Below are 144,179 nucleotides of genomic sequence, written 5' to 3'. Positions count from 1 at the left end.
TGCCATGGAGAACAGTGTAGCTATGGGTCTGGAATGGATAGTACATAAAAATTTAAGGAGTAACTTGAAAACACGAACATTGTTTTTCTCCTGCTTAATCTCAGGGAAAATGTATGCAGCAGTTTTGTAATTTCTGTGTCTACATGTGAGCATGTGTTTATAAGTTCGATGCATGTAACAGCTTTTATCTTTCCAAAGCACCAAATGCCTTCCTACACTGTTTCTTTTAGTAACAGTGACACTGCAGATCATTATTTTACTTTTAATTCTTCTGAAATCATACTGAGTTTCTGAAGGATATTTTAATTCACAATGTGGATGTAAGAGGATATGCAGCATTTGTGCATTTGTGTATTACTAATTTTTACACGTATAAACTTTTGCAATTGGGAGGCTTCATATATTCTGGCTACTGCATCGCATTTTGTGTAATAGGGTCCATAAAAGGTTCTTGATATGACTTCTTTTTTGGAGTTTTAGGTGTGCATGCCTTTCAGTTTTCAAATATATGTGAGGCACTCTCATTACCTCTCCACAGACTTCTATAGTAAAAAGGAATAGAATTTACTGATTCATGGAAGAAGAGTGATTTGAAATAATTTTTTTGCATAGCTCCTTTCTATATCACCTGCAGAATATGGGGAGATGGGATAGAATCCTGAGAAATGTTCTGCTGCCCAGGCTGGATTTTTGTTTGTGCTTTGGGTGAAGGTTGATTTGGGCTGCTTATTTTATAGCTAAGAGTTATCTTTAGTGAGGGAGGGAACAAAAAGGACTCTAAGCCACTTTGAATACTCAGGCTTTCCTGAATTCTGCTGTGAATGAGTCTCCTAACAGCACTGATGTAATTGTGATTGCAGTGATAGGGGAAAATGAGATTTTCAGTGTTGCTTTAACTCAGCTCCTCCACAGCCAGCCACCTGGTTCTTTATAGACATAGTATGATGCCTCTGAGAAACACTGGATTTGCAAATTTTCCTTCTGAATTTATCTCTGCAATTAAATTGAGCCTTTCACTTTCATCATAACAAAGATATTTGTTATACCTTAATCCAAAATCCATACTCTAAAGACTCAGTAAACTACCTTTTTTTCCCAGGATTTTCAGAAGGATTTTATATCTTTGTGTGAATAATACCTTGCTGCAAAGTGGCTGATAGTTTCATCTGCTTTTATATTAGTAGTAATAATAGTATTGCAAAAGAAACTGGTTTCTGCAGTACTGTAGAGTGGTTTACAGTTTTAAGATCCCAGTTTAACATCATATTAGCACACACAGCGAATAATCTGAGGAAGCTACACTGGGGCAAAGTATCAGTGGTCCTTTTAAACTGTCTTAAATATCCCTTTGGAGAACTTCCACTATTTTAAGTAATTTAGATACTAATTACATGGAATAATGACGTACAAAACTCTTTTGTTTAGGCTTAGCTCCAAGCTCGTAGCTTGACCAACACATGGGTAAGCAGATATGGCTAAAAACCCATTATGCTACACCGCTTCTTTGCAGGTTATTTTCAAAGACAGATTTGGTAGCCAAACACTGTATCTCAAACAAACATAGTACCAAAGAATCATTTGAACTGTGAAGTCTTCCAAAATCTCAGTTCCTTTGTCTACTGACTTCATTGTTTCTTCTCTCACAGTGCTTTTCTGCCACAGCTCTCCATTTTGCCCTTGTTGCAAAGCTCATGTGTATCAGAGGCTACCTTTGCTACAGGATTCAATGAATTAGAGACCACACAAATAACCTGATCTTTCTGATAATACACTGAACATTAAAGTGAAGTACTATGTATCTGTCAAGGCAGACAGATCTGGTAAGAAACTGAGTCTGTGTACATGCTTGAATATACGTAGAAAATCATAAAGTAGCTAAAGATTGAAGAGCCCAGAGAGTGAAGAATAAGTGGAAAGTGATTAAATGGTAAGTGATATCTTAAAAGCATATGAGAGATTTTAAAAGGATCCATGCAGAAAACAAAGAGCTATTAGTTAAAAAAGGTAAATTACAGATAGCACTATTCTAATATCAGTCCCACAATAGCCATCAGAGATGAACCAGTAATGTAATTTCTTTTAAATGGATGCTATTCTAGTCACACTTATCATCTGCAGAAAAATATTTCTAATATCTATACCAGATGATAAAATATCTATAAAACTATTTTCATTTATATATTTTCCCAAGGTTTTTAATGCATTTCACTTCCTTCTCCTTGTCATTTTTTTCTTCTATTACAAACACTGATCTTAAAATGTTGCCTTGTTTCAATCTCTTTTTATGTAAGAATCAAGTGATAGTAGAAATTTAAGAAATATGAAGTACTGACTTGCTTAAAAATTAGATAATTCTTTCTGAATTTATGCTTACTTGTAAATAGATATAAATAATCTATATGTGTTGTATATTTATAACATATATTTCATATATATCTAGAGTAAATATTTTTAGTTATTCCAGTGATTGTTGATAGTCTTTTATGCATAACTTTCTAAAAGAAGAAACTAAGGTTTATTTAGTTATAATTGAAAAATAAAACCTAAATGCTTTTCAGGAATGGATTTCTAATGAGTGATGAATCATAGTGAAATAATGCAATAAGAACATACCATGGCCTTTGGGAATAAAGCAGATATTTGTTCCATTTTGAACATTACACCCTCTTTGTAGATCAGACAATCTCTGTTCATGGTGTTTTTCAATCCCACTGTAATATTAATTTGCTTCTGATACAAATATACTGAATTTTAATAGCATTGGTGAAGACATAAATAAAACCCAATATTAATAATAAAGTTTATGAAAAGTTTTCTATGCTGCCATTTGAGAGGAGTAATTTCTGTTTTCCCATCTGCAATAGGGGAACAAGATACACTATGTTTCAAGCTCATTTTATAATGGAACTAAGTACCTAAAATTGTTTATTTTATCTGGGAGAAACTAGACACAATGGGACTGTGATCTATGAATACCTGTGTAAGGAAGATATTTTAGTTATAAAAGGCTCTGTAATCCTGTAGAATAAAGTGTAATGAGATTCTGTTTTTGAAAACTCAAAGCCATATGCATTCATACTAATATTACAAGAGAAAAGTCAATTTACATTGGAATAACTAAACTAGAGATCTCTTGGATTCTTTATCACTATGTAGGATACATGCTTTGCACTGAAAGAAAATGATAACAGGCCTTACTTCCTGAGGGGTTTATTTTATGGTCTTGTGCCTATCTTCACGAAACAAGCCTTACCCTTCTTGCAGTTAAGCATTTGAACTCACTGAGGCAGAAGGAAAAAACAGTCGACCATAGTTTTCACCTAAGAGATTTGGTATTTATATATTTATATAAAAGATGAATACAGGCAAGATATTATTTTTCCTTAACTAAGTCTTTCCTGTTATTCACTGTATGACTGCAAGTACAAGATACTCAACTAAAAAATTCTTTGGTACACTGACATTTCTGTGTTGATAACTGTAATATTTGAAGTTTTTAATTTGCTAGCACTGCTCTAATTTATATCAGCTATAAGCTTTTGTATTTGTGATTTTTTTCTGTTAGACTTACAAAGACATTTCAACCTGTGACTCTGGGTATTTTTGAGAAAAAGAATCACAAAAGAAATTCCTCATTTTATGAATGAATACAATTCTGCTGTTTCTAATACATACATATATTTTAAAAAAGGATAAATAAAATGAATTTGTCATGAAAATCTATATGTGTCATTTCCATAAATCAATTCTAACTTTTTTGTTATGTCTATGTTTTAATGAGTTTTTTCTCAAAAGGTATGTGCAAAGCATTTTATATCAACTTAAATATAAACCAAAAGCAAATCAAACAGAATAACTGAAAGTACAATAAAATTGATCTGTAATGCAGAATGGAGTACTTTCTTAATCATACATCGGTAAAATAGGACTTTTTAGTATACAAACATATTTTAAGGTCATTTAAAGGAATCAAGATAGGATGCTTTACTCTGTAAACTCAATATGAGAACATTTACCTGAAGCATATGAATTCATTCTACAAGAAGCCATCAGACATTTGTTTTCATATTTATTTTATTTGTTTTTTCTCCTAGATTGGACTTCTGTGAAGCTATTTGATATAATTATGAAATAATTAGTTTTATACTGTTTAAATATACAAAACAGCAGTTTCTCAGAGTTAATAATGCATGTGAAAATGTAGAAGTCTGTGTGCTAGAAGACCTTTAATATAAAAAAAGATAAAATAAAAGAGTTGTTTCTGAAACACCTCCACCAGTGTAGGCTGCAGAGAACTCAGAATCATGAATGACATAGAGGGATTGTAATGGTAGAAAGCAGAACTTTGTTGGTAGGATCTCAGGAGAAAGGCTGGAGGTGCTGGCTGAAAGAGACTGAGAAAAGAGGGACAGAGGATGCTCACATCCAGCTGGATTACGTACAGACTATACAGCTTTAGAACATTTTAGGAAAATAACTAAATCTATTAGGATTTTGGCAGATTGAGTAGGTAATTTATTGGATACAGGAAGCATACGTATGTGGTGGTATAAGATACATGCCTCAATAGTTTTTACATACATATGTACATGCAGACACATGCATAAACATATTTTGTAGCCTGCCACTGAATCCATATCAAGCAGCTGAGCCATCCCTTTCATCTGTGTATTTAAGTCAATGCTACAGAGTCACTCTGGCTTTTTAGTCACTTTTAAGCCAGTATTGTAGCATTATATTAAAATAATGTAGGTTAAGCACCTTGCTGAAAGCCATGTAAACAGCATATTTATCTGAATACTGAATAACTGTTGACATTTTTTGTGGAAACTAAAAAAATGCTTGCTACAGTGAAGTGACATTTTTCCAGCTGAGTAATTCCTTTCTGCTTACTCTATTTAATATCATTCTTAATGGTATTTTTGGTGTATGTATTTTAAAATCTTTACTCCACTCTTGTAACTATTTCAATGGCACGATGAAGAAAGTTAATCTTTACTTGTCTGCATCAACAACAAAAAATAAATAAATAAAATACAGCCCAAATCCTGTGTAATGTTTTACGTTTTTCTTGAAGAATTTTATGTAAGCAATGGACCTTTCTCTTTGTTCATTTATTTGCTTTTCTGAACACTGATCACCCAATGCTGCTGTAAAATAATTAATAAAAATAAATAATGTCAATAATGTGTTCCCAATATTTCCTTTTGGTAGTAACATTTTATTTAATGTGTGTGTCAGACATTGTTACAACCTAAAGAAACGCTGAAATAGAGATACTGAAAAATGTACCAGTTGGCCTGAAAGTTATTTGTTTTGAGCAGTTGCACATATTAATTTAGCTGCAGAAACTGAACTAAGAGGAAGAGAAAGTGCCTTTCTATTTGCTTGATGTTGCTGTCACCCAAGATAATAGCATTGCTGCATCACTGATGTGGCAAAAAGACTTTAAATGTGACTCAAAGCAAGTTCAGATGGAAAGTATGAAGAACTCCAATGGACTGAAGTACTCCAATTCTGAAAAGAAAAAAGAATGTTCCAGCATGAATTCCAGCATGATCTGAGCTTTTCAGAATCAACAGTTGAAGTCCTCTTACTCTGTGGTGATAGGACTTGCAGCACAGGCAATCATTTGACTGCAGAAAATACCTATGAATCTTGGACCTATGACAGATCCATTTCTGCCAGAAAGACAGTCTCTTGCAACACAGCCTTAATTTTGGGCTGCATGTCTGACAGGAGACATGGCATGTTTATTCCACCAGTAAAGGTCTACCAGAATGAGAATTTTTCCCACTTGCACTGTTTATGTAGTATAACATGTAGCAACTGGAGCAGTGGTCATGAGGTCTGCACTCACTGTTCTCTCCCTTGCATTTTACAGTGTACAGAAAAATAAATAAATATTTCCTTTATTTTTGACACTGTAGGTACATTTATATGGCACGCAGAACTGCTTGGCTATTATCAGGAAACATTCCGGTTTCTTCTTATTAAACTGTACTGCAAACCTCTGAAATACTTCAGCTTGCAAGACCTTTGTAATTTGTATGTCTTGGAAATTGCTGAGGGCCGAAGCAAGTTTTAGTTAATGCCTACCCATGAAATGGTTACTGAAGCTTTCAATTTTCTCTTCCTCTGATTTTATTACACTTACCATATTTTCACCTGTTACCAAAGAATGAGATTCATGTACCCCTTCTTTTTTTCTCCTCCAATTAGGAAGCCTAAGATGTGCCTTAATGAGCAACAGCTGTTCACTGGAGGTGGTCTGTGCCATTGTACGGCTGTCGAGTTGTCTCAGAGAGTATTCTTCACACTGTGTGTTATTGTCCATACTTGTCTCCAGCCACAGAACCAGTTATCACATTGGCCCCATCTGTGAGGAGGTGAATTCTTAGCATTTTAGTATCATATGTATTACCCTGCAATAAAAAGAGTAATTTACCTATTCAGTTAACATGAACCATGGTTGTAAGGTTGATTTTCTAAACTGCATGAGCATTCATAATCAACTTGTAAAAACTGGGCCATGTTGCATTAGGAGCTATTAAGCCATCGTTTACAAACACTTTGAAATACCGATGAGTTCCTTTATGCTTAAAAGAAGAAATAACTGATGTATTTCAGTTTGGAAACATTTGATAAATTCATGCAAGAAAAGCCTAAAAGCACTGTTAATTAATCAAAATCAAACTAATGGAGCAACTGCATTTGTGAATCTAGGGGGAGGGGAGATTTTTAATGGAACTCAGGAGACTTGGAGTCCCAACTTCTGCTGAATTTAAATGGGAATTTGCTGCCTAGATGCCTTGGGTGTTTCTGGAATCCCCAGCCTGAATCACCATGTAGTCCTTTCTCATCTTCATCTACAAGACACGGTTGATGAGCAGCTATTATTTAATGGCACAAACTGAGTACGTACATTTAGCATGTACATACATTTTAATGTGTGTCACATTAAAAACAAGTTCTACTTCTCACTAGAGCTCCTTCAAAATGACTAGATTTTAAGATACTCCCTAGTTTTTCATATGTACCTTTCTAAATGAAGCTTACAAGAAAAAACAAAGGTGAATTGAGTGAAGTTGTGGATAACAGTATGGGAACAACAAAGAATTCATCATTTTCAATGGGACCTTAAAGACTACCGCAAATGATATGTTCCAAATATGGATTAATTTAAATTTAAACTGGCCGTTACATTAAAGCTTACAATTGGCACAATTATTGAAAAAATGCAACACATTCTGAACTAAAAATGACTGAATATATAACTTTATTCTGAAAATCCTTCAGAAATTTAAAACTGTTAGAGTTTGTATATAAATATTTAAGCCCATTCACAGTGACATTAGTAATTTTTATGAAGAAATATTTTTTTATATGAAGAAGTTTTTAAAGCAGAACAATGTCTACTATGAATTCTGTGCTAATGTATAAGAAAGGATTTGTTTTCCAGCTCAAAGAACAACAACAGTATTTATCGCAGAACTGAAAAGTTCATGGCTGACAATCAAAAAATTAAAGATTTTTGGTAGAAAACAAAACTGTTTTATATATTTTTTTAAACATGTATTTTATGTAAATGCCATTGTGGCTCTTGGCAAGGGGTATAAGAGAATTGCCAAAGCTGTAGAGCACTCTCATTGTTCAAGCTACAAGTGACTGAATCTACTGCAAATGGTCTTATGCTCATTCAGTAACCCTACCACATTTTGAAAAAGGTGAACAGCATTTGTGAAATGGTAATACTTGGAGGTACAGTAATAGTTCTAAATCATCATCATCATCAACAACAACAACAAACCCTGGATCTTGCATCTTTGAAACTGTGAACTTCTAAATTTCTCATTTTTCTCAAAATGACTGGTGAAAAAGCATGGAGATGGCATATTTCTTTTTCTATTAAAAGTGATGGAAGTACTGCATCCAGTACTGCTCAATCTGTGGAAAACTTCTGTTTTGTACTGTGCCTGCTACATGAAGCTCCTTTGCCTTGATTTCTAATGAATTTCACTTTACCACAGCTGAGCTTTTTGTTATAGAATGGACTTCAGAAATATGACGAACTAATTTTTTAAAGGAATGATTAGTGGTTATATTTGTAGACAATATTTGTATAACAATTAAATACAAATGATGAAACATACTGGGCAAAAAATGAGCTGAGCCATATGTTTTCAGTATAAAATATGTCCTATTTGTAGGTATTTGAAATTACTCTAATGAGTAGATTTTGGAATTCAGTTGTTGCTAGCTATGTGTCTGTGCTAAATATCTTCTGTGATTGAAGTTCCTACAAAAGGCATGTAGGTTGCTCATTTGAGTTAAATGTTGTAGTAAGTACTTAAGGACATACTTGAAACTCATCTTTCAAAGCTTTTTACAGAGGTCAAGTCTAGCCAATATGCGAATAAATAAAGCCAGTTTGGTTATTTAGGGACATACCATGGACATACTCATTGACCATGTGACAGACACCAGAACAGTGGTGCTCATTTATGGAAAAATTGTCTTTAAATGTGTTCCATGTTGAAATCATGTTAATTTATTGTAGTCAGTATCTTCAATTGAAACCTTTACTAACGCTTTTCTCAGCTGTTATACATGTGAATTTAAAATATGCTAATATGATATTGTTTGTTTGTGAGGACATGGAATATGACAAACACTCCTCTTAGATTTTTAGATTTCACAAACACCCACTACCATCTAAAACCTAAAGGTTAACTGAAAGAACTTGCCAGAACTTCATGATTTAAATTGTACACAGAAGTTGGAAGGTCACTTGTTTTGGATGAAAGGTACCAAACTAACAGCTTTATAAGACTTTTGAAACTTGTTTGAGAACTGTAGGTGGTGTGCTCTTGGATAACAGAGAACAAACAAGAAGTATGCTGAATCACATACATATGTCCCAAAGTTGCATATGTACTATATTCTTATGCCTGCTGCTATGAAAATTTGCCTTTGAATCTCTGAACAGTTGTACTTGAGAATCCAAATACTGCTAAATAAATTATAATTCATGTAAACGATTAGAGCAGCAATTACCATTTCTCAGGCGGACTGTGAATAATTGTCAGTCAACTGGACCAAGGCTTAAGTAAATGATTTGCCCATATCAGCAGTACTTGTTAAGGATTTAAGCAAGGGAATTTGGTGATAATTGTTTATGAAGCAGGCATTGTTTATATTTTTTCTTTCTGCAAGACAAATACAAAGTAATCATATTTGGTTAACTCTCATTGGCTAATTTTGTTCTGTGGGGACAGGCCTCAGTAAAATTGAATGTTGAGTATCTGAATAGGAAAGACAAAAGCAAACAGATAAACTGGGGATTTACACCAATACTTTATACCAAGTAATTTAAGATATATAATGTAGTGCTGCATTTTTACTCCAATTTACCATGGATAAGAATCGTCCATGTAGAATATAGGGACAGTGAGACATGAAAAAAAATGATAGTTTTACAAGTTGTTCTCTCAGCCTTCTCACTTCTCCTCAATGTCAGGAGAAACTCAGCTGAAATGTAAAAGCTTTTGACGTTTGAACAACAGCAGAGAGAAAAGACTTGGGGGGTGGGGGTGGGATTGAGACTGAATACTGCAGTATTACTCTGCTAGTTAATGTTCAATAAAATTTTCACAAACCACCACAAATCACTCTACACATTTCATCATTTGAAGCCTTTTTATTTCATGTTTTCTGAGCCCCAGAAGAGTCATTTTAATTCCTTTCTTGTGACATTTTCCTTTGAGACATAGAAGTAGGAGAGTAAACTTGAAACCCTATAACAAAAAACCATGTTTGTATCCTTTGATTTTTGGAGGAAAGTGGATAAAAAGAATATATATATATATGAACTCAGTATTCTATTTGTAACAGCTTTAAGTCCAGAAAATACCTGCCTTACTTGAGTTACTTCCCCCCCTCCTTTATTTCATTGTGAGAATGACTTTGCAGACTTAAAGAGCACTACATGTGAAAGTCCAGTAGCTGAATTTTGGAGGGATTAAGGTACAGTTTTTCTGTGATGTGTTGATGGATGAACACTCCTAGACAGTATGTTTTTCTAACATCACTTTCTTCCCTCCCTTTCCAATCTTCTCCATTTGATAATGGAAAAATGAAATTTGACAAGTATACAGCATTTGCCTACCTCTGAAATACAGATGACTGAGCTTATGCTATTGTTATTTTTCTTATTTTCCACAGAATTGAAATTTCTACAAAACTGCATTTTTATTTGCTTCTGTGGAACACTTTTCTGACTGAATTTTTGAGTTGAAAAATCAAAGCATCTCATTTTAAGTCAAAAGTCTGAATGCTTTGGAAAGGACCCTAAAATGTGCATTTCTAACCTATTCAACAGTGCTCAGTTTGTGTGTTTTCACAGTGCAAGTACTGCCACAATGGGGTCTGGCATCTGTAGTTCAGACCGCTGCTACAGTGATGGGTGATGATCTCCAACTGATTACATTGGTCATAGAAAAATATATATATTTTAGAGCTAAGCAAATTTAGGGGAACAAGGTATGGAAGCAATGTGGAGTCCAGAAACTAAGCAGAAAAAAATCAGACTCAGCGGTAATCATAAGATATAGGTAACTGAGATCAAAAACCAAAATGTATTCAACTGCATGTTCCCTTGAGGTAAAGTCTTTCAGACTGGTTAAATACAACCAAATGAAATATTCTGAAGTAGTAATCTGTTGATCCAAAAAAGATACACATTTGATTTTGACATTTTAGTCAAAATATTGGAATTTCAAAATCTCAGTTTGAAATCAGATCTCCAGAAATTCTGAAGTTCCCTGCAGGACAAAAGATGCTGTATTTCAGTCACCATAAGTATATCACCCTAAATGTTTTCATTTTCATACAATTTTTAATTATACACTAGTGGTTTTGTTGTTTTTGCATAAATACTTATTCTTTGCTATAAACTCTACAAACATATAAAAGGAGCTGTAAAGGCAAATCTTACAATACCTCATTAAGTTAATAAATATATCCTTTTCTTTGATTTGGAAATGTGAATTTGTGTCAAGATTCATCATTGCAGCTAGAAAAGGAATACCATGTGTCATTTGAACATTCTCAAGCTCTGCAGAGATATAGTTCATGCTGATTTGTAGATCAGTTATGTCTTCCATATACAAAGGATCATTGTCTTTATATTAAGTGTTATATCTTATCAGGCATTCATGCTATGTATGTAAAAAACTCAGTAAGAAACTGCATGTGGTGTAGAATTTGGCCCTAAATAGTGATTTTTGTGACTATTAACTGAGGTCAAAGTAGTGGTTGCCTGTATTCCTCATATAACTAAAAAATCATCATAATAACAATAATTCTGGAAGACATAGATTCAGAAAAATAACATTTCCAACAGTTGGAAGACTTGTTCCTGAAAATGGGAAAGACTTGTTAAACCACTTTTCTGACCAGAGTTATTAAAACTTTCTCAGAACAAGTCCCTGTTAGGAGAGTGCTCAAACTATCAGATTTGGGTATCATACCCTCTACCACCTCTACAGATACTGGACTGCTAGGCAGCTCTGAATGTAGGGAGTAAAGAGGAAGACAAGAAGTTGGGCTGTGAGGAATATAGCCTGCGAGAGAAAGCTATATTTTAGATTCTTCATTTTACTTTTAAAAAGTAGAAAGATGAAACTAATAAAGAAGCTTCCAAGCAGAAACTGAAATCTTTTTTTAGATTAATTTTCCTGCATATTCTTACTTGCTTTTGCCCTAGCGATCCTGTCTAACCTGCAAGTTGACAGTGGGGACACACTTTTAAATGTATGGTCTAATTGCAAGTTTATCACCAGCTGTTCTAAAAGACAAAATTAACACTTTAGCCCTTCCAGAGGGGAGAACTTATACATTTAGCTCAATGAGAAGTTACCATCTAGTCTTGCAAAATGAGAGGAGCCACATCTTAGAGAAAGCTCCATTCCCCAGCTGTTTGCAATAGGTATGCTTACAGTTAAAACATTTTGCTGTGAGTCTCATGTGATTAAAATATCTGACCTGAATTACCCTGAGGAACACCAGAGTAACATCCTTGAGATATGTAATACATTAGTAAAGATAAAGTCCACTTTATGGACCTACTCCTGATGGGGCTAGAGAAATAAATATGCTGTAAGAAAGTCCTTAAATTTGAAATAAAATGCACAAAAAAGTTACTGAATCTGCATCTCCAAGTGCTAAAGAAAGTCCAATATCTTTTCAGGATAATTTAGGTGCAAATTATTGTGTCAGAGGGATTATCTGATCTTTAGAGCTGTCTCTGAATCTTTTTTTTCCCTGTGTTTCTTTAGGATTCTATGCTGGGCTTGTGAATTCCATATAATTTCTACCTCTTGTCAACATGAGTTCAGAACATTTCTTTGCAACACAGTGTGGGGTATTTCAGTACAGATAATTTTCCCAGACAAACTACCATACTAATTTGCCTATACAGCTTCCACAACTGTTGGTATGCTGCTTCTGGGATTCTTGGATACTACCCACATTCCCTTATACTACACATTTTCTTGCTATTTAAACCTGTGCACAGTTGCCAGCAGGTAATTAATGTTTCTCTGCCCTTCCAAATTCCCTTCTATGCATTACCTTTAATTTTTTTTTCATGGATTCTAAAGTGTTATTAATAATTATATGTCATATTTTGAGGATTTAGAAAAATGTGGAAAAGCTGAGCAATTATTAAAAACATTAGCTAGGTTAAATATTTTTAACACCCTCTTTTAACTCATTGATGCATATTTTAGGGATTAAAGTTCCCTAAAATCCCACAAAAAGATCCCACATATATTTCAGGAATTAAAGAAGATAGTTAAAAAGCAGAATATATTAAAAAATCTAAACTAGCTGCTTCCTCTTAATTTGGCCCTTCCTTAAAAATGAGGAAAGAAAGAAGGGAAAAGAAAAGCCCACAGCACTGCTTATTTTTGTGAACAATGTTTTGTGCTTTTTATTATTCTGGCTAGAGAGAAGTCAATTTACATAAGTTGATGGCACATGACTGTGTATATACACTTCATATAGGTATTTGCAGGCAAGCAGTTACATTTATCCTCTTATTGTGAAATGACAGAGGTTACATGCAGTGTGCAAGTCTAAAATTACTGTATGAAAAAGCAGCTAGAGGCATGTTCTTATTCAATAAACATTCTACTCTTCTGCATGGATATTTCTGTGGGTTTTGAGCTTCTTGGATAAGTGTCACTGTTATAATCTTTTAATTAATATTGTGCTGTAGAGTGAAGGCATGAATGGATGCTACTGGCTGTTATTGCCATAGTGCCCAGAAGGATGCTACTGTTTTGCCAAAAATGTTCTGTCACTAATGTGAGGCCTGTTGACAGACTGTTGTTTATATGTGTCAACATGATGCCAAGTCGATTGTTTCACTACAGGAATCCTGGCTTGGCCCCAGTGGCTGTCTGAATCTTTGAAGACAAAAAGATACTTTCATAGTGGTAAATGAAAGGGAACAGCTTTTTGGACTTTTATCTTGATCATGCAGCAGCTATTTTACCATATAGATACTAGGACAATGAATCAGGAAATCATGCAAGCAATTTGGTACATCTTCATGTATTCTGGACAGATGAAGGACTCTGAATTTTAGTGGGGCTGTTAAATGAGTCTAGTCTAATTATTGCACTAGATGTTTAATCGTATTAGTCAGAACTGAGCATAAGATGTTGCAACATGTTTCCAAGTGCATTTTTGTGCAAAAAACTATCTTTTCATAATTGCTTTCTAATTATTCAGTATAAATAAGTAGATTCAGCTAGGTGAGGAACTACACTGCAGATTTCTTAACATGTACATCTTCTCTCAGAGCAGCTGGATTCCATGCCCAGACTCCATTCTATTCTATTCTATTCTATTCTATTCTATTCTATTCTATTCTATTCTATTCTATTCTATTCTATTCTATTCTATTCTGTTCTAACAGTATGTGGAAAGAAGGAGGTTGTGGTATTGCAGAAGGATAAAGGTGATTCTTCCTATCTTTCTAAAACCTGTTGATATATTGTTAATAGGCTCTTTTGTTTGCTTTAAAGGAAGCTAACTGATTTTTGCTGAGTATGAAAGCTTGATATTCACATAAATACATTAACTGAATGTGAGAAATTAGTTACAAGAGTCATATTAAGAACAGTCTTTATTATTTCTATTTTGATTCTGTGTCATTGAATTCTTTCGGTTTCTCACAATCTAGCACCACTACTGGAAAAGTATATTCAATTTCTTGCCCAAACCAGCGGAATGTTTGTTAGCAGTAGATTGCCAACTGTCACTTTCGGGTAGAATCCTTAACTATGTGGTCTTGTTGTCTAGTCAGAAAAATGTCTACAAATCTCACATGAAAATGCCAGAAAAAATCCATCACAAGGATATAGAAACTGTGTGAAAAATACCTCCAGCTTTTGATCATTCTGCCCAAGGCTTACCACATGGTATCCCAAATATTCATTGGAGATGCAAATTCTCTATGGCTGGTGCTTCCAAATAAGTCAGTGATAATAATGAGGGCTCTGTGACTCAGAGATATGATCAATCATATTTACACATATCCCAGTGTGAACTACACTGCTGAAGAGTAGAATTACGGTGTCAAGGAATGCTAAGTCTTTCAAGGTGGGATTCAAAATTCCATCTGATAACGATATGAGGAGTGTTACTACTAATAATAATTTGCCATTGTCAGGCCTGTATTTCTCCTCAAGAAGGTTAGACTTTCAAATATATTCTTCTGACAAAATATACTTTCTCTGTAACCTACGCACATGATTCAACTGCTTTGGTCCTTTGCCCCCAGTCTTCAGGGAGCAAAACCTTTTCTCCTTTAAATGCAATAGGCTTGGCATGTAACAATCTTTTCTAGTATGTTCAGGAAAGACTTATTAGACCCTTCTGCTCTGTAGGTAAGTGAAAAACCTGGTAGCTGATTTGGTACCCAGTAGACCATCTCCCACATTCTCTGAACCCCACCTACAATGTGACTCAGTATCATAGAATCATAGTATTATAAATTTGTTTGACTTGAAAGGGACCTTTAAAGGTCATGGAATCCAACTCCTCTGCAATGAACAGGGACACTCCCATCATGCTGCTCAGAGCCTGGTCCAGACTGACCTTGGATGTCTCTGAGGACAGGGCATACTCTCTAAGTAACCTGTACCAGCACCTCACTACCCTTATTTTAAAAAAATCTTTTACCCAATCTAGAGTCCATTTTTTAAGTTTGAAACCACTTCTTTTTGTCTTGTCATAGCAGACCCCACAAAAAGTCTGTCCCCTTCCTTGTTCTGGGCCTACTTTAGATACTGAAATGCTACTACCAGGACTCCCTAGAGCCTTTTCTTCTCCAGGCTCAGCAGTCCTATCTCATCCTGTCCTCATAGCAGAGGTGTTCCATCCCTGGAATCATCTTTGTGGTCATTCTCTGAATGTGCTCCAACAGGTTCACATCTCTCCTGTCATGAGAACTCCCCCTTCAGGATGCAGAGACCTCCAAGTGAGGTCTCACCAGTACAGAGCAGACAGATGGGATCACCTCCTTCAACCTGCTGACCACACTTTTTTTGATCCAGCCCAGGATATGGTTGGCTTTCTGTGCTGAGGGGGCATGCTGCTGGCTCATGTCCAGTTTGCAATCCACATGTACTCCCATGTCCTTTTCAGCTTCCATCCTCCAGCTTTTATTGATAATGAGTTTTGCCAGATCCAAGTTAACGACCTTGCACTTGGATTTGTTGTCTACTGCTTGAGCCTCTCTAGGTCTCTCTGGATGGCATCCCCTCCCTCAATTGCATGTCAACTCCACCACACAGCTCGTTGTCACCCTCAAACATGCTGAGGGTGCACTTGATCCCACTCTCAATGCCACTGATGAAGATATTAAAGGAAACTAGTCCCAGTACTGATTTGCACTCAGTGACTGAGCCACTGACCACCATTCTCTGGGTACAATCTCACAACTGGCTCCTCATCAATCAAACAGTCCACTCATCAAATCCATATATTTCCAATTTAGAAAGAAGGATGTTATGGGGACTGTGTCAAAGGCCTTTCTGAAGTCCAGATAGATGACATCAGTGGATTTTCCTTTGTCCACTGATGCAGTTATGCCATCATAGAAGGCCATTAGGTTGGTCATTAAACACCTGACCTTGGTGAAGCCCAGAGAACAGCGGTGAATAGAGTTAAATCTAGCTATTGACTGATCACGAGTGATGTTTCCTGGAAATTTGTATGGAGGCATGTTGTGTTTAATATCTTTACTGAGGATCTGGATGAGGGAATTGAGTCCATCCTTGGTTGGTTTGCAGATTATGTCCACTTGGCTGGATGTGCCAAGTGTCAATTTTTCCTAGGGTAAGAAGGCCCTTCAGAGGGATATGGACAAGCTTAATTGCTGGGCTGAAGCTAATGAAGTTCAGCTAGACCAAGTGTCAGATACTGCACTTTGGCCACAACAACCCCAAGCAATGCTACAAGCTTGGAGAGTGGCTGGAAGACTGCAGAGGAAAAGGACCTGGCGGTGCTGGTCAGTGCTTAGCTAAATGGGAATCAGTAGTATGCCCAGGTGGCCAAGAAGGCCAATTGCATCCTGGCTTGTATCAGAAATAGTGTTGCCAGCAGGAGCAGGAAATTGATAGTCCCCCTGTACTCAGCTCTGATAAGTCTGCAACTTGTGTACCATGTTCATTTTTGGACGCCTTACTACAAGAAAGACATCAAGGCCCTGGAGCATGTCAAGAAGAGCAACAAAACTGTTGAGGGGTCTGAAGCACAAGTCATATAAGGAGTAGCTTAGGGAACTGGGATTGTTTACTTTGAAGAAGAGGGGATCAAGGGGAGACCTTATAGTTCTCTACAACTGCCTGAAGGGAGGCTATGGTGAGATGTGTGTTGGCCTCTTCTTCTACATAACTAGCAATAGGACTAGAGAGACTGGCCTCAGGTTGAGCCAGAGGAGGTTCAGGTTGGATATTAGGAAAAAATTATTCTTTGAAATAGAAGTCAAACACTTGAACAGGCTGCCCAGGAGGTTGCTTTAGTCCCTGGATGTGTTAAGAAATACTTAAATGTGCTAAGGGATGTGGTGAGGAAATACTGGTGATAGGTGACTGCTGGACTGGATGATCTTGGAGGTTTTTTCCAACCTTGGTGATTCTATGATTCTACGACATTGAGCCCACAGTCCTCACCTTCCAACCCATCTCTCTGAGGAATAAGTGAATAGTAGTTGCCAGTTAAGACAGGCAAAAATGTTGTTGAGTACCTCAGCCTTCTCTTAATCCATTGCTACTAGCTTGCCTGCTTAATTCACTTGGAGGACTGCACTTTCTTGGATTTTCCTTTTCTGACTGATGTACCTATTGAAACATTTCTTGTTCTTATTTTCACACTTTGCCAAGCACAGCTCCAGTTGGGCCTTGATCTTCCTGACTCTACCCCTACAAAGCCTTGCAGCACCCCTATATTTCTGCCATTCTACTTGTCCCTGCTTCCAGTGCCCATACATTTTCTTCTTCCTCGCCAGTTTGTCCAGCAGTTTGTTCAGCATGGCTGAACCATCCCTAAAAATGTGCCAGCTCTGCACTGCTCCCTTGTTGACTGGTTTAGTTGACTAACTCCCTGAAGAGCTGGAAGTTGGCTTTCCTAAAATTTAGCATCCTGATTTACTCTTTGTCATATTTCCTTCAAGAGTGTGAACTCTGTTATTGCATGGTCACTACAGCCTCCATTCCTGATGTCACCAATCAGTTCACTTGCATTGGTGAGCAACACATCCAGTATTGCATCCCCCCTGGTAGGATCAGCGGATTCCTGTTGATCAAGCAGCCTGTAGTAGACACCAACAAGAAGTTACCCCAAATGCCTAACTCTCACTCATAGGCTTTCAACTCATTCATGGCTATCCTCCAGGGACAGCTCTTCACATTCCATCCCTTTCTTGAGGTAGAGGACAGTGCCTCCTTCCCTTGTACTTCACCTGTCCCTTCTAAATTGCTTGTAGCCACCAATAGCCAAATTCCAGTCATAGGAATCATCCCACCACATTCTGGTGATAGCAACTGCATTGTGGTTTTCTAGTAGTACAGTGTCTTCCGACTCCTCCTGTTTGTTTCCTAAAATGCATGCAAGGATGAGGAGTTCATCTAAAACACCTAGTTCCAGCTATCTTCATCCTAATAATGATAGGAGCATATTCCTGTTTTTAACCAAGTCATATTTGAGGATAGAAAAATGACTACAGTAAAGGATAGTCATTGTGAACTTTTTTGTCTTTAGTATAAGTTTCAAGCAAAAATAGTGCCCAGTTATCAATTTATACACAATAAATGCAGAATGGTAGTATTTTCCTTCAATCTTCCCAAAACTTTAGTTGCTGATATTTTAGTCGCACCTACTTAAAGTGACATTTTTGTTTAAAAGGGGGAGGAAATGTGTTTAGCTTTGTATAGTTTGATCTATACAATTCTTTTTCTGTACAGCTTTTTCTATCTTCTTCATATAGATTTAAACAAAGAAAATAGCTTTGTTTTAAGGTTCTAGGAAAATGAATCTTTTTTATTTTATTTTATTTTTTTAAATTTAAATTATGGTTGCAGAATTCTAAGTTTTGTGTGTGGTAGAGAGTATGTAGTGAGAAAAGAGCAAATGCCAAATGAAGCCAATGACGGTTTTAAAATTCATGAAAAATCCAAGCTAAAATGAGAAGTATGAACACTATAAATCATTACTTCCTTGCCTCACAGTCAGCTTATCCAAGAATCTGCATCAGTTATATATTGCCTGTTTGTAACTTAACATAGTCCTTGAGGTTTTGGGAATCCAATTAGCTGATCAGGAGTTCAACCCCATGTACAGCAGAGGTACACAGAGCACTATTACAAGAGGTAAGGTACAGAAAGATATTTTACTTTATGCCACTCCTGAGTCACCATGGGATAGTGTGCTTGCTGTATGCACATGCTAAAACTGGTCAGACTTCCCCCTTGGCTTCCTAGATGAGAAGCGAATGTGGTCCCACAGGAACTGCCATTTCCAGATGCTTAGAGAGTAGATCAGATGGATTTTCTAGCCACTTTAGGGGATGAAAATATATGGATATCGCATATCACCAGGTTTCTGTTCTCACCGTGACAATGTGACTTTTGCAGATAGCCTGCTGTTCCTAACACATCTCAAAGAGGAGGTGTTTTAGTCTTCAGAGTGAGAAAGAGTTGCCTTTGACTCATCACTGGCTTTTGACAGCTTTGCTGAACTAGGGCCAAGAGTTCCTTATTTTCTACTTGCTTAAAATCACAACATATCAAGTTGCATTTGTAGGAATAACATACTTTGGAACGCTTATTAGGTACAACTGAAATTTATCAAATGATTAAAATTATTTCTTAGTCAAATAATTTTTTCTCTTAACAAACAACAAGGAATACTGCTTTGTAAGATAATTTTAGATTATTTATAGTTACAATTGTTTATGTTACTTTCTTGCTAGACATCACATAGATCTACATAGGAACATATCATCTAGGCAGTCAGTCTTGCAAAGGCTTTTGTATAGTCAGATTCCTTAATCCACGTGCAGATGTTTAGCACTTAAGAAATACCTTTTCCACATATTTGGCTTGCTATTTTGAAATACATTTCACATTGACAATGCAATCTTAATCTTGAATAAACAGAGATCTAATTAAAAATATATAATTTCCAGACCGTCTGGTTTTACTGATTTCTGAAAGTCAACAGCTTTTTAGTTTCATACATCTTAATAGAGGTCTAAAATCACTCTTGATTCAAGTAGCTTCTGCCAATATTAATAGGAATTGCTTATATTTAGAAATTAATTAATATCTCTTCAATGATAACAGAATTCAGCCAAAATGAAACACTTTAAATTAGCAAAATGTTGCAACTCTTTCATCTTTTCCAATTTGATGTAGGTTTTCCACTCCAGTTTTTATTAAGGAAAAGGAAAAGGAAAAGGAAAAGGAAAAGGAAAAGGAAAAGGAAAAGGAAAAGGAAAAGGAAAAGGAAAAGGAAAAGGAAAAGGAAAAGGAAAGAAGGAAAAGAGAAAGAGAAAGAGAAAGAGAAAGAGAAAGAGAAAGAGAAAGAGAAAGAGAAAGAGAAAGAGAAAGAGAAAGAGAAAGAGAAAGAGAAAGAGAAAGAGAAAGAGAAAGAGAAAGAGAAAGAGAAAGAGAAAGAGAAAGAGAAAGAGAAAGAGAAAGAGAAAGGGAAAGAGAAAGAGAAAGGGAAAGAGAAAGGGAAAGAGAAGGAGAAGGAGAAAGAGAAAGAGAAAGAGAAAGAGAAAGAGAAAGAGAAAGAGAAAGAGAAAGAGAAAGAGAAAGAGAAAGAGAAAGAGAAAGAGAAAGAGAAAGAGAAAGAGAAAAAGGAAAAGAAAAAGGAAAAAGAAAAAGGAAAAGAAACAAAAAAGACTACTTGTCTACAGAATGATCTGATAGCCAGATTCAGATGACGTCAGTGAAACACTAGTCCCATGACAAAGTTTGCCTAGCAAGTTGATTTACTGAGTACAGAGGTGGAGGCTACTAAACTTGCTAGCCTCAAGCTTCGTTGTAGTTGTTTACTATATTTCTCTCAGGTAACAATTTGACTATTCTAAATGCACTGATATTAATTTAAGAGAAAATAAGAACTAATTAAATATATGGCTGCTCTGAGGTTCTCAAGAAATACTTGTTCTCAGGCAGCTTCAACATACAGTATGTTTAAATATAATTTTTAAATTACTTTAAACATTGGTGACAAGGCATAGATGTTCAATACTGCAAGCAATGATGGCTTTTATAAGTAATGTGGTCATTGATGTAAAATTAAATATTAACAGCTATATTTTTGTTATCTTTTTCTTTCTTTTTTTCATTTGACTTCTCACTGCAGATAGATCTTAGTCAATATAAAATACAAACAGAACAGTTCCTCTATTCCTTTCTGTAGCTTGCTGAAGTGCAACTAACATGGAGCTCTGAAATCCAGGTTGTTTGTTCCTAATTTTATACATTATTGTTTCAACAATGACATTGTTGGTGTTAGAGCTTAGCTTGCAAATGGTACAGAAAATAGAATGGGAAACAGGAATACGTAAGGATTCTTTCAGGGCTTTAAAAATATTTTACTCAAATTTCTCAGGCACTTCTGGGACTGCTTTTAAGTTTTCTCTCCTTTAGAGTTTCCTTTCAATTGCTATTACAGTCATGGTTAAGTGGATTCCAGGGTTCTTTGGGAGGGCCAACTGCTGCTCTTTCCTACAGCATTCATTGTTCACTTTAAAAACCTCCCACAAAATGTATTTGTTTGTCTCTTGCAAATTACTTGTTTCAAAAATCTACCATTTGTTTCTTCAGGAGCATAAACCTCTAGAATCTAATATAAACACTCAGTTGTGTTTGCCAGATTTTCTTCTTCCCTGACAGAAATGATTTGCACTGTGGTTCCACATGACTTTTTCTCATTTATTCTAAATTGAGAATGTATTTTATTCATTTTGCCTATAGGTAAGGGCACAATTACATTTTATTTAATAAATATTATCAGTATCCAACATTTAGAAGTTTGGTAGTAGTTAAATGCCATATTATAGTAAACTGCTAAACAGGGGGAAGTAAAAAGAATGTATTCAATAGAATTCATTACCCATTTTATGCAGAATCCAAACAGAAATTTGAGAACACAGAATTAACACAGGGAGTACTCTGAGTCCTCTTCCAGCAGAAAAAAAAAAATGATTGGGTGTTTTAAAGCAAAATTTATTTCAGGAATAAACAGGTAAATAGGAGAAATCCTGAAGACTGATATTCTGAAAATGGCTTAAACTATCATTGTTCATTCAGAAGCTGCAAATTCACCACAGTACTTGTGTGAAAGTTGCAGAGACCTATCAGAGCAGTGAAATGAAGCTTCAGAGGTGCACCTTACAAAGGATAAGCATGAATCCAAGGTAAGTACAGAAAAGGAGACAGATATCATTATTTATTGTTTCTAATAGTGGTCTTAAAAATATTAACTCAGTAATTAAGTATCACATCCAAATGCAAATCCAAATCTGCTTCTTTCTGCTCTGAGAAGACACTTCATGGTATGTAAAATGTACAGAATAAATTGGTGAGGTCCTAAAGGATAAATTCCTGAAATACTTCCTAGAGATCTTCTTCAGTGCAGTCAGAACAAGGTGGTTCGTTCTGGTAATTTCTCATCTTTTTGCTTTAGTTTTTTCCCATTTAAGCGTACTGCTCTTATTGTTATATGCAATGTTTTCAATTACACTGGAACAGTAAAATCAGGAGAATAAGCCTATCATATGTCCATTCCAGTACTGCTGGAACTTAACTACCAAACTGAGTTCACTCATCATTCCCTGAGGGAAAATGAATAAGCATTTTGAGTTGGATGTTTGTATCTGTGTTTGTTTTCAATTTGCATATTCCTATATGTGTTAAGAAAGCAAGGTCAGAGGAGTTAACCCTGCATTGAGTATAGAAAGATGCAGGCAGTAGCAATTTAGGAGGCCATCTTGCTTCTCTATCCAGATGTAGATTTGGGAATATTACTTTTGGAAATCTCTTACTTATCATTTAAAGCAGGGACTGGGTGTACTGAGAGCTAGGCTAATATAGGCAGAGTTTCAACAATGTTTTTGGTACAGTTCAATAATTGATAACAAAAAGCACAGTAGGTATGGACTCATTCTCTCTTCTCTCTCTCTTTGCTGACAACTGTAAATGTAAGTGATGGAATTTTACATTCACAAAGATCAACAGAGAGGAAGGGACAAGTAGGGAGAGAAATGCGAGTAATATCTGAAATGGACTAGAAATAAAAACAAGAGGGTAGGAATGGGAGAAAGCACAAATGCTAAAACTGGAGGGGGGGGGGTGGAAACAAAGTCTACAAATAAGATGAAACAGTGCATGAATCCTAACTTCTTTGTGGCACCTTTTGTCCTGCATAAACAACATTTAATGAAAATTAATACTGAAATCAATAGGGATTACTTGCAGAGTCAGGTACTACTTGGTGTGACTAACGATGGCAGAATCAGGCCTTGCTTTCTAAAACAGAAAGCAAGATGAATGTTAAAGATGAACATATATCAAATGAGCTGTGCAGCCAGGGAGACTTAGATGTCCCTGTAGGCTGTACAACTCTGTTGATTATCATATTCCACATTAACTGCCAGCTTGTCTTATATTCTGTTCCCAATAATTATTATTTTTGTATGTTTCGAAATCTCTGAACATGTGTTTAGTTTTTCTCATAACATATGACATATGCAGGATGTCCTAAAATATCTAAGAAAGTTGGTGAAATTTACCTTCACAAGACACTTTTGAATCACTACTTTAATATCACGCAGTAATATTTTTTCCCAGCTGTATTTTGTTGTTGTTGTTGTTGTTTTGTTAGAATAGTACTGAAAGAGCCGATGTTCTGTAAAATTAGTTCATTGTTTAGGACTTGCTATTTAGGACTCACTCCTTCTTTGTTTTACAGATAAGGATTTCCATCTTTAATCATATTTCCGTCATTAATCATATTTTCATTTTTAACCTTATTTCTCTGAACCTTGTTTCTGTATTTATGTGCTATTTATTCAGTTATAATGGAAAATGTTAGTTGCATTTGAAGATTCATCTCTTACTTTATCTTTTTAATGTTTCTAGTATCTTATATTCTGCTTTGAGCTTCTCAGATTTCTCACAGAAATACTTCCTTCCAGTAAAGTTATAATTGTATATTGTTTATATAGCACACAGAGGAAACCGGTAGGTCTGCATTAGCTTATCAGTTTGTGTGTGGTGTCAGCTTTTGTAGTGAAACATCCCCACACGCTGTAATCTAAAATAAAATTAAAGAAGAAGATGCTCTGCAGGAGCACACCTAGTCCACTGCAGTGGATCAATTGAACTGAATTAAAACTAGCCCATTTTAACTATTGCCCAGAAGTGGGTCCAATATGAATGATGGATGCTCAGCCACAGTTGTCTGGCTGTACAGATACACTCCCAGTGTGTACCTTTACTTGCTAACGCAGAAGATATAGACCCTGTGTAAGAGAAGAAAGAAAAAGAAGTAAAAGAACTAATAAATAAATAAATAAATAAATAAATAAATAAATAAATGCTGTTTCCAGGACCAAGATCGGGATAAAAATCAGTTTAATTTCATAGAATAATTCCAACAACTCTTCATGGAAGATTTCTCTAGAATGTAGGAGAATATTATCGTTATCCAATAGAATTTAAGAAAGTATGCTATCTTTGCTGTGGAGTCCCTTAGGATGGTTCAAAAAGCCTGTAGGAAGTATATCATTTTCTCATATTATGTAAATTATTTCATAGTAATTTCTATAGAAATAATTGGTGGTATCCTTATTAAATCCTTCAGGACTTTTCCATAGGGGAGGTATTTCTGTACTTTGGAGATGAAGCTATAGCATTTTATTAACTCTGCTGAGGTTATGCTCCTAATACTTAAGCAGATTAATAGTGTGTTTGGCAGAGATCTTGGGGCAACTTCACAGGGACAGTAAGAATAATTAGCTGGTAATACAGCCATGGCACTGAGCCTTTAATTACAAATCATTTATTAAGGTAACAGGTATAAAAAAGAAGTACTCATAATGACAGTAGTTCTTATCCACACTGGTGTTTTCATTTTTGTTTTTGTCCCATGTTTGGGTTTCAGAACAACAACAACTAAAACACAGCAGGAAAACATTGTAAACTGTCCATTTCAGAGTTCAAATCTTCAGGTGCTTACTTTTTAGTCCTCGAACTAGTGTAAGAACTTTTAAGAGAATTAAGAATTCAAATTGTCTACCCACATCTATATCAGAGCAATATTTTTCAGTGAGATGCTTCTTTTTGCAGTATTTGTAGGCTTCAAAAATGAGCCTTAAGAAAATGTTGCTTTCCTGCAACCTGTTACTTGGGCTACCTAATGTCTAGTCACTTTGGGTCATCTCCTCACAAACTCCTTTTGTCAACATCTGCACACAAACTGAAGTGTGCATGGGGGTTTAGATATTCAAATGGCTTTTTCATTTAGGTAACGCACCCAAAAGCAGCATGAAATGTTGAGCAAGCATTGGATACTTTATACATTTGACTGAATGAACTGTTTCTTTATTAGTTTGCAATGCCTATATAAGATGTTTTCATGGTTTTAAAAAGTGCCCTGCATCCTACTTCATATGAAGGGGATCTCATTTAGATTAACCCATGACTTCAGCAGCAGGTGACAGAAAGAACCAACTGCTTCGATTACTGCTTTTGCGCATGTCTTTCATGTGTTGCTAAGATTATCAGGGGAACCTGATTGCATCCCCTTAGACACTATTGTTGGCACAATGATTAAGCTGTTATTTTTTTTTTCTTTTTTTTTCCCTCTTTTAAACTGGAAACCTAAAGAGCTTTTTGGAATGAAGCAAAAGCACTGTGTATAGAGATCAGTAAGATAGTGAGTATCATTGCCCTGTAGCTTATCTCCACATATACAGCTCCCTGGTGGATCCCTATGATAAACATTACTGGAACAATTAGCTGCTGCTGACATAGAATCCAGACACAATGGCCATGGCCAGCAGCACTGAGCCAAATATTATGGAGCCAAATACCATAAAAAAGCAACACTGAGCTACTCTCCCCATTCAACTGCTGTCATAAAACCCTCCCAGTGCTATGTTTGCATAGCTGGCTTCGCCGATATGGCACCAAAACACAAAAGGAGAAGCTGCAGCACTTGTCTTTGTTTAGCTGAAATTACAAGTCATTGAATTAGTATGTCATCTTTATTGCACTGTCATGCAGCGGAGGTGAGGAAGGCTCTCCATAATGGGTGGAAGAGTTTGATGGCCTAAAAGACAGGCTCACAGATGGTTGTCAATATAAAAGAGTTTGCCCTTTTTCAAAAAAGGAGAAGGGGGAAAAAAAAAAACCAAAACTGAATTGAATAGGCCTCTGCTGCTCTGTGTATCTGTAACTAAAAATATTTATGTAAAGCTGATCTAGGAGGAGCCCAGGGCTAGAAGGTAAACCAAGAGTTTGTCTAAAGATTAGGACTCAGAAATGCATACTAAGCCATTTTAAAAATAAATAAATAAATATCAGTGAGGCTGCATGACACAAAAGGTGAAGTGGGAAAGGTCTTGCTTGTACAGAGCTGTTGCCATTGCTGTTGTGTGGGGGAAGGTTCTGCAGCTGTAGCAGAATTCTCATCAGCAGAATCAATGGAGATGCAAAGCACACTCAGGAGGAGAAATCATTTGTACATTCTAAGGAGCCCCCTGATATTCTGATATTCTCTTTTTTACATTAAACTGAAATGAGGAAAAGATATTGCTGATCAAAGGATCCAAGATAAGTACATAAATGTCCTTTTAACTATATACAAGACAATCACTTATCCAGCTTTCCCAAGCTGGTGTTACATTTGTACCTAAAAAAGTGTTTTGGGATTAAACATGACCCAAGTTACTGAAGAACCTTTCCCTTTTAACATATCTTTGGCAGTCTGGTTTTGTACAAACACACCATTCATTTCAGCTAGGCCAGTCTTTTCAAGAAGTGTGAAGGAAAGGTTATTCAAGCCCTTGCTGAAGTTGTTCAGCATCTCCATTATGAGGATGCCAGTACTTTGAACTGAAGCCTTAACTGCTTTCTCCACCCCACACATAGAGAGAGTGGTTATTTTCCTACTTCCAGAAGCGTCAACAAGGCAGTTAATCACCATATCAATGGTGATAGCATAACTTTGTTGGTAAGGATAGCATTTCTAGAGATTTCTGAAAATCGGTCATAATTTCCAAGTGCTGTGTTTCATTTCACTGTTCCTCACCCTGATACATCCAGGGTTTTGTTTCCAGGGTGGGCTGGAATGCTTTAAAACAAGCACTCGTCTGTACTATTATTCCTTCCTTCCTCTTTGGAGCTGTGAAAGGTCAGCAGGGCCTGTCTCCAGGACTCTCCCTGTAAAGGTAAGGAGTTACAAGAGCTGTGCAGGAAGTAGCACGTAAGACAGGACGAGCACTTTGGAGGCATTTGAGATAAAGAATCATAACACGACAGGAAAATTTATTTTGATAATAGCTGCTTCAAGTGGAATCCAACACTGCTCAGGAGAAAATGTTCTCAGTTTCACAGTCTCTCTGAAATAAATCTTTATCTTTGGGAAGGAAAAATGAGTAAGTTGGAAGATATCTCAATAATTTGCGAAGTTTGTGAGTACTGTTTTATACTAAAGTGCAACAAGCTAAATGTCACTATAGAAAATGAAAATTACTGCCTGAATTAAGTCTTATAAATGGCATTTTAACTGCAAAAAGTTTTAATCATTTCGTTTGACTTGTTTTACCTAAAGGTTTTTTGTTTGTTTGTTTTCAACTGTAGATTGTGTATAGCACATTGAGATTTTAAGATATCAGCATGTGTATTATTGAAATGGGATCAGAGATCACATAAAATAAAAAATAGATTTTTTATTTTCAACTCTCTGAGTGAATAAAATCTAAAATTAGAGATGAAGCAACTAAAAAGGGAAACTCTCATGTTTAATTCTCTGTGTTTTTTCCCATATTATACTGTTTAATGTACTTCTCAAAAGTACTCTGCATTATGCAATCCAGAATTAAGACATATGAATGTCATCTATAATAATTCCTCTGAGATGTAGTCTTCTGTTCCAATTGAGAAATCCATCCAATATCAGTGATCATTCTTTTTAGGGAATACTTAATGTGGTTAACTGGATACTATGTACTTTGAGAATGATTTTTATTGCATACATTTGAATTAAAGAACACACCTAGTAGAAAGAAACTGATAAAATAGCATTCCATTGAGGGTTAAAGATGAACAATGGCCTTAAAAAAAATTATTTTGCTTAAACACAAAGAGGCACTGTCATATTCAACCATGCAGTATTATTAAGGCATAAGAAATGAGAAATGAATTCACTCTCTCTTAAATCAATGGAAATTTCACCTGCTACTACTGCAGCCAAATTTGAATCATTATGGTTAAGTGGCTCTTTTTTAATCACAAAGTGAATTGTGTCATAACAATATGTTTTAATCCTTTCCATTAATTCTTAGAGATTTATATGCCAGGCTACTCTTGATAGCTCAGCTCTTCTGGAAAACAAAGAAAAGCTGAGTATATTTTGAAAGCATATTTTAAAAATACTTGAGTCTTATATTTCTTTTATTTAGTATTATGAGCAGTGAACAAAGATATTCTAACAATATCAAGGAAGTTTCAGAACATACTGAATTTCCTTCTTCTTGGTTCTGTTTGCCACTGTTTTTATTTGTTCACAGCTTTATAGGAATAACAGAATTATAATGTACAGGAAAATACTTTTTCTGAATTTCTGCCTTGTCATCATACAAAATATCAGGTAATGTGATCTCCTTTAGTAACTAGTCATACCAATAAGCCAAAATATCTGAAGTTGCAAATGGGACAAGTCTGTTTGCATATCAGTAACTGGCTTATTGAATTAACATTTTTGTATGAGTTCTTGCCTCTTCCTACTGTCATATTCCCTTTGTAATTCTTTCCTTTCACGTTGCTTTACTGCTTTCACAAATGTTACCTTTGACTTTGCTCCTCCCTGTTAGGACAGACAGTGATGTACATAAAGTTCTACATTATACCTCTAAAGACAGGCCCCAAATACATGGTTTAACACACAGCTTTGAAAATCTGAAAAGTACTGACTCCAAAAGTAATTTGCTGTTAGCGATGTTGCCTGCAACCAAGCATTGTGAGAAAATGTTTGCTGCAGGAATCATACTGGCATTGTACTGCCACCAGAATTAAGCTAATCTTTGGGCACACTTTGCTCAGTAAAACCTGTTACATTTTGAGCCTTATTGTTTAAGCTATTATGTGGACGTAAGATGTTATGGAATAGACTGAACAAAGACCTTTCTCTTTATTGTGATGTTTGGTGATTTTTCTAGTAACTCACTAAAATGTTAAAAAAATGTCACAGTATCTAAACTTATCTGTTTGTTTACCACAAGGTAAAAGAGAATCTGACATTTTTGGAACTTAGTTTATTCATCTAACTGCTAGGAGATACCTACTAGGACTTTAGGTTGTGAGATAAGCCACATTACAGGATTAGCCAGTTGCTTTCAGCATCTCGTGCTTCTTTATGCTATCTGTTGCTGGATTTTATTCTTAGTGCTGGAACTATTCCTAAGCAAACTTCCAAAATTATTTGCCTATTGGAATTCAGTGTGAAATTTTCTGTTGTTTCTATTCAAAATCAGCTGAAAACCAGTTTTTGCAGGTTAGAAGAATTTACTTGACTAGCTGACTTTGAATTTTATATAAAGGATTTCATTTTGATTCAAGAATTTCTTACATTATGTATGTTTTAGTGGCATTTAATGCTTAAGTTTTACTGCTGCTTCCCACCCATCATGTGTCTGGAATATTTCCAAGACTTGCAATGAAAAGCACTGTTCAATCCCGTCTGGCTGCTTCCACCTGAAGGTGGTCGTGCACAGGGGACTGATTCTGGGAGCAAAGGCACTTCTGTACTGTTTTTGAACAGGAGCCAGATATTTTACAGTTAAATTCTGAACTTGAATTTGACACTTCTGAGATAGAAGATTTTTATAGTTGTGATTTCATCCAACAAATTAACTATGTCAGATATATACTAGACTTAAAATATTTAGGTTTATTTCAGTATGCTTGGATTTCAGACTGAATTATCCACCTAGTTCCAGAGCTGGTATTTGCCCTCAAGATTTATCACCCATTAAAGATATTAAGCTTCCATTATTACGTACATCTGAAAAAACACTCCGATTTTTGGTCAACTCAAAATACTTTCTGACTGTATAATAAATCTGAAAGAACACATGATTTATTTACCTTTCCCTGCTTCTTTAAGAAAAAGCTAGCAGAGGAAAATATATACTAAATCAGTCTATATCTTGCAGTACGTGAGCAGATGACATAGATGTCCAAGGATGTGATAGGGATCAGCTCACACACTTTTCAGCTGAGCATATGTGTAAAAACAAAAACAAACCTTACTTTTTTTTTCTTAGAAAGCACCACGTATTTCAGGCAGTTAGGCAGTAACAGATGTTGGAGACTCAGTAGGAAGCTAGATGTATGCTGGGATGTCACTCAACTCCCCTTAACAAGCTGCTGTGTTGGAGAACCAGTCTCCATATAGGCTCTGCTTAGTGTCTCAGAAATAAGATGACACTAAAATAACCAGCTTCCCATGAATACCAAGCCTCTCTTTTGAAGAATATACTACTCAGGGCTGTGAGGGGAGGAGGGGTGTGTGTATATTTAACTTTGTCTGCAAAGGTATTGCATGGGAGAAGGACTGTCTTTGTTGTAATTTAAGTAACTTTAATTTGGAATTGTGGCAGCACTACATTAGTTGTAGAAGAATTTCACTGAGAACCATTATGAAATGTGATCGCCCCACAGTTCTGATTGACACAGCTTCAAGTAACACGCTGTGCCATGTCAATAAAAATCTACCTAGCATTAAATAAGTGCATTTGAAGATAGATATTCTCCTCATTGGAGAAGCTGGTACAAGCATATTAATTCATTCTAAAGAAAGGGAAAGCTATATTTCTTAGATCTGATGCAGGAGTAGAGCAGCAATTACAACAAAGTACTGTACCAATTACAGAAACTGCAAATACATTATTAAACTAATCTGGATGACATGGTATATGCCATGCCAAAGAAAGGCTGCATGTGGCAGGAACAAATCTTATTGTCAGTACAAAAGATGCTTTCATGCCTATTATGGAAATGAGTAAGGTCATACCTGGCCACATCAAAGTAGCCTGAAGAGTATAATTGACAGATATCTACCCCGCTTCTAGAGACTGAGCTCAGTGATACAGGAGAACTCAGAGGCATCCAAGTGCTGAGGGTCATACAAGGACTTTGAGAATCTGAGGAAAATGCTGGACTCTGGAAATCCGAGCATTCTATTTTCCAATTTTCTTTCAGTGGTTTCAATTGTGGGGACCAGTTTTTGCCACTGGGAAATCTGGGATGTTTTTGAACAGCTTAGCTTTGATTCTACTGTGGTATTCTCCTGTTTTTCAAATAAACATCCATTTATAGAAAGCACATTTGTAAGTTAAGGCTGTTTTGGGGAATGTTTACCACAATCTGGTCCCTGGGACAAGGGAAACAAACTTCTAACCTTAGGCAAAAGGCAGAAAAGAGGACCAATGACAGCTAACCTGGGGCATTTTGTCACAGAGGTACTGAACTTGTTGCCAGAAGGCTGACTGAAGGCAGCAACGTGCAAGAAGGCCAGTGAATCATAAGGAAGGACAACTCCTTGTGATTATCAGACAGAAAAACCTCTTCCCTCAGTAATCACTAAGGTATCAGGACTCCTGGTATAGGATGATGGAGGAAGCCATGAAGAATTCATCGGGATGAGAGAATGTAACTTGCAAAGCTGAAATATCTGTGTCTTATTTTTTCTTTACCCCCACAGCTGCCAATATTTTAAAGAACATTTCCAAAAGCAACAGGGAGTGGGTGTCAGAGAGTTCTATTTGCTTTATAGTCAGGCTTACATGTAACAAATGAGCATTCCATTTCTCATGGGAAATAAGTAAATTGTATTGAAATTGAAACAGTGGCAGGAAAGGAGTAAGTGGTTTGACTTGAACCACAGAGGAGATTACAAGAGAACAAAGATTAAAATGCAGAAACCCTTACATCATGCCAGAGCTTTGTGTGCTGCACCTCCTTGTCTGCATGCATGGAATTACTTCTGCATTCTTCTGGAGCAAACCAAGCTGCTGCTGGAAAAATGGAACCAATGAGTAAATCACAAAACAGCACGGTACCATATTTATGACCCAGGTGATATATTTTGTGCATGCAGTTTGTTTTGCTTTAGTTCATTTATATTTATCTCTAAATTTTTCTTCATACAAATAGAGTCTTTTCTTAGAACCATACTTGAGACTTTGCATTTCAACACTCCGTTCATATTTTTCCACTCGTCATATGAAAAGGGAGGCCCTTCAGAGGGATCTAGATAAGCTGGATTGCTGGTCTGAGGTGAATGGGGTGAGGTTCAACAAGGCCAAGTGTCAGTTCCTGCACTTTGGCCACAATAACCCCTTGCAGACCTATAGGCCTGGGGATGAGTGGCTGGATGAATGTGAAGAGGAAAGGGATCTGAGGTGTTGGTTGATGCTCGGTTGAACATGAGCCAACAGTGCGCCCAGATGGCCAAGAAGGCCAATGGTGCATTAGAAACAGTGTGGCCAGCAGAAGAATGGTGAGGTCACATCTCAAGTATTGTGTTCAGTTTGGGGGCCTCACTACAAGAAAGACATTGAGACTCTGGAACGTGTCCAGAGAAGGGCAACGAAACTGGTGAGGGGTCTGGAGCACAAGTCTTATGGGGAATGGCTCAGGGAGCTGGGATTGTTCAGTCTGGAGAAAAGGAGGCTCAGGGGAGACCTCATTTCACTCTACAACTTCCCGAAGGGAGGTTGTGATGAGGAGGAGCTTGGCCTCTTCTGCCAGGCAACAAACAGGACCCAAGGAAATGGCCACAAGTTGTAACAGAGGAGGTTTAGATTATACATAAGGAAAAGCTTTTTCTCTCAGAGAGTGGTCAGGCACTGGAATGGCCTGCACAGGGAGGTGGTGGAGTCACCATCCCTGGCAGTGTTCAAGAGGTGTCTGGATGAGGAGCTACAAGATATAGTTTAGTGGTTTGTGGTAGCAGTGGTTATGGAGGTTGGTTGGACTTGATGATCTTGTAGGTCCTTTTCAACCTTGTGATTCTATGATTCCATTAAAAAGAAGGCAACCAAAATCCCTACCCTTTCCCATTATTATCTCCTGATTAATTGTAGGTGATGCAGTGTTACCTATTGTTAACCTAATGTTACCTATTACTACAATGATGCAGTTAGCACTGATATGGAATGGTCATGCAATTATTGTGCACTTATTTAGAAAATATTTCTTGTAATTTATTACTGTTTGATATCCACTGAATTCTTTTTCATTTGCAAACACTTTACTGTGCTTTATCAAGCTGTAGCATGTTCCATACAATCATATCGACTAAAGAATGAGAAGGATGCCAGAAGATTCTTGAACAAAACTTTTCCTGTAGATTTGACTAAGATGCAATAACTGAATTCTAGATAGCAGTTTTTATGCCTTCTAGAAGATAACTTCACATTTACTAAATGCTTATATTAGTGAAAACTCTAATGAAACTCTTCATGTTTTACAGGTTGCTTTCTTTATGCAGACAAAAGCCACGGGGAAATTATAGATAAATGTAAGGAGTTTCAGTATTTTTGTTAGTATTTTGTATTTAGTGTTGCAATAAAAAATAGTGAACAAAAGAATTAATTTTATTAAATTATCATTTTTTAGCTGACTTATTTTTTTAGGTTTATTTGTCAAATTTACTGAGTAATTTAGTGCCTGAGGAACTCAGACTTTTAAAATGTAGTATTTTAAAATAAACATTTTCACAAATTATTACTAAAACCTTCTATGTTAATGCATAACCAGTGAGAGCAGATTTGTAGAATTTGTAGACCATGATTAGCCTCTGCATTGTCATTATTGCAGACGTAAGTGTTCAACTTTATTCTGAAAACTAAAGTAGTTTAATGTGTGACATTATGTGATAATGCCATATTGGTCTAGGTTGTGGTATTCCAAAAAATATATGTTTTTACAAAGCCATGCTAATTTTTTCTTTTCAGAGCCATTGAATTTCCCATTCATTCTTTTATTCTGAAGGGTAAATAAAGTACTTTATTTACCTTCTCTCTAACATTCAGAATTTTCTGCGAGTTTAATCTGTTCCCATCCACTGAGAGTCAGTTTCTGGCATTTTTTTTCACACAGTCTTTGAATCCCTTTTCATTGTAAAGCCTTGAATTTATCCTCCCATGCCCCGGATTCCTTTCCTCTGATGCACTTTGCCTAACAATAGTTGAGTCTAAGAACAATTCTTCCCTTGAGGATGTAAATTGATTTATGAAATGGGATACAAATGAAAACTAACAGCAAGGTGATATAAAACACATCATCATTATTATTGTTGTTACTATTATTTTACCATCTTCTCTGTTATTTTCCTTCTTTACACTTATGCATACATTTCCAGTCAGCATTTTAAATAAGGCTTCTTCAAGAATTATTTTAAGTGCTTACAGCTTATCTAGAGTGTAGGAAAGTATATACTGTCATCCATGATCTTGGAGATCTTCAGAAAATATCCCATATCATTTAAGTAAGACATAACAGGAGCAAACAGTTAACTCCATAATCCCTCATAAACTAATGTTTCTGGTCTATTAAATGGTTGATGTTTACTGTCTTCAGCTTATTCCTTAGTGGATCAACTGGCATTTGTTGAATGTAAAGCATATTCAACATGGTTTGTGAAAGCTCCTTGAGAGTTGAGACAGAGCTGGCTAATGATGGACCTTGATAGCCATCCCAGGAGGCTAGTCTCTCCTGTGTGGAGTTGGACACAACAATCCTTGTAGGTCCTTTCCTACTCAGCATATTCTGGGATTCTATGATTCTTTGATTCTATGATTCACATCAGAGAGCATTAGCACCTCCTGCCATTGGTATATAAATGCTACCTAGCCAGTGCAATAATTGCATCCAGCAACAATTAATCTAATTGCCAAAGGCTCATCGGCCTTTTTAATATACTATTTAACCACAGTTATTCAAAGAAAGCCAAGTGAAAGTTCCACAGACGTGCTCGTTCTTCATTTCTTTAACAAAAAAAAATGGAAATTATTAAGTAGGAATCATCTAATCCGGAAGGACTGAATTAAAATTGGAGTAACACTTGAAGCAGTTTAACACCTCTCCAAAACAGTTTTGCAAGGGTGTTTCTTTGTTGTTGTTGTTGTTGTTTGGTTGGTTTGGTTTGGTTTTTGGTTTTTTTTTTGTGGTTTGTTTTTTGTGGTTTGGTTTGGTTTTTTTGTTTGTTTGTTTGTGGGTTTTTTTTTTGTTGTTTTTTTGGAAAAAAAAATGATAGGTTTCATAAAGCCCCACACTTAAGAAATATATGGAAATTTTCATACTTTGCAGGGAGAAATGAGAATCCTGTTGGTGTCTAAGATGAAGGTGAGCTTCTCTCCTATTCACTAAATGATAGCTCTGTGCATGTTACTTGCGATGGACAAAGGTAAGAATAGCTGTACAGTCACCTCTGGTTTTATTTTGAGTCTTAACATTAAAGACACAACTGGTTTATTCTGTAGAAATACGAGGGAATGTTAGAAATGGCTAAATATCATCATAAACCAAAACATTATGATACCAGAAGCCCTTAGGAGCAGCACTAATGCTTTTAAATGAAGGTTTTATTTGTCTCTGAGCAGCAAAAGGAAGTCACTAATGAGATGTCATTTACATTCTAACACCTGTTAAATGGCACTTTTCTCTTTCCCCAAAGAGAGAGATGTTTATGAATATTTGCAGTTTTCTGAGTGTATCTACAAGAATTATATTTTCATAAACAGTGCTGTATATTTTTCCTGTGTGTACTTGACTTACATCAGAAAAATATAAGATAATATCAGCAGGTTTTTGTTGTTGCTGTTTATTAGATTTGTCACTGTTATACAAATCTAAGATGGATTTTCTAACTTACAAAGAAACATCATTAATCAGGATGTAACACAATTGCATACTTAAGATGTGATTTGCAACAGTCACAGTGCAAGAATGGTATGTAATTATACCTCAGTTTAAGTGAAAACTAAAAGCTTATGTTGTAGGAGAGTACACGTGTTGAATATATTGCTTTACAGTGTAAGTCCTCCAATGGATATCACCTGAAAAGCAAGCTTCATTTGGTTGCTGGAGAACTGATGCATGCTATGACTTTTAAGGTTCAAGTTACATTGTGACTGACCAGAGAGAAACATGAGAAATTATGGGAAAGTAAATGATCCATAACAATACAAGTTGATACACTTCTGTTAGATAAATATAATGCAAGTCTCTTTCAATAATTTCTGAAGTAGTTATATGAATTAACCCATTCTGTAAATATAAAAAGGCAGAATCCACAGAGACCTGTGCTGGAAGTAGTTTCTGCAGAGGAAGTTGAAGCAGGAATTAAATTAGCATTAAAATTAGAAGTAGAACAAGAATAAAATATGTGAATATTAAGGAGACAGTGCACCACATACTACAAACAACTGTAGCAGGTGTCTCTGCAGACTGTGGCTCTCACTGATTAAGCACAGGTTCCACTTGAGGTTGTCTCTGTTTCCCATTCAGCACCCTAGTGCCCACAGTTCATATCTCTGTTGCTTGTCTTAAGGAACCACATGCAACTGCATGGCACATCTGGTATCTTGTGAAAGGGAATGAGAGGTATCCCAACACTGAGCACAGCCTCTGAGGGAGGGTCTTTCCACAAAAACAATGCTATATCATTGGTTTGGATTCCCTGCCAAAATAAAAGGCAGTATGACCCCAGCACGTAGCAAAGCTTGGCAGAAGGAGATTGTGCACCTGGTGGTTTCCTGATATAAGATACCTCAGTTTGGAGAAGTGTGGTGCCATTTTGGGGGCCAAATGCCAGAGCCAAGAAGATATGGAAACAATATATGAATCTTCTGAATCTCAATTGGATGCTTCACCCACAATGTGTAAAGAAGGGAGTAAATGGTAATTGCCATAGTGAACTGCATGTTTCCATCACAGGAATTTTTCAGTGGGTCAGTGCAGTCCCTCTTGAGAGCAGGCCAGCTCAGAAGCCACCCATGGAAGTGAGCTGGCAGAGTATGATGTGAAAATTACATGTGTGAGGGGGGAGGGTGTGAATTAAGCTCTGAGTTTTCTAAAGCACTCACTGAAATTACAGAACTTAGGCTTTTTAAGCTTCTTTTCCATTGCATAGTGCTGAGATTTAAAATGTTGAGGTTCTGCAACACCGTAAGCATTATTCATGTCACTAGGTCCAAAGCAGAGGTTTGGCTTTTTTGGAAGACTTTAGTACCCATATGCCTATCACAGATGTTTCTTGGGATTCAACTTTCTTGAGAAAAGCCCAGATCAGTTGGCAGCATCTCCTTCAGTGTGCTAGATATGTGACAAAAGGAAACAGCGAATGCAAGTTAGAGTCAAAGTAATGACAAGCCTTTGAATGATGGTAAGAACAAGTCCTTGTGGGCTATCTCTGCTTATGCTGCTTTTTGAATTTAACCTGAATGAATCAGGTACATGTAGACACACACACATATATATATTTTAGGGGAGAATGACTGAGCCCTGTTTAGTAAGCAAAGAACACAGGTTTGGCAGCCTAAGTGTTCTGTACTTCCAGGAAGAGAAGTAATATTTTTCAGATATGAATGGATCTTTCTGAGAAATAAGCTGAAATTTTGGTTCATGAACCATCTTTCCTCATTTAATTCTAAGTTCTAACATTATTGCCTCTCTCCCTTCACACCTACAACACATTTTCTGTAATTCATGTTAGTCTCGGATGTTCTGCTCAGGGAACAGAGAGGTGGTTTTGTTTTAAATTTACAGCAGATCTAAATTTCCTTGTAAGTTAAAGAGAGCCTGGTTTCCTCTTGCTTACCTTATGTCTAGAAGCATTATTTAGAAAAGTTTGCAGTCTGGAGAACATAAGCTTAATCAGACTGCTCTGTAATTACTCTGTTGCTTTATTCATACCGGATGATATATAACTTGCACAGTGCTAAAAGAAATAAATATATTCATTTCCTATCCAGTTCCCAGCTTGCATTATAAAAGCCAAATATCCATCCTGTAAATAGAGATGAATCAGCAATTCATATAATATCTATTCATCATACATATTTCACAAGGAGGATATTGTGGTGGCTGGGAAGTTCTTACGAAAATAATATGGAAATCCGGAACTTGATGTGGAGTGTCAGAGAGCTTCTTACTATTATTTACCTTATCAGCTTTTGCTTTCTGAAATCAATGGAAGGGCATCAAGTTCAGCTAATCCATATTTCTGAGTATGAAATTGAATTTATAGTCTGTAGTATGTTGACTACCGCTTGCATTTAAGGCATAATTGATTTTTATTGAAAAGCCAGCAGGCACATCAAAAATTTCCACAAACCACAAGGATGTTAAATTTCACCCTGTTTAGATAATACTGTTGCTTTATTTATCCTTTAAAATCAAGCATTTATATTTATATCAGTAAATGTTGTAGAAGTGTGACTGATGCCTTGTGAAACCATCAGTTCATAGTTCTGTTAAATTCTACAGTCTAACTCCACAGAAATAAGCAACTTCCATATTCCTAAGGTAAATAACTATGGTTGGTTTGTTTCAAGAATAAATGGAATAATAAATCTGCCCAAAAGGAACTATTTCATGTTATGTAGCAAAGTTATTTTTCTTCATTCCAATAAATAGCTTGTAGAGTTACTTCTTCTGTCATTTTCTTCTTCTTCATCTTGCCCACTGTTTATTTCTATATCATTATTTTAAATAGTAGTGTACTTTTATATCTGTTTTTAATTGGCTACAAATCCATGTAAAAATTTTCATTCCCACGCATTTATTTCATTTCCTTAAGACACAAACACTGTCTATTAAGGTAGAACATATTCAAGTATCAAGACCTTGTGACAGGTTTCAACCAATTAGGTGGTTAAACAGATTTCACTTTGCTTCCCTCACTTGGGCTGTCCATATTTTGGTGCGCATCCCTTGATGTTTCTTCCTACATCATCTCAATGCACATGTGGTTTTGATGAGAATTTTTGGAACCAAAGAAAGGAACCAAAGAAAGAAAACACAGATAATACACTACAGTAAATAACATAGCAGGGAAATTTGAAAAAGCAGGCAACAATATATACATGTGACTCAAAAGTATTCAAAACTATTTATCAAATTCACAGACATAGCATTTAAAGAGATTATACCTCATTTTCTTAGTGTAAAAGTGTTGAGAAAAAATTATCTACCTTTTGCAAAAAGTGTAGATATTTTCAAATATGTGTGCAACAGGTGCAGGTCCAAATCCAATTAATAGATTACAGGATTTGTGCCTGTTCCTCTCTACTACCACCTTCAAACTTTACCACGAACTGTCTGCAGATATTCTTTTTGTTTATTTTTCTCCTTGTTGTCCACAGAAATTTGCACATTCTCATAGTATCACAGAATTGCAGGGGTTGGAAGGGACCTCAAGAGATCATCAAGTTCAACCCCCGTGCTAAATCAGATACCCTACAGTACATCACACAGATGGGCATCCAGATGTATCTTAAATATCTCTGTAGAAGGACACTCCATAACCCCTCTGGACAGTCAGTTCCTCTACTCTGTCACCCTTACCATAATGCTCTTCAGCTAGGTTGCTAAACAGCAAAAGCCAAATTCAGACTTTGTAGTTGCGCTCAACCATGTGGCCTTAACTGATAGCTTTCTTCCTGACTTTGCTTGAACTGCTTCAACTTACTCCAATAGGAAATAAAATATTTTGGGCAGTAACTCATCCTGAAGACTGCACCCCAAATGTAGTAAGGACCAGGAAACCTCAGTTTTGGTTCCTGCTGTTCTCTATAGTTTGCCCCACAATCTCAGAAACACTAAACTTCATCCCACTTCCCATTGGTCCACAGTCCCATGACTTGTGAAATACACTTATTTTCATGAGATGAAAATACCACTGATGGGCATCATCACAACCCTCATGATATTTAAAATACTGTGAAGTCAAAAAAACCCACCCATACTGAATACTTTTATTTCTTGACACTAGAAGACCCACTTGAGGCAGAGAGGAGACCCAGTACCACATGCAGATCATCGGAAGTATTCCTACAAGTCATCTCTATAGCAATCCAGCTCTGAACAGTGGGGATATAAACAGTGGGGATATGTGATAGTGATCACATGGCTAAACCAGGCTGCTTGTTTGGCAGATTTAGAGTGCAAGGTGAACGATTTTGTACCTGCCTTGACAGCTGAAAGCATAACTTATCTCTTTACTGTGTACTTTTCTATCTATTCTTACTTGTGAATACAGATAACACCCTATTGTTTTAACATCATTCCACACCACTCATTACTTCTACTATGTTCTACTTTGGAACACTGTTTGGGGATCAAGATACAGCTACAATAGATGCCATACACAGAGTGAAAAGACTGATCTCTACCGAAAACCAAGTATAAACAAAGAACAAGTAAAGAAACAAGAGGAAATTATAGACTCAAAGAAATAATGAGAATGGAAGTTTTATCACTTTTGAGTGTGATGCTAAAGTGTACTTTTCAGGATACTTTTGAAGGCTTCGTACAGTGGAGACTGTTAAGGGAATGCATGCTATTGTATATAGGCTTCAGTTCATTGGCCTGGACTCATTTTAGCCAGTTTTCAACTTCCAAATGAAACATTTTTTCTTTTTTCCCAAAGAGAGATAATTCTTTTTCAAGATGTTGACCATGTTATTCATTATCCTGTCATTTTTTCTCTTCAGCTCTACTGAAAAAATGCCATTGTTGCATACATGCCTTAATACAAGTGTGCTTCTATTTAATTTAAAAAAAAAAAAAAGACAAAATCTTTATGATAACTGCAAATTTTGAGCCAGCTTTAGAAGTCCTGCAATTTAGGATTGTCATATTAAAAAGAAACAGCAAAACACAATTTACTACATATGTAGTACTAGTTCTGTGAGGGATGAAAGATCAGTTTGTCTGTCTAACTCTAATGATTCATTCTCTATGTCTAACAGTCTCATCTTTCAAGTTCGCATACATATTTAGAAAAAGTATGCAAATTTACAAGAAAATTCCCTGGAGTATTGTATGGACAAATCTTGCCCATTAATGGACTCATAATGTCTATTCTCATATGAAAGATATAAAGGATATTGTTCACAAGTATTGAAATGGGAACAATTCCAGTACAAATACATGTAGTACGCTGAAACTAAGCACAGACTGCATTAATGTACGAATACAATGTAAATTTATCATTGTAACAATTTTGTATGAAAGGGAGATTTTATTTGCATTCACATTTGCTGCAAAGACCTGAAAATTACTTATACAAGGAATTCCAGACCATAATTAGAGGACATTTTCTGTTTTTAAAGAATTTTCTGTTTTTCAAGAATTAGATAGCTGTTGATTACAAAATATAATGGTATCAGTGAAGATGTGAGTATTTAAAAAGTGTGCACTGGAGAGTGGCAGATACTAGAGAGCTGGTACTGAGGCAAATGATCTTTTCCACCATCAGATCATTCACTTATTTATGGTCTTCCCCTTAGAACTCTAATCACCTAAAGGATCATTTTTAAATGCTACCCTGCTCTCCAGAGCTGATTTGTCTGCTGCATACAGAATCAATAATACAAAGATAATGTCTTGGTTATTTTACTTTCTGATTTTGAATGCACAGGTTTCAGTTTGGATAATTTGGAGTATTTATCAATTAGAATTCAGAGTCAGATTTTAATTTGCCATAAGAGCTTGAGTTGAAATATTGAGTAAGATCTTCCAATGAAAACTTGATAATTAGGATTTTGTTTGTTTGTCCCTAAAGCCCCCATAATGCTGCCTTTAAAACAAACAAACAAACAAAAAAAAAAAAAACATACATTACTTTTATTAGTAAAATATTAATTGGGGATGGACCAGATCTTTCTGCATTATACTATTTATACATAGTCACAGTCAAACATACATGTATACTTGATTTTCACCAAAAAAATAGTATATACTAACGTGGCACAAATTATCAACTGTAAGCAAAGATCTTTCTATATTAAATAACTGACTTTTCTAGACTGCCTATATATGCCCATAATTGTCCTCAATTAGTTTCAGGGATACCTACAGTTTAGACTTTGCAAAAATAGCAGAGTATTCATGCAGAGACCCTTTTTTCTGTTTTTTAGTGTTTTCCAAGAGAGAAAGAAAACAGTAGAGGTCTCCAAGACTTCTAAAAATCACAAAAGAAAAATATAGAACTTCTTCTCCAGCTAATTACTACTTTTATTAATTTTCTGCCAGAAATCCTGTCCTATCTCCATCACACATTTTGGCATAATATTTACAAATCCCTCATTCTCTTATCTTTTTATTCATAAATAACATTATGTTATTTCAAAACATTTGCTAAAGTGTATATTCCTGAACTAAGGGAGAAGTAAAAGACTTAAAAGACAAGTTCCACACTGGACACTTACAACAGCACTGATTTTCCCACACTTAGACCTCCAAACATGAAAATAAATGTTTTTGGGTTTTCTTGTCCTCTCTATTGGTTTTACTTTCTCAAATACTTCCTACCTATATTGCCTTTCATTTCATCTGTCCTAAAGGCTTATGTTCTGCCTCCTTTATTCTTCCACTCTGTAAAAGAAAATTCTCTCTCTGGGACCTACCAATGACGATGTATGATAAAGCAGAATAGCAACAACACCTGTAAAAAAGGCTGTTACATGTAATTTTTTTCTTTTTCTGTTAAGAGACCATGTACTGTTAATCTATACATGCTACGCACAACCTTTCTAGAGCCAGAATGCCTCTTATTAGGTTACAACCTTATGGATTTACCTGTTCTCGGCCAAGAGAAGAGATCTGTGTAAACAGAAGAATATGCAAAACCAAAGTTTTCAAGTTTTCATCAATATAGCCACTAAAATATCACCTCTTGATTCCTAAGGAAAGGAGAAAATGTAAGGAGGCTATGATACAAACAGCAAATATAAAATTTGAATGCTGTACGACATATATTTTTTTTTTCTCCACTTTAACTACTTTGCTTAAGTAAGACCATGAAAATACAATACTAAAAAGGTCCTTCAGTAAATGGAAACAAACAAGCTTTTTCTACTACAGAATTACTTAAAATGAAGCCTTCTTGTGAAGCTAATCCCCCGACAGATAAGACTGTGAATTCCCCCCTCCCCTTCCTACATGCTCACAGATGGGTTGCAACAGAAAGATGACAAATGAGCTGTGTTTGGCTGGATTAATGGGTATTATCATGTTAATGGATGTTTATGGTGCAGTTTGGGAGGTTCATGTGGTTTTCAAAAAGTGTTGGTGTTCTGGGTAGCTGAAGCCTGCATATGTGTGTATGCATTATTAGCTGGCTTTTTATGCATATTGTACATTTTTGGTTTCTTTAATGGGTCACAGCTAAACTGGATGTGGAAGTGTAGGCCTTCTGCTCAGATCTTGCATCATGTCATCAAGCATGACATGCAAAATACAAGTGCTTGAGACTCGTTTTTCCACAGGCTGTGGGCTTGCAAGTGCCTAACAATCCTAGGTCTAGTTTGTTGCAGTCTCTTAAAACCTGACATACTGATCAGGAGTTTACCCTAAGTAACTACGGTGTAATATATCAACTCTGGTCAGGGCTATCAGGTCTAATTTGATGGCAAGTCTGATGCAAGATCACAGGCAACCAGATCACAGGCAAAACTCCTGCCATGCCCAGGAACCAAACCCGCTAATCTGGTTTGATGAGGACAGAATAGAATTTGTGGACAGGATATGGGAGTCCTGTATCTGATGAGGCAGCCTATAAGGAAAACTACACCAAAGCCCTAGATTTAGAAAAATACACTTTTCCAAGTACTAGGAGCTGTCAAGTAAAATCAGACAGAATTAAAGATTTTGCTTTGGATTTTGAAAGTTGTTTTATTTATTTATTTTTCCCTTTTATTTCTTTTTTTTTTTTTTTTTTTTTCATTGAAACTTTCTTGTTCTATAACAGACCCCAATCTTTAAACATTCTTGTTTGCTCTCATTTTATTCTACCCAGAAGGCTTGTTTTCCTCTTACTTTCAGCATTGTTTTTATAGTCAATAGTTTGAGCTGATAGGCTTCTTTCATACTAGCTATATATAAAGGAATACATATGTCAGACACTTGTGTGTAAACTTCTGCTTAAAAACCTAAATGCTCATTTGAATACTAAAATGCATAATTTGCATGCAGTACTGAGGGAGCTGTTCATATGAACGTTGTGTTGAAACTCAGTTTATCTCTAAAATGAGAAGGTATTTGAAGTCTTTAATCGCCAAGTTATGTAGTAAAAGAAATAATACAATCTCCATAAATTAATATATTAATTGAAACAGAAATTATATGCACGGGCTCTATGGTAAAGTAAGAATGAAGATAACAGTCTGTTTAGTCTAATTCATAAGATTTCTGTGCTTTTCTCCTAAAATTTGGGAAATCAAATTTTCCTTCCAGAATAGAATATTTTTAAGATTAAGACAGTGAAATCAGTACCAGAGGGGATTTTTATGTGCTTGCCATTTATTTGGTTCTGCTCTACCATCCAGTGTAGAATAATTCCTCCATGTCTTTTCTCCCTTTGTAAATTCACCAAGTGTATGTGGACCTCACAGATGCAGCTTTAATTGAAAGTAATGTCAGAAACACTGTTTTGATCTGTTTCCTTTCTTTTGACATTCTCTGTTTTTGGAATGTGTTGAGTCTGTACTACCATTCTCTGTTCAGAAATTCATCTGGAAATTTACATATTTTAAAGGCTTCTTGCTCTATAATACAGCAGAGCATAATAGTGCAAGCTACGCAGATACTGAGGTGTGAAAGAGAAATTTCCCAATTTCAGTCCTTAACTGAAATATAAAAACAATACTTCACCATCTGGGAATTAATATACAAGGCTTTATTCTGAATACGCTTGCTAGAGGGATAAAGTTCATATGATCCAACAGTAGATAGACTGTATCAGGATATTTAAATTTAAAAAAAAAAAAAAAAAAAAAAGTTGTTTTTGTAGATTCATTAATTTACAGCGCTGTCAGTGAAATGCACAGAATGTTCCACACTTTCTGAAACATACAAATACATGACATCTGAGTGAACCTCTAAATTTGCAGAAATCCAGTATATTTCATGCTATTCTGCAGGATGACAGCATCTGTCTCTGATGAAGTAGGTAATGCCTCTGATCCTGAAAGGTGTAAATTCCATGGGAAACAATACGCATCAAAGATGCTTAGCATTTTACTGTATTATACCTCAGTAGACGATTGAGGAGAATAGAGATTTTCACAAAACTTGTCCTTTGCTCTTATTCTCCAAACAAACAAAAACAAAAACAAAACAAAAACCAAAAAGCAAGAAAAATCTTGCTCTTGGACAAAGGGTTTTAGCTGTATACACTTTTTCATCAAAATAATTATGAAAACATGTACCGTTAAATTAAATTTAAAGGTGTGTACACAAATTCTATCATTTAAAGGTAGGTCAAATTTTGACAGTTCAGAACTATATGCAGTGGCAATGAGCACCTTTCACATTTAAATGGGACATTTATTCTACAATGAATCTACAATGGGAAGTATATGCAGTCCTTGGATTGTAATGACATCTTCTTATTTTTAGCTGAATTTATCCCTTGCACATACCCAAGATTTGCTAGCAGTTTAAAGCTCCAAATAGCCCAAACTGTGAAATAAAACATTTCTAATGTCTACTTGCTGTAGCACACCTGTGGGGATTAGATGAAAGAATAGAAAAGTGCTAAACATTAGCCAAAAATTGTTGTCTACATATGTGTGCATAAGTATGATTTTTCTATGTGCATGTGTTCAGAAAAAAACATAGGCACAGGGCTCAGCTCCTCCTTCCCATGGAAGCCTGAGGGCATGTTCACCATAGCATGATAGCACGTGCTAAATCTAAACTGTTAGCTTCCAGTAACAGTGTGATTCCATACTGTGGGAATCAGGATAGAGATGAAGATTTGAAACATAACCTGCATTCTGACCGAGCAACCTCCACTACAATGCAGAAGCAGCCTTGATCTCCATGATCTTGCTTCCAATTAGTATGCTATTAATGCCAATCTTTCTTTATTTCATTAAACTAGGGTGATGGGTGCAAAAAGGCAATTTTTACCAGTTACTGGGCTACTTGTCAAAATGCTTGTGTTGACAAAAATTATTTGAAAATCAAGTAGAAATAAGTAATTATTCAGATTGAAAAGCCCCGTTAGGCAAAGATAAATATTAATGTCTGAATGATTGTTTAGATGTTTTTCAAAATTAAAACTGTGAGTGTTGTATCCTGTAGTGATATGTTGAATTTGCAAATTTAAGCATACAGAACAAAACAAAAATTTTATTGAACAAAGTATGTTGCTCAATATGCACTTCTTTTTGTTTCCCATCTGGGGAGTAGAGGAACTCTAATGAATCTCCTTTGCCTAAAGTTATCTTCATTCACCAAGTTGAAAACCAAAAGAATGTAGGATATATGGATCATACATAGCAAAAGGAAACACTTTTGTTTTAAACACTGATGTTCCCACCTTTTGTCTTTTCCTCCAAGAGAGCACCAACAGCTGAGTTGATGAGTTGACTTCTTATTCTGGAAGTACGAGCTAAACCAAATCAGGTTTGTCGACTGTTTTCTAATTCCTGAGATGTTCTCGCTACTCCTGTGCCCCTGATCTGTGATGTCTTTTGTTTGCCCTTGAACAAAGCCTCTGCTCATATGAACCAACCTGCCATGCAACTAGACCACTAGAGGTCTGCCAAGAGAACAGTTGCCAATGCAAGAATCCCTCTAGTGCTGCATTTAGGGATGCACTCTTTTTCAGTGTTGCAAAAGGCTGTCAGCTCTGCATGAGTTCTAGATTAGAGTGGAACCCTGCATAAAGACATGGTATTGACCCTCATCAGCTAAACCACATTCCTGCATGTGTGAAGCTGTTCTCTTGCTGACCAGCACTATACTACTTGTGATAAACTTGCTTGTTTCATTTGTCAACTAGCAATTTTCAGTCTAGCATTAACACTGAGTGGCAGCATGTTCTTTCAATGCATCTTTAGGAATGGCTTTCTCAAGCCATATGTCAGAGAGTTGACAGTGAGATCCTGTCTTATATACGTTTTTAATTTTAAAATATGGAGATTTTAACTTTGGTGCTGTCGTAAGTCTCTGAGTGCAAGGTTGATAAACAGACCAACCACAGTATTTGTTTTAAACAGTCTATAATGATTTTGAATGCAACCTCTGTATGCTTTTGGATTTTCTGGTGGCTTACCTTCACATGGGCTTAGTTCAGCACCCCAATCCTCAGGTTCACTTTGCTCCACTTAGTTTGTGCTTTGTGTGTGTGTCTGCAAGCATGTGTAAGAGACAGAGAGAAAAGCACTGCAATGAAAGAAGACTTTTCTGTGCTTAGTGGGGAATGCAAACCAAGCAAGCTTTAGGGAATGCACAGACTCCATGAAGCCACATACATTTTCTACTCCCACCTTTTTTTACAGACAAGTGTTGTTTTTTTTTTTAATTTTTTATTATACTAGCAAAAGGAGAAATCTTGTAATAAAATCTCATCACTGTTTCTTCCCTGGCAAGTTTAGATGTTGTCACAGTGATATACTTTGTCATAGATTTATTATTAATTTATAGCATAATGTAGCTGAATAGAGTTATAACAGTTGTACTCTAACAAAGTTTTAATACTACACTGTGAAATTTTAACGTGAAGTAGAATTCTACAATGACAGACTGTTATTACCTACAAAGTTCCAATGACAAATCAGATGATTTACTGCTAGAAAATGCAACTAAACTGCATTTGTTATTAACTATACAGCTTTATTATTGTCTTTTTATTGTATTCATCATCTGGAAGTAATGTAAAACCAATATATGGCTGATCACGTAATGACCAATGGCATATTGTGTCTTGTTTAGTAGGTGGCTGTCCTCTTGTCTTATTTGGAAATATATAGTTTAACAAGATACTTGCCATCATTTTCTTAACAGGGATAATAAACAGAACAATTCTGCATAAAAGCTCATATCAGCCTCTTTCATGCCTTTTCTTTTCAGAAGGCTGCCTAAGGGTTTAAGCAATTTAGTTGTCTGACCCGCATCCTTTCTCTGCAGTCTGCAGTTCTTTTGTTTAACATTAGTATGTGAGCAAACAGCATTCAGAGCTGTGCAGAGCTTATCAGCCTGTGCTCAGTCGACCAGAACCCCATTCTGTGTATCTAAGAGGGGCCACGTTTAATGCTTCACAGTAGGAGCATCTGCAGTTTCCAAAAATGACTTGTTTATCAGATAAACTCTGTCCTTGCACTGACACATAGTGGCTCCTTAATATCATGCTCTCCTGTATGAGAACTGTGCAAAACAGGGTATGCACAATGAATAACAAGTGCACATAGTATGGTGACACAGGTACCCTGTAACACCATGCAGAGTTTCACCACATACACTCAGTAATTATGCTGGTAAACTTCCTCGTTACCTTCTGAAAATATTTTGGTTACTTGTTCTCAAGATATTTAGAGCATGTGTCAGTAAATGCTAATTAATTTACTTATTTTGCTTGGGATTTAATTAGAAGTAACATTAGGGCCTGACTTGCATGATACTGGCAGAAGGGCTCAGAGCAGCATCTGATGCTGAAGTCTGTGGTGCACCTGTAGGTGCAGAGCCTCTGAGGGTGCCTCTGGAACTTCTGCTTTGCTCTGACACCAAAGTGTAACAGAAGTATACAACTCTGTAATGCAGCTTTAGGAAACAGTTTAAAAATTTTTAGTTTAAAACAATTAAAAGAGGCATCTTAGTGTTAGCTTAGTGTTTGAGGCTCAAGATCCAGTGAGAATGAAATGATGTGAGCTCTTTCTAGGCAAGGGCAGCTTGTCTTTCATATTCTTCATCAGTCTGAATGAAACAAATCTTAAAAGACAAACTGCTTTTGCAAGATTTCAATACTGCTTTACAGCCTTCTCTAAAAATGTTTGTTGAAAAATCTATTTGACTCACAAGAGGAAGTGTAGGTAGGTGGGGCAAGAACCACAGGTTTGGTTCCAAACAAATGCTGCCCCCCAAAATTCAGATAAACTTCTATTCTAAAATGAAAGCCTTGAATAATTATAATGATTTCATTCTGTGAAACTGATAATATATTGCAAATGGCAATGGCCCAGAAGGAGTCTGATAAAATTAATAGTTTTCAGTCTAAAGATGAGAATACAGAGAATCAGTCATCTGCCAAACTTTCTATACACACAATGTCTCAGTGCTGAAACAATGTGCTGGGAACAGAGACTCACACCAGGCTTTCACCTTCTTGTCCCTCCCCCACTCCCATCAGTATATGCTGACTGGTCAACTAGTCAGAGAAAAATTGTTAATGAGGGTTAAATGGGCATTATCTACTAAATGTCATTCGAGGATCAAGGCATCGGTGCTTTATTTTGAATGATGCCCATATTTTTTCTCTCCTTTATTTTTCCACCTTCTCCCTCCCCCACCTGAAAGGAAATATCCAGTGGATGCCTGGCAGCATCCTCTGATTGCTTGCTGTTTTCCTGACACTAAATCTACTGTGTCATATTCCTTGCATGGGCTGCAGATTTTGGCCTTTTCACCTGCTGTTTTGGTTGGCTTTAGCTGCAAAGAAAAGAGTATGAAAAGGAGAGGGGAGGGAGGGAAGTTGGGAATGCTAGAGCTAAAAAAAAAAAAAAAAGGCAAATGTTTTTAGCGCCTTCATCTAGACATGTGTCCCCTCACTCTGTGACATGGCTGCTCCAATGTTGCCATGGTGAGGATTTCTAATCATCCCTACACATGACAGGCTCCTATTTGTCTGCACTCCCTTGGGTGTAAATTTCTAGGCTTAAAAAAAAATATCCATGTGAGCATATCATCCACCGTGCAGATGTTTCACTGCTTTAGAATATCAGGCAGCTGCTTGTGCCACCGTCGACAGCTAATTGGAGACTGCATCGCAGGAACAGAGGCGTAATTATGGCATAAATACACATCCTCTGGTGCATCATTGTATCTCTATTAACAGAAAATTTTAAACAGTGTTCAGAGTGTAATTAGTGTAGTTGATAAAGTTGTAAAACATGTAAATAAGGGAAATAGCAGGTACGTGGCCAATCCACTACCCAGCACTAGGGGATGCAGATTATTGCCTATTTAGAAATAATTAGCAAAGCTGCATTAGCAAAGCCTGTGTCCAACAGAAGCAATGCAAACATTTATTCTGGTAACAGCTCTTTCTGTGCTAGCCATGAAAATCTACTAATATTGGTAATTTAGCCCTCATTACCAGAGGATAAAGCATGAAAAGAGCTCAGACATGAAATATGACAAGTAATATTAATTTTTATTCCAGAGGAAAGGATGCTTTCTTGGGTTGCATGCTGATTTCTCGACGGGGTCTCGGCAGTGTGTGAGTGAGCTGGTGGTGCAGGATGCAGCTCAGGCACGGGCTCCCTGCTGGAGGTGGCCTCACAACGGGCACCGATGGGACGCACTGCAGCCAGTGCCCTGCACAACGCGGGTCACAGCTCAGTGTGGGCACTCTGGTGCCGAACCCCCCCCTCTACTGCAGTTTGTGCCTTTCATTTGGGCTGCATCCTCTCCACCCGTCAGAGGTTTTGCCAGATCTGCCCCCAGCTGTCCTCCCCCGAACAAGCAGCTGTGCCAGAGAAGCAATGCTCCGATATGGAGCGTGCGTGGCTGCTCTTCAGTTGTGCTCTGGATGAGAAATGATGGCTGTACCCTCACTGTTTATGTTTAGGTGACGTTACTTGAACATTACTCTGTGACCATAAAAATGAACGCTAAAATTTGGACTCTGCTTTAAAGCTGTATTTTCTGATGAAGAGAAACGTGAAAGCCAGGCTGACACATGCAGCATAGATCATTTAAAAAAAAAAAAAAAAAAGAAAGAAAGAAAAGAAAAAAAAGAAGGTGGCATTTTATTGCAACATCTCTGATTTCTTCTTTTTTTCTTTCTAGTGGGTGAAGCAGCAGAATGAATAAAAACTCCGGTTTCCAGTGTCAGCTAAGTTCTGCTGCATCCTTAATAAGCAAGCACGTGTGTGTTTACGAGAGAGAGGGGAAAGGGGGAATGGGAGAATTCTGCTTGACAAGTGCCAGTGTTTTAAAGAGAAGTCTGAGAAAGATGTTATCTCTGGCTCAGGCAAATAAATTTCCCCACTTAGCCAGTGTTTCCTCAGCATTTTCAGAATTCAGCTCTCACCACAGACTGTATAAAATCCTGCCAAATAAGGTCTGAATTTTATGTAATACAATGCTTGAAAAAGACAGAAAGAAAGAAAAGAGGGAAGAGGTAGACGTGAAAAGAAGCTGGACAAGCTACTCTCAGAAGTATTAAAATGTAGAATAAGCTTTAGAGCTGTAGCAGGTGGAAAAGCCTTTTACAGATCCAAGGCAAACACTGCGTATATTTTATCACCTGTGATGACGTGAAAATTGTGAAAACACCAAACTTGTTGGTTGAAGCTGGCTTTTGTCTACACTTTGGTGGAGGTTTAGTACTCAGTCCACCACTCTGTATAGATGAAAAAACAGCCCCACAGAGGGAACCTCAGTCAGTCTTCTGCCTGTGTTAGAGCTGAAAGCACACAAAAACTCAGACAATGCCCACTAATCTGATCTAATGTGAGCATCCCATTGAGCTCTAGCATTACAATTTTTATAGCCTTGACACATCTTTTCTGCACTTAAAATTTATGTAGCTAAATGCATTTGTGCCTTTGTTTGGCATGCAGTAAGCGTATAGTTTACTCATATATATACTTCATGGATAAACTGTGTGCGTGTGCTCAGGCCTCACAGTTGGATGCCCCCATACTGATCCAATCCCGCAGGGCTCAGCGAGGCCATGCCTGCAGAATGCCTTGAGAAGAGTTGAGGTGGCTTCTGCTGCTTTTCATGATGCCCATGATGCCATCACTGTGTGTCTGTGTGAATCCTGTATCTGTAGGTCCATATGCATATATAGATGTTCCAGTATTTATACATAGATAAGTGTACATGCGCAGACAGTTACTTGGATACACGTACCTGTACCTGCATGTGGTTATTTATGTTTTAAAACAGTAGATTTCCTTCATAGTGTGATGGATTAGGAAATTCTGTCATGTAATCTGCATGTAAATGTATATTCTTATATGTGTGTAGAATGAATGCATTTGTCATAAATATATCACGCAAGTTAAATAGACATTTTTAATCTCTATGCTTAGTTAATATTTTTGAAAAAAAATAATATTCAAGCACTTCCAAACCAGCACCACCCCGCAACCCCCCCAATTTCATCCCCATTTTTTATCCACATGTATTGCTTGGATATATTTTCCAGGGTCACATACCATGCAGAGTCCTTTGGACTGCCTTCAGAGATAACTTAATTGTTGCCCATCCATTTGAAAGTGGGAAAATATTGCTGTTCTGCATCAGGAGCAGCCATCTCTTTTCCCACTTTCCCTTCAAATTACATAAGTAAAGTGGACATTGTTGGCAAGACCAAACGAGTTACACTATTGCAGCAGATCAGGAGGAGGGGCTGAAAACTGATGGTGTGGGGAGATGGACAGAGTTAGGTTTCTGCAAGTAAATACACACAAGGGGCTTAGAATGGTTTTAAGCAGATTAAAAGTAGTGTTGTTACAGGGTGACAGGGTCATTGCTCATTCTTTAGTATAGAAAATGACCTGACAGGTCTTATGTAGCTGGAAGTGATTTCAGTGTTTTCTGGTTGTTGGTTTTCTTGTGGTTTTGTTGTTGTTTGTTTGTTTGTTTGTTTGTTTTTAATTTCAATTTAAAAACTCATGTGCTATTGTTTGATGCAAATAAAATGGTTTGAATGTTCTGGTGACCTTTCTAATGAACAGAATATTATTACATCAGTTTGAAACACAAATATTAATATACAGATTTTGAATAAATCACTTTAAAATCACATTTAATATAGTTCCTATGGGCCAAATTGAGTCTTGTGTAAATTAGTTTAGGCCCATTAATGTTAATGTGAGTTGTTATCTATCACAGTGGTCTAGTATGCAGAATGAAGGCTAGCATATGTGGCATTTCTTTTGTGCTGAGCAGTGCATGTTTTATGACAGAACTCTTCATATTAATCCATTTTTATCTTTGAAGGCACATATCCCACAGCAATTCTGTGGTTTTCAACTGAGCAATAGCAAGGGTATTCATCACAGTCCATTTCTTGCTCTTTACATTGTAGGGGATACCAGAAGCTACTGAATTAGGGGTACAAGGTAGCTGACACTGTTTAAACAAGTCTACAATGGTGTTTATCCAAAGCCCATCGAGTTGAGAGACATTACATTTCATTAAGGAAATAGTAGTAGAAACGGGAGTGAATGGGAAAAGCAATGCAAGAAAAAGTAGTCCTAACTATTCACCCTTCATTTTCCTGTGTTTTTCTGTGTTGTTCACTCTGGGTCAATATTGAAAAACAACATCCTAGACATGTCGCATCTTAAAAATAAAGAGGATAATGTGCTGAAACGTATGATTTTTTTTTTTTTTCTTTCCAGCTATTTGACTTCTCTCAGTTCTTTCTGAGCAAATAATCCTACATGTATTTTCAAGGGGATAAAGCACATTAAGGTAGTGAATGAGCAGCAAGAGGAGCTGCTTTGGCTCACAGGAGCTATCTTCCTATTAACAAACATTGTAGTCTAGTAAGAACAGATGTCTAGAGTGAAACTGTTGATGCTGAAGACTCAACCTCCTCAGAGTATGTACTTGGAAGATTTTACATGAGCTAGTTGTCACCTGGTGTTATGAACAGGACATCCAGAATGATCTGGAACAGATAGATGTGTGCTACCTGATTACTTTGATTGGAAGGAAAAGCAGCACAGATGCTAGTAGACCCTTCCATTATGCAAATCAAAACACAGTTTTAAGAGACTCAATTCAGAAATACATTAAGAACCGAGCCATTACTACGTGTGTGCCCTGTGTCTGGAAGTGTCTGCTTGCTGTTTGGCTCTAATACATTCAGCTGTGTTCTTTCAACTGTTTGTGCTTGGCTATCCTAGCTTGGGTAAGTGAGATCACATGTACAGTTGTGGGAGGAATGGAAGCCAATCATGATACTGAATAGAAGATTTTATGTCTGCCATGGTTTTATCTTGGTTTCCAAATATGCAAAATAAGGAAAAAGCAGTAAAATCTGCATAAACAGGAGTGAAGTTTTTCTGAAATAATACCAGGAAGAATACCTTTCCTTCATGCTATATATATTTAGGGATACTCAGTAAAAATTGAACACTGCAAACAAAAACTTTGTAAAAGATTAATCCTAATTTCCTTCACTAAGAAGAACTTTGTTCATTCTGGATAAGTAGCATTCCACCTGGGAGAAACAGAGCACTGAAGTACTCGACTGTAGCAGCAAGGTCAGTGGTTTGGTCATGCACAGGCACAGGAGCATTTGTTACTGTTGATTAAAATAGTAAGTTCCTCCCACATTGACAAGCTTGCTTGCTAGCATAGACAACATCAATATTAATTTTGTAAATGTTTATCTCATGTAATGTATATGATTAAGAGTTGTTTGGATGTTTTGTGCTGATTAAACCAAGACCTTTCTATGCTGACAGTCCTGTGGCACTGAAATACGATGAGAAAAACAATACGTGCCAACAGTAGGGGAACACAGGTGAACACCATAGATACTTTCTCTAGGATGATAATATTGTTGCTACTGATGGACTGGTTTATGATAATAAATCAGAGTTATCAAATATCGCTCGTATGATTTCACTTATGAAGTCCATAAGTGAAATGAAACTTATGACATCCCTGGAATAATCTTTTTTTTAAGTTGCAGTTTCTGTATGGTGCTGGATGTTTCCCCCTTGTCAGGTAACATTAAAACTGCACTTTTGAGCTTACATGACAAATGCTGTGAAAAGCTCACTTTCAGTCAAGTCTTATTTCACGCTGAAAATAGCATAGGGAATTCACAGGTTCTTCAAAATATTAGCTCTTTTTAGGTATCTTGGAAAGTGGAAACTACAGTTGTTGGATCAGACTCACTCTTAGTAAAAATGATCATTGAAACTGATGAGAACTGACCTCAATTTCATGGCACTGTCATTAGCCTCTGGTAATCTAGAGATGTGAAAGGATTTGGGAGGTGGGAATTATCTCCTGGTTTTATATATTTCAAAGTGACGCAGTATGCACGAGTTAGTAACCAAGAATAACATTTTTCTACTTTTCTGCTAAAATGGTATCTAACATAAATTAATTTTACTTACCCTTTTTGCCAAACAAGTCATAAGGAATTGGGGGATTGGGCTCAGTGATCTCTAGAGGACCCTTCCCACCCCTGTAATTCTGTGACTCTGTAATTCTGTGACTTGTAACTGACAGCCATGATGAAGACTAAATATTAGCTGTTTTTGAGTGTACACTAATGTTTTGCTTTTCAAGTGAATTAATACCATAAAACAATACTTTGAATTTTTAAGTCATTTCTTGAAAACAAATAAGTTATTCCAGTTGTGGGCAAACTATGAAGTAGTCACTGCACACGCCTGAAATGAGATTTAGGGGTTCTTCTCCTAAGTTTGGCTTGTGGTCTAGACTTTATTCATTTGTATACTCTACTCTTCTCAGATATTTAATATTAGACAAAAAAATATTGAAATTCTTAAACATGAAGTCCAAATATGACTGCAAATCCATTCTTACTCTTCTTATTATTAAGGTTTCACAAAATGAATTACGACTTCATTTTGGAGATTTTATTTACATTGATCTTGTTTTTTTTAGTAGGTTCTTATAATCAGCTGTACCATCTATTCTGCATGGAGCTTTCGAAAAATAGCTGATGGATTTATTAATCTTGCTAGTTACTATACATGTCTATTTTTATTTGCCCCAATTTTGCATATAAAAACAGCATATACGAGTGTGTGTTTGTGTGTGTAATTTTCTTCACTAAAGTGGACAAACTTCCATGCACTATGGGATTATGGGTAAAATGGAAGAAAAACACAGGTAACATCTCTAGCAATTGCAATTATGACCATCTGCAAGTGTGACCACACATGATGTATATATGGATTAATGAATTGAAATTCACCAAACTACTGATCTTTGCCAGCTGCAAGAGCTCCCACCTACAACCCGTTCAACCCAGTGCCACGTGAGTCTCCCTTTTGCAGGCTCTGGCTATTTAGTTCTTTTGGAAGAGCTTTCTGAGAGACAGGGCTGATTCTAGGATTACATCTGCCTTTCTATGGCCCATTGCAAGAGCACTGCAACAGAACCTCTAAAGTTGGTGGAGTAAAATAAATATATATTTTTATAACAGGTTTTTGTGTTTACTATTCAGGGCGTTTCCACTGGAGAGTTCATATCAAACTTCGCCTGTAAAGAATTCAGCCTTGTCTGACATTATAGCAGCTCTGCTTTCAGGAAATCTGTGCTGCGAGTGCTCACAAAGGCAAGCGTGTTGCACCAGATGGTCTTTTCCCATTCCTGAATGTTTTCATGGTTTTAAATACTATCAGAACTAAAACCCTCTTATCAGCCACCAAAGGGACCGGTATAATTTTGATCATTATAACAGGTAGTCACATAATATAGCATAACTAATGGAAGGAAACTTTCAAAAAGACCGAAATTTTACTGGATGTTAGGACAGGTGATTAAGGATAGCTTGTGTGTGTTAGTGCAGGTTCCACTGTAATAATAATCCAACTGCTATATGGTCCCTTTCATCTAAGGGATCCTAGAGCACTATGCAAACCTAGCAAATTGGTATGAAAAACTATGGCAATCACTTCATGCATGCCTGGAGTGAAACGCAGCAGCTGTTTGACAGCATACAGTAATATCCCCAAACTGTTTAGAGCAGGCAGAGATGAACACTAAGAAACTGAAGACAGATTTTTCAAAACTGGGTGTATTAAGGTTAGCTGCTAACATACCTTTCTTGCAGCTAAATCCCATAAGGTGGGCCTGGCTTTCCCAGGTGAAGAGGGCTGGCATCTATCCTGAAATCCATAAGAGCTGCAGGAACATCAATTTTCCAGAAAAATAAATAAATAAATAAATAAATAAGATGAAGATATCCTGAAATCCTGATCTGAACACTATTAGTAACCTATGACAGAACATAATATCCTTTAAAAGACAATCCATATAACACAATCCTGGAATTGCAATCTTCATGTGAAGTAAATTTCCTCTTTTATGTCTCTGTGAAGCTCTTATTAACACTAAAAAAAATCTCCATGGAACACAGGAAATCTCCATGAGGCTGCCACTTTAAAGGAATGATGATGATGGACAAGAAAAGCATTGTTTTCCTTGGATCAAATAATGGAGAGAAGAATAAAAACTTTTTGTTTGATAGTTTGGCTAACGTGCAACACAGCATGAGAGAACAAAGCGGAGTGTTTGCTATTTATCCTTACTAGAAGTGGCTGTCGTTACCCAGCAAGTCCTATGATTACAGTGTGCATCCAGTTTCCAGAACAATTGTTCTGGAGTCTCTGGTCTTACTTGAACCAATAGTCTCCAGTATCCCAATAAAACAGCACAGCTGGAGGGATAGGTTGATTTCTCTCTATTGATGGCATTCTCCTGACTCACAGAAGGAGAATAATTACATTTATTCTATCAATCAGGGAAAGGAACTGCTTCAACTAGATCAGAGACTTCTATCACAGTATTCCCTTCCATTAAAATGTTTTGTAAGACTAACCATCATTTCCAAGATTGTCACTAAAAGCACCTAAAAGCTAAGCATATTGGAAGAGTCACATAAAACTTTTCAATTTGAAATATTTTTGTCTAGTTAATATTTCCTTTCTTTCTTTCTTTTTTTTTTTTTTCAATGTTCTGTCATTTCTGTTGCAGCAGAAAAATTTTATCAGTTCAGCCTATAATCAAGAGTAATTCCAATTGCTTCAGCTTCCCTCACCATTGAAAATGGCTGCACAAAAGGAAGTTCATCTGGATCTAAATGTCAAAGGCTTGACTGTCAGCTGAAATAAGCTGCCCTTCAGTGGTTCTCCTCCCCCTTACTGGGAAGTTGTCTCAGCATACACAGCAGTGAGCACAGTTCTGTTCTCTGCTTCCCATGCAAGCAGACTCTATCTTCATGAGAACAAATATCTTGAGTTCTGCCCACCCTCTTTTCTTCAATTCCAGTCTGCTTTTGTTTCTTTAGGAACAATAAAAAACTGTGCAGACAAAACTACTTCTTTATGTTCTGAGCTCCTTTAAATCTCTGTTCCCAAAAGCTTAGAAAGAAGGTGAGCACCTGAAGCTCACTCTATAACATCTACTAGGTTCTTGGAGACTTCAGTGAAACACAGTTCTCATTCTTACTGCCTGTCCAAGTAAGGATGGAAGGAATGCTTTCTGTATTCCAGGGTTGGTGCCTGAGCTAAAGGGATAACTGAAGCTGCCAGCCATGCACGCAGAAGGACACATGGCCAGGGTCCAGCTGGTGCATTCATCTGAAGTCCGAGCTCATTTGAGGATGGGAGGATGCACACAAAAGAGTACGAGTCTGGTGTGTGGTGGGAGAAAGAGAATGTGCTGGAATGCCCAGAGCTGTTCATCATAAAGTTTAGTTGTCTCTGTCTGACTGATGGTAACTAAGGGACAGAGCTAATCTGAAAAGTGCATTGGTGTGTGCCTTGAAAAATACACTGCAATGAAGGAGTGTATTTATCAGTATATTATTCACTGTTCACCCTACATTTGATCCGAGTCCAGCGTAAACTCTGAGATGATCTAACTAATAAAAATCTGATTATAATTAGTCCAGAATTAGTGAAATAGTTACAAAGCAGGGGAGCAGTTATCAGTCTGGTCTACTGATTTATCTTCCAGCAAAATCAATTCTGTGTTCTTCTTATTAACAAAATGTTCACTTGTAATCAACAATAACTAATGTCAGTAATACAGTGCTTGAAAGAATATTTTACTGGAAAAAATGAGGGTAAACATTAGAAATGCTGCATTTTGATATAAATAAAATGTTCCCTTAATAATTGATTAGTGGATGATGAGAGAAATGAACCTTACACATTAAATTCTTTGGCTGACAGAGCAGATAGGTTCACTACTATGAATTTATCCTGTATCACTTAATATTTTCAGCCAGTTAATGTGGAATTTTCTGTGTGCAAAAAGAGTTAACGATCTTTAACAAAGCATTTTAACACAGTATTTAAAGGCAAAGGAAAACAACAATAGTATAATGAAATGTATTTTTACATGCATGTCTCAGTTCAGCTTTTTGTAAAATTTCAAATACATAGTGCCATCCGAAGTACTGTAAAATATTTTATCAGGGACATGCTTTAGCAAACATTTTGTCACCCAGAGCTACAGCTGTAATTCTTAGAGAATATTAACACACCAGCTCTATTCTCAAGCCTGGGAGAGTGTCATCCTGACCTCTGTTTACTACTATTAAACATAGAAGATTTACTTTGAAGCATTCATTTAAGGAGGTGAGTTATTATTCCTTTGCTTGACCTTAGCCTATGGCAAATATATCATGAGGTTCCATAAGACCATCATGAACAAGATCATTGGTTTGCCAAAACATAAAAACAATACTAGGTTCATTTAAAAACCGACGACATGCATTATTGCTTATACACTCATCGCCTGCCAGCTAAATTATTGTCTATACATGCTGAAAAAAAAAAAAGAGATATACTTAAAACTTTTCATCGTATATACGGTAATGCCTAGTACAACTACCTTGAAATGAATCTTGATGTTGAAGTTAACGTTATGTGAGCTATTTCTTATATTTATTACTGGGAAAACATTATTTTTAAAAGCATATGAAAAAATAGTTTTCAAGCTGTTTCCTTAATGAACTGGAAATAGTAACCCTGTCAAATGTAATAAAAAAATAGTGTTATAAGCCTATGGCATCTATTTATTACTGGAGAACAAAAGCCTTCATCCATTTCCTTTAGAGAATGACATTTTTGTAATTCGCTGCCCATTTCATTTGTTCTAAAAGGACTTCGTAGGTTGACAAATATCCCACAGAAATGGCTTCTGATGCTTGATAGGATAATGCACAGCCCCTTAGGACAAGGGCAAAGGCAGCAAACTTATCATCCTTTAGTTTAGCTTAGCATGGGTCAGTAACAGAGCCAGGGGTGACAGAAGATGTTAAAGTGTGGGAAGCAAGAACTAAGAGCTGTAGGAGGGTAGTTTTTATAGTTTATCCTTTCTTTCACCATGACGCTGCAGAGACAGCTTGAATCACATTGTTGATTTGGTTCACTGCACGCCACACTAACTGCTCCAGTAGGAGGAAAAAAAAACACTTACGGGTCATTTTCTCCAATAGTGTGTGACATTTTAGCACTTATTCTATAGGAGGAAGAAACACATGTTTAATATTTTAGCTTGAAGTTCATATTTTAAAGATGCATTAACACACTTGGAGATCTGATGTGATAATTCCTAAGATTATTGTAGTTCTAGCAATGTGAGGATTTTAGTGGAGAAAATGTTCTGTCTGTTTAATTGTCCTCTATATTTTGTTCCAAATCTTTTCTCTAGCAAGGCCGAGTAAGAATGAGCATTTGGCTCCTGTGGAGTGCACATTTTAACAACAAACTAGACTTTAAAACCGCGATGATGGCTTTCATTCATCAAGGGCTGAAAACCATTTTAGAAGTGTCATTTCAGAAACGTGTTTAACTGAGTTAGGTCTTCCTCAGAAGTAAATGATTACTCTTCAGTCATAGATCTTATAAACTTTGGGGCTGATCTAGTTTTTCTGCTAAAGCCAACTGGAATGATTGAATATAATGAGCAAATGCTTGTCCTCCTTCTAAAATCTGTGACCAGCCTTGTACTAACCGGCCCAGACATCTCTGTGAAAGGTTATACTGCTGTCAGGTTCCTTAGTTGCTATTACGTATACTGGAGTAATAAGCAAAAGTCTTATTATAGGTTCCTGATTTTAAATAAATAAATAAACAAAAAAGGATTGCCACAAACTGCATGCAATTAAACTTTTGCTCATAAGGAAGAAATCATATACCCATAAATCAGTTCTAATTTTTTGGATGAAGATGTATGCAATTATAAAGTACTATGAATGCAAGTGACCTCTCTGATTAACAAAATCTTGTGCTTTGATTTTTGGACACTAGAATAAAAATGGTCTCAGCCAGTTTCACAGTTCAAATATACTTTGCTTGAACTGATGAACATCTGCCTAGGATGCAAACTCACACCAAAGTACCTAAAGCTTGTCCAGGGAAAATGGGATTTGAGATGTTCTAAAAAAGTATGTCCTGATTTACTGTGTTTTATGTTTGTAAGCACCAGGAACATCTCTGATAACACCTGTAAACTTATTCTAAACATATGAAAGCTTATAATAGCTTCTCTTCTAGATTTGTCTCTAAAAGATCATTTGTGCTAAAGAGAATAAATTTTGATAAATTTTGCACTGATGGAGTCGCAAACTGGTCTGTGATCATTTCTGCAGAACATTCTTTGATATACAGCAAAATTGAGCAATTCACACTGCAGTGTTTGGACTAAGGACTTCGTACAACTGCAATAAAATTTTCCTACAAATAATGTAGTATTTTTATATTTCTGTTGCTCATTCTTCACATGTTACCCAGAGAGTACAGCCTGCAAATGTTCCTTGCCTGCACCAGACACGCCCACTACATATCAATTACAGAAGCTGTCTCTGCTGCAATAGCAGTTCTGGTTGGATCAGACTTGTTTTACAAAGAAAGAGGAATAATTTGTTGGTGTAATGTATGATCTGAATTAATGTAATTTTAAGAATCAAATTATCCTGATGTGAGAGCCCCTATAGGGACTGATACAGTGGAGAAGGACTGAAAGTTTTGACATGGTTTAATGAGCTGTATGCTAACTCCACCTGAGTAATTAACAGTCTTGACAGTCCTTTTGAACAGAGATATTCTCTGTAAGGATGTTTAATGCTTCGAGTATCAGCAGTGCAAAAGCCAGGACAGAGGCATATCTGACTGGGGATTTTTTGTCAGAGTAGTTTTACCTATGTATCTTTTTTTCTCTTATTAGTCATTAAGGCCAGTATTTCAGAAGCAGTACTTTATTTTTCCATACTGTCATTTCTGAATGCCCAGTTTCTTGCAAACTGTAGAGACATCACATTCCTGTTCCTTAAAAATGAAAATATGAATGCAAAGTGGCCCCATCCAACACATCAACGTGCAAATGCTCTTCTGCATGTAAAAGATAAAAGATTCTGTGGTAAGCAATTTCAATGCAGTCTTTGTTGTAATTGTTAATATCTGCTAGCATGTATATCATCTTATAACTTGTTCTTTTAGAATTAGAAAAATTGTTTTTTTCCAGGAAAAAAAGAGATGATAATATGATTAAATACAGAGGCCACATCACTATTACATTCTTTTCTTAACCCAAGCAGTACTCTGAAATAACAGCAGAAGTATTCTATGGAGGTTTGCAATGAATATTAATCTTTGGAAAGACCACTAACAACAGACTAATGTCATATCCTCACTCCCTCAAAATTCCAATCTTTCAGGTAGCAAATCCCTGACCACTTCTTCTCTATGCCAGGAGAAGAAGTGATGAAAGTGACGAACACTGAGAGGAGCCTTTATATTTTTTTCTATATTTCCTCTCTTATTTTTCACTTTGCTGTAATTTTTGTGAACTAAAATTCTTGATCTTGTATTTATATATCATGCAAATCTGTACATGTTGATGGCTGTAACTTTTCTGCTTAACAGATTTTACTCCTCACTATGCCTGTCACTGGTTTGAGCAATCTGTGTGTAATTGATTTCTTTAGTAAAACAGATAACATTTGTTTAAAGCTCCTCTGATGGCTTTACAACCTCGACATTAGCAACAGCACTTCCATTTCCACTGGCATTCTAGCAAAACATAATTATTATATTTCCACCTCAGACAAAATGATGAAAAAGTGAGTGGAGAGAGTCAGCACTGCTTTCTCTCCAAGTTCAGTGCTGCAGAGGTGTCAGATAGTTCAGCCCTTACTGTGGTCACATGAAATCACTGCTAAAGCTGTCCCTTGCTCTGGCCCTGCACCAGGAATTTTTCTTTTCAGTGATTTAATACTGGAACTGACGATATTTCTGACTTAGGAATAAATAAACCTTTTATTTTCTTGCAGGTAAATTGGCTTACTTTTAACATCAGCAGAAACTTGTCCCTAAACATAAGTAGGTAGACAGATGGATGGATAGATAGATAGATAGATAGATAGATAGATAGATAGATAGATAGATAGATGATAGATAGATAGATAGATAGATAGATAGATAGATAGATAGATAGATAGATAGATAGGGCAGTATTTTTGTTGCATGCTGTTAGATTATGACTTTTCCACTTTAGATAATTAAAACAAAACAAAATATAAAACCATCCCTCAGGAAAAAATGTTTTTGCCTGGGGAGGGCATAAGAGAGTGAAAATAAGACAGATGCATGGAGGAACTTAATTGTACCATACAGAGCAGTCTCCAGGGACTGCAGCATGGACTCTCTCCTCTTCAGTAGTCTGTGGATTGCAATTAGGCATCAGTGTACTGGACAGTGAATGCTTCCTATGGAGGAAGCAAAGGCTGCAAACCAGAATTTTTAAGTGGTTTCATTATTATATCCAAAGCAACTACTGTAGATGGATTCCTAAAACAATGAAGAAATAATACGTAAGGATAAGTAGATATATGTGAAGAATTTCAGCAACAAGACAGGTGAGGCTTTAACAGTGCACAAGCTGTGTCTCTTTGCTTACAATCTGGAAGCATTCAGAGAGGTAATAAACAAGGTTCCCACCACCTCCCCCCCCCACCTTTTCTTTGGAAATATGAAGTAAGGAAAAACCTCTCTTTCTGATCTTCTTTCTGTCTCTAAATAATGAGCATGCAAGTTTATAAAGAATGTTGTTCTCATCAGCCACAAAATAAAAAGCTCCTGAAATACAACACTACTCCATCCAACCTGGCATTGAGGGACATGGTTAGTGGGTATGGTGGTGATGGGTTGATGGCTGGACTAGATAATTTTAGTGTTTTTTTCCAACCTTAATTATTCTGTGATTCTGTAATCAAGGACAACAGAAATGAATACTTAAATTAGACACACATGTGAATAGTTTTCTAGACTGGGGGCCAGATTACTCAGCACCTTATGAGATCTGTCCTCAGGTGAATGCTTGGGGGATAGCCAGCTGAAAATAAGCTCTACCACACAGCCGGTTACTAGCATTTCACTGAGCTTCTGACACCATGTGTCCTCAGCCTGGGTTGTCTCCCAGTCATGGCAGGAGGGAGGCAGTTGCTGTGCATGTTAATGTGTTGAAGAATAAATACTTGCAGCGCAGGTGCTATCCTGAGGAGACACCTTTGCTTCTACTCGTGCTTTTCCTTCTTTTTCCTTCTTTCTTTTTCCTTTTTTCTTTTCTTTTTTCTTTTCTTTTTTCTTTTCTTTTCTTTTCTTCTCTTTTTTTCTTTTCTTTTCTTTTCTTCTCTTTTTTTCTTTTCTTTTCAAATCTGGGATTTCTCTTCATGAATGTGTTTTAAATGAGAGGAAAAAATATGTGCTGCAATCCCTTGAAATGATTATTACTCAAAACTAAGATGGCAGAGGAGACTGAGGGTTCTGAGCAACTGAATAAATCAAATAAGCAGGATGCTAGAATGAAGAAATGTGTGTTTCCTGATGATGTTGCAAAACTGGACTGCAAAATGTAGATCATAGCTGAGTTCTGACTCACATATATTGTTGGTGCACTTTAAGGCAGAGCTACCTTTCATTTTCACTGCGCAAACATGGCTGATAAAAACACTTGGAAAATTCACTGGATTGTTAAGTGAAAGACAGAGGTACTACAGCACTGAATATTTTAAATTTTATTTCTACTGAACTATTTAACTGATCATTTTCAAAATTAGAAGCAAAGTCCATGCTGATAAAAACATTAATACTGTACCTTAAGCAGTAATTTTTTTCTTCTTTCATTGAAACAATGACTGATGTGATTCAGCTCAATGCAATTTTGCATCCTGAACAACTCCATAGGGAAATGTTATAGGCTGGTTTAAAATGACAGTACTGCGGGTTTTTTTTTCCTTTCAGCTTGCAGAAGGTGCTAAAACAGTGATCCTCAGCTGTGAGGATCTCAAAACCTCTTGCTCAGAATTAAGATTCATGGCAGTTTAGTGAGAGCAGGAAAGATCTCTATGTGAGAGGCAGCTGATATTTTTCTCCCACCACAGATCTTGATTTCAAAACTCTGATTTCAGAAGTGGGAAAACTGAAGCCCAAAGTGCTTAAGGGGAAAACTTAAAAGCACTTATTTGGCCTAGATTCAACAGTGTTAAACTAGCGTAGATACTCGGGCACCTAAATACCACCAACTCTCAAAGACTTTCATATTATGAGCTCTGAAAAATTAGAATATGCAGATTTGATCATATTGCCCCTTTGGCAAGGAGGATCCAGGCTGAAAGTGTGTGAGGGGGAGAAGATGGCCAAGATCTGATCTAAACACATCAGTGTAACTAAAGACGCATTTTAAAACTGATTTAATTATATCTGTTAAAAAACTTGGCACAGTCTCTCTTAATTCATCTAACTTCTCCTGATTTAACTAGAAACTGCAGTCTTAAAGGGTTTGGAGCTGTTTGGTAGGGAACCTGACTGCATTCTCCCTGATTTTTAGCAGATTGCTAAAATGATGCCTGCTGGACCACTGGAGCTGTTGCTGTATGAGCCAGGAAAGATTCCCCTACACCTCCTTCTTCTCCTTGAAGTGTGTCTGGTATTGGACTTGCCATAGCTTTATGGTCATGCCAGCAGAAAGTAAAGGAGCAATCTTCTTCCTATGCAGCATGGGAAGGAAAGATTGAGAGCCTACTGTGATCCCATATATGACAGAGCTTGACATTACTACTGCCCAAGAATGGCCAAAAAGTTTACTTCGAAAAATAAAGACTACATATTTACTTGAGGACCACCAAAACACACCACAGATAAAAGTAGACTTTCTGGCTGGAAGCTGGTTCCTGTTTTGGTTTGGTGTTCTGTGCCATATTATCTGCCACTCACTCACAAGCCTTAGTATTAGACATTAACATCATCCCTCAGTCAACAAAATGTACAAGTTGAAAGTGTAGTCCATGCTGCAAGCCTCTTATCCTTGCTCTGTGTTTTTAAATGGTATGAGCAGAAAGCCTGAATGTAAGTCATCAATTCTTAAGAATGATGGTTTGTAATATATGTTGTCTATCATAAAGCGAGAAAAAAATGCAGCATCGTATCTGAAAATAACCTGCCATTATGACCACAGACACACTTTAAAAGCATGTTTGAAATAGGTTTTTTTGTTGTTGTTGTTGTTTTTTCTCACTGTTAAAAAACTAAGGCTGCAACAGTCAATGTGTACTTTAATCTACAGAGCCAGTTCTGTAATGGATAGCTGCTATCACATTTTTGACTCTTATCCCTAAATGGCGTACACAAGTCACAGCTAAGGATAGACACTGTGTATGCTAACTTGCACCTGATTCTTACTGCTAAAGAAACACCTTTACTTAAATTTATGGAGCAAAGCTGTCTCATTTTGCCTCTGGCTCCCTGTGCCAGAAATAACTCTCTCTTTTCTTTTCAAAGATGGGGAAAGAGACTGAAACATACACGACAGCTTGTTTAAGTGGGACTTCAAATGAGTTTGAGGTAATATTCTCAGTTTTGATGGAACTTTGTTCATTTTATAAATGTATTAAAATCCTTAGGCATCAGTATTCGTTCGCTAAATTCTTTCATGAAACTAAAATTCCTGCAGACACAGATGTTTAACCTCACCCTCTTCAATGAGACATTCAAGAAACACCTTTTTTTAGTCCCTCAGTTTTGTTAGTCTGTGAAAAAACATGGATATTGATGTTCAAGGCCACTTTCTCTGGAAGGCTCATAGGTGGAGAGTATTTGCTTTTGGAGAAATAAAATTTATTTAGGTCTGGATGGTGTGAGTATGAAATCTCCAGCTAGTAATGCCTTCTTCCCTTTTCCACTCCTTCTTAGGAGTTATTCTATGGATCTTTTATATCCTGCATCTCCTTCATACTTTCCAGGAATATCCTAAATTGGAAACTACGGAACTATTTACCATTCACATACAGAGCTGATATAAAGAATTACTCAGCAGAATCAGAAATGAATTTTATTTTATTATTCTATTTTTCCCCAGTGCCTAATATGTTTATTCATTTTTGCCCTATATTTAGTAAGACATTTCATTTGCTATGTATTCTTCCAAGAAAGCCCTAAATAATTTCTGTGATGCTAGGATCTATTGGTAGTGCTGCCTTGTCCTCCCTTATGTCACAGTCCTTACTCTCATCATTCACACTTCATTTCCTCTCAACTGTTGCATCTTCTGTTTTCAAAGTTGGGACTGACATGTAATGTGTTTTTTTGGTATCTCATCAAATAGGGCTCTTAGCCTTAGACAGGAAAGGTATATTAATATTAAGTAACAATAATAGAATTTTGAAGTTTGACAGTTCAGCCACTTTTGAATTATTCCCACAGGGAGAAAAAAAAAAAAAAGCCGTAACTAGATTTTTTTACTCTGATGTTCAGAGAAGTTAAGGGAATGAGGATTATTTTTTAATCTCCTCATAAATCCAAAATGGTTGAAAGAATTTTGTTCAAACTTTTTAAAAAATCACTTTAGGAACAAGTCAAAGAATGCTTTTTATTAGTAACCATGTAATTTAATGTAAAGAGGTTGACAACTGAATTGAGACATGGGATTAAATTTAAAAATATGTTTGAGCACACTATCCTTCTCTGCAACAACAAGAAATTCTTTAGTAGCATGTGTCCAATCTTTCACTTAGAAAGGCAACTAGTGTCGAACCTGCTATTTTCTTGATCAATGAAAACAGTTTTCTGCTGTTGAACCGATAATAGGCATTTATTAGACTAACATGAAGACATCTTCACCAAATCTATCAGGAATCCAGTATGTAAGTGGAGTATACAAGTTATTTACTGGCACTTTTCCCAGGAAGCTTATTTATCATTTCAGCAACAAATAGCAACTACAACTGCTTAATCGAGCAATATTTGTGAAATGTCATTTTAATGGAGACACATTCAGTCACTGTCAAGTGACTTAAGTGATGTTCTAAGAATGAAATTTGATGCTGAGTTTCCTACTGATCACTGAAGACATTTCAGCTCTGGTATTTCAAGATGGAAGATATTTAACTGTGAAAAGAAAGAAATATATCAGGCAGAATTTGCTTGAGTCAAACTCTGAAATCTAGCTTTAAGTAAAGGCATGTGTCACAGTGTAAAACTAAAGTCTTCTTAGCACTCTGTAATTGATGTAGGACTTTTTCTGATGTGGGGTTGGGTACTTTTGTGTGTGTTTTTTTTATTCTGTTTGTTGGTTGTTGGTTGTTTTGTTTTGTTTGGTTTTTTTAATCAAGATTAATGTTAAGGTGAAAAAGTTATTGAAACATACTGAAGTCTGTGCTATAGTAAATTAGCTTATCTTCTTCTGCCATCTTAGATATCTGTGAGTCTGCTCAGCTAAGAATGCTACAAGAACCTACCTCTGCATGGCCACACAGCCGTCTCACCTCAGTTTCAAGTTGCCATGGTATACCATGGACTCTCCTAGGCTTTGATGTATCAGTACTCCCTTATTATACACTCTGACATACCAGTTCTGACTGCTATGGAGGTACAGAGTTAAGAATCTTTCATGACTGTTTCTAGCACTTTGATTCCACCAGGAATCAATGTCTTTAACATAACCACCTCCTTAAAGATAAGAAAACGCTATGCCCATAATCTTAATCATGCCATGGAAGAGATCAAGAAGCTTCTCATGCAAGCAGTTAGAATTGGGCACACAAAACTGTAATACTTAGATATTACATTTTGAAAAAAGTATATGCATGTTATTAGTTTTTAAAAAGTGCATGATTAAAATATGCTATCTTTTTTTCTTTGTTTTAAAACTAATTTAAAGGCAGCAGTCTTCTATGAAGATGTCATTAAGAAAACTGTTATTAAATAATTCTATAAAATGTGTCATGGATTATCTCAGTAGAATATTTAATGTTTTGGGATTTCCCTTTTCCTAGTACTCACAGGTATGTATGTTAAGATGAATGAAACTTAATTTTCTAAGAATTTATGTTAATACCACTACTGTATTTTCCACTGCTACAACAGAAATAGTAACACAAACAAATGTATTGCTGAACATCACATCGTAAGACAGAATCCTAATGCTGTGATCTTACAAGCTAACTTGAAATATAATGCTGCACAAACTGTGAACATATTGAGATAAAACCTAATTGTACCCTCATCTTATTATCTTAGGACTTCCTGAGAAGACACTGCTAAATTAAAAAGGCCTACCAAAACACCTACATTGATATCTCATTTAAAGCCCTTCTATATTGTTAATGTGAGTGAGAAAATCTCTTGACCACAGTAACTGATCTTGACAATCAAGTCCATAGTGTTCAATTTGAATGCTTTGCATGGGAAGATGTATATTTTACACCTAGGCATGTTAAATAAGCTGAGGCATAAACAAACATGGTTAAACTGTTTTATTAAATTCTACTGGATGAGAAGAGTTGGATTAATAGCCCTGAGCTATGAAATAGGGTCCTTTCATGTTGTTTCTAAGAATGGTTTGGAACTCAATTTTGTGTTGCTATAATATTTTCTATAAAATATATGTTTAATTACCAGCAGACTAGCCCCATTTTGTTCTCTGGGAATATCATGCAGCAAGTTCCTTTGATGACTTGAAATGACTAAGGCTTGCAGGACAGGAGAGCGGTGTATGTCATTTATATTTGCAAACCTTCGGTGTAGTGTCCTTCACCATCCTTTGACGAAGATTAAGACATTCTGATCTAGATAGATGGACTATGAGAGGTGTGAAAAGCAGACTGTATCTCTAGGCTTACAGTACGTGAGTAGAATTCTTCAAGGGTCTGTTCTAGGTCCTGTCCTTTTCAGTGTTTTTCTCGATGATGCACTGTGGTCCGCAAATGACAGACATCACTCTTTTCAAGCCTGCGCACAGCAGCAACTGGGGGAGTAAGTTGATTTGTTCTTCTGTTCTAGAGCAGAGCTCTTTGAGTCTTTGAATGGACTGACTGTAATTTAGGCAGTTGCTAATGAGGGTTAGTGCGCTGGTGCTCTAAAATTTGATACAAATTAAGTACCTAACTTGGGTGAAACTGATTCCACCCTTAGTCATTAATGGCTTATAACGATATTCATTTTACAGAAAAGCTCACTTAGAATTTGAGTTAGCAAAATCTCCCTGGGTTTTTTAAAAGCAGCACAAGTAACTTGGATGGCTGTTCTCTTTCATTTAAATTAACTCTTAGGCAGTTTCCTCAGGACAGAGGGCATTGTTCTTTTTCTGCAGTGCCTTGGCAATATAATCCTAATTTGTGAGCAGGCTTTCTATGTGTTCTCTTCAATATTTTTAATACTATGAGTCATAGTACATAAGATGATAAATATATTTATTAGTAGAGGAAATGTTTTCACCTATCAACTACTCAGGTAAAAATAGAGAAAACATTTAAAACATTTTAAAACCATAGTGAAGTATCAATTTTTAGCTCATTGACTTTATACTCAGATCATTTAGCATTACATTTTCTGCAGTTTTCAGTTTGAGAAGGCGAACAGGTTAATTTTGTGTCTGAGGAGGTAAATTTGGCCTACATATATCTGTAGCATAAATTTAAGGAAAATATAACATGCACAACTAGCTTAAGAAATTATTAGATAAAAGTTCATAACATTCAAATGCTAGGAAACTGCAAATAAAGTTGTCAATCCAGATTTCCTCTGAAATTCCAGAAGTATTCTGTGATGAAATAATTAGTTTAAACAATCATGTTTTTAAAATTTACCTTTACTGTTGTGCAGGCTGGAAATTATCCAACGAAATGAGCTTCTTAATCCCTTGGCTGTTTAATATTTTACCTTCCTTACTTTCTTCATTAGTCTTTTCTGGTCTGTTCAGCCTCGAGAAAAGAAGACTGAGAGGGGATCTTATTAATGTTTATAAATATCCTAAGAATGGGGATCGAAGGGATATAGTCAACCTTTCTTCTCTGTCTGTGGGGACAGGACAAGGGGAAATGGCCAAAAACTGGGGCACAGGAAGTTCCAATATGTTTAGGAATTTTTTTCACAGTAAGGGTGACAGAACACTGGAACAGGCTGCCCAGGTTGGTTTTAAATCCTCCTTCTTTAAAGGTATTCAAGGTATTCATCCTGGGCACTTACCTAGGCAGCCTGCTGTAGGGAGACTGCTTTGCAGAGGAGGTAGACTTGATAATCTCTCATGGTCCCTTCCAACCTCTACAGTTCTGTGATTCTGTGTCTATCATTCAAAGAAACTGAAGTCAGGTGGAGTCTTTCCACTGGTTTCTAGGGGTTAGATTGCTTCCCAAGTGAGATGGTAATCCAGGAGATGGAAGAAGAGACACACAGAAACTGCAGGTCACAGAAAAAGAGAGGTGAAATTGTCCTGTTGTTTCTTGGGATTTCCTGCCTAAGTGATTCTCAGCATAAGACATATACTCTGAAGCTAATGTGTCAATATCTTGAATCCATTTGGTGGTCACTGTAATGGCTGCAATCATCAATCCAATTAGTATTCATATAGATATCTATGATGTTTCATTACAATTTATTTTTAGTTAATGAACACCTATATTAGACTCATACTACACTCATTTTAGAAACTACTTATAAGGGCTAGCCATGACATTCAGTGGCAGCCAAGTTCTGAGCCTCAAATTAATTCTCAGCTTCCATCAAGCTTTCCTGCTGGGAGTGGAAAACTTCATCCCTGTAAGATTGCTGCTAGATGATGGAGAAACTACAGCTCTGCTTTTGGGCCAAAAGTGATACAAAGCCCATTCAGATTTTGCCTTGGGTTCTTTGCTCAGTCACACAGTACCAGCCCAATGGCCCTGTCTCTGCATGCGGTGAGGCAGATGAGGGAGCTGTTTGCCAGGAGAAGGGACTAGCAGGACGTTCACTTTGTGCAACCAGTTCTCCCAGGCACAACTGAGACGCAAGCTGTTCTGCTCACTCTGTATTCAGCCTAGGATAGCCATGCCCCTGCTGTTGTAGGAGTCAGGCTGTCAGTCCAGTAAAGAAAGCTGCCTCCAAAAAAAGTTACTAAATTGCCCTAATCACAGAGCTACCTGACTAATAGCAGACTCTTTTTCTCAAAGAAAGCAAAGATCTCACAAATCAGGTGCTCAGTACTCCTTAGACTTTGAGTGATGATCTGACAGCTTTCCTTCTTCTAGAGCTTGAAAACCAATAGCAGAAGGCACAATTCTTGATTGTTTTCATAAATAAGCCAGCAATTCAGTTGCACTACGCTGTATTTATTTGTTCTTAATTGTATTTGGTTTTGTTTAGTTTTTTTGTTTGTTTGCTTGTTTTTTGTTGTTTTGTTTGTTTGTTTGTTTGTTTTTGTCCTGAGCATCTATCTTTCTGTTCACTTGCAGAGGGTTCTTGCAGAGTCTGTTTCTGGCAGCATTTCTGAATGGAAGTATAGTCAGCAAATTATCAAAAAGATGCATATTTAATTTGTATCAAAATGAATTAGAGAATAATACGTGATGTTTACATATCACTTCTGACACACAAATTGTGGTGTGTATATCTGCTAATACTGCATACAAATAATTTTGCATGAAATTATTAGTGATCAGAAATTATGACAGTGAAAATATCAGTGATTTGGTCAGGACTGACTCTCTCTGTGCTCAGTTGTTCTGTACTTCTCTTAGTTGCAGCTTTGCTTTACTTCCACCACATCAGTTACTGAGTACCTCCAGCTGAAATTGAGGCTTTTCAGAGGCTTTGTTATCTCCAGGGGAGGTCCTACTGATTCCCTCTGTTCCCTAGCACCCCCTTCTGTACTCCATTTACTCATATAAAGCAGTGTTGTTGCAGCTGTTAACTATTCACTGTGATTTAGCATCATGATTTTATCCTTTTGAGCAAGCCTTTATTTGCCTTTGAACTATTTCTGCCCTTCATTTCTCAGTGAAAACTATTAAATGCTCCTATGTACCTTTGTTGCCAATCTCCCTTCAAATCAGTAGAATCATAGAATCATAGAATCCTTAGAGTTGGAAGTATCTGCTGAAGGCCATCTTGTCCAGCTCCATTGGAATGAACTGAGACATCCACAGCCAGATCAGGTTGTTCAGCCTTGCACTGAAAGTACCAAGGGATGGGGCATCAACCACAACACTAGGCAACCTGTTCCAGTGACTTGTCATCCTCACTGTAAAAAATTTTTGCCTTATATCTAACCTAAATCTACCCTCTTTGAGCTTGAAACCATCTCCTTTTGTTCTGTTGCACAGACTCTACAAAAGAGTCTGTCCTCTTCTTTAGCAGGATCTGTGGTGATAGAACAAAGGGAAAATAGGTTTTGTATGCTTAGAATAATCTATACCTATTAGCCCATCTTCATGCTCTACCTTTTTCACTATTTTCTCCTTACTTTTCAGTTCAAAGGTTTAACATTTTGTTAGTGAATGGTTGTGTCCAACTTCTTTTACCACAATTGGTGGAGCATTTCCCTTTGTTTTTCTCCAAAAATATTCCCAGATCCCATCTGTTTAAGGCATAACTTCTCATTTATCTCTGGGTTATCACCCTGACCATACCGATTATTTCTACTGTTCAGTAAGATGTAAGCTGCCTCCCAGATGGCTCAGAATCCTCGCTTCTAAGTCAGTTGTCTATCATCTCCCATTGTCTTTGTTTTGCCATCTTCATTCCTCCTTAGTTGTGTTTCAGCCACCTCTGTGCTTTCTGTGCCTTCTTACACCATGGAATAACATTCAGAGCAGATCCTCAAATCTGCAACTCAAATTCCAGATTCTGACGTCTCCTGTAATACCAACCAAAAGTCTTAAGGACCATCACTGTGGTAAATGCAATTTGAATTTTGTTGTGAATTAGCAGGGGAAGGATATAACATTGTTTTTTTTATATTGTGACTCATCGTGATACCACCTCAGAAGGAAACTTCTTTATTAAAGGGATCGTGTCTCCAGTAGATATTTGGACAACACCAAGCACACTGTAGGTGCCAATGGAATACAATAACAACAGTAATATTAACAATACCCAGAAAACTTTATTAAGAAACTCAGGTATCCCTCAAGTTAGGTACTGATCCATGTAAACAACTGTTGTGTCATGCACTTACATGAAAGGCCAGATTTAAATCCTCTGAAAAACCACAGAAGAGCTCACATTACATTTCCAAAAAGAAGCTTGATTAAATGTCAATTTAGTTTAAGGCCTGAGGGGTATATATTTAAAACACATAGGATCTTTTAATCACACCTTGGACCTTTTGTATGGTTGAATCCTTGTTTTTTTGTTAGGTGCTATACACAAATTGTTCACTGGTGCATTGTGATTTAATGCCATGTGACCATAATCCTTGCATGCAAATGATTACCTATTTGATATTTTTTTAGTTTTAAGTATGTACCACATTTATACCACTTCCTTCTCTATTTAGATGGCATTCTGAAAGCTTAACTCCTTCCAGTGTTTAATTTTTGCTCAAGTTATGTCGGAAGATGTAATGATTTATAAGCAGTTTTGCTTTTGGTTTTAAACATATAACTGTTCTTTCTAAAATATTATGGCATTAAGTCCATAGCAACTTTAAACATTTCAGTGTTTGCTTCGAGGCATGAGGAGACAGTGACACAGCTCATTTCCTCTGCTGAGCTCTTTTTGCTGCCTTGTACAACACTTATTTCAAAGCACGCCACAGCTTAGAACTGTCGTGATCCCCATTAATATAAAATCATTGACCTCTGCTCCCGCTGGTGCGACTAAATTACATTCTGCTGCTCAGCAGCAGCCACATATGGGGCCAGCTCTTTTAGTCATGGCCAGGTGCCTTGATGGCAGCACAGCCCCTCCTACATGCAGGGCTTTTCCTTTAATGAGGATTATGCACCTTCAAAGATTGAGGAAACCCACTCCCGGGATAGCAGCATTTCTAATGGCATCTGCTCTTATTGAAGACAATAACTCAGTATTGCAGGAAGCTGGGGAGAGCTGTTCCGTTTTTCACCCAGTGAGGGTCTGGGAGTGCTGTGTTCTCCCTCTACTCGTGCAAGCATAGCATCAATATCACATTTTTATGAAGCCCTGTAGTGTTGTTAAAACAGTATCCCCCATCGTGTCAAAGCCTGGGTGGGACGCCCTCCCCCATTCATTCTGCCCCCTGCTCATACTACATCAAAATAAAGCACACCCAGCATAGTTTTACAGTCTTCACATTACCATGTTCTTGAAAACAAAAGGAAAAGATTTTATAAGACTGATCAGGATTGACTCAGTTTGAGCTTGGTCAGCTTTTCTCACTGTGTGGTCTTTCTCGCTCTTTTCCTCTGACCCTTCTCTCCCACCCCACACCGTGAGAGACAGCATTGTGGGCCATAGTACACTTCTGCCTCTGAACTCTTTGCACTGCAAACAGTTAGTCTGTATACCAGATCTTCCTAAACATGGAGGTGTTCCAAATGGAGAAGTTTTATGTCTTGCAGTGAGATACAGACTGAATTCCTGATGTCTAAAACATCTGAAATATCACTGGAAGATATCTGTACTCATTTTGAGTTCAATCCTGCCAAATGTTGTTAATGACATTAAGCTTCTGATGATGTCAAAATGAATTAACATTGCTCAGCCCTTTTCTGCTGGGACTCAGATTCTTATAGATATTTTCATATGATAGCAGAAAAGTTTGATGCAAAAAAATGTTATACAAGAGAACCAGAAAATCCTTTATGGAATGTGTGCAAATACATCTCTTTTTTCTGTCATTAAGTAACTCTCCGTTAAGGACTTTGACAACAGTGTTTGTACTGATATCCATCATTATTTTGTTATACCTAGGCTATTGCACAATTTTTATTTTATTTCAATTTCACAATTAATTTAAATCTGATGATATCTGTTATTTCTGAAGGGTTCTTGAGTTGTGCAGTACAAAGCAGTCACCTAAAATAGCAGTAAGGATCAACTGCAATAAATATGTGGTAAATATATTCTTTGTTATTCTCTGTACTCCCAGTGAATGTTAATGCTGACCAAAAATGATAAGGAAAGCTGAAGATTTCGAACTTTTTTGTTGGTATGTACCATTAGTTTAACTGTGGCTAAATCTTTGTAATGCAAAGGACCAATTCCTCGCTCTTCTTTTGTGTGCACTTGTGAGAGGGGGAGGAGGAGGTTTTTAATTGTGTTTTGTTCTTTCTCAAAGGTAACATCTGGATTAACAACTTGCTTCTGAAAGCTGATACTCAAACAGGGTTCTTTCTTTACTGAGAGATGTCCTAACCCCAGTCACACGACCTCTAATTTGGCTTTTCTCTTAATCTCTTCAGAACTTGCTGAACAGAAGCGAAACTATGTGCATGCTAATGGCTCACTTTCTGCGTGCTCCCCTCTCTCCCTCAGAGTGTCTGGTGTGCAAAGCTGAGCTGGAACAAAGATACACTAATTATTCTCCATTAATTTGTCTGCTTGAATGGTCCTAAATACCAGAGTGATTAATTAGCGCGAGGCAGGCAGGGCAGGATGTCACACCCTTCTCTGCGTTTAAGTGTCAGCAAGGTTGAGCTCAAGTGTTGACAACAGCATATCTTTAATTTTCTCCAAGAAGAAAAGTTTAGTCAGTACAATTAATTTGAGCTTGGCTAGCTTGCAGGAATAAATGTAACATGGAACAATATAACTGCTGCTTAGGCAATTTTTTCCATCCTTAGGGTACAGTAAAAGTTTTTGGTAAATCAGTTATTGAATATTGTTTTTCTATAATTATTTCAATTTGGTTTAATTACTTTTGTGCATTTTGCAGTTAAAAAGTGGATCATAAAACAGAAATTATTATCTTTACTGAATTCAGAGTGGGTATACATGAATAGATAGATATGACAGGTGAAGTAAAGAGAGACAAGCAATGTCAGTTCAGATTTTGAATAATCTAAATTCAGTGATTTTGCCTTAAAATGTACATCAATGTCATTTAAAAATTGCAGCTAAATTAAGTAAAATAGCTTGATATTAAAATAAACCTACTTCCATAATATTTCACCCGGGATCATCACTTGCCTTTGCTGTCTGCTTTCATATGCAGCTGTTAAAAGAATAGTCTATACAGTTTTCTAAAATTAGTTCCATAATCATGCTGAGATTAATGTATATATATTTGTGTACTGTGTAAGAGTATTATTTTTGTTTAGCAAGCATGGTACAAAAAATTAAAGTCTTGCTTATAGTATCTCTGGTAGCCATAAAACTTACTTACTGCATTTGCAACTCCTTGTGTATTAGTTTGATATTTTAACCACTTCTTGCAGACTATTTTTTTCCTTGAGGGAAAGAGGTATAAATGCAGAGACCGTAGACAATAGACAATGCCTGTGAGCTTTTAGCAGTTAGCCTCAGATGGCCCTAAAGGGGTGAAAGCTGCAGAAAGAGTTCAATGTCTCCTTGCATTGTTAGTTGCCATTGTTCTCCTTGTCAATTAATTCCCCGTAAGAAAAGTTTGACCACACTGTGGTCAAAACAAGATGTTTCTGTGTAAGTTACTTTCCACTACTAGTCTGGGAAAAGTTAATCTGAACAAGGAACATTTATTAACTCCGTGAAGTTGATAGAGCTTATGCATACCAAGTTTTGCAGTCAGATATATGTAGTAATTAACCATGAATAAGTCAAGCACTGCAAACATTATGGTAGCCACATGGCAAGAAGCAACAGACAATTTTGACAAATTCTGACACGAGTTACCAGTTGCTAGTTCCCTTTAAGGTCAATAACAAGAAACTAGGCATGTGAACTGAAGGTCTTAGCTATGAACTGCAGACAACAGAACCTTACAAAAAATGAAATAAAATAAAAGCCCATTTGAAATACCACATTTTTTCTTCCTCTCATTAAGATTTTCTTCTGTCTGCTGGGCTGCTTAACTAGGATTGTTTTACATCAGAAGTCTGTGAATTGCTTACTCTTTTCTCTGATCAGTGAATGATGTTGAGAAATTATTGTCCCCTATTTATGGCATTGGTTTTTGTTCTCTTGTGCTAAAAGTAGTTAATTAAATTTTAGGAACTAGGTTCTAGGCTTGTCTGCTTTCTGCCCTCATCCCAAAATCCTCACTTGCCTTATGCACTGTGTACAATGTCCGCGACTTCCAGTAAGACAGCTCTGTAATGAGTATAAAGTCAAAATGTCTTGAAAGAACAATGTTAAAACAGAAAGTCAGCATAATTCCAATCTTTCAAGCTTTTGGTCTGACCAGAAAAGTGGGACCCAACTATTCAATTATGCTCTCTGTTCTTATCAGTGAGTACTATCTTTTGAGGTCTCTCCCAAGCTGTCTTTCTGTAGGCAATGTTCTTCACACTTTCCTACTTAATCAAAACACTAGTATCCATCAAGCTGTTTTGTGAGAGAATCAATTCTATGTACTACTGCTGGACTGTGCTTGTTGGTAGTGACCCAGTTAGGATTTTCTGAAAGTTATTACATCAAGAGCTGGTCCTATTGCTCTCAAGAGGATCAAACTAAATCAGAAGTTAGTAAGTCTTCTAAAGCTGTTTCAAAACCTCAAATTACTACAACATAGGATGAGATTTCACCAACACATATTCTGTCTATCTCCTTGCTATCTAGTGGCTCTAAAACAATATCTGTGACAGAGAGGAAAGCAAATATCATAATATCACAGTAATTTTCTCTTAATTTCTGCCTTGCCTTTATTTTCAAAGAGCCACTCTAAATACAAGATAGTTGCCTACTACAGTGAAAAATATGAAATATAGGAAAAGACCTTATTTGCAGCGTTGATATTGAAAGAAATCTGTTATATATTGGTGCATTGAAAATGTTCTATAAAAGTGAAAAAGTTATTCCATTTTGAAAGGTCAGTACTGATGTTAACTTTTCTGCTATGTCAGTGTTGGTCAAACGAGTCTTCTTGGCATGTAAGAGAAAATCTGACTGTTGCAGTCCTTTCATTCTTGTGTTGCATTTTCACATAGAAAAGCTACCTTCTTCCATGTGGCAACTGAAAAGTCCATTCTCTACAGAAGAATATAGGATCAAGGTAAGAGATATCCAGCATGTAAATGGTACAGAATCTTGCTCATAATTTTCCCTTTGTAATTAACATTTTGTAAGTTTTCTCTTTTCTTGTCCCTTAGCAATTGATCTTAATTACGTACTGGATAGTGTGGTAAATAAAAGACAAAATGCAACTGTTTTTCTGGGGAATATCTGAAATGCATGCTAACGTTTAACCAATTAAAAGGCTCTAGACTACTGCTGCACAACAAAGTACTCACATGAAACATGGTTGAGAGAAGCTAGTCCTTCAGTTTACAGATCAGCTACTAATAAGGAATGCCTAAATACGAGACAGAATTCCAGTGCAAATTGGCAGAGCTTCATTGACTGCAGAGAAGCTGTATTGATTAGCAATACCTGTTGAATCCACACCTGCATGAGATCTCTATTTTTCTCGGCAGGGTGATTTTGTGTATGTGTACTTCAATTGAGTGAGCTCTGGGAGCTAGAAAAATAACTACAGTTATCTCTTTTGTCTTGTTCAAAGCCAGGATCAGTGGCTACTTGGAATCGACAGGTCCAGCTGGACTTCCCTCAAAATTAGGGTTTGAGTGTGTTTTCTTTCCGTGCAACATCTCCATTAAACAGCTGTCACTGGTTTACCCTGAGCACCCTAAGAGTTTTTGTCCTAAACTCACCTAAAATTGAAAAGAATCTCTAGAGGAGGCATTTCAGGTTTAGATGTCAATGAAATAATATGCTGTACATAAATGATCAAAAGAAATAATGGATGATAACAGACTTTCTCTTAATTTATAAGTGTTTTTAGAAGACTGGCATTCAAAAATCATCCTGCCCTCTTGTTTGTAACAAGGTACCGTTCTAAAAAAACATTTAAACAATGTGTGTGAAATTGCGAGGGCTCAATGGCTCAAGGCATCACTGAGCTTCTATAGAATTTCCATTGCCATCCATAGAAATTGCAGGTTCTTATCCCATTATAGAAGAATAGATGTCTAAATATAGATGTGACAGTTCATCTGATATCCTCCTTCCTTGAAATTTTCATTTTTTCATTCAAACCATCTTAATTTTGAGCAAGTTGTAGTCTTTAAAGTGATGTCATCATCATCTGCCCCCTCCTTAATTAACCTACTTACGAATATTTGTTTTCTGATAGTGCTTGAAAGATGGATAATACTTACAATCATATTTGTGAAACAGAGTCTGAAGTGTATTTAGCTTTATCAGAGGAACAGGTGTACTATCCTGAAGGCCTAATTGTTCAGAATTAGTGGAATGAGAATGCTATGCTAACAAGATTTAAGAGGCTGTTGGGACACAGAGTAAAATTAGTTCTCCTGGACTGCTGAATATTTGATGCTATCATTTCTGAAGAGCAGGAGTGCAATAGCTTTGGCAACTTTCTTGTCAATGAAGGCATTTGCGTGAGTTCTTGGTCTGAGAGTTTCATCTCTAGCAGAGAAGAAATGGTGATTTTGATAAGATATATTAGCCTTTCTGATTACAACATACACTCATGTAAGAGAGAAAGAGATCAGTTCCTTTTCCAGCATGTTATTTATGACATCCACATATCACAAAAGTAATTTGAACAGGATTTGATTCACATGCAATGTTACATTAGAGAAATACTAAAAAATCTATCCATCTAGTTTCTGTTACTTATTTGCAATTCTTTTATCTTCCTCTGTCACAAAGTACTCCTAAATAGATATGATTTTATGAAATATAAATCTCTAAAATAGGAGGATCTTACGTATTTTTTAAAAATTTCCATAAATAATGCAAATTTGCAAAACAGCTAATTTTTTTTATTCTCAAAAATTTGTGCATTATTACTATTAAAAGATGTAATTAGGAAAATTATTTTTAATATTGATGCAGAAGCTGAGTGCAGGGAAGATCATCCAATTTTCTAGGATCGTAATGGAGAATGTATACAGAGGAAAGCAGAATACTTATGTAAACTAGTCAGTGATGCAGCAGACTTGAGTGCAAAATATGCAGATGGCAATATATAACTCTGAACACAGAGTTGGTCTCATTCCTCTCAAAAGGAAAATTCACATGTGATTAGGATCTGACCAAACCGTCTCTAATAGCTCATGGAGCCATCTTCTTTAATGGAGACAACACTGTAGCATACTAATGTTATCGGGATCTGACCAAGTACTGCCAACACTTGGAAATGCTCTTGGGAGCCATTTGGGAAAGTTCTTATTATTTACTTGTTATGTAATACAATCATGAATGTTTTTCCTAGAATCATAGAATCATAAAATGGTTCGTTAACATAAAGCTCAAACATGCTCTTTCCCCACATCTCCGCATTTCTATGGTTTCCGCAACAAGTTAAAGTGACCAAAAGTAAGATATGGGACTTGGCCTTACAACTCCATTACTACGGAAGAGAAGAGGCTGACATTGCTATTAACTGAGTTTTTTCACTCAGTGATAGGTGTTTCACTCTACTTTTACAAATATTAAAGTTCTCCCATAGTCATGTCAAGATGGAAGTATGAAAGTAGGTAGCTTGTTCACTGTACATTCACAATCATGGTAAATTGCTGTTGTGTTGTACTCATCTGACACACAAATGATCAAGTTTAGGTAGAGATAATAGAAGAGTTATATATTTGTAGAGGTGGCTTTGACTATATGCCAGAGAGCTAATTATTTTACAGGTAGAACTAAAATCCTGGGAGCAAGCTTTCAGTGGGAATATGTGCATACTCTGCTGCATGTCCAAGCCACTCATACTGTGGTACATGACCATACCCATCAAAATCAATTCCCTGATTCTGAGATTTTTATAAGGAGGGAAAAAAAGACAACATTCTCACACTACTGCAGTATGTAGCAATTATTACTCATAGAAGGTAGCACAAAAGCTTGTGGAGTTTTTAAAATTTGGGAGTTACTTCAGCAAGACGAATTGCCCAGAAAGTAGAGTGAGTGTGTACTGCATCGTTCTGACAAAAGTTCCCTTGGCAGTAATGCAGTTACCAGATGAGAAGACAAACCGGATTTTTCAATAAAATGTGTGTATATATGCACAATAAAGTAGTCCTTATATTTTACATCGAGCTACCTCAGGGTCGTGGAAGGTTTTAGCACAGTCAAAAATAATAGCATGACTTTTATTAGTACGAAAAGATAGAGTGAGAGACTACTAATTAGTTTTCAGCCTGAGGGGCATTTTTCCTGAAATGACTACTAATTTGATCATTGTTGTGCAGTTCACAGATGTACATGAACTTATATCAGTGCAACACATGATTAAGATCTAGACTAAAATTTTTGCTTTATTAATGGTTTTCAACAAATGCATTAGAAAGTGCTAAACATGTGGGTATAGGGATGATACTGATAGTACTCAGAAGGCTGAATCTTTTTGGAAGTAGCTAGCCTGAAGCTTTTTCCATGTGATATTTTTTGTTCATGCAGTGAGATATTAAGCCTACAAGAATGAAATAAAATCCCAGTGAAATGAGAATTTGTTGATGTTGTTTTAGATCTATGTGCAGTCATTTTGCTAGAGCTTTTCTTTCTTTTTTTTTTTTTCTCACTGATCTGACAGATCTATGAGCCAGTTACTTTTGTAGGTAATTATATAATCAATACATAATACTCAGATGTTTATGTATGTAGGTATGTAAGTATATATATATATATATAAGTATTTATCTATATATATATAAATATAAGCATACTCGTAATGAATCTTCCCTCAGAAGTGACAAAAGATCCTGGGAATACATTCCAGGCCTTAGCATTTTTAATACACACTAGCATTTTTTGTACTTCAGCTATCTCCTCATCTTTTCAGACCACATGCACAAGCTATTTCAGTTCTGAGAGTCTGAAGCAATCTGAAAGGCCTTACCCTAGGTTAGGAGAAGCTTCAGGATGAAAAGCAACACAAGGACAATTAGTTTGCATTTTCTAATTTTCCTTGTAAAGTATCCTCCTTGCTTTTCCTGACAAAATGGTATCTTCCCTTGCTAATCAGGACACGAAACTTTAATGTACAGCATTTGGTCCCCGTTGCTGCATCTCATTGTCTGTGTGCTGCAAAGTTGCGTCTTTCACCCAGCTGTGACAGGTTCCCAAAAGTGGTACAAGTTCTGTCATGTATTGATATGAATATTCTCTGTGTTGCAATTTGAATGATTCAGTTATTGTTATTATTATTAATGCTAGCCTTGGCAAAAATGGTAGAAGAAATCCCAGAATGAGAAAGCAAGATATCCCAGAGAATGGTCAGGGTATTTAGCTGTCTTTTTATCCAAGGATATGCATGTTCAGTGAATATTTGCCTTCCCTCACCTGGGAGAGCAGCAGCATTCCCCAAACAGAGATGAATCTACCCTGCAACATTCCCATTCTTTACCTAAGCACTTATTGACTTGCACTTCTGTCTGAGTCAGGGGGAACATTTAGTTATTTTGCTTTAGGAGCATGGTGAAATGAGAATATTTGCCTCTCCTAGCACTCTAGATTTCTAATTTGTTCCCTCCTCCTCCACATACTAAATCTCCTTAACTGACATAGATAATCACTGTCTTTTGGGGTTCCAGCATTGATCCTGCCTGCCTCTAATCACTGCTCACCAGTAAAAACCAAAAGTAACTGGTTCTCTTTGTGGTTCAGTCAGACTTACCAGCAGAAAGAGATAGAAGTACTTTGTGTGTTTTTCTCTGCTTAGCTTTGGTGAAGAACTGATTTTGCAAAACATCTGCTTTTTTAATTACCTACTCTTAATCATAGTATCATAGAATGGCCTGAGTTGAAAAGGACCTCAAAGATCATCCAGTTTCAACTCCCCTGCCATGGGCAGGGTTGCTAACCACTAAATCAGGCTGCCCAGACCTACATCCAGCCCGGCCTTGAATGCCTCCAGGGATGGGGCATCCACAACCTCCTTGGGCAACCTGTTCCAGTGTTTCACCACCCTCTGTGTGAAAAACTTTCTCCTAATATCTAATCTAAACATCTTCTGTCTCAGATTAACCATTCCCCCTTGTCCTATCACTATCCACCCTCATAAACAGCCATTCCCCCTCCTGTTTACATGCTCCCTTCAAGTATTGGAAGGCCACAATGCAGTTTCACCGAAGCCTTCTCTTCTCTGAGCTAAATGAGCCCAGCTCCTTCAACTTTTCTTCTCAGGAGAGGTGCTCCAGCCCTCTGACCATCTTAGTGCCCTAAAAGAAAAACATTCCACAGATTGCTTTCCAGTGACACTCTTTATGTATGAATTCTATCTAGAAATGATTTTAACTGGATTTTTAAAATGTTTTAAATGAAGTCCTTGGGATATATGGTTTATTCTGACATTAATGGGCAGGTCTCAGGGTCTAATGCACTGATGTCAGAACCCCCCCCGCACACACACACACACATGCTTCTGTCTGGAATCCAAATCAGAAGACTGCAAGTAGGCAGAAAGCCAAAGATAAATCCTCATATCCTTGTTACAGGAGAAATTTACTCAGAGATCCATGTAAGCAAAGGACAGCATGACAGGCCACTATTTCTGGGATAGCACAGAGAGGTAGCACCATTCTTAAATGTTCCTGATTCTTAACACTATATCTAATTTGTCTTGGGTCTTAATTCTGAAGAGTTAGGGTGATGAAGACAAGATTTAGAGCTGCCTTTTTGTCATTTGGCTTTTCTCATCCTAAATTTGCCATTGTCACAAAAGAAAATCTTAGTTCATCTCCTTATCGAGTTTCATTGTTGGCACCTACAGTTATCTGCATTTTCAACATTTTGCCTTTTGGGCTCTGACACTTTAAGCATGAGACCATGATGGGACATCCTTAACAAGCACATCTTTGGGGAGAGAATTCAGTCTATTGGTCAGAATGACTGTGATCATTTTGCTTTATACCCATTTTGTTCATGACAGAAATTATTTATCTCAGTCATGTGGTAGTTGAAAGCATCACTGAGTTACATGGTTACATCTATCTGTGGAAAACAAAAGTAAGAATGCTAGCAGAGGAACTGCTATAATCAGACATAGCTTGGACTGGATGATAGTTAAAGTGAATTCTCTGTTTCTTGTGTTATGGACACTCTCTAAGGACTCTCTGTGAGGTACCCATAGATCTTGACATGCAGCTCCATATCTTAGACTTTGAACTGTCCTATTATCTGTTGTAGCCTTCATTATCATACTCAGTGTATGTTCTGAAATGTAGGACCTAAATAGCAAGGTCCCATCTGAACCTTTCAGATGCACCTTTTTCTGAGAGACTTTACTTCAAATAAATTAGATCCCCCGAGATTTGAATTGCATTATTCTTAAGGAGAGCTATCACCACAAAAAACTGTGATATACTGATAAATATTTCATTTTAGTAACTTTCTAGTCTATTTTATGTATATTTTAAAAAAATATATAAATCACTTACTTCAAAAGATGAAGTTCATTTTTTAACTTTTGCATTTACAGCTCTTGTTTTTCTCTTCCAAGAATCTGAAATAGATGTAAAACTAATGACTGAATACTGGGGAAAAAAAAAAAAAAAAAAAAAAAAACATTTAATCTAAACAAAAAGCAAAGGCCAAATTCCCTAAGAAATGTATCCCTTCAACTATGCTTGAAACTAAAATATAATTTTACAGTCAATCAAATAAACTTCAGAGTTGTGTCACAGGAAGGTGAAACAAGTCTCAGTGCTATGACTGATGTCATATATTTTAAAGATATCTATGGCATAAACAACTCCCTTCTAAACATTTTCTTCAAAAATCCTGTTTTTAGTATACACAAAAGTATAGGGCAAACAAATGAAATTAACGTTTATAATAAGTTCTCTTTTCTACTTCCAAAATCTGAGGAAAACAGAAAATGTTAACTGAAGATCCTACTGTCTTGAACTAAAAAGAAGGAATAAAACAAGCATATGGCTAAAATTTGTATGAATTTGCTTTCTCTGTTTTTAATCATTCAGGAAATGAGGAAGCACAGTTAAATGAGCAAAATGGCACTCTTCATCCAACTGTACTTTGATTTTATTAGCACTTTCACACTAAAATAGCTTCACACATAATTCTACAGTAAGCTCAGTAATTTTGTGGTATGTTTCCACCCTATAGCAAAAATGGCTCTAGGGTGTTGAGTGGGGATTATAAGCAGAAGTGATAGGTAGGTCTGGCCCTGTGAAACTGATGGACATTTCAACCATTTCTATTTTGTCAAAGACAACTGAATCCCTAATATTGTAAATTAAATTGGAACAGAACTGTTAAATTTTGGAGGAGAAAATAAATGAGGCTACTTAAAAATGTTATAACTGAGTAGACTTGAGGGTTTGAAAGACTGCTTGTAAACAAACATCTCTTTGCTGAGGGCCCAATAAAATCTAAAAATGTGGGACAATTTCATGAAACTAAACAAGCAGGAAGTGATTACACAAGAATCCAAATAATTTTGCTGTTTGGATGTTCTTTAAAGATGTGAATAGCTACCTTTGCTTTAAAATTCACATTTTTGAACTTTGATAAAGGTTCTTGATGACAATTTGGTGCTGTTTTTTCCCTCCAAAGCCATATGGTTGAGAGAATTAAGTACTGTCCTGGGAATCAGGACTTTCTCACTCCTCCTCTCATCTTCTCTGTTGATGGGTCTTAATACTTTCTCTACTTTAAACTTTGGAAACGCTGCTTAATTATGCTATGCAACAACCCAGTTTGCAAACATTAATTAAGCCTCATAGCTCCCTTGTGGTCTGAGACAGGTAAAATACCATTAGTCTCAGATAATAGGGAAAATAAGGCTCAGAGGGGTTAAGTGGCATGCCCAAAGTCACAGAAGCAGTAGTATTTGGATTAAGATTATAATTCAAACTGCCTCTTAATCTACAAACTCTCTCAAGCAAGACCCACATAGCAATGTGAGTTCATCAAGTTAAAAATCAAGCAACAAGTATTTTATATGTTCTGAAAATACAGTACTGTTAGGCTGAAGTTAACTCAGCTGAGCCTTACTGATTAGTGAACCACACGCAGACATCACTGTGATACTGATGAAAATAAGCAGAGTGCAAACAGGGTCTTCTTAAAGACATTTCTAAGACAGAGAGTTTGTGTACAATAATGTAGAGGGCATAACCACAGGGGCACACTGTGAGGCTGGTGTTTCAGAGCCCAGACCCTCAGTGCATTTCCAGCTGGTGCTCAGCTCTGTGAAACACAAAACTGATTGTCCCTGTCTGGGAGGTTATGGGGAAGGGTTTCCATCCTGACAGCTGACCCATAAAATGAATGCTAGGAGAGGCTGCTGGGGAAGAAAACTGGTGACTGCTGCACTCCTCTCCTGCATGTGTCAGCAGGGGCATAGTGAGAGGACCCCATCTGCAGAGGAGATTTGCTGCATACCCACTCCTTAGAGAGAAGCCCCATCTGCATCTGGTTTCCAAGCCAATTGCTCCCCATAGAGAGCCAAAACCAAGAACTGATACAACAGAATGCCTGGGACTTTACAGACAGAAAGGGGAGAACAATATCCAGTGTTGAGATTAACATTAACATCGGCTACAAAGATCAGGCAAACAGTAGAGTAACTGGTATATTTACACAGTATTATACTCTTTCTTCAAGAACTGCCATATATTCTAGTGGCCACAGGAGAGTATTCTGGAAATATGCAGAGAAATCCCAGCAAGTCACCTAAGTACTTTCTCTCATAGATCTCCAAACATTGCCACACACTTTCATGGTAAGAATATACAAGAAGAAATAGCACAGCTGCACTACTATTCCTGTACAAACTATTAAGTAAAATATTTCCTACAATTCATAAACACAAGTAGGTTTTTTATCCTATGAATTTAGTATGCACATGGATCACTCCGAAAGTAATGTCTCCTATGTATTTCCACAGAAACTCCAACAGATACAAAGAGCACAATAACACTATTTGATAGAGCAAATTCTTAGCTACAGTATACTATTTTTCAACTACCATTATCTATGCATTTTGGCCAACAAAGAACAAGAGCCTGCATGCCACTCTTGTTTAAATCTGTATAACCATCCAGAACATAGTTTATCATTCGCATTGCTGCTATCATTATTGAAATGATAACATGGCACCTCTCTGTGCTCGCATCTAGTGTTTGGTCTCCATAAATGTTCAGCAAGCATCAATGAATGCCAGTGGGTGCCATATTTTCCACATGGAAAAATTCAGTGACACACTTTTGCTTTATACCCACTTCCATATCAGACACCATTTTGTTAGATTGTCCCTCTGCTGCCATCTGCCACATCACAACAAAATTTAGCAGAATATTAGTGGATGGGTCTAACCTCTCCTACTGTACCTGAGACTTCTGATGCTGCGGGCTGACATAATAAAATAAAATGCCTTATTTTCAAAGCAACCCTCATAGATTCCATTTCTGCATGTATTCAGGCAGCCAGTTCGTAAGTTCTGCAGGGACTATGCTCATGCCTTGTTGACATCCTGCCCAGTTACCTTGTTATCTTCTTGCTTGTGCTCATGAGATAGATCTTTAACAGATCTGTGATGCCTGTATCAGATTTATGAACTGTAGCCTACAGTTCTCTCAATAGACAAATTCAAATAAATCTGTGGATCTGAAGATGAAGGTACAGATAACCCTGTTAGTGGCAACCATCTGAGGTCCCACTTAAAGTAAGGAGACATATGACATGTCAGAATGTGGTAGACAGTTTAAAAAAATGCAAGCAGATTCAAGCAAGTGAAGATAGTGTCTGGATCAGTTCCTCTGATATTTCTTTTGCCTAATTTCAGTGTCTTCAGGACATTCTGGCAGACTAGATTGGCAGAGATGTCTTAAATGTCACAGGGAATTCCTTAGATATCTTGTCTTCTGGATGTCATGAAAGACAAAGAATTGTTAGTGATGTGCCATAACCATTAGAGGGAGATTACTTCTCAGAGGAAGTGAAAGACTTGGACCATCATATGATCACTACATACGTTCTCTCTTTTCATACCCAGAATTTGTCCATCTTTACATGCTGTCATTCTGATGGCTCCATCTTTGGCCAGTTACTTGTACAAATGCTATCCAAGTAGAAGCCATTTCAAAAGTATTCCTGGTTTGAACAGGAGTATTTGGTCCTTCATCAAGTGATGAGATTTGCTTGCACCGGTTCCCTCAGCACCACTGTCTCTAAACTTGATTGCAGTTACTCTGTTCACACCTCACACCACATCCTGTGACATGGCTACATTTTTGCCAAGTTTCAGAGAAGATCTTGAAGTCAGTAACCATTTATTTATTTATTTATTTATTCATCTATTTATTTATTTATTTATTTTCAACAAGCTCTGGCTAGCTGCTTAATGTCTCCATTATCTTTCAGTAGATATTTCTTTCATGGTTGCAATACTACCAGCAAAGGGACTGTAATAGCTGCAAGGATTTCCTCTGATACTTAGACCTGAAAATATTTCTTCCTACCATCACTCATATATCATCTTTCCTAAAGTTGTCCTTGAATCAATTCACATGTGCTGCTTAAAGCCATCTCATATTTTGATAATTAGAACCCTATTCATTCTTTTTTCTTTACCAATCAAGGCTAAACTTCATGTCCTGAATGCAGTTAAGCATATTTTCTCTGTCAGTTTAGTACTAATTCATGCCTCATTGAAACTAAATTTAAGACTCAGATGAGAAATGTCTGATAGTTTTGACTATATAAGTGCGTTTCTGATTTGCACCAACTGCATTTTATCAAAGAAAGGCCCGCTCTATTTTGTTCAGTTTGAACCAAGATGCTCTCTCTCCCTTTTTGAATAGCAACCTTTAAAGATTTATAGGGCAGCAGCTTGGAGTTCACTAACTACACCAGAGACACATGAAATTACAGTTCTGATGGAAGGTGTGAATTCTGACAGCATCAGAAGTTTCAGAATAAAACTAGGAATTTCACTCAAATCTTCAGATAGTTCAATTCCCAAAGTGAGTTGGAATGAAATAAATGGCCACTGAAACATAGACAAAGCCCCATATCACTGTGGGATTTATCTACAGGGTAAGTGCTTTCCTTGAGATGTAGCTGAAAGAGAGGAGGAGCAGCCAGGGGAATACCTGGGGACCCCATTCATATGCTGTCAGTAATCTTTCTTCAACAGCAAAGAATATAATTAGAAATAAATGCTGAGGGCAAGATGAACTGCTATTTCATGCTGGAGATACAATTTGTAATTAGAAGTTTTCCTGAATGTTTTTTAAACACAAAGATTAGTTTTCACGGGAAAGATTAAAATAATGTCTCTAAATGTGTATTTTTAATACCCTTCGTTTAACTCCAGTAGGCCAGAATGGGTTTCAGCATCCCCTCCTTCTCCAAGTTGCTCACAATGGGGAAGTGAATGATCCTGAAGGAAAAAAAGAAAAAGAATAGGAAAAAAAAAAAAAAAAAAAAAGTGTTAAGCATTTGATGGAGTTTAATTTAGTCATGGCCCTTTGCTAAGATTTTGCTACTGTGTCTGTCATGGGCACGTTAATACCACTCACTTCTCTCTTACAACTTCAAATATGTTTGTGTCTTACAGGTTGTCTTACATGAGAACTGCTCACCAGAACAGAGAACAGCCAATGCCATGCTTTGTGCAGCTAGGCTAAATCAAAATAACAGCATCCTGACAAACATTTGGTAGAGAGTGTAATAATTATTGGTTTGGTTTTCGTTAACCTCTTTTTGTTTAGTCAACATTAAGTCAATCCACCTGGAGCTTAATACTGTATGTTACTATAGTAACTTTACAGCCTATTTGATTGTGACAAAGGGCTTCATCTCTTCCATTTCATGCTCCTGTGTCGACCTACTCCCTCCCAGTGTTTTATTATATCTGTCTTTAAGAGTATCTGCAGGAGCCACAGCTGCTGTGCTTTTGTAGCAGAAAGCAGCTTTCACTGTGTGAAATACTCTGCTCTAAAAGGTCTTACAGGCTGATGGCATTATTGAATTTCAAAGCAAAGACAAACAGCATTAAATTGTTTAAAGCTAATACTCATGTTTTGCTGTATACTATGTTTTTTGTTGTTGTTGTTGTTTTATTTTATTTTTTTTCAGAATGGAACACTATATAATCACTGGTTGATGCCCTTGAGAACAAAACCACAAAATAAAGCAATGTAGAATACAAAAAGACTTGAAAGTAATTCAGTTTTCAAAACAAAACAAAACAAAAAAATGTGTTTGGGGCTCAGAAAAAACATTAACTCTAAGAGCTGGAGTTAGCAGTTTGTAAAATGAAAAATTGGATAATGTTCTATAAAGAGGCCAGATTCTTCCCTGTTAAACCACTGCAAAGCCATTGATTTTAATGGCATTACTCTACATTTATACCTTTATAAGGCTGCGTACTACAAGACCCATGAGTGTAAAATATTTAAGACTCTCAAACTGTCACCTGTTCATTTTACAATCTTGTTGTTATATCATACTATAACCAATCATGTGGGTGATTTTAACAAACCACTGTGCAGCTATTGTTTGGATGGCTAGTGCAGCAGAACTCCTTCATTATATTGTTTGTTCCTGCAGTTTAAATTTACCTTGCTCTAGCTTCTGAACACAATTTATTCCTTACTGGAGCTCTTTTCCTCACTACTTTTTACAGACACTGATATATGTGCAAAAACATTTTCCAAATCTATTTTGTTGACTCCATTCAGACCTGCTCCATGCTGTTAATATTTATCCAAATTCGAGAATAAAGCATTTTTCCCATCTTCCTTTTTCAGACGTCGCATTTGTTACAAACGCTTCTGAATAAAGCTCTGTGCATTTCTTTGTCATGAGCGCAAGGGCAATGCAGCACAGCCGAATTTCAGCAGAGTCCTGCTGCAGTTGTGTTAATTGTTGCACTGGGAGGGCAGAGAGGACTGAATGCTGCCTTGTTAACTTGCTAAGCAGCTGGTCAGCAGGGTAGTTTGATTCCAGCAAGGCTCTTGACACCTCTGCCAAGGGTTATTGATACCTCACACACCCCAGCTGAGACAGATTGTTTTAGTCGTGCTTCATATCCATAGCACAGCCTGTAGTTAGGAAAAAAAGTGATTGACAGCTCACACCTCCTGGGCCCTTCTTACTACCAGACACAACATCTGCTATGCCCTGTGGAGCAGTGAACCAACACACACTGAGAGAACTGTTTCTAGCATTGTCAGGGTTGATTTTGTTTAACCCTTTCTGGCTGCTCTCTGGAGATGCACATAGGGGTTTCTGTAATCCTTTGCACGTGCTTAAAAAGTGTGGAATATTTGACAGAGTAAACAGCAGAGAAGACAAAACTTGTGATGACGAGGAAACTGTTGGGCCGTTGATCCTCAGAAAGGAGATCAGCACACACTGGATTGCAAAACAGAAATGTTTTCCCCATTGTTGCTGCGTTGCTTATTTACAGACAGCACCATGGCTGAGGGTGAAGGAGCATGGCTCTGAAACATGGCCTATAATTTTCATGATGCAACTTTCATGATGTGCGTTCCCCGATACATTGGGGAGGGGGCTTAACCATGAGGATAAGCAAGTCTGCTTGCTAACAAGGTGCCTCTGTCAAAGCACACCTTCACTAAAGATTGGGTGATATCTACAGATACCACTGTGCAGCTTTATGAAAAACACTCCAGAGATAAAAGATACTGCTCATTACTTTCAGAAAACTAGCCTATAATAGACTTGGCAACTGCAGCATCCTTGCTACAAATGATTGCATGTTTGATTACAAATATGATTCATTAAATATACATGCAAGAAGCTTTTGTAAACTGTCTTCAATATGGGGGGAAAAAAAGAAAATATTAAAAAAAAGAAATGTTTTAAATATTCCTCAGAAGAAAGATGATGGTTTTAGAACACATCTGACATTTCTGAAGGACTGATGTGTCTCGGTTTTGGACAGCTTCACTTTTTATTTTTTTTCCCCTAAAATAGAACCAGAAGTATTGTTGAAGCCCAGAAATGAATATTTTTGTTAAATCTTATTTACTTTCATGATATGAGTATAGTCAGTGAGACTTTCATGTAAAATGTTATGCAGAGCTACAGAAACTGTGTAGTAGCAGATCAAAAGGACATTTTGGTCCTTTTATTTTCATTTGGCTACAGACTGGCTTCCAACCAGGCTGTCATGCTTCAGAAAGGATTCTTGCCAGCTATATTATCTGTGTTTACAGTGCCATAAGGATGTGTTATGCTACAGAGGAACTAATAGCTTTATTTATTACATCTTTATTATAGCAATGTAATTAGCAATATTATTATTGCTAAGCATCACTATCACCTCTTGTCAGCACCATGTAACTCCAACATAAGTCACAATGTATTTTATATCATGGACTAAATTGTTGGTGGAGTTTACACAATACTGTCTTGCTAATACTTCACAGGATTATGTGACTCTTCTAGAATGGTAATCTGCCATTAGATTGAGGATTTTTACTACATTAAGCTAGAATTGTGGCTATCGTTATCAAATCAATAAAAAGTTATTTTCATATTTAGCCTTACATAGTTACTGAAATAGTATCTGCTATAAAGTTTCTTTTTTCCTTCTACAAAGACAAAACAAAAAATTACTAAAAAGAGTATAGTAATGAGTAAGAGATATGGCCAGAAGTCAGATGCACAGAAAAGTCAAGTTTTGAGCTATAAGCTTTGCCTGAATGAGTTGTCCCCCTACAGAGATGATATACTTTAAAAAGTGTGACACATTTCCTTCAAACGTGTAGTTTGTAAATTATTTTGAAATACATTCTGCCAACTAAGAACTTTCCATTAATTTGGAGTTAACATCAAATAAGAAAGAGCTTTATACATGTAAAAGTCCAAGATACACTTTCAAGTAAATGAGTAGAAGCCTCACTTATCAAAATACTCACTTTTAATGCTCATTTTTAACACTTCTGTGACAAGAGATATGACACAAACTCAGCGATTCCTAATTGCTGTCTTTTATTTGTAGTCTAAATCAATTAGAAATGCAGGTCAACAACTTTTGTGTCCAATTGAAGATCATGGCAGCATCCTGAAACAACAGATCTTAGTCACTTACCAAGCAAAGAGCAAGCAAGAACAGATAAGGCTTCAGTAAGAAACTCTGGAGTCAGTCACATCAAACCATGTTCTTTAGCATCAGAGATTCTGTTCCCAGTAATGATAAATTAACTATTGGCAAAATCAGGTGAATATTTACAGAACATATAACAACATGCACTGCTCAAAATAGCTTTATCATCAGTCCATCAGTAGCAAACAGATTAGAGTCGCAAATACAGTGGTTCAGAAATGATATTTTGGTGAAAAATGATAACACCAAGTCAGCTCAGCAACAACAAATGATTAGATCATGAGGATTTTGAGTTCATAATGTCATGTTTATCCCTGTGCATCATCATGGAAATCATGAAACATAAACAAAAGTAGATCTATTTAAAAGCATCAGATTGGTCCATTCCTAATCATGTTTTAAGACTTGCAGTAAACTAGTTGTATCAGGTGTTGTGGTTTTTTTTTTCCTTAGATGTCAATCTTACTGTTTGCCAATATAGAAGTAACTGAATGAAAAACTATTTCTTCATCTGTGTGGAAGATTCAGATAAAATAAAGGTATTTACTGGCCCTGAAGCCCAAGATTCTTGAAAGAATTAAGATATTAATCAATCTTTTATAACTGCAGTAAAGTATTTCAAATTGGTTTGACTCCTATGTTCTGTGTGTCCATGTGTGGTTTTCTCTTATAAAAGTGAGCAATTTTCCTTATAAAAGTAGAGCAGTGAAAGCAAAAAACCATCCAGGATGTCTGCATGTGCACCCACCTATCTCTGACAGCTTCGTCTATTCTTGGATCATCACTGATCTGTCTGTAACCTAAATAATTAGAAATGGTAACATACTGAGAGCATTGATGTAAGTTTTTTCGTCTGACACAAAGTTCCAGGTTACTCTGGAAAAATACTGGAAGATGAGGCTGTCGCAACACCTTGCATGACCAGGGAAATCATCATCACAATGAGCATTTTGTTCTAGCTGGGCTGCAGGGCATGTGGTCCCCATATCCACTAACAAAAACGAATAAAGCACATGTAGCCATTCAGCCTTATAAGGCTGGTCTTGCTTCTTTAGAAAAAGGAGCTGTAAAGCAAAGACGTGCTCAGACTTAATTTCTTTCTTCTCATTCTTAATTTCTTCTCATTGAGCAGGACACATTGTAACATATTTCAGAAGATGTTTGTTTTATTTAAATTAAAATTAAATTAAAATTTAATTAAAATGCTACTTCACTACCTGCCATGCTCCACATTCTTGGACTACAAATGCAATTTATATCAGGGGTTGAAAATGTACAGCACTGATACAAATTTTAAAAACAAATTTTAAAACTCTCTGGGAAGCCTCATATTCACATATATCACCTTCTTTTTCACTTGGTCCCAAGTGAACAGGCTGGCAGAGCAGGAAAATAAAATCAAATGAAACATTTAGTTCTGGATTTTTCTCTCGAGGTGGCAGGAATTTGGGATTTGGGGACTAATATCAAGCTCCTCCTCCTCTTACCTTTGCTATGAGTCCGTCCACTCCATTGCCTCTGGCCACCTCAATCTGATCAAAACTAAACCAAGGAGATATTAATTATTCAATATAAGTTATTGAATAATACAATAACTTCCCAAGTCAGGGAAGTGCTGGGAAATATATATTTTCATAATATTGCATTTACTAAAGGAGTATTTGGATTCCACAATCCTTTTTTTTTTTTTTTTTTTTTTTTTTTCCATTGTCTTTTTTTGAAGAAAAGCTCTGTTTACAGTGGTACATTTGACCAAATATCACTCCATCCAATCAGCTTTGTGATTATGGTTCTGATTATCTTTGTGATCATGGTATGAGAATTCAAGCATACTCAGTTGCACGGCTAAATTTGACCGGTTTTCTGAGCATCACTGTATAAGGTGAAATATGAGAAAACATTTGTACGCAGTACTTCAGATAGCAGATAGCAGTGCTGGGATAACCCAAAAAAGTCCTTTTCCTGATCCATTCTGCTCCCTGACCTGCTGTAGTGTCATTCAAAGCTTAGCTTTTTTATCCCCTCTGTCTCTGTTTCCCTCCCTTCCATGCTTCTAAGCCCACAAGCAGACCAATTAATCAGATCATTCTCAGGTGATGTCTCTCAGTGGATCGACATAGAATTACTGCTTTGCTCATTCAGTCTTGGGGGAGGCTTCTTAAGCAGAAGTCAGATGTGATCCTGAAACGTGGAAGGCAGCATTTTTAGGAGCTGATTAAGTCTATTCTGTCTCTGAGCTAAGGATGACAGGCCTACTCAGAGCCTCAGTTCATATCAGAATCTTCTGTCCTTCAGATAGCAGCAACAGGAAACATTTTGTTTTATCATCTCAGTTGGCGCATTTTCTTCTTAAATGCAGACTTTGTTACAGTGATCCATAACTGAGAATCCCTCCAGGCTCGTCTACTATATTGCACTCTATCAGATTCAAAGTGTGAAGAATCCTTGAAATCTCCAGTTCTTGCAGAATACAGTTGCCTCCCTTTATAAACGCTGTACTAGCGAGAACATATCACAGCTCTGCTCCACAGACTCTGTTCAACACTGGAAAATCAAGGTGCCAAAAAAAGATCTTAAAAGGCCTACAGTTAGCTGTATGAAAGAGGGCATCTGTGACTGTGGAATTCTTAAAACAAAATTCAAGGACATTCATACTCATGGGTCCCATTCCGGAAACTTTGACACAACTTTTGGTTGCATAGATTTTTCAATTGTGTTATTCTAAAACATTTGTAATCTGTTGCTGCCATGTGTGCTATAGCTGAGTACCGTGCAGCTTGAAAAGACTCTACTTTGGGGCTTTGGGGCTTTAAACCCTCTCATACATTTATTCTGCAACTGTGAATGTGGCAAGGATCATCTTCATGAACTTTCCACTTCACAATAAGGGGAGCAAATGCTCAGATATTATTTACAGCTATTTTTAACCTAATACTCAGTATACCTGGCACTAATCTATTCTTAGAGCTGTAAGCGGTGGCAAAATTCCCAGTGCTTTGTGAATTTTTTTGTTACTTTCATTTAGAGACAATGCAGCTCACTAGTAAGTCATTGAATCAGATACAGGCTCTTACCATTTTTATGACCTTCGAGCACTTACTTTACAACTTTGTGCCTCTTTTTTTTTCCTTCTCCTCTCTGTTGTTTCCTTTAAGTGTAAAACAGAAAATTATGCAGAGATGATTCTGTGTTCCGAGAGCATTCTTTGTCCTAGCAGGATCCACCCCTGGCTGTTAATTCCAGGATCTTAGGCTCATGATTAAGTTATACAGTGTAACAAGGTGCCTTACATCTGTTGCTCATTAAGGGAAATCATCTGAGCCAGGGTAAACAACTACATCTGAACCAGTCATCTTGACTTTCTCTATAGTAAGTGAAAAACGTTGTCACTTTTAGGATACGTTCTACAATAGATACCTAACATATATCAGACAAATCATGTCCTCTGAATGCCTAGTTACCTCCACTGAGAAAAAGTGTGCCTAGAAGAAACCTCTGAGATAAAGATTTCCACACAATGGCAGCCTAAGTAACATGGAAATTTTCTAATTACTGCTCATACATGTGTGCTGTACTACAAACAGAAGAGAATTACTTCAGTGGAACATAGCTGCATTTAAGCCAAATTATCTTACATTCACTCAGGGCTAAACAAATGTGCAATAAACATGGTTCAGCTGACATGTTTAGTGGATCGTGTTCATTCACCTGCTGCCATCAGATTTGTTTACCATCAGCCTACTTTGTGGCCAAGCCTTTTTAAGGCCCCTTGGTTTCTTGTGACTTTGACTGCACAGGTTGAGGGCAAGGCCAATCTTTCTTCTGGCTAGCCATATTTATCTTACTCTCTCAAGCAGGGAATCCTCAATTTGCACTTCTTCAGTTTTCCTTGTTCTCATGAGATCCTTTCATTAGATAAGCTCCTCAGTTTTTCTGTGAAGGACACTGTATAAAAATGAACTGAAATTTAATACAGAAATTTAAAATGCAAATTGCAAGCGTGTATGTAAACTATTTTGTAAATCAGCAGCCTTACAACTTAAATCCAAACTGTAGTATGCATGTAAGATCTCTATAAAACAAATACTTCTAGAGATGCAAGAAGATAGTCACCGTTGAAAGTATTTTTCACAGTGAATCTATGGGAGATAACATTCCTCCCCCAAAACCCCTTTCTATAGTTATTGCAACTTTGCTGTGGAAACGACAGAGCTTTTTCTAAAATGCAAACAGACTTTTGAGTAAATTTCCAAATATTCATCCAGGACTTTTTTATTGAAATTTGGTTGTTTACCCAAGGTATAGAAATTACAGATATATACATCAGAAGTTTGAAGTCTGTTGTATACATTTCTGGTTGTATCAAATATTTAATACCTGGTATTCTTTGGGATTTGTTAGCATCTCCTTTAGAACTTGCCTGCGGCAGTTACAAGATGGAATGTAAAAAGTGGTTTTGATTATCGTTTTGGATTGTCACCTTGACAGTTTGGGTTCAGTTTTATAGGCAAGGAGGAAGAACACACACGTATGCACAGAATTGTTCTTTTTCATTTTGCATCCCTTTCCCTGTAGACAGTGCTCCACAGAAATGGCTCAGGAGAAGGATAGACATGAAAGGATTACCAAGCAGAGGCATTTGAGAGAAACCTGATTCATTATTGTTTGGAGACAGGAATATATAAGTGACCGGTTACACGTATGAACTGATACTGCTAGGGGATTGAAAATAGACTTTGGTGGGTATTTGAGTGGTCAAGTCAAATACACTGCTGTCAACAAAAACAGAGGGAGGGAAAAGACAACCAAAAGAAAACTGAAGGAGTAGGAATAATAACAAAATGTTTTTTCTAAAATAAGAAACAAAAGCAAAGGATGTTTAGCTTTATTTGTACTTTGAATGAAGAGGAAATATTTACCTTAGGTAGAGGAGAAGTCTAATGTAATTGTTTTAATTTCCAATCTGAGTTGGAGAATTCAAGAAGAGTATTTATGTGCCTGTACTCCCTTTAAAAAGAAGGCTACTGTTTCTGATTTGAAAGGCTGATTTGAGTCCTTCACCAGCTATTAGCTTACTGGCTCCACATAGGATGTAGGCTGCCTCTGTCCTAGCAGTGCCCATCAATCCTATTTTGTTCACTAGAGGAAAGATATTTTGTGAAGAGTGAGAATCTTGTTTGAGCATCAGCTACTGGATGGCAGGATTGCAATAACTATTTGTTTGTAGTTGAACTTTGTGATTGTTTGGATGTAGAGTACAGGCTGCCATTTATATGATGACTGAGCAGGCTGTTCTGTGCTCTGAATCTTAGGCACTAGGAAGACTCAGATGGAAGGAGAACAAAGTACTAGTAAAAGATGTAGCACTGTATTTCTTCCTTCAGATTCTTTTACAATACAACTTCAAGTTGAGCTTCAGAGATGTTTCATAAATTACACTGAAGCATCATAATGTATTGAGTGTATTAATGTCCATCTTTAAATTGAGTCTGAGTAGTTGAGTAGCCCGACCCAAAAACCCAAGCAGGCGGATTTTTTTTCCATTTATGCTATTGCTGCTTTCATAAAATATCTGTCACAATTTCCACTGGAAATATTATTTTGAAGTGATTCATAGCCTACCTATTTTAACTCATGTTGATCTGGAACATGCCGTAGAAAATTTTCAATAGGGAATAGATGGCACTTTCTTTTCTTGCAACATTTTATTTGAAGACATGTAGCTACTGTGAACTGACTGTGGATAAAAGCAAGCTACAATCTTAGTGCAATTTTCCAACAAAATAAAATTTGAGCAGGAATTTTGCAGTAAGTCAAAATACAAACTTTGCAATTGGGAAAAAAAGTCACAGATTTTTTTATTTTTCAATTAAATTATATCAACAGTTCTGGTTACCCAGCATATTGATTAAAGAAAGATACTTTTCCTAAAACCAAAATATAAACATAAGCTGGAATACTGTACCTTGGACATAGTAATAATTTCAGTATTATTTACTTTAAGTCCAGCACCTTCCTATTACTTAGGAATGCACCACAGAAATACAGAGTTTAATAAAAAAGACTTTTAAACATATTGAGAAGTACCTTCAGTTGGATGAACCAAAACTAGGCCCAGGAGTTATAGGAGCCATATAATATGTATGAAATAGCTTTTTAAAGCCTGTATAGTTAATGAAAATATTAATGGATCAGAAAGAAATCTACCATACAGATACTGAAACCAACATTCCAAAAAAGATTTGTTTGAAACACAGATAAATAGTTTTCCTCCAGCCTATTTACTTATAACTGTCTTGGATCTTAGTCTTGTGGTTTGTTGTGAACTGTCATTTTCTTTACAGGAGCTTTAGTGGGGTGGGCTTGTATAGGGAATCATGGTACTAACAACAATTTCTTGAACTGAGAGCTGCTTGGAAGAAAATACGACTTTTCAGTGCTTCCACATGAGACAGGGCTGTGCCCACACACCCAATGGTCCTACTTGCCTTTGTATTAGAACCTGTTACTCCCAAAGGTAAGAGAGATGTCCATTACCATTGGGCCATGAAATCTGCTTCTGTAAACATAGTACTTACTTACTCTTATCATCAATCCATTAAACAGAGAAACCCAATGAACTGAAATGTGTAAAAAGTGTAAAAATTTGGTGGGTATGAGAGATGGGTAAAGAATGTTTTCCCAAGTTTATTTTGATGTTAGATAATCTCAGTGTATGAGTCACAGTGAAGAGAATGTTGTCATTCGTGTCAGTACTCAAAGAAAGCAGAGAGAAGAAGAAAATCTGGAAACACAAATCTTGTTTGAAATGAAAGTTGGCAAATTAAGCAAAAATCAGGATTCTATTTCATTCTAAAACACTTCACAATTTAATCTGCTGGTTTGCTTTCCTAGGTGTAGGTTGTTGTAGCATGTATCACTTATTATTACATTTTAAAACATTTTGGCCACTGCATTAAAAATCTCATCCACTTTGCTTCAGAATTTTGGAGAGCATTATCTCACAGAGCTTCTGAGACAGTTTACTATCACTCAGCAGCAGCTCCAATGGAAAGGGGGTATTTTGGGCAAAACTTGTTCTATTGTGAACTGGCAATGTTCTCCCACTGTTTTTCCATATCTCAAATACTGTGATTTTGCAACTATAGCAGCATTTCTCACTGAAAGATGAATAGCAATAACTCAATAAATGAGCAAAACCTCCACCCTTTAAGAGAGTAAAAAGGCAGATCTCAGACACAAGACATCAATGTAGCTGGTTAGAAGTGCAACAACTTCAGCTTAAAATGGTTGCTATTTTAGAATGAAAAGTAATTTTTATTTTTTTTTTTTGTAATGAAATGCCTATCTAGGATATATATATATATATATATATATATATATTTTTTTTTTTTTTTTTTTTTTTTTTTGAGGGGGTAAAGTGGGGAAGACTCATTTCTACAAACAAAAACTCTCACAGTCACCAGCCTGGGAAAGGTTTTTGTTCTCAATAAATTGATTAACCTTAAGATACTGTTTTATATTTTGTCAAATGGCAGAATTGTTACAAAATAGTTCAATTACAAGATTTTCTTGTTTAGCTTGACTTATTGTGTAAAGACACAGGAACCACACTAAGTAGAGGTAGACTATCTGGTAGCAACATATTGCAGTCAGGAATGCAAGTGCTCTGTTCTAGATATAATTTCTATCACGGATTAAAATATTTATGGCTGGAATTGTTTTATATTAGACTGAAAGTAGCAGTTAAAGGAAAAAAAAAAAAAAAAAGTTTAACAGAGAAAGTCAGGAAGCCATGGTGCTGCTTCACTCTTTATGTTTGCCTACTAGCAATAAACCCAAGGACTGAAAATAATACTTTACCATGATTATAATAAGCACAGAATATTTGTCGCATGGAGAGAAGGTTAAATGGTGACATGATTTTTTTGTGTGTAAGTACCTAGAGCTGAAGGAGATTACTAATCATAGGGCTCTTTATTTTAGTGCAGATGTAAAGAGAATTCAGTGACTGGAAGCTGCAGTTAGTTATGTCTAGATTAGAAGTAAGTAGGCAATATTTAACATTAAGGGTCGGTTGCATGTATTACAAGACAATGTGGTTGATTATCCAATATTTTATGTTTTTAAATCAAATTTGCATGGCCTTTGGAAAAAGAGGTTATAGTTAAGCCACAGGGTTTTAGTTGTGATATAACAATTACTGTATGAGAATTTGTATTCACTGTCACACAGAAAACAAGGCAAGCTAATGATGACAGTGGCTTTTGAACATCAAAATCTATGAATTGCTGACAGTCAGGTGACTTTCTTGTATTGAAAAACCTAGATCAAAGTAGTCATCCTCATGGGTACCTCAGCATTGTGCATATTAGATATGCAATTCGAATGTTATCAAAGTGGTATATAGAAATGTCGGCCAGCAGGAGCTGTGTTCATTCTGACTAGGTATATGGAGTCTGTTAAAAATTATTTGTCTTTACAAAGATCTGAATGCCATTAGTGGTTTGTTTGGTCCAACTGTATTCTTTCTAGCATCATATCACAGGCCAAAAGCATGGCTCCAAATAAATTAATAGGGATAGATTTTTACTTAAACAGTACCCTTTGTAGAGTGTGTGTCTATCCCTCACTCAAATGGCATTCTGAACATGATTCTAAATTTATCAGATATAGCATACACTATGTTCTGAAAAATAATATGAATTCAGGAAGCAAGACCGTTGTCTTCAGTGCACAGCTTTGATTTAATGGAATTCTCTGGAGAACTTCATGTTACTGAATGTCATTCTGATATTCTTTTTAAACACTTTGTGTAACTATAGAAAGCACTGGATACATCATGCTTTCCTCCTCCTTTCCTATAAACTTTATATAAATCAATATAATTTATATCTAATAGATATTATCTTATACATACTTATTAATCCATAGCAATGACAACAAATTAATGACCCAAAGTTCAAGCGAGTAGCTTAAATAATTGCATTCATTTCATTTTCTCTGACTGCCTACACACATACCCTAAAATGTATCTGTAGATTGATGCCTTTTTTTTTTTTTTTTTTTTTTTTAACAGGCTAATGGGATTACAAATTGATCATATGACATAATACGTAGTTTTCATCATTATGGCACAAATCTCAAATATTTTATTTCTTTATAGTCAGTAAGAAAATACATTTTTTGTGTGCATATGCAGTACATATAAAGATTTTAATACATGTACAATACAGTGTATTTTTGCTATTCTGTATTGAAAGTGTCATGTAACCAAGGTAGTGAGATTGAATACATTGCTCTTTGTGTTGAGGACAAGTGTAGCTCATCTAAGTAGTCAAGATGTTTAGCTTTGTTTCCACATTTTATTTTGTTTTACTGCAATGGGGTTGTCATCACCAGTTAATTTGTGTGAGTAACAAATTACCATGTAAGACTACAGAGCAACTGCCTGTAGACCTAGGGAACATGTGGCCTCTGTAGACATATAGAGCTTCCTTTTGTATTTTGTTGTTATTTTCCTGCAGGAGCTTGGTATTTCCTCTTGTCTGATTTAACTGCTATCAGTTCTGCCTATAACGTTACCTTTCTCATCACTCTGACGGCTGCTTATAACACTTTCCCAGCATTCTGAGTGAGGTGATGCATCTGTACCGCATCAGCTGAACCATGGGTCCCTGGTATGTGAATAGTGAATCCAACTCTCTCCCTGATCTTGGGGACAAAAACTTGATGACAGGGCATAGGAGAATTGCAGGAATAATATGGATTTGGTATCCTCAGTAAGATCCAGCATAGTTCTCTGTGGCTAAAAGCCTTTTATCATAAAAAGAAATTCTGAGGCTCCTTTGTTCTAATGCTTCTCCCCAGGCTTCTGCAGTTACTTTAGAGACAGAACACCTGGATAAATAAGCTTTTATTTTGACCTAGTATAGACATCTTTACATGTAGGTAATTCTTTTTCTCTAGATACATTTTAAAACATGTCAGTCAAATATCAAACATGCATCCAAGACAGATACACGTCTTCTAATACAATGCTATTTGACCCTATTATCTTTCCTGTGCTCATGCTGCACCTAAAGAAGCAAGAGCTATGAATATCATGTTTACTAGATGGAGAACTGAGTCATGAAAAGTTAAGTATGAAAGAGAAATCTTCAGTTGAAAGACTAGATATATTTCAGGTACTCGTGGTCCCAGTCTACTGCTTCTGTCAAACAATTCTTAGTCAAGCAGAGACAGAGGTTATATCTGTTTCACTGATGTCAGACGGCAGTACTAGAGGATATATTACAACATTTTAAGCTTTTTGTTTCAACTTGAACTCGAAACACCTTTTAATTTTCTTTAACCATTAGCTAGGTAAAATACAGAAAAGTGAGAAAACAAAATTTTTGTAGCATTTTTAATATCTCCTTATTCATACAAACTGCTACATATATAATAATATATGCACATGATGGCTTATCTCCCTCATGACATTCATCTTCACCTGTGAGGAGAGAAATAATAAGTCACTGGTGACTATTGCACTTGACTTATCCCTCCATATCAAAGAAGATAAATGCCAATAGAGAGATCAAGTCTTTTGTATTCTTTTCTAGGGGAGAGAAAATTTATCATAGGGGTACTGGAATTTATCTTGATCAGATACAGATGATTTCATCATGGTAATAAGGGGTTCCTTATTGCATGCAGACAACATCCATGTTTTGAGTGTAGTTTCATTTTTTACATACTGTTGAACATATAAAAGAGACTTCTGCTTTTAATTCAATGCAAGTTGGAGCTCTCAGTTCTTACTGACTTCCACTTGACAAGAATTATTTGGTTAAAGGGAGAATGGAGCAGAAACAAAAGAATAAATGAGAAGTAGGTTGAATGTAAGAATTTATATAAAAGGAAATCAATATACAAGAGAGGCATTTTTTTGTCGTACACATAAAGTGTAGCACATTGTATTAAATTGGGTACTACCCAACTTCCGCTAATTTAACAGCATTTTGATACAGATTTTATGCATGAATTTAATATCTATTGGAGATAGAACTACAGCAGAACATCTTTCCAAATATTGCATTTGAAAAAATACAAGCAACATTTCCTCAAGTAATATTTCATTTGCTCTTTTTATAACCTGACTGTATTTTTCTCTATTTGCTTTTCATTTTTAGTAAAATGTTTTCTCTTAAAACATAGGTTCTGATTCTCAATACATTGTCCCAGTTTCATTCAGTGATTGAGGACCAGGGATAGGCTACAAGCAGCTGGATTTGGCTTCTAGAAAATATCCTGAGGATATTCCAGAAAAGGTTAAATTTTGCTAAAAAAAGATTTGAGTCTTCTGTTCTTCAGAGGTGCCCTTGTTTAACACTGTTTTGGGAAAAAAATCATACTCTTCAGCTGTCAATGTTTTGGGGCAGGGAAGCCTAAGAGTAATTAAGGTGGGTGCTGAAACCTCTGTAACTGATGATAAAGCAAGCACAAGGATCCATGTGATCACCTACATATACACTAAATTACATTAAATTGTATCTCAGATTCTGTGGCAGATGGTAATGGAGAAACTGAAAAATCAGAATTTCTGCCACTGCTTTTTATATAATTCCTGGTTTCTGTGACCACGAGGATAACTGTTACATAGATCTAAGGAACACAAAAAGTACAACGGAACTTAATTGACAGCAACCATTAGGTGGAGCAAGCAAATTAGAAAGAAATCAAAATGTTTGTTTATGCTCAATAAAAGGAATACTGTCTGTTTCAACTATATATAGGGTATTACTATGTTTGTTAAAAATGACTGGACTGTTTGTAAGGACAGAAAAGGTTCATATTCCAGGCAATCCTGATTTGTGAAGGGCTTTCATTATAAAATCTTTAAGTATCAACTTTGTTCAATCTTGCAGTATAGAATATTATACAGAGGCATGCCCTGCTGTTTGTCACTTTGCATCATGATGCTATATATCTAAAATCACAGCCTCACCTAACGTACCCACTTCTTTTATTTATGCAAATCAAATGAACACTGAATGGCTCTTGAACGCAAGGGTTTCCAAAGATCAGAAACTGGGAAGCAAGTTTTAAATTGATGTTATGAGGACTAAGCATGTAGAAGCTGTCACAACTTAAACTCATATTTTAAAGAGAAAGGAATACCTTTAACTTCAGTAACTTACTTTAATAACGGTACTCACAAAATTATTTTTAAAATATTTTCTTCTTTGTTTTATACAAAAAATTCTAATCTTAACATTAAAGCAAAAAGTTCATCACCAAATCTATCTGCATATCTAAAATACCAGTGTATGTTTAAATATTTGACCTAAATGTCATGAAGTTGTCTTAGGGAAAATGTAAATTCCCATGCATGTGTTATATAAATAAATACTTTTTGTATACATTTAGGTTCATTTCTGTGTTGAAACTAGTATACTGCAACCTTGAGCTCAGTGGGGGCTATGAGAATCAGGGGAGCCATCAAGCAGGCTGATTAGACTGCCCACTGAGCACAAGTGATATCAAAACAAGCAAGCTCTGGCCAGCATTAAAGGCAGAATGCAGCAGGAACTGCAAGCATGTTACACAAACTGGGATGCTGTTGGCACTTGTAACGTAGTAAGATGGTGCAAAAATGGACCAATCACCCCAAAATGCTGCCCTGAGTGATCAGTGGGTCCCATGGGAATGTTGGAACAGCACTAGTGGAATTGAAAACTAAATCACAGCCTTCACTGAGTATACAGTTACGGATACATATGTTTATATATAATCTGTCCGCATATCTGTCAACATTACTATTCATGACTGCTGTGGCACCTTGGTACATCAGTGATATTTCAATGAAAGGAAGCAACTTTTTTTTCCCCAGTAAAAAGACTGTATTCATGTGTAAAGAGATTTGCAAAAACTGAAGTAGTGTGTGTTCGAACTATTGCCTATTTTAGTATTACGGACTGCTACAGGTCTGTAAATAGAGCTCTGTACAGTTCCCAACATCGTTTTAAAAGACATTCATAGATATTTTTTCTTTTTGGAAATATGCACATATTGATATATTTTCCCTATAATGCTCCAGTTAGTGAAAGAAACATTCAAGATTTTGTTAACTGGGCAGAAAACATGTGGAAGGGCAGATACTTCCATTTGCTGTCTGGTAAGAAATTATGTGATGATGTTCTCTTCTCGAAAAAGATTTAAAGTTCTTCCTGCTATGCATGGCTATGGCAAATCACTCACTTTGTAGGTGTATTACCAAAGGACAGTGTTCTCAGTATTCACAAAACATTTTCAATAAATTGAAAGAAATGGCTTTACAAGTGCTAATGAAGGGTGTGGACGTGTCTATTCTGATTGCAGGTGGGAGGAGGAGGGGTTAGCAACTGAACCACAGCAATATCTATTTGATTTTTTTGTTGTTGTCCTTGTTATAATAAACTGATTAGAAAGGACAAAAAATTCCATGGTTAGATAAACTATTCCTATTCTCTACCCATTGTTCATTGTTTTTACCTATACCCATGGCTAGGCAAATTTTAAGATTTATATACAGAATTCTCCTCAATATGGAACTATTTGGAATACTATTGTCTATAGTATTCATTCACCACTGTTCATCTGCAAACTTATTTATATCTGACAGAAATATTTTATTCTCAGCTTAACTGTTGGAATCTTTAAAAAATTACTAAGATAAAAAACAAAACAAAACAAAATTTAAAAAAAAAAAACAACACCTTTTTAAAATCTCCTGCTCTGAACTGTAGTTTTGTCATTCACCACCACTTGACTTTTTGGTGAAATAAGGAGTGATGACAGCATAAAAAATGACAATCTCTTCAGCCTTCAGAACTAAATTTTGAGGGACATTAGCACTATATCCATCTAAAAGGTGCTAAAATTTTAACATAAACAGGTTTACTTGAAGGCTGAAGACCATCAGTAAATAGAAATTCACAGACAAACTGGGAAATTTTTCGTACTCTTTCTAGCCTGAATCTGATTGCAACTACCAACCCTTTCAACAAGAATTAAAGTAAAATACTCTGTTCAAAACAATCTTCATTCTGCTTAGCTATGATATGAGCTGCTGCTCTTAGAGTTCCTCATTATAAATACCAGTTTCCTTTGCTTTCAGTCATCAAACCAGTGTTCAAATCAAATATGGACCAAATATGGTAAACTGTATATCCAGACATGCTTTTCAAGTGTTGGTAAAACTTATCTACAGAATACATGATGTAGGTCTGCTAATGAAGATTCAGACAGTCTTGATATCTCCTTTCCATTTTTCCATGTCACTGTGATTCTTTGTTATTTCTTATATAAAATCAATTATTTCAGTTCAAAAGTGTTTGCATGCAGCCCTAATTGTGGTTTTTCATATTCTGTATGTAAACGTGTTCCGATGGATATATGTAAGTTTTATGGAACCAAAACGTCAGTGGACCTTTGGTCCATGTAATAAAATCAGCTCTTACACAGAAACAAGCAGTACTGTTGAGGCTTTAAACATCATCATAAACTATCATGAGTCACTCGGTACATCATCTTCAGGTACAAGATCTTTTGGTCTGTTTTTACCAGCATCCATCAATCAAGGTTTATAGGCTCACAAATGGCTTGGCCAACACTCAGTAGTAATATTTTAGCCATATCTACACTGAAAATAAAATCTACTGAGAAAATATAAGGTAAATGTCTGGCGTTTGGTTTGGCTTACTTTTTAATTTATGAAGAAAGTTGATATATATATCTCTTTGTGAAAGTACTCACTTCTTGCATGCAGGCATCTCAGATGCATTCATATCTATAGCTAAGGTTGCTCTAGAGTGCCTACCTCCCTCATGGAGACCAGAACTTAATCTAGATAAATGATGTTTCTGTTTTGCCTCTTCTGCTAAATGAGTTTTGTACACATTAAATGTTGCAAATCATTTTTTCAAACAGAGTGCTTGTATAGTGATTTATATTGATAGCCAGAGTCACAGATAAGGCATGAAAAACTAACATTCTGCCACCATCAGTTACTGTAATCTCAAGTCAGGCACTTGCACAAACAAGAAATTTCTAGAAGAAAAGCTTTTCCTTTAAGGTCAAAGAGCTGAAAAATTAAAGTGAATTTCATATTATAATTATTACAAGGCTTTGGAAGATGCATCTAAGAAAACATGCACAAGGTCAAGGGCAGTGTGTCAGAAGCGATGTGACAACCATGCCATGGCCCAGGTTCAAGGGTATTGAATGCTTTAGAAAAGAAAGTAGCTGATCTCATTTTGTGAAGACTACCTTGCCTCATACACCATGCTGGAAATAGACTGAAATCTCTTCTTGTTATGGTTTATTTTATTGTGACTACTGCATTATCCTGTGTTCTGTACTAACAAGCATTTTATTTGGTTTTGTTCTGCTTTGCTTTGTTTTCCTCAAAGCATTCCCCATACATGTATTCCCTTGCATTTTAGAAGGTATACCAAAGATGTACATCATACCAGTGTATACTCCATCAATAATAGACTGCTCCGAAATACAATGGCCTTATTATTTTCTTATAAATGAGATCAACATCAGAGCACAGTGCATTTCAAATTGCTTCATTCAGTCCCCAAACCCAACAGTGTCTCAACTTGAAGGCATAACAAAATGGCAAAAGTGTTACTTGGAATGCAGAGTTCTCAGGTAAAGCTCATGAGAAGATTTTTGTTCTTGCAAAATCAATACGTGCTTCAGATTTTAGTAGTTGCTCTATTAAGACATTAGTCTTAAGACATTAAGACATAGACATTTACATTAGCTTTTCCTGTGTTGTGACTATTCTTGCCAGTACCTTAAACTTATCTTGCTGTTGAGTAGTCCATTCTTCCCTTGGATTTTTTTCATTACTTATTTAGGTCTGATAAATCAATATGAACAGATATCAGTCTCCATGCTGAAACCAGAAACTCGTAAGCTTGGAAGAGATCATCAGCAGCCCATGATGTCAGTGAAAACATTCAGGTGCGAAAAGAGTGAAAGTAATCTCTAACCTCTCCACAAATATTTGTGTTTAAAATTGTAAGAGACCACATTTTGGTTTCTTGTATTAGTACATTGGTGGGATGTGTCATTGAGTTAAGTGTTCTACAGCTTTACAAACCTCCTGATAACCGCTGGTCTGCCCAATGACAAATAAGTTTTTTAATGTTTCAGACTTTTATCTGCTCAAATGTTAAAATTAATTGGAAATTTATAAAAAGTGGCATTGTGAAGGGTGCACTGGCTATTTTATGTAAGTTTATAGAATGCATAAAGTTCTGTAATATTCATTCTCATTATGATAAATGATTTGCCATAAAAACTGGCTTGTCTTAATACTTTTTAAAAAGAGAAATTGGAAGGAAAATATTTTATTTATAACCAATAACACTTATTCTGCATGTTGAGTTTTTAATGAATTTATTTGAAAGTGTATTAAGCTGGGTTTGCTTCATTCTTATTTAACAAAATGTGTGATAAGTGAAATGTGAAGCTGCCAGACAATTTAGCAATATTTTTCTTTTTTCTTTTTTGCCTTAGAAATATCTTTAATGAAAAAGACAAGCAGACAGAATATTTCTTGAGCTCTTCAGATATAGGAAATGTTAAACCAAATATTTTACTTTGGATCCCTAGGTGCAAATAAAGCTATTTATAATGCATTTCATAAATGCTAATTTCCTTTGTAAGTCTCTCCAACTGATTAAGCACTGTCTTTGGAGTGACTTCTTGTATGCTTAAGTTAATTCCATCCACAAATATTTGCAACATCCAAAGAGATTTTACCTGATATTAGTAAAGCCAGTAGAATCTAACCTATTGTTAACTTCACTTAGTAAAAACTGCATACATTATGTCATTGTTGTCTTTTCACTTAACTACCCGGCAATGAGTAACAAGTTAATATGTAGGGTATGTGTAAAAAACCTTTTCAATATAGAAGCCTTGAAGTATCACATGAAACACTACAGTGATTTTTGGCTATTTTATCAACATGTCAAGTAAGCCAATTTCACTACACCAAATTCAAACACAGACAAATTATATCCTTCAAAAACTATATTAAATCTTTAGCGGAATCAGAATTTTAAAAATCTCTAACATCTTTTCTGCTGATTTCAATGTCATAGATATCAACTGTACAAACCAAATCATTAGAAAGGTCTCTGATTCTAAAGATTATAAACAGCTTTGCTTAGTTTTGAAAGGTTATTGTGTGGACATACCTGTGTGAACAAAAGTGCCTGTCACTTGAACGTTGTCTAGTCTTTTGAAAATTATTTATTAAAGCAGGAAAAGTAGCATCTTGTTCATTTTCTTTTCTCTCTCTTTTTTTTTTTCCCTTTTTTTTGTTTGTTTGTTTGTTTGCTTGCTTGCTTCATTTTGTTTTTTTTTTTTCTGTTTTGGTTTAGTTTGGTTTTTTTGTGTGTGTCTTTTTGACATTCATTCAGTTTTATTCCTCTGGAGCTCTGGAGACAGTCTAGTCCAATCTTTCTGCTCATTCAGGGTCACCTAGAGAAGTCAGTACAGGATCATGTCCATGCAGGTTCCTGTTGCCTTTTGTCACTGAACACCAAGCTAAAAGATTCTTCCTCCTCCAGGATACCTGTACACATCTTCTCTCAGTCTTCTCCAGGCCCAGCTCTCTCAGCTCCTGTCCTCTAATGACAGCCCTCCACTGAATTATTTCCAGCATATCTATTTCTGCTAGGGAGCCTAGAATTAGTCCCAGTACTCCAGATACAGCCTCATGAGAGGTGAGCAGAGGGCAAAAATCACCTACCTCAACCTGCTGGCAATGCTACTTCACTACAGTGCTGCTGTATCAAGGCAGCCTGAGATGTTCAATAACTGTTCTCAAAAAGCACAGCTCATTGTTATAAAAACCCTGTAAGATTTGAAATGATAAAACATTTCAACTCTGGTGGTAGTTGTGTGAAAATCCAGTTTATGTAAAAGAATCTGCCAATTCTGCCTTCTATTCTTGTCACACTTTCTTCCAATGGGGCAAGGAGGACTAATCTGGGAAATGGTACAAATGCATCACCTTCAAGTTTTGTAAAGACTTTGCTACAAGTCTGTTGGCTACCATGAGCTCTAGCTTTTCTTTCTGCTTCATGTTCTTGGGCTTCTGATGCTTCCTCTCCCAAAATTTTTCCCGGTGTTTTCTGCTGACAGCACTCTGTTTCTATACCAAGTGAAGTCCTCAACTTCCTCTGTAGCTCCTAGGATTGGCATCTTGGTGCCTACATTTAGTGAAGGTGGCTCTTTTGAAAAAAACACTTCCCTCTTTCATGCCTAAGGCTCTGCAGGTGTTTATGTTGCACTGTGAAACCCTACCTGATAAAGAAATGGTGAAAACAACTTTCCTTTGAAACTGTTACAAACAGATTTTAAAAACATGGTAATTATTCTGCTTCTCATCTTTTCTTATTCTATATCATTTTAGCTTTTTATTTTGCTGAAGAAATTAATTTGCACAATAGAAAAATAAGAAATATATTTTTTAAATGCTTTCACTGGAAATCAATTTACTGTGGCATTTACTTCTTCTAAAAAAAGTTAACATGAGGATAAAAAGAAAAAAAAAAAAGAAAAAAAAAATAAATGAACACAAATACATGAATAGACCACATACTAATATATAGCAGTGTACTTCTTACATTTTATGAGCTTACCCTATTTCCATCCTGCTCAAGGGCTAGCTGGTCTGGCACTGCTGCATACATCTCAACCTAACTCTTTTTTTATAAAGTTCTCTCTTTTCATAGATTCCCTTTGAAGAACTCTACTTATCTTTCTCCCTGAATAGAAGATCACACCAAATTCTCATATTTGGTCAGAATTAACAAGCTGCATCTACAAGTCAGCGCAACTTTCTCAGTATTTTAATGCAGATTCTTATACATGCTAATAGCTTGGGTCAGCAGATGATCCCTGCATTCCTTTGCAGGGGCATAGATCGCAGTATCCTGATACAAATGTCAAATAAATTACCAAACCATTAGTTCCTTGACCATACTGTTGGGGGAAATGGATAAGGCTGTGACCTAAGCTATTGTTTATGAGCCAGGTCTTCATTACATTAGATATTATTGTACATGAGAAATGATGGCACATGCAGAAATGCCCAAAATTTTGTTGTGATGTTGCACTTACCACATGGTATTTTAAAACATAATGAAAATATATTATGCTACAAGATAAAAAAATAATGTCAAATAGAGCAAAATGCAAGCAGGGTCCTGACTGAATAAATCAGAGCAAATACGCAAGGCAATAAATTGCAGTCAGTTTCCTTGCTGTATGGGCAAAAGGGGATTAAACAAGGCAGTGGCTTAAATTTATAGTAGCTTTTATTTATGAGTCAGGCCTCAATCATGTATCAAAGACACTAGGCCTATAATAATGGCAGAAGCAAAACAGAACTGATTCTCAGAGGGTTGATGCCTTTAGAACAAGGAAGTGCTACTACACAATGTAGAAATAGAAAATGAAGGCAGAGAGGGAAATCTGAACAATACCCTTACTGTACTCCCCTGCAATGAAGTACAACCACCCCAGGATTTTTCTTTTCCATTGCCTTGTTTCCTTACCTCCACTTTTGCCATTTCCTCCCCTTCCCCACAGCCACTCTGATTTCCATGAAATCATGTGAATCAGTGAAATAGAATGGCTTCAGCTGAGTCCAGAGTGAACGGGAAGCTGGAGTTGTTCCCTTTGTCAGCTATCTCACCAGAACAGCTCTTTTTCTTCCCATGTCCTATATACTTGTGACAATCCTATATAATTGGACAAAGTATCTGAAAAAAGACTGTCATTTAGTCGTAAAACACAGAGATGAAAATGTAAAGCAGTAATGCCTCACAAAAGAGCTGGGATGATAGTAGCTACCAAATTAAACACGAGCTTGCTTTGTGATCTGAGCTGAAAAATCCACTATAATTTTTGGCTGTGTATGCAGAGTCATCATATCAGGTTGGCAACATACAAATCTCTGCAAGCCACAGAGTGAGCTCCAGCCACTTCAGTACAAGGGAGATGTCAAAACAAACTGGTGGGAATTCGAAGCGGAACACTCCTTTTCCCTCTCCTCCTTTCACGCCTACCCGCCTCCAAACATCTGACGAGGCTGGAAGAGCTGCTACATCCGGAGCCTTTTAAATATAGAAGTTGTGAATGGTTTGTACTGATTCATATATGCATCATTGACACTGTGCTGGCAACAGCACAGCAATGAGTGCAGCATAAAATCTATGTAAAACAGGAGAGGATATAACTTTTGTTTATGTCAGTCAGACTTTGGATCAGTAGATAACTGGTTGGTTAAACTAAATTTATATGTGGGACATAGAGCTGTTTAAGTACAGAGCTATATTAGGTAAAAGTATTTTGTCCAAAGAGGCACTGCCAGAGGAAGAAGCAGTCAGTCAAGAGTGACATGAATTGTTGATGTGTACCAGATTGGCACATGTTTATCCATGTTTCTTAGGTCTAGATTAGAAAGCCTACTCTATGGAGGTCTCAGAGTAGCTCAAATCCTGTCATCTCACCTGAGATGTAAAAGAGGGCAGCACAAGTGCCTGTCTCATGATTCATACTAGGAGCATGTACGAAATCTCATTTCAAATGGGTACCCTTGATGTCCATTTATTCCCTGTTGAAATCTTTTGTTCTGTGAGAATAAACAAACGATGAGTTCTGAAGCCGAACAGTTTTTGACTATTTACGGGGAAGTACAACACTCAAGTTTGAATGCTTGGGACAATAAACATTCATCTATATATCCAAATGCTATCTTAAAATAGGAAAGAGTGATGAGTGAGGTACACTTTTCAGAGAGAGAGCAAGAGAGAAGCAGGAATGAAGTGCAATCTTCTTTCCTCTACAGCACAGATGGAAACTATTCAAAGGTATTCCTTGTATGAATCTTCCACATTATTGTAACTTCAAAGGTCTTAATTCTTTGCAATGGAAAGGAAGCCTTACAAAATCTCATTATTCTCGCATGTGGGAAATGCTCTGTAGGAACCTGCTACTAGTAAAAAAACCAGAAGTATTCAGAAGTATCAGCAAATACTTGCATAAGGAAGTGGAAGAGTAATAAAACAGATATTGTATAATTACAATAAGCATCAAGAGAAGCCTTTACCAAGTTGGTTACTAAAGCAATGAAATGTTTTTGCAATCAAGTTGATGAAAGCAATGCTGCCTGGACAGAGGAATAAAGGGCAACACTGAAAAGAATAGGTCTTTTTTGATGGAGAATGCACATAAATTATTCACAATTGTTTTTCTTAATTCTTTTGATTTTGTTTATCTAATACTCCATATCTGTAGCAATATAACAACACTTTGACTATTTTAATTCCTCCAACTGAAATATTTTTGAGAACAACCTCAGAAGAAAGTGGATTTTAAACTGAAAGGAGAAAGAAAAATATTTTACATTCTATAGCATTCCATAGAGGTGGAAATGCATTATGGCCAGTTTTGATTTTTTTCTCAGATTATATGTTATTTTCTATTGCTGTTATATGTTTTACAAGACACAATATTGATTTAATGTAGTAGTTGGTTCTCTTGTTGTGCCTTCTAGGCACTATTAATTTAAAAAAGTATATATATGAAAACCTCACACTTAACAAAAAATAGCATATACAGTACTACTCCAGTGGTAGAATTCGAGATGGTGGCTTTTACATCACTAACACAAATGACATACAAGTTGAGACAAATAACACTCCATAATCTGCAAAAATCCCCTTTCAAATCTATTCAGTTTTTAGGCTATTCCTGGTTTTGGGGGGATGTATTGATAAGTACACACTGGAAGTAAAAAACACTGAAAAACGTAATGGGAAAATTACTTGTATTTGTGGAAATTATGCCTCTCTGAATACTTGCTCTGCTTTCTTGCTCATTCCCAATGTTTTTGGGATCATGTTCTTTGTGATTATGCCTTCTCTGATGTGTGGAACATCTGAAATCTATTTTTTTTTTCATCTCTGAGGCAGTGGTGTTGCCTGCAAGTAAGTTGTTTTGTGCCCTTATGAACTAAGATCTCCTTCACAACTTTTTCAAATAGCTCAAAGCTTAAAGGAGCAAAAGTAAATATATTTTTCTTACTCTTTAACTGTATTTATTTTACGTTGTCTGCTACCCTGCCTGCAGCAGTTCTAGTGTTCCCAGAGCTCATGAACCTATTTACTTTCCATCCACTTCTTGCTGCAGAAGGCTTCGTTCCTGTCTATCACAGTGGAGAAAAAATGTTCACAGCTTTCTGCCTCTTGTCATAGCACTTGCAAGTAGACAAGAAATCTAAACATATTCGGGAGTATAGGTCTGTGGGTGGAAGAAGGTGATTCCAAAGGTAATTTGAACATTCAAGATGGAATAGCTGGACAAGGCTTTGCCAAGACCTATTGAAGAAGATGATAGATGTTGGAAAAGAAGAAAAATCTGTTTATTTCTTACTTTAGTGGAGTCCATCTTGAACCTTTCCTGTCATATGTTATGTAGCATTAAAATGACAAAAGCAAATTCTCCCATTTTGTCTAGTTGTGATTAGGAGATGTGTTGTACTAGGCGTAAGCGGGCTTCGGGTTGTGATGCGTTAGGACCCTTCCCCTTGAGATAAGGACTAATGACGTGTGCTGTCCTGGTGGGCGCACTTACGTTATTAATCCTGACGTGTGTAGCTTTAGTGGACGATAAGCATAGAATATATAAGCGTGTATCAACTTCAATAAATTGCCTTTTGCTGTTCACCATATTGGTGTCACCTCAGTGATTGGCCAAGCTGCAGTCTTCAAGGGAAAAGGACACAAGAAGTCTACAGAGATGAACCTCAGCTACCTCTCTGCAGTTTGGGGAATATCTCTATCAATTTCTCAGCATTTTTGGTTTGTTTTCTTTTTGTTTCCTTTTAAGACTGGCAGAGGAATAAAGGCTTTGCAGAGAGAGGTAAAACTAGAGGAAAGGGAAAATTCAATGTTTATTTCTTTAATTTGAAATATTTTCATTAAGGATGAGCTACATGCTAACAAGCCTGTGAGATGCTCATTGTAACTTCCTGGGCAGCTTGTAATATATTAATTTGACTATGTCTAGTCTTAGAGATTCAAAGATGCTAGAATGGACCTCTGAACTGGCCAGGGAAACGCGGGAGCAGTCTTTCCTAAGGAAAAAAGGAGGGCAATTTTTGTGAGCTACATCTGTCACAAATGTTGCATGTCTGATATCCTCTTCTGTCACTTTATATTTCACTGTTTACAAACTCAATTTTTTATTATTATTGTTGTTGAAAATATGTCTAGGGAATATCCTTCCAAGTTTCTATCAAATAGTTGACCTTGAAAACTGAACAACTAGTGAAAGAATAGAGAAAAACAAAACAAAACAAAGCAAAAAAGTAAAATAAAATAAAACCAAAAACCACTAACACAACAAAATAATTTCCAAAATACTCTTTTTTCCTCTTTTTTAACTTAGTAATAATTTGTGCCATAACATCAGTGTTGTGCTTTTGAATCAGAAAGGGTCGATTTTTGCATTTGCAAGACTGCAGTTAATTAATAAAATGAGTTCTGTAAGTTTTCTCTAAGGAAGAAGCATTTGCCATCTAGTCTTTCTAAATTCAGCTTGTTAATTGTAGGAAGCTACATTGATGAAGACACTTTTCTTTTGTATTATACTGCAGGGTACTGCATCATGTACTATCAAAATATCTTTCAGTCACCTCATGTAGGAGTGTCTTCTTACCACCTTTCCCTATCAAATAAGTTATAGTGCCAATTATATACAACTTGAAAACTGAATTTGCACATCTGTCTTCCAGGCGGTAATTTCATACCTTCTACTTGTATTTGGAAGTTCAGACCACTTGGACTTGTCCAACTCCAAATCCACAGCATCTTTTGGTAGCAGCTAACTGACATTCTCCACAGCAGCATGGGGGCAACATCGGCAAAAAACACTTCCTTCTTCTGTGATGATTACTGGCTCAGTGGACTAATCTAGTAGCTAGGCAACAGTAAGAAGAGCCTGGGACCAGGGAAGGAAGCTTTCAGCAAGGAAGGCTGCCTAGTTGCATGAGGGAAGTCTACATATTTCCATACAGAACAGACTACTTGCATGATAACACAGTGTAGTAAATCATGACTGCAAGCACTGTTTGAATAGGGTCAGTGTTTGCTGAGGGTAGTACGCCCACATCTAAAATTATCTCAGCGGTTTTCCTCAACAGCCCCATGTTCTCATCCTTCTAGGCACATTTAGACAGACCGTGTTCAGTGATAGCTAATTTTATGTAAAACATCAAATTTGGAGAAATTTATTCTACTGCACAAAGTTGTCAACCTATGAAAAATTAAGCAGTCAGTTCTGTAATTGTTACAATGGTAATATGAACAACTGAAACTTTTTGCCCTGTATCTATGAAATCCTTTTTTTTTTTTTTTTAGAGGATCAAGGTAGGTTTCAAAAGAATAGCATTCTTTTCTGTATCTTCTCTGCATTAGTGAAGAAATACTCAGAAGCTGGACTAAATTTGCTTTGTTTATATGCAGCATGTATATATTTATGCATGCTTCATGTACTTTTTTTCATTTAAATTTCTCTTTTCCCCTCACTAACTCCTTTTATCATAGTGTGTCCTAAGTGAAAGGCAAACTCAATTAATCATCAACCAACTTGTGTTTCTGTGGCATCTGTCTTCCTGATATCTAAGCATTATTTAAGTTTGTGTTGAATTTTGCACTCAATTTTGCCCATTCCTGCTAGAAAGAGGCATGAGGCAGTTTCAAGAGCAATTTACAAGGAGCTTTTTTCCTCCTCTCTATTTGAGCAGCAATTCCTGTGATTCGCAGGTTGACAGGAGCACATCATTCTGGTGCTCAGATCAGTGCACGAGCTGCCCATCGAATAGCAGATCAAGTTTAAAGTCCTAAGGGCAAATTCTGCTGTCAGTTACACAGGTGAACATGTAACTGTAAGAACAGAATTTGGCCCCTAGTCTTGATCTTCAAGTCTCTCAGTGGGAAACTTGATTACTGTGTTTAGGACAAAATGTAAGACTGCTTTGTAAAGAGCTTGATACACACATATCATGAGGCACAAGTCTTTTTTCCTGGTTATGTTTCAATAGCATTTTCAAAGTTCCTGAATTACAGCAGTTCTTAGACCATATGTCGCAATGCTGTATTCATTTATAGAATCACCATTTTTAATGGGACTTGATACAGTGGAAAGAAAAAAGACTTTGTTGTCATCTTTTCATGAAAATACTAGTTAGAAGAACCAGCTTTTAAAAAATCATGCAGATAATTTTTTCCCACTTTCTTCTCCTTTTACTGGACCTTTTAAAACACTTGACTTTGTCCCATGTTTACAAACATAGAACAGTCTGGATTTATTAGACTGGGTTAGTTTGGATTTCAGAATGTTTTTTGTGTTTTATGAGTGTGGATGCCCATGTTGGAAACTGGATAATGCCACAAATCTAGGCATTCTCTTTTATGTAATATGAAATGCCCTGGCTGCATCATTCTCTGGGGTTGAATTTATATTCTTTCTTTCAGGATGTTTCTATGTTACCTCCTCCATAGAAGCAGCTATATGACCAAGCAAGCAAGCCAGAAGGTAACCTGCAAGGAGAACATGTTTAGATTCTACTACAGTTTCAGTGATATTCTACATTGGCATATTATTTTTTATTTTTCCTGGTCTTTTTTTCTCAGTATTATTTTGTGTGTGTGTGTGTGTTTGTGCTTTCTGTTGTTGCTGTTTTTCCACTGACAGTCTGAAAGATGGGATTTTCTTCATGTTTTCCCCAAGAGCCAAAACTTTCTGGATTTGGTATCTAAAACTATGGTAATGAGGAAGTGGGGGTCCCAGATTTTGCAGTCATGGTTTCCTTAACATGTGAAGACTGCCGTTGGGCCCAGGCTCTTCCACAGAGGACACTCCTTGATTCTCTTTGTTAATCTTAGCCCCACGACACGACCTCAGTGCTCTGGTCAAACGACTACAGTGGAGAAACATCCACCAGATGGCAGCATGCCATATCGAAAATCAGTCACTTAAATCAATATTTAGGCATTTAATTTTTTATTATTTTTTTTTTATCTGCACAATTAAATCTAATCAAAACTCACGACCTCAGAAAGTCAAGTAATGCACTGCAGGCATGTCAGCTGCTGCCAGTCCCCAGAGCTGCCTGTGCCTGGAGGACTGTGTCTTAACTTGTCACCAGCACTTCCCAGCCCGCTTTTGGGTTGTCAGAGAAAATGAAAGAAACAATGGAGCAGCTGCTTTTCCTTGAGGCCTTCAAGGGATGTCTGTGCTCCCTGAGTGTTTATTGGTTTATACACCACCACTGTGACGGCCAGCTGAGTGACTGCATGGTGTAAAAATAGACCACAGCAGAAAGGGTGTCCCTCACTGGAAAGGTACTTGGGATAGCAAGCAGGCACCCTAACATTTCATCAAGCCTGTGTGTGTCCTGGAGAAGCCACAACTGTTTGATAGGGTGCTTTGGCAGAGGTGTGACAGAAGGTAAGATCCAATGCCTTTCAACTAAAGGTTGAAAGCCAGATTTGGCCAGCTTGGGAGAGTTTATGAGCAGATAAGAGAGGTGGCAACACTGCATGTGGTTTGCGTGTATTTTTGTGTAAGATGGGGAAACTCACCTCCCATTAAAATCTGCCATTAGCAACATTAAGAAAACAAGCAGAATATTTGTGTAATCTCTAACATGGCAGCGATGTTTGAAATACCGCCAGATCACAGATATGTAAAGCCATGAAAGTGGTCATTTTTATCATGAACATTGATTCATAGTTGCGTAACTAATCATGACAACTTAATTAATTGGTTATTACCAAGGGTTTTCTCTTTTATTAGGGAACAAGTGACTTCCTTCCCTTGTACCGGTGTATATTTCTCTGTGTGATAGAGATTAATGCATAAAGCTTTGCAGGAAACTGCCTCATTGATTTTGCTGCCTTTGTATTTGTCTTCCTTAGGTGACTTCCAGTAACATAGATCAAAGGGACGCAACGAGTTTCAGTAGGACATCAAATACTGTGCTTATGGCAACTTGAGGTTTGGGCTTCATTTAGAAACCCAATACGCACTCGGTCCATTTGTCTCTCTTGTAATTTTTCCTTCAGTTTTATTGACTTATTAGAAAATGCATTGTTAATCCAGATCTAACAGTGTGTAATGGCAAGTTATTTCGACCTGTATTGGTTTTACATAATGTACTCACATGCAACTCCTGTCAGTTTTTGCAAAACATACTTTTGTAATCAAGTGAGGAACTGAATGCACTTTCAAATGAGACTTTGTTTTGTGTTCATACATGTCTGTGAGCATATGTATGTATTTTATCAGTATTTTAGACATATTGGGGAAAATTGAAAATTTCTGTTGTTAGTGTTTAACCTTATGTATATTGAATGAATCATTGTAGGATCATTTCACCCTACACATTTGGAACTTATTCACTGAACCGGAGAAGCAACTTGCCTTTAGATCCAAAAATCTTCAGTAAGATAAGTCTGATATCAGTACTTTAGAAAGCCTATAGCTTGGGGATAGTGTACATGAAAGAATGTAAGAGAGCTGATGGGGTACTTTTAAAAAATGTCCTGACAGAGTCAAGGTGATGGCCATTTTTAGCTGCCCTGCTATCCATCACCTCTTTCAGCCAGGCATACTCCATCATATGCAACAGCCTCATGAATTTATGCATCAAGCTGTGCAGCCAGTCGTGCCGAGGGCTCTGGTGACAAGTGAAATTGCTGTGCGCCTCATTTAGCTGTTTATTGCGCCTGAGTACGTGTTGCAGCTGTCATCTTACGATGGGATGATAGTGCTCGTTAATAGACAAGACAGGCAAATAATGATGGAGACTATAGCAAGAGATGCTCATCTGCCAATAGGCTCTCAGCAATATCACAAACATTCACAAAGTTTTCAATCAAAAACAACACTGCAAGAAAATACTGAGGCCAGCATCTGTTCTTTATGTGACTAGCAGTGCAGATTAAACTTCTGAGAAACTGTGGCCCAATCTGCCTCTTAACTTTTTGAATTTTTATCTTTTAGAGTGAAAAAAGAGTCTTTCTTTTTAAATGAAGTTTCAAAGGAATGATTTGCAAGTGACAAAATAACCCAGAGTGCTCTTAGGGCTTTTCTGATCCTTCAGGTAAAACTCTGCCTGCTGTAACTAGAATCCTTCCCCCTTGTTTGTGTGGTGCAAACACAAAACATGTGGAATTCACAAGCATTGCATCGAGGTTTTTGTTTAAGTGTTGCTTAATGTGTTTCAGTTGCCTGGTTCTGCAGTTTAACATTATTCTGCTTGAACACTTCCTCTGGAAAAAAAGAAGTCTCTTTTAGAGGTGTGTAGAATCATTTCAATAGAAGAAAAAAAGATACACCTGTAAAACCTGCATTTCTTTCTGTGAAACTGGAGATACGATGAATGCAAATTCACATGCATAAAACCCTTTCAGTAAAGATGATACCTTATTCTGCCTTTACCCTGTACATTTAAATTAGTGGTTTGCAGTAATTCGCAGTGTTCTCTTCTGTGATTTGCAAAATTCTTTGCTCAAATTAATTATTTTATACTCCATAGTATTAATTTTTAACTTATTTATAAATAAATCAATTATATTTGCTAAATAAATCCTTTGTTTAGAGTGGGACATCAACATTTAAAGTGTTTTATGTAATTAGAGGAGGTATTTGAATGTATTAGGTGGAGAAACTTTGTGTAAATCCTTATGGAACATTCTGTGAAAGCTACTTCTAAACAGCTGTATGTTTTGTTTGGTAGGCAGCTTACTAAGTCAAAGTCAAGACTTACTTAAAATATAAGCAAAGTAACATAAAACTCTCTCAGCTATGCACACAAATATGTGAAGAACAGAAGTCATGACTGCAATATAATTTGTCTTGTATGTACAGTGACCCTACAAGTGAGTTGCGCTGAAATAAAATACAGAAGAAAAATCAAAATGAATACATAGTATCTATTCCAATAGTAAGAATTTTCATCAAGTAACTGGCACATTTTCCCAGATTATCACTACATAATAAAAACGAAGAAAGAAAACAAACAAAATAATGAGAGAGAAAAAAATGGACAACCTAAAACTTGGAAAGTAACCCTATTTTTGTAAAGTAATTTATGTGTCTATTTAGTTGTTATCACTGTAATATTGACTAGGCAAAAATGCATCTATGATAGGTTTATGATGCTTTGAAACTACATAGGTCTTAGAGTGGTATCAACTGCTTTGCTAGTGGTAAAAATTATCCTTATTTTACAGTCGAAGGCACTGAGGATAGAGAAATTTCCTGCTCAAAATCAATATTTAATAAAATATAATATTTAATAAAATAAAGTATAAAATCAATATTTAATAAAATATGCATGATATATGACTTACTCTTGCAAAGGTCTAAATAGCATGAGTGATCTGTTGTGCAAGATACTATAGAGCCAGCAAAGGTAGGCTTCTTCTAAGTGAGCACTGGCCATCTGACCTCCTCCATATGGGTGTTTCATCTACATGAATCTTCTGGAGTCTGCCTGAAGAGACCAAGTAAAAGAGACCAAAGTAAAGGCCCAGCAGATCCTGCTCTGATGAAAGTACAAATGAAGATATCCTCTTGGCCACATCTACTGCTCTCTGCTGGTTCTTGACAAGAACTTTAAACTTAGAAACACCTGATTTTTGCAGGTAACTGATACAAAATCAGATAACCTCACTTTTACAGTCCAACCAATATATCTCTATGTTACTAATTAAAATCTGAAGTATAGAGAAATGGTCTGTGAGGGATCACATTAAAAGTTTGTTTTAGGTCTTTGTTTTAGTGTTTTCATTTCTGTGAATAAACTCTGTAGCTTGTGTCAGAGACTGATCCTTCACTGTGAGACGAATAAGCCATTTTCTTTCTCTGTGAGGGAACATTAGAATAAATATAAAAAATCTGTAACGCTAACTGTACACAAACCAACAATTTTTCTTGTATGAAATAGAGTTATGCAAGAAATTCTGGGAAGCAAACATGGATTTTATGCCTGTCTGTCTATGGGCAGAGTTAAGGTTGAGCAACTTTACTACTGGAAAACTCTTGCTATTTGAATGCTTTGTTCTGCCGTCTTCATTCTTGCAGATAGATTGTCTGTGACTGTAATTTTGTTTATATGCATATATATATACATGTAAGCAAATATAAACATGTGTGTACTTCCACATACGAGTTTCTGTGTCTATTTGTTATGATAGGAGGCTGACTCTCAGGCAGCATTTAAATGAGATAGATAGTTAACAAAGAAACAGATTTTGTAACCACATGAGAACATATTTTTGTGACATTCTTTCCTGTCTGTAAAATATATTTTCTCTGTTTAGAGACGTCAGTACTCTTTTAAGGAAGGTATTTTTATTGAAAATACTGTTGTCTGCTTTTTAAAACAAAAAAATATGTTGAAAATTTTGTTTATAGAAAATGGAGACCCTTAGCCCAGTGTATTCCTCTATCCCAAGCAGGTATTTACATTTATTCTCACATTTACATCCATTTTATGCTGTTACTAGCTCCAATTAATTCTGCAATTTACACCAGAGGAAGCATCAGAAGAATCAATTCCAATGAAGCATATATCACTACTAACTATAATTACATATAAAAGAAGTGCTTGTGCACACATGCAGACTTATAGTAGTCTATTCTGATTTATGAGTCGACATTGCAGTACAATATGGCAAATACATGTACAGTTTGTTTGTCTCTTCCAATTTGTGCTAAAATTATTGTGAAGCCAAATATAGTCTATCCACCACAGTGCTACCGCATTAAAAATAATCTTTCATTTGTTTTTGTCATTTACACAGCTAATGGTCAGCAAATTTGTACATCCTGCCTTTTTTTTTCTTAATGAAATGGAAAAGGGATGTGTGTTACTTAAAAAAAAAAAAAAAAAAAAAAAAAAAAAAAAAAAAAGTTTTATTAATGTTTCATAAAATGGTTGCTACAATCAAAGGAACTGCTATGAAAATTAAATTACTGGGCTGACTCTGAAAATCAGCATAATATGCTCTGTTTAATTCAGTCATGCTAAGATGTTAGATTCTCCTTCATTCTCTCAGCTTTCTCTCTCCTTCACCTGGGGGCATCTGCTGATGAGTCTCTTCTAGAGGTTGTTTAATGACTATTTTACAGCAACTGTCAGCTTTCTAAAGCCCAGTGGCACTGGGCATCACTGTATTACCAGCCTTTTTACACAATTTGCCTGACTGTAAATCTGAGCTTTAAAAGTACAAGAAAAGCACTTATTTGATTTAATGACTGGCTGAAGGGGTTTGATTAATCTTTTTATGCTTAGATGTTTTACTCATAAAGGTCATCATCTGTTTGTTTACTCCTTACTTCAATCATTGCCAATGAAAATGAAGTAAGAAATTTAAGGTTTGAGGTGAATGCCTTGAAGGATAATGATGGTGCTGCTCACGAGCAGGATTGTTACTGTACATAACTGATATCACAGGAAATTCTGAAGGCACTGTTCAGAATCAGGATCCCATTGTTCCAATCACTGTGTAAATTCCCAGGAATACGAAGGGTGATCCCTAGGATACGGAGGGTCTAATTTATGAGATGATACAATGGATGTGCTATAATGATACAAAGAAAAGCAAGAAGGCAAGGACACACAGGGAAAGACACACTCACAAGGTTTCTGCATAGTTTTTAAAATAACATGAAATAGGAAAAAAATTGAAATAGATCTTCCTTGAACCACTGAGGATGACTGACTACGAAAAAAAAAAAAAAAACAAAAAAAAAAAACCAGCCACAAATAAACCATAAGTAAATTTTCAGAAAGCACAGAATTTCAGTTTTCCAAAGTGACTTAGATGCTTAGGAGCATAAATTTCATGTACACGCAATGAAAGTAAAGAACATTTTCCAAAAGCAGTACATGGGAGAGAAAATCAAATCTTATGTTTAGAGATCAGTTACAGTTCTTTGTCCCAATGAAAATAAGGGAAACTTTAGCTCTTGGTGGGTGCATTCCTTTCAAAAGTCTATAAACATGCTACCCTGCTATCTACAAAGCAAAAGAGCTGTGTATAGCTCTTCAGATAGGAAGACAGTGATTACTTGGACAAAGTGACAGGAAAACAACAAGAACCACCACCACCAACAACAAAATATATGAATATTCTCACAAGAACTCTTCATTTCAACAGTCCTATTTCTCCAGTGCCAATTATTTAATTTCCTTCATGTGAAAGGCTTAGTGATATCACACTTCTCTTTGACTTTTAAACAGTGTAAGGTACTTTTGTGACATCTTAGTGGAATTCATGAGAATAGCACATATGAAGCTATTTCTTCCATTCATTTTGAATCTTCTCAAGTCTAGCAGATGGACTGTAAAGGTTTCTATCTCATAAATACGTAGGTCATACAAGAAGTAATGCCTCCTATTTATTTGCATGGAAACTACAGCAGATACAAAGAGCACAATAATACTAATTCATAGAGCAAATTCTCAGCTACAAAATAGCTTTTTTCAACACAGTCATAACCATTAGCTATGCATTTTTACCAGTAATGAACAACAGTCTGCAAACCATGTTCATAAATATCTGCACCAGCGGAGGTGACCCACTGTCCCTGTCGCCACTGCTGTAATGCATCACTGTGCTCACATCTACTGTTTGGTCTCCATAAACATTCAGCAAGCATTTATGAATGTCAATGGGTTCTATTTCTTCTGCATGGAGGAATTCAATGACACGCTTTTTCTTCATATGAACTTGCATGTCAGACACCACTGTCAGACTGCCTCTCTGCTGCCATTTATCAGCAAGGACAGCAAAATGTAATTGAATGCTGGCAGGAAGGTTCAAACTCTACTGCCATACCACCAATATCCACTTCTGATGTTGTGTGCTAACACAGTAAAACAGGAAGTATTGAGAGCAGCCCTTGTAGTATAAAAGCCCCTCTTGACTCTTAGGTCATGTGTTGTGACATGTGCCTTACAAGAGTAAAAAGCAGAACCGGTGGATTCTTTTACAGAAACTGGTTTTCCACAGAACTACCACAAGAGCTGAACTAATTTTTATCATCTCTAAACTTTTTAATAACAAAGTTCTTTATAACAATGTGCAGGTCTTTTCAGAACAGTTATTGAACATCTCAGGCTGCCTTGGTACAGCATTCCTCTTCACTTGTTTCCAATGATTAGTTGTGTGGCTGTGTCAGCTGTATGTGACAGGGTTCGATGCAAACAAGTTTATTGTTTTAAGAGTCACTATTTTTTGGATGATATGCTTTATGGAGGTTTGCTTTATTCCTTAATTTTTTGCAGCTTTGCTGTAGAATGAAGGTTTGCCTTGATGCATCTCTTGCCTGTATCACAAATCTGTCTCCTACATGAGCCTTCCCTCCTCATCAACCATTTCCAGTCTTTCCCAATTTTCTTTGGTTTGATTTGATTACTTGTGAAATGGAGATCGCTTACATAGGGGAATCATACTGTCAATAAAGGGCAAGTGGTAGAGTGAGGTAAAATGAGGAAGGAAAGCTGGTATGGTGACAGTATGTGGAGGCATGCAAGGCATGATGACCCTCTCAGAAGTGGGGCAAAGAATACTAGTGTTTAACGTGCACCAGCAATGTGAGAAGAATCACAACATTAGCAGAGAAGACTAGTTATAAAAGGTGAGAAGTCTTTAAGTCTAATTGAAAAACGGCCCTTCCAGATTGTGGAAAATATCGCAGTTTCAAAATTCTGTTTCCGTTTCAGGACAAACGAGATGTCAGTATCATTCTAGAGAAAGTCTCTTGGCCTAGGATCAAAGATGACCAGGAACCATGTAGTTTCTATTCCCTGCTATGACTGAACTAGAGCTAGGATGTGACTCTGGGGTTTCAGTGTTTACAAATGCAGCTATTCTGAAGAAGTCTTTTCTGTCTTTGTCTTTGGTTTTAATCAGAGGTTTCATTCTGAGAGTCTTTGCCAGACAAAGTTCTGTTAAACTAGATAAGTTCTAATAATCATTTAGCTCAATGCATCAATATTTTTCAATGAAAATAAATAAATAGATAGATAGATAGATAGATAGATAGATAGATAGATAGATAGATAGATAGATAGATATCACAAAGCTCCAGTTGGCTTTAAACTCCTAGTCCATCTTTTGTTTTTGCTGAGATGATTCAGTATCAGAAGGGAAAAAAACAATGAGTAGACTTTAAGATTTTCAAAACTAATTTTCATACTAACAACATTTATCCAGTGTGTACTGGTATTCCACAAAACTCTGCATTTATTCTGTTTTCTCTGTCTCTTTCTTTCCTTCCTCCCCCCTTCCCCTGCCCCCAGATCTTCTAAAAAATAAATTGTGGGGGTTTATTTTGTTGTTTTGTTTCGTTTTTTTCTCCAATTGTGTCCCTCATATTTTGGTCAGCTTTCTCTTCTCCCCTTTCAGTACTGCTTTTCTATGAACAATTATTAAAGTCAGTCATTATTGCACTAATAGCTAACCATCACATTAAGAAAACTCAGAAATCAAGGAGTGTTAAATTCAACTTTCTTCTTATTTTCTTCCTTCTACAGTGAGCCAGTGTTATGGTCAGCCACTAGAAGTTCCTTTCTAGGAGGTTAATAGATGTGTCAGAAGAATAAAATCAAGAGCAGTGAGGACTGTGATTAAAAAAATACTTTTCCTTCTGTGTGTTAAGCAGTTTAGTATGATTGCTTACAGAGTACTGTTTCTGTGAAAGTCTGTATTCTGATTACAGGGGTCTGTGATGCTTATTTACAAGAAAAATAAGAGTTTTTTATTCCCAACACTAGATACTAGAAAGTAAATGTCTTTATAACTTTTGGCTTTGCATCATTATGGTTAGCCCAGAATTAGAGGAAATGGGGGAGTAGTTAAATAAGAAACAAGTTCAGCTGATCCATGTGGTAAGAAGATGTTAAATGCCACAAAAAAGTACAGTCTAGAACAAAGAAGATTTAACATGTCTCTCACAATTTTGCCTTGCCACATTTGGCCATACATCTAATTTTATTGCTAAGTAGCAAGTCTCATCTCACATCCTGCATATTAATAACTGGTCACATGGAGCCTCTTATTCAGCTATGTAAAAGACCAGCAGCATTCAGTATTTCCAAACAACCCTATTTCATATATGACTTCATCACATAAAGTAAGCTCATCTGTGGTCAGTGAAACCACTGTGAAGAAAAACTTTAATGACACTGTCCTATCTCTCTCCTATTCTCAGCATTGAGAAATTAGATCTCTTTAAGAAGCATGATGGTTCTGTTTACTTTTGCAGCCAACTTTCACTCTATGGGCAAATTAATCTGAAGTGGATCTGTAAAACTGACCAAAGGTTAGGAGATATTTACTCCTGATAAACTGATATGTTACTATCAGTACCAGACCTTGTGACTTGAATTAGTCAGATTCTTCTAGTTGTCCTTCTTCCATTTCAAAGATTACTTCCTTGACTAAATATCAGCCTCTTAACTTCATGCCCGTAGATATATTTTCCAATTTCTCATGTAAATATAATTTCATCTTCTGATTCCTATCATTTTGCAGGTTTAGGCTGGAGATATTGGAGCTGTGCAGATTCCTGTTTTTCTCGTAACCATTTTGGCAGGCATGTGTCAGTTTGATCGATAATGATGTCTGGATTAGGCAGTCCCAGTGGCAAAAATGGACTCTTCTTAGGCTTATTGCCAGATTTTGAAAGCCTCTCTAATGACATTCTGCCAAGCAAGCAAGATCTGAATGCTGATTGAACCCCTTTAAAATAGTGCAGACTAATAGGCGTTATTGCGTGAATAATAATTAGCACAATTAAGTGGCTGGCAATTTGCCTGTTAAATTTTCAGAGCACACAATTATAAAGCTCACAGAGTTTAGTTGAGTATTGTCGAGTATAAAATAATGGAAAGAAGGAATTACCAAGAATGATGCAATCTTGAAGATCATTCATCTATAGTGTAAAAAAAATTGTTAAAGAAAGTTTCAACAGAATATATTTGAAGGCTACACAATAACTGCAAATCTTGGAAGGAAATGCACTGTGAATCCTCTAATATGTAGTTTTTTAAAGGTAGATAACATCTTGCAGATGTAAATTTTGCCATTCTCAGAAGCTTCCCTTGAATTATGAAGCTTTTTTTCGTTTGTTTGTCTGGTTTTGTTTTGTTTTTATTTTAACCTTCATAACGTTATTGCAGGCAGGGTAAGGAACATAGGGACACTGAAAAGAGTTACTAACCTTTTGTTCTTCCTGGAGTTTATGGGTTGAAGGAATGATGAACTTTATAAGTCACTTTTGGTTTCTCTGAATACTTCCTGAAGGCAGAAGAACTGATCAGAAGTTTTTTATATACCTAAAAATACAAATGGCCCTGTTAGTTCCAAAGATATGTTCAGAACTAGCTATCAAATAAAGATTATTTTCTTACCAGCTCCACTAGTTCAGCCTTATTTGACATGTATAGTTTGGTATGAGCTATATATAGCATAGTAATATGTAAGCTTAACATCAGATCGGAGAGAATACTGTTAAAACATATGTGGGATTTAATATGGAATTAATAGATACAAATGGCTTTATAGGAAATGAAGTCTATCAAACAAACCTAACTTACTTTAAGAAAAGTGCCAGTTCCTTTATAAAAATAATTGTGAGCTTTTATAAGGCTTTTATCTTCATAGATGTGACCTTACAGTTAATTTTTAATACTAAACAACATTTGCAAGTTATGCTTTGAGGATTAGAAACTTAGAAACTGATGGATCTCTAAAGGTAGCTGTCAATGAGATTGTCATTTTGAAGGGAGTGGTTTTAACAGGGTGCTTCAGAGATCAGTACTTCCCCACCACTATTCAATATTTTCATCAGGGGTTGGGAAGTAAGTATAAAATTGCTGCTGATAAAATTGGCAGGTGACACAAAGATTGGCAAAGTGGTACATAAAGATGAAGATGTCACACATAGCAGCTGAACTGAATTGAATAGTAAACTCTGCCTTACTCAAACAAACTACGTTTTAATAATGGAAAGTACAAAGTCATGATTATAGGAACAGGGGATGTAGGGATGTATACACGGGGTGAAGGACAATGTCATTAAGGTGGTGACTTCAAAAAAGGTTTATGGTTAATTATAGATAACAACTCCTATCAAGCTTCCAGTGCATTGTTATGGTAAAAAGGGCTAATGCAATCAGAGGATTAATAAACAGGGAACTGTTAACTAGGGGTATGATGTCGCTCCTTTTCTATAAGGCAGTGGTAAGACTGGCAGTAGGCTATTACAAAGATTGCTAGCACAGATATTCTTGAAAGGGTCATTAGAATAATGAAATTGTAGCAAAGCTCCAGAAATCATTTGAATTTTTCAGATAAACCTTTCCAGTGGGAAACCTGAGGAATGCAGCTCCCAAGGTAACCTCTTTATGGAGTATTGGTATTTCCATGTGGAGAAAATAAATGCATATTGCAGTTTCCACATGCACTAGAGTAAAATAACATGCATAAGAACTTGCAGCCACGTGCGTTCAAGTTAAACACCACACAGATTATTTTAATTACATAGGCAGTTAACCAGACCAACAAAATACCAGTAAAAACTCCAATATTTATATTTAACTCCAATATTTTATTCATTTGAAAATGGAGTGTCTGTCACAGAGACAGTTTTTGCCAAACAAGGGGATGTCTTCAGTTCTGAATTAAAGGGGAAAAATTGCAGAAATTACAGAGGCACATGTATCAGGTCCTTTTTTTTTTTTTGCCTCAAACTCCATGAATGTATGACTTTTAGGAACTATTTTTTTCCATCTTCCAGGTAATTTAATGAATTGAGAGGAAACACAAGGACAGTAGAGAAAAGTTCCTAAGTGTTTTACCATTTATTGCTATGTCCTGCTATCTGGTAATTTGGTTTCTGACTGATCTTTTTTTTTTTTTTCCCTTGTATTGATGAAAATTCAGTACTAACCCTATGATGACAATTAAAAAATAAAATGCACAAAAAATAATATTCTTCTACTGCACAGTATTTTTATTACTGTTGAAAAATAAGACCCTTGAAAGTGGGTAAAAATTAAAAGAGAAAAAAAATGAATTTCTTTTTCTCTCTTATATTATTGTTACTGTTGTTTCTGTGGCTGTAAATCTGTTACTTAGCTTAATAGAAGATCATAAGGACACCATATGGCTTTCCATGAACTGATTCTGCTTCTGCTTAAAACTTCCAAATTGGCTCAGTCCATGAGAGTAAGTGTCATCCTTTGTTTGCATACATTGGAGTGATTGACTGAGAATACATTTAAACAAATACTCTTCATCTAGTATGATTTAATAGATTAGATAAACTGGAAAGGTGTTAATTATTTTTTATTTTTTTTCATAGGAGGCTAAAAGCCCATTGGATTTCCTTCTGAAAACAAATGTTTCTTTTGCTTACATTAACTAATGACTAATGATCTTATGATAGATGCTGACATTTTAATGGCAACTACTGTGATTTCTGTAGGCACTGATTTCTCTGCTGTTGAAAGTATATTTTTTTTGTCCAAGAGTGATTCCATTTGGAATCAAAGCCAAGCTTATAGAATTAATTAATGGAGTCCCACAACTTACAACACATATGCAAATTTTCAAGGTGCACATTTTGTTAATAAATGCAGAATTTGTGAGCTGTTTTTTACCCTAGCCTTTGAATACACGCCCCTAGCTGGAAACGGCTTAAGAGGCTGAGAGACTGGAAAATCAAAAAGATATCATTGGAATAATAGTTTTAATAGTACAGTTGTAGTACAACTGACAAACAATGACAAAGCATAACATGGCAGATAGTAAGCACTGAAAAAAAAAAACCCAAAAAAACCCCACAATTTTATGCAAAATTAGAAAAGAAAATCAAAGAGAGAACCACTCACAAAGTTAAAGGTAATGAGACACTTCATTATTAAAAGAGCTAGTTAAAAGTGAGAATGCAGTTTATGGAACATTAGCAATCCCCCTCGTAAGATTCAATCAAATCTTGAGTATGTAGTATGTGTTTGTAGAGGTATTGAATGAGAAAAAAATTCTGAAATCATTTGACATATACACAAGTAATAAAAATTAAGTAATCTACTTCAGAAAGTCTTAAATTGAAGAACCTTGTAAAACCTCCTTGTGCCTCACCTTCATTATATAATGTACATGCATTAGTCTCACAGGAATTCCAGAAGCTCATCAATATTTGTTAATCTGCAAGTTCTTGATGAAAAGTGGCATGTGGTATTTCAGCGCACCTGAAGTAGCAGAAGCATTAAGTACCACTTTAAAAAAATCAAGATTATAATATTTTCACTCACACACAGAAATAAGAAAATATTATGAAAGCAGTGAAAAAGCCAAAAGGCAAAAGAGAAAAAAAGAAAAAGGAAAAAAAAAAAAAAAAGCTTTTTGGATATATTATTTCTTTTCCTCTTTTGCCGGCCTATAACAAATTTAGAATCAGTTATTTAAAAAACAAACAAACAAACAAACCAAAACTGTGTTATAATTCACACTTATCTTCAGTATAAGCAGGAAGTTTAGCCACTTGTGAAATCAAAGAGTCTTAATCACAGTCACACATTAAAGTCAATTGGAACTTGGTCATTAAAGTGAAAATACAAACTCTGGACCAGAAATCTTCGGTAGCATCTGATGTATAGATTGCTTAAGAGAAAGTAACAAACCAGCCGAGAGAAAAAAAAAAAACAAAAAACAAAAACAAAAACAAAAACAAAAAAAAAACAGAGCAACTTTCACTCCAATAGTCTGGAAGATGGAAGGGTGAAATTGATAGAACCATAGAATCCTAGAATGGTTTGTGTTGGAAGGAACCTTTATGATCATCTAGTTCCAACACTCCCGCTATAGGAAGAGACATCTTCCCCAAGACCAGGTTTCTCAAAGCCCCATCCAACCTTGTCCAGGGAGGGGGCATCCACAACCTCACTGGGCAACCTCTTCCAGTGCTTCACCACCCTCACAGTAAAGAAATTCTTCCTAATATCTACTCTAAATCTACCTTTTTGTAGTTTACAGCTACTTCTCCTCATGCTACTATCGCTACATGCCTCTACATTATGAAAAATCCCTCCCCAGCTATCCTATAGGTCCTCTTCAGGTACTGGAAGGCTGCTTTAAGGTCCCTCCAGAGCCTTCTCTTATCCAGGCTGAAGAGCCCCAGCTTGCCTGTACTCATATGGGATATTATTCAGCCTTCTGATGATCTTCACAGCCACCCTATGGACCTGCTCCAAGAGCTGGATGTCCTTCTAGTGCCTGTGAAGGGGCAGAAGTCTAAGAATGTCAACTCCAACAATATCTCAACTCTACCTGACTACGGGTTAAAAAAAAAAAAAAAAAAGAGAGAGAGAGAGAGAGAGAGAGTTGTTAAAAATACAAGGTTAAATTGTTGAAAATGCAAAGTTAAAAATAATCCCAGAAGACTTTAGCATGATAAATCAAAAATGTGACCCAGAATGATAACATTTTGTCCCATTTTAGCTTTAAACAAGAGGATAATTCACCATTTCATTTCAATGAAAGGTGGACTCCTTTCCCATCCTGGCAGGAAGAGGAAGAGGAATTTTCCTCACATGCTCATCTCATAAAACAAATCCCTCTCTTTTGTGTCAGTTTCTCTCAGTGGACTATAGAGGGAGCTTGAACGATTAGTTTAAGATTAATGTCTAACTTTCAGACAGCTGAAGCAAGGTGAGACAAATCCTACCCTTTGTTTTCAGCTCCTCACCGCCAGCTGCTTGGAGGTTAGAGCAGTACCTGTCTGTAGATGTTCTAACAGAGTCCAGATTCTGGATTGTTGTCCTAGCAATAGGGGTATAAAATAGCATAAAATGATTGTAGTGTTCGCCACAGCACACTGAACAATATTGTCAAGTGTTGCAGTTGGTTTCCATTTCCTAAATATCTGAATCTTATTTCTTTTCCATAACTCATCTAAAATTAGCCAGAAATATAAGGTGGTAATGACTTGCTCTGAAGCCACAAAGCAGCTCTCTTGTCTCTTTTTCACCTCTCAACTCTGTTTTATGTGGCTCCACCAGGAAGACGGGCAAAGCTCCCTCTGCCCTATAGTACCAATTCAAACAATGCCTAGGGGTATTCAGTTTCGAGCGGGGTTTGTCAGTAATAAAGCATTACTCATTTCCCTGCTTTCTTTCTCTGACACACACGAGCAAACATATAGTCAATGATATCTCTGCTCAAATGTTACTGTGTAAAATAAGTGAGTATGGCTTGCATATATTATCCCATCATGGAGAAAGGGAATCATATGCTTGGGCACTATGAAAATAAAAATTATATGTATAACTTGCCTTCACATACTTAATAAAAATTGAAATAAATCTCTATGTGTTTACTTAAGATGTTCTTTACCCTTTTAAAATATAAAAGCTAAATAATCTCTTTATATTTTTAATGTACCATATTCCTATATATGTGTATTATAAATACATGAACATATACACGAACACATGTAATGTCTTCTATTATTGCGAGACAATGAACAAAATTTTGCAGTTATTTTCTGCCCTAGCCCAATATCACCCATGAGGAAGGCAGTCAAAAAATCACCATCATAACACTGTGAATATTGCAAGTTTCTCCTGATGAGTAAATTGTAGAAATTTCTCCTTGAGAGCAAAAAGGGAAGCTGATTAAGTCAAAGAGGTGTTATAAACCCCAAGGGAAAACAACGTGCTTTTTTTTTTTTTTTTTGAAGTATTCCCAGCAGAAGTCTGGGAAATCTTACATGTCCTCTCACCACGATCCATCATTATAACTTAGCTGTTTGCAAATCCTCAGCAGGTCATCATATTTTACACTTGCTAACCATGTAAACACAACTGGGGACTCCTAATTACTGTAGATAATCTCAAAAACTTTCTACTTTCAAAAAGCATGCAGAAAAGGCTGGGAATAGACTGTTTCCCATGTCATTGTGCTATGCTTATGTATGTTTGTATAGCTGTCACTTTTCTGGATTTCTGAAGACAAGTGTAAAGCATCTTTTTCATGCACATATAACGGTTTGTAACAACCTTGGAGACGCTCTGTTCTGCTTACAGCAGGTGGGTTTGCTGTGCTTTTGCTAAATTGTTTAATCAAAGTGCTTCACACTGAAGGGTCCATGAATAAATATTGTAAACATCATCAGGGGAAGTGATTTGTATTTCCTTCAATTTTGCAGGAAGAAAACCTAGATTACCTTGAATTGGCAGCTAAAGTTTTTGGACATTATGGTTTCTCGAGCGTATTAAGGAGAATGTCGTGTACGAAAAGACAGAGATTTTTCATGTCTGGAGGTGAAAACATACCAAAAGAACTTAAAACCTCTAAATTGTTTATTCTTCTGTTTGGGTGAAATTTACATCAGCATGGCTTACAGCCCCAGAAATGCATGTTCAGAGGTATCTCAAAATTATCAGCACCACTGGAAAGTTGACTTTTGGTGCTCCAAATCTATTCTTTCCTGAGTGAGGGAGAAGACATGGGCAGACCAATTGGGCAGAGCTCCACAGAATCGGGCCGAGTTTTCCAAGTTCATCCAGAGAAGCTAGTGATGGATGATCTGGGATCTGCTCAGATCCACCACCTATTGCCACATACCCTCTGGTGCAAAAGCAACAGGGTCTTATATGAACACTAGCCAGAAGGAATCTGGGGAGTGCCAAGTGGGGGAAAGCGAATGAGAAGGCAAAGGGAGGGTGATTTTCTGCCCCCCACCTGCCTGCTGTCACAGGCAGCTGCTTGCTACACTTCAGCCTGACCTTTGCTTGCTGCACATCAAATTCTGCATGCAGAGCAGTCCTTCAGTAGCAGAATAAAGGCTATGATAATTATCACTTCTTATAGGAATGTTTTAGGGAAACTGGTGAATATCTATTTAGTATATGTACTTGCCTTACTAGGATAATAGTTTAATCCAATTGAACCTGAGGTGTGAAGTACAACTCGTGTTAGGACAAGAAAAGAGGTAACGATTGGCAGATTAAATTTATGTGCTTTGATAGGGTGTTGAATGCATTCCTGCAGGTTGAGGATGGCTCAGCATAGGAGATCACTGGGCCATTGCATTAGTAACCGCACAGCAGAAATCAGGCTTTTAATAGCAGCTATTGTGCTAAAGGTTACCTTTTAGTTATTCTCAAATTAATTTCAAGAGGTTAAGAAAAAGTGATAAGGAAACATCTGCTCATTTGCTTCATCTGTGTCTATGGTTTCACCTCATGCATTTTGTGGTAGCAGAGCTTGTTTTAGAGGTTCTTCCCTGTTATGAACCATTGAACTGTTGCTGATGGTTCCTCACAACTTACCCCCAGCAGAGGTTACTGTCACCTTGACTGCATATGTCACGTATATATATATGTAAACATATATATATATACACATGTGTCTGAGTGTCTCTACTTGTGTTAAATCAGAACTGTGAAATGACTTGTCTTGCTTGTTTTCTTGTTTCTAATGGATGAGAGAGAAAGGATAGCAGCATCCATGGAGGAGTCACAGGGGGATAGGATTAAGCTGTGGGAGCTGGGGGAGCAGGAAGGATGAGAGATCTGTACAAATAATTTTGCTGCTGGATGACTCATAATGCAGCCTTTTTTGAGGGGGCTATATAGCATGGAGCACGTGCAGAAATCACACATGCTCAAAGGACACATTGCACGTTTTATGAGGAGTCCTCATCTTGTAACACGTATCAGTAGGAAGGGCCAGATTCTGCTTCTGCAGCATCTGTCTTTCTACAGTGATTCAGGAGTGCAATTTGTATGAGTGATAGTAGTACAATAAGAATCTCTGCTTCTTCAAGCCTTTCTTTTCAGTTTGGTAACAGAAACCCCACTGCTAAGGTTTTACTGTGTTCAAATCTGCTTGTGACGGAAAGATTTATATTTGCATTTAGAAATCCAGAGACATATGGTGAATGTGAGAGCTGGTCAGCAATCAAGAGTGATTGATTTAGGTTTAGTCTATCAATTAAGCGACAGAGTAGTTTTAATCTTTCTCTTTATTATTTTATTTTAAACCTGGGACTTCAATGGAATATTGTAAGTCCCTTAACCATGCCCATGACAGCTGACTTTTACCCATTAGCTGTGTGGTGCATTGATCTATTAGTTCAGCTACTTCAATTCTTCTTCTTTTCCATAAATATGCCTGAGCTGTGACTTTTTTCCACCTTCACCAAAGGTATCCTTCTTTGGAGTGATCTAATATGTACAGTAGTATCTGCACACGCAGTCTAATATCTGCTTTGAATAGCCATACATAATTCACCGTGAGCAGTATGGCTGCACAGTAACCTACAGTTAAATGACTTAGTGGTGAAGCATTTCCCTACTCGCAGCAGAAAGAGGCACTGGTTAATAACAGCTCCCCTCTTTTTTTCCCAGGGGAAAGGGGGATGGGAGGGAGAAGCAGAGGAGGTCTAGATTGCTGCACACAAAAAAAAAAAAAAAAAAAAAGAAAAGAAAGAAAGAAAGAGAGAGAGAGAGAGAAAGCAATGCATCTTCCTTGTTCACATTTTTAGCTTATGTCTTTTGGATTCATTCCCTACCTTGTGTCAGTTTTCTGTACTGACAGCAATTCTTGTACACAGTCGCATGGCAAGATTAACTTTAAATCCTCCCCTCCTCCTTCCCCCCTCCAGCCCCTGCCTGTCATTGTCTGCTCTTGGGTAAGCAAAGTGAATATGGTCAGAGAGGTGTGGGACTGTGTTTTTCCATTCTCAAGGGCAGCCACCCTTCTCATCAGCAAATCCATGCTAGCTGCTAGAGCTTCATATATTAAACTGATTTTCAGTCGCGAGGTTACTTTCTCACTGGTGAAGCACTCAGCATAATAATACTTTACACCTTGTACCTCTGCCGTCCTTTCTAAACACTGATTTAGCCTCCCGTCCCTCTCCAAGGTATGTCAGTGTTAGCCCACCATCTAATGGAGGAGCAGAAACCCACAGAGGTTAAGTGACCTCCCCGGAGTCATGCAGGAAATGCGTAGCAATGCAGAGAACAGAAAACAAAGCCCTCCTGGCTCATAGGCTCACACACCGCAGTGGGAAAAAATATCAGGTGTTCAAACAAGGTTTGTGATGAAAGAAAATACAATAAAAATTAAAAATAATCCCTGGTAGGGAGACAGGGAAAACTGTACGCTCGCTGTTTTCATTTGAGGGAACTGAGGTGAGAGAAGAGTTAAGCGATTTGCGTGGGATCCCATAGGCAATACTTACCAAACATAGAAATTATGTGTGTAATGGAGGCAAGAAGAGAGACTGTAATTAAATAAGTGACTTGTCTGATTGTGTTATTAAACACAAAGAAACAGGAAGACAAAAGGATTGTAAGGCTCTATACTGAACTTTTAGAAATCCAAACTCAGTTGCCATTTTTATTTGATCACAGTTCCTTTGTTTGATTTGACTTTCACTTTACTCATTTATTGTCTTTCACTTATCTTTTTATTTTCTTCTGACAGTAGATATTTTAATTATTAAATTCTCTGTTTTCTTTAAGCATGTCAATTCTCTTAACCATTCTGTTTTGTTGCTTCTTTCTTTTTATCTGACTTCTGTGCCATATCAATACCCAATTTCTGATTTTAAAATATCTTATGTATTTACTCATATGTTCTGCCTTTCTAATTCTTCACTGTGTATTGATCTTCAGCTCTGGTCTCTACTATTAGTTGTTGAATTCTGGAGAACCATCCCTCTTCAGGATACTTTAATTTAATTATGTTTGTTGTTTTCTGTTTCTCTCTGTCAATTTAGATTGACATTACTGAAAATTAAAAATACATAATTCTGAGTTAATGTCTAATAGAAGATGAAGCATCCTTCAAAGACTATGTTTGACTGCTGCTTCTCACAGTATATGTTATATTATATTATATTACACTATTGTTAGAGAGTACATGTGGAATTGCTTCTTATTTTTGACACAAAGCTTAAACTCCCCTCCTAGTAAAATGGTGTACAATTTCCATAATGAACTACCATACATTAAAAATAAGGACTTGCATCAATCTAGGAGTTTTAACTGTTCATCATGATGCATTTTATTTTTCTCCACTAGAAGAACAGATCCTAAACATTGTTATGAACTCGAAGTCATATTCGTGTTGCTTAAAATTGCCTAAGTTTCATTCATTCATTCATATCCCATGGGAGTTTAACAATTGGAATTTTTTGTGGAAGAAAAAAAAATGTATTTTATTGACTTGAACAATTTCATTGTTTCACTTTTTGTTTGTGATACCAGAGAGTGTTGAGTGCACTTTTTTTTTTTTATGTTTTTATTGTTTTGTTGTTTGTTTGTTTGTTTTTCTTTTTTCACTATTCCTTTCAGTCTTCTCATATAATATTCTGCTTCTTTCTTAAGCACATTGCCCAAATTTTTTCAATTTCTATTAAAGCGAGGGCTTTTTTTACAAGCCCTTACACCATATTTCTACTTGGAAAACAAATAGATAATAGTATGCTCAACAGTATGAGCATAACTTCATAACAACTTTACCTGAACCAATCCTTTCAATAGAAATCCCTGTCTTTTCTCTAATGCAGCTGAAAAGCTTGTTTGCTTCTTTGACCGTAAGAGAAAGCCTATCTGCAGCACCAAGCCTAGATCTCTATTATTCCCATCCAAGTCCTCTACTTAGCTCTCTAGGCCATGGTTCATGGTAACGAAGATCTCAAAAAGTTATTCATTAGTTCCAGCTGGTACCTAAATATAACAAACTGTTTTGATGCAGCAGAGTGATGAGTTTATGGCTGCTCTGTGTGGTAGGTTCTTCCATCAACTCCCACACACAAAACTCCCCATTGATTTTTGTCTGGAGCATCCCTTAGCACACTGCTGGCACAATGTAGCTCCCCAGTGATTCCACCATGGAAGAAATTCAAGGAATTTGTCCCTGACCACAGAGTTTATGAGGCCATGCAAAAGTCCTTCATGAACAGCAGGGAACAGGCAAACAGTTCAGAGCCTGCTGGGTTTCTTCCTTTCTTTTTGTGTTGTTTGTTCTCTTTTGGGATTTCACACAGAAAGAAGAAAAATTTGAGAGAGAATTTTGGAAAGTTTTCAGCTCTGGCCTACCTCTACTTCCATCAAAATACAAGGCTAAACTCTTGCTATCCTCAGTGGGAACGTTGAGTATTTTCTCATTGTTGCAGCAGGTTGTGGGTTTTGGATTGTCTTTTTTTTCTTTTTTCTTTTTTCTTTCTTTCTTTCTTTCTTTTTTTTTTTTTTTCTTTTCATGTTCAGATATGTTAATATTCAATTCAGTAGAATTTTTAATAAATTTTTAAAATGTACTTTGTCCTGTTACAAAAGAACATTTTGTTCAAGACTAAAGCATCGCTTTTATGGCAAAGAAGAAAGGTAGTTGCTGCCTACAGGGTGTGAATTCATAGCCAAAGCATATAGGTTGTTTGCAGCAGTCTTTTTTGGTGGTAGTGCTATTTTTTGCTCTTATGTATTACTGCCATCACAAGATCTCAAATAGTGTTCCTTCACCTATATTCTGTAGCATACATGTGATCCAAACAGTGGAATGTAGACCAGAAAAAAATCCAGTAATTCTCATCCTCTGCTTTACTGTATGTTTTCAGAAGATAAATGCATTACAGAGAAAAAAAACGCTATATACACTCTCTCTTGTATATCCAAGGAAGAAAATAAAATGGAGGCAAAAATACAAGTGAGAAAGGGAAACAGCAAATATAATTTTACTTTTATTAGACTGTAAATAAAAGCCGTTTTGATAGCATTAGACATGACAAGAATGGCCTTATAACTGATTTATCTGAGGAAATGGTTCTCAGAATATTGACTGATGCTTGGCTGAACATGAGCCAGCAGTGTGCCCAGGTGGATATGTCTGGACATTGTGTTGAAGGACATGGCTTAGTGAGAACTACTGGTGACTGGTGGATGGCTGGACTGCATGATCTTGTAGGTCTTTTCCAACCTTGGTGATTCTTTTATTCTGCGATTCTGTTACTTTTTTCACTTTTCTGATGAATGTTTAGGCCAACACAGAATTAAAGATATTAAGGAGCAGTTCTTTTAAGGAAATCAGTTTTGTTATCCTTATTTTGCAGGTGACAACAATGAAATTCAACAAGAAATGAATGCTACTGTAAGTGCATGCTCCTAAACAGTGTCTGCCTTTCAAAATCAACTTTTTTCACACTATAAAACTGGTATTTAAAACAGTGTAATGAGTACTCTATATATATATATTCATTTTAGGATAGTTTTTGCAGTCAGCTACTATGTGTTGTAACTTCAGGCTCATAATTTATTCCAACTAACCTCAGGCGCTCTTGCTGCGGGGCTGTGGTAGGAGCAGAGCCCACTGTAGCAGATGAAGTGACTGCACTGGGCAACCCAATTGAGGAGGGGTGAGCTCTGTGCCCTCAGGTCCAGCCATGAGCAAGTCTAAGCATCTGTTCCCAGTAGACACACAAGGATACACCCACACAACATTATTTTTTAGCATTTTTCAAACTCCATCCTTGGTGAGTTTTACTGTTGTTTTTTATCGGCATTTCTGCAGAAAAACATTTTAACTTCCAGTATTGATATAGAACCCTCCTCTCACAAATCCCTAGACATACAATGGGTCTCTGCAGCAACCAACCATCAGACAGACTGTTAAACCAGTAGTTGGCCTGGTCATACTTACTGGTAAGTGCAGCCTGAAGTTTGCACCTTTAGATATTCACTCTCATGATGCCACTGGTCTCCCCAGTTACTGGCACCGCAGACCTGTGGTCTATGTGGGATCTGTAGTCTTACCTTTGTGGCCAGTCTTTAGCCCACCCCTGCCCTCCCCCCCCCCACTCCCCAGCACCACTCATGCACTCAGAATGGAGAGTCCTTCACCCAAAAGGGTTAGAAATGTCACTTAGTAATATTTCACTGACAAAGCACAAAGCATGACCAGACAACTTTAATGACCAGCAATTATTTACATCAAACCAGTGTCTTCACTTATCCCTCTGTTTTCTCAGACTTGTTCCTTCCCAAGCCAGCCTTTCCCCACTTTGAGGTACACTAAAAAATTTAAGCATATCTCTTATATAGTCTCCAAATTCTTTTTTCCTTCATCCCATAATGCTTATCACATGCCTTCGCAGTCACCTCTCGGTTTGAAAGGTGATCTGGAGATCTGGTCCTGATGGCTTAAGGTGATGGATTTCATGCCATCCCTGGAGCAGATATCTTTCTGGGGCACCCTGGCAGGGGTCAGGTTCGGGACTCGTTCCCCTGACTACTTTATTGTGCTTGTGCTTTTTTGTTTGTGGGGATGAGGCCTTAATCACATAACCTACCACATACATCTGCATTCTCTATTCAGCAGAAAGGATGTCTTCAGCAAGCATCTCAGTATTTCAAAGCAGGAAATCCACAGTATTTGGGGACCCTTCATGTTCATTTCTCCATACCAGTGAGTGCTATACTTTCATCACAATTAAAGCCCTTCACATCTGCAAATACTGCTCCTATGTATTTTAATTTCTTCCATACTAGTCCCTGTCTTTAAAAAATCTAGAATAAACAGATCACGTATCTAAGAATCAAAAGTGCCATCTGTTTGATGCCGTGCTGTTTTTTGATGTGTCAAGAAGGTGATTTTTTCTTCTCTAAGATCAATGGTATTGGGATGTGCACCTAAATATGTTATAGGATTGGCAAATCTAAAC

General features: G+C 36.5%; 2 long non-coding RNA genes across 5 annotated transcripts; both read left to right on the top strand.

The window, feature by feature from the left end:
• The first annotated feature begins 26,733 nt into the window (after positions 1-26,733).
• Positions 26,734-124,596, top strand: LOC107311917 (uncharacterized). Of its 4 annotated transcripts, XR_001554297.3 has the most exons (7): positions 26,734-26,826; positions 26,919-27,043; positions 33,352-33,399; positions 35,190-35,225; positions 46,455-46,520; positions 119,897-119,957; positions 121,343-124,596. It is a non-coding gene; the product is annotated as an uncharacterized LOC107311917 (long non-coding RNA). The 4 variants fall into 4 exon arrangements; XR_014944152.1 differs by lacking the exon at positions 33,352-33,399; XR_004306714.2 differs by lacking the exon at positions 46,455-46,520.
• On the top strand, positions 79,149-91,956 carry LOC146761447 (uncharacterized). The gene is made up of 2 exons (XR_014944153.1): positions 79,149-79,217; positions 90,774-91,956. It is a non-coding gene; the product is annotated as an uncharacterized LOC146761447 (long non-coding RNA).
• Positions 124,597-144,179: the final 19,583 nt, after the last annotated feature.

The sequence above is a fragment of the Coturnix japonica genome, chromosome 3 (assembly GCF_054131305.1).
Source record: "Coturnix japonica strain WE chromosome 3, WE-NBRP24, whole genome shotgun sequence".
Classification (NCBI taxonomy): Eukaryota; Metazoa; Chordata; class Aves; order Galliformes; family Phasianidae; genus Coturnix; species Coturnix japonica.
The sequence above is the reverse complement of the archived record's forward strand: the minus strand, read 5'-3'. Positions and strand labels throughout refer to the sequence as shown.